Raw genomic sequence first — 137,959 nt, forward strand, 5'->3', positions numbered from 1 at the left:
TTAGCTCCTATTCTTTCATAATAATAATAATAATATTAATACTTAAAGACCACAAATTTAAATTTTGATTACCACATTAAAATCTATAAGTAGGCTATATGAGCTTTATTTTTCAAGTTTATGTGTTTGATTGATTGTAGTGCACTGTAATTATTTGCAGTAACAGGAAAAAGCCTGGCTCGGTGGGTTTGTTTTTCTTTATATTATTACTTATAAGAAAATTTGCCGTTTGAACGAACTCCTGAGAACCGAGCTCTTGTCTGGGATGCACTTTTTAATTTCTCTGGTATAAATCTGAGATTAGCTGGATCTAATCCAATGATATGAATTACGCTTCCGCTTTAAGCAGGAAATCGTTGCTTTGTCTTAAGTGTTTCCCAAAATGTGTTTATTTTACCTCACAATACAATAACATCAGCATTAATTTTAACATTACAAATTGTATTGCATATAATCTCTTGTTATTTATTTAAAGAAAACCTATCATTAATATATAATGTCATAAAGAACTAAGTGCTCTTTTTGCTATCTGTCCATAAACGGTCTGTACCACCGAGTGAGATTAGCATCAAACTAACCTGCTCTCAGGTTAACCAGCTCAGTTTAGACTAATCAGGAAACTTGGAGTCAAGCTCCTAGAGGATCAGTTTACACTAGAGTAAAAAACAAATAAAACAAAACAAATAGAAACTTAAAACAAATAGAAACTTAAAAAAAAAAAAAAAACAACCAACCACATAATGATGATATAGCATCAACTTGAAATGCAAAAAGATACTTTCATTTCCAAGATATGTTCTGGTCGATACCTTTTTTTTTTTTTTTAATAAATTCTGCTTAGAACAACAAATAAGACTTCGTGGTGACATTAAAGTCTTGGAATATTTCTTCCGGTTCCTTTGACAATCTATTTAAAGATATTGATCAATTATGTGATAGTACTTCATTTTAATCCAATGGGATCGCTTCTTTGACCCGAAGCCAGTTTGACCACACGGCACTTCTGCTTCCTGCTCTAACCCCTCCCCTCTCCGCCCTGCGGGTGTTGTTCTCTGATTGGGTGTCTCCTTGAAAACTTGAAGTGACTGCTCCAGCAGGTTTGTCCGCAAATCACCTGTGCGCTATGAGCTGGAACTCACAGCTCTCCGTGACGACAAAATGGACAACTGGCCCAAAACAGCTAAGATCTCTTACAAGCGCTGGAGAAACTCTCAACAGTGGTAAAGAGAAAAACACGAAAAACATGAGCTTTCTTGCTTTTGTAACCTCATCAAAGTTGTCTTGGCTGTTTCAAGGAAGGACCTGCTATGTTTACATATCGGAGTGTGAGCCACAGGGCTAAGTGCAAATGTATTTAACGACAAACTTTGGTATGTCTGAAAGACAAACTTTTTTTTTCATGTCTTCTTCTTGTGTGATGGCACTTAGGGGTGATGCAGATTTTGTAGGTCAAACTGATGAGGACCAGGGCACGGACGCTGAGATTTGCACCACAGTTTCAAATTTTGACGCAGAGGCTACGCAGTCTTCATCCGCCTATGGGTCTAATAAACCCGAAGGTGTGTACAATATAATTGTTATTTTGTTTTAATTGTGTGTGGAACTGTGGCGGCGGTAAAGTAAGAAGGGCATTAGAAAGTATTAACATAGAAAGACCCTATGTAGCAGTGTTGATCAGCTGGATTGGATTTTGATAAATGTAAATGTGGATATGGGTTAATTACACATGAAAGTAGACTCATCTTATATTGGCCATGTCCTGTTTATAACTGGCCTAAAACATAAAAACAGAAGAACTGCTTTGTTTTAATCTGTTATGCATCGAATTTGATTTCTTTATTATATATTTTCACAAGGCAATGAAGTGTTAACGGTGCTGAAAAAACCTTGTGAATTTAGCACACGGTCCAAGATGTAAAATGACCTTTGAGTGTGTTATACTGAATAACATGCTAATGCCAGGTTTTGTTTCTGAGACTGATCATGCAGTGACCGATGTGTTTTATTAACAGAAACCTTTACAGTGGATGATGCATTGGAGGTAATCGGATTTGGAAAGTTTCAGTGGAAAATCTCTTTCCTCACTGGACTGTCATGGGTAATAAATCTTAAAATAAGCCCAAACAGCTTCATCAACGTGCAGATACTCCACATCTCTAACTGGATGCTGTCCCTCAGGTAGCAGATGCCATGGAGATGATGATCCTCAGCATCTTGGGGCCCCAGCTGCACTGTGAGTGGAGGCTCCCCAGCTATAAAGTGGCACTCATAACATCGGTAAAGTCCCTTTACTTTTATTGCTTTACTAGAGATTTTTTATTATATAACATAGTCAATTACCTATTTTTATTTTTTTTTATTTTTTTTTTTGGAACAGGTGGTTTTTATCGGGATGGGGATCAGTTCACCGATTTGGGGAAATGTCGCCGACAAGTACGGCAGAAAAGTAGTGAGTCTCACATCTATGATTCTCATACATGATTTCATGAGGTTTGTAAATGATCTCATGTATTTCCTGTATATGTGTCTGTGCTAAACAGGGTCTGCAAGTTTGTATGTGCTGGACTTTGTACTACGGCCTGCTGAGTGCCTTTGCTCCAGCGTATGGCTGGCTCTTGTTCCTGCGCGGCCTTGTAGGCTTTGGTATTGGAGGAGCTCCTCAGTCGTAAGTTTGATTCTTCCTTCATGCATAACAAGATACATCAGTAGTAACTTAAATGAGCGATATCCAAGAAAACAATATGAACATAAATAAAGATTTAATCTTGTTTTAGGGTCACGCTGTACTCAGAATTCCTTCCCATGAAGGCGAGAGGCATCTGCATTATGCTGATTGCGGTACTGCGGTCATTGTCTTATAAACTCTGTTTTGATAATATTAGCTGCACTGCACTATACAGTGGGGCAAAAAAGTATTTAGTCAGCCACCGATTGTGCAAGTTCCCCCACTTAAAATGATGACAGAGGTCAGTAATTTGCACCAGAGGTACACTTCAACTGTGAGAGACAAAATGTGAAAAAAAAAATCCATGAATCCACATGGTAGGATTTGTAAAGAATTTATTCGTAAATCAGGGTGGGAAATAAGTATTTGGCCAATAACAAAAATACAACTCAATACTTTGTAACATAACCTTTGTTGGCAATAACAGAGGTCAAACGTTTACTATAGGTCTTTACCAGGTTTGCACACACAGTAGCTGGTATTTTGGCCCATTCCTCCATGCAGATCTTCTCGAGAGCAGTGATGTTTTGGGGCTGTCGCCGAGCAACACGGACTTTCAACTCCCGCCACAGATTTTCTATGGGGTTGAGGTCTGGAGACTGGCTAGGCCACTCCAGGACTTTCAAATGCTTCTTACGGAGCCACTCCTTTGTTGCCCGGGCGGTGTGTTTTGGATCATTGTCATGTTGGAAGACCCAGCCTCGTTTCATCTTCAAAGTTCTCACTGATGGAAGGAGGTTTTGGCTCAAAATCTCACGATACATGGCTCCATTCATTCTGTCCTTAACACGGATCAGTCGTCCTGTCCCCTTGGCAGAAAAACAGCCCATAGCATGATGTTTCCACCCCCATGCTTCACAGTAGGTATGGTGTTCTTGGGATGCAACTCAGTATTCTTCTTCCTCCAAACACGACGAGTTGAGTTTATACCAAAAAGTTCTACTTTGGTTTCATCTAACCACATGACATTCTCCCAATCCTCTGCTGTATCATCCATGTGCTCTCTGGCAAACTTCAGACGGGCCTGGACATGCACTGGCTTCAGCAGCGGAACACGTCTGGCACTGCGGGATTTGATTCCCTGCCGTTGTAGTGTGTTACTGATGGTGACCTTTGTTACTTTGGTCCCAGCTCTCTGCAGGTCATTCACCAGGTCCCCCCGTGTGGTTCTGGGATCTTTGCTCACCGTTCTCATGATCATTTTGACCCCACGGGATGAGATCTTGCGTGGAGCCCCAGATCGTGGGAGATTATCAGTGGTCTTGTATGTCTTCCATTTTCTGATGATTGCTCCCACAGTTGATTTTTTTCACACCAAGCTGCTTGCCTATTGTAGATTCACTCTTCCCAGTCTGGTGCAGGTCTACAATACTTTTCCTGGTGTCCTTCGAAAGCTCTTTGGTCTTGGCCATGGCGGAGTTTGGAGTCTGACTGTTTGAGGCTGTGGACAGGTGTCTTTTATACAGATGATGAGTTCAAACAGGTGCCATTCATACAGGTAACGAGTGGGGGACAGAAAAGCTTCTTACAGAAGACGTTACAGGTCTGTGAGAGCCAGAGATTTTCCTTGTTTGAGGTGACCAAATACTTATTTTCCACCCTGATTTACGAATAAATTCTTTACAAATCCTACCATGTGGATTCATGGATTTTTTTTTTTTCACATTCTGTCTCTCACAGTTGAAGTGTACCTCTGGTGCAAATTACTGACCTCTGTCATCATTTTAAGTGGGGAAACTTGCACAATCGGTGGCTGACTAAATACTTTTTTGCCCCACTGTATCATCCTAACTGTTTGTCTGCATCAGGCATTCTGGGCAATCGGTGCTGTGTTTGAGGTCCTCCTGGCCTTGATGGTAATGCCTGATCTGGGTTGGAGGTGGCTGCTCGGCTTATCCACAGTACCATTGGCAATCTTTGTTTGCTTCTGCTTTGTAAGTATGGCTGCGATGGGTAGAGGTCCGCCAAAATAGAAAAAAAGTTGAAAGTCACTCAGCTCAGTTTTCTGTGTTGCAAAGTGGTTGCCGGAGAGTCCTCGTTTTGATGTGCTGTCGGGAAGACGAGAAAAAGCCATGGCAACCTTAACGCGCATTGCTAAAGAGAATGGGAAGACCCTGCCTCAAGGCAGGCTGATCGCTTATAATCAGGTGGGGATGAGATTTTATTTTTTCTGGATATGAATCTAAATATATGCAGTGCTTAAATGTTCAAAATAAAATGTCTACTTTCTATTTTTGTCTTTAATTACTCAGAATGAACGTGGACGGTTCAAAGATCTCTTTGCTCCTCAGTACTGGAAGACCACGCTGCTCCTGTGGTTTATATGGTTAGCTTAAGTGACACACTCTATAAGATAAGCCTTCTCTATTTAAAGGGAGTCATTTTTAAATCAGTGGTTACCAGCTCAGCATCGTGGCCTTATTTTATCAAGTTTTCGATTTTTGTTGTTGTTGTGGCAGTTATAGCATTACCATTACCACAGTGACTTGTATACAGGTAACCAGGAACGATACTTAAAATCCTGTGATGGACTGTGATGTGATTCCTAATGCAAGGGGGAGTAACAGTAGTACCTGATTGACATATTAAATGCTTTATTTTCAACTTCTCACAGAACTAATGTTCTAAAAAAAAATGATCTTTTTACTTTTGTCAAAAGGTTTTCCAATGCCTTCTCCTATTACGGGATTATCCTGCTGACAACTGAGCTGTTCCAAGCTGGAGATTTGTGCGCGAGTATGTTTACAGCTTCCTTTGTGCAGAGCTGCTTTTAATGTTTTCAATTGTTGAATTACAACAAATCCCAAATGCTTCCTTATAGTGACCCAAGGAGCCAAGATTGAGCCAGACTGCAGTCTTGAATGTAGATATTTAACGTCAGCCGACTACAAAGACCTTTTATGGACGACCTTGGCTGAGTTCCCAGGTAAAATACTCGCTGCTTGCAGTCTGTCAGAGGCGTGGTGTGCAGTTAAGTTGAAAGTCTGACAGCTGACATAGAGAAAATGTCCGTTTTTGTTTTTTTTTTTTGGTAATTTCCCATCAACTTAATAGTAGTTATACTGTGAAAAAGTGGCAAACAAACAGTGAATTTGAAAACTATTACTGGTTTTCAAAATGTCCCTGTAATCATCTTTTCTTTTAAACTTTGATAAAGAAATGTATGTTTTTTAATCCGTGTTTAATTGTGGGCATGCACCTTTCCTTTTGTTCATGTCCAGATCAGCATGCAGTGTATTGATTAGTGGCTCTGAGCTGCAAGAGCTTAACAGTTAATCAGCTGGAAGCACGAGCATTTATTACAGAAGTGATTTTAGACTTCAGGTACAAATAAAAAAAAAAAAAAAAAAGACAGCTGAAATTTAGGAGCAGCTGAATTGTGTGGCTTCATAAATAATTATAGTTAGAAATGAGACACAACACGACACCCTCAAGAGTGATGGGGATGGGCATGCATACGCGCTTCACTATATTTACTGGGCATAACATCAGTTTAGGCAGGTTGTGAAGTCTAGTTCGGCCACACAAAATAATAATTTTGTCTTTTTGAAAAAGACTGTTGCACTGTTATGTTCATTGTGAGGACTTAGACAGAGACAGGGATTATTCTCGCTTCCAGACACCACATGGGAGTGGTTCATCCTTATTCTACTTTTTCTAAATCCACAAGAGTATGTATTAAAGATAGATGAACCTACTATGACATCACTCATTTCTTAGGGAAGTCCCATTGTGAAGCTTCAAGATGGGCATTTTCTCTGTCCCCGTATTGGTGTTTTGAAACTGAACGTGAAGAGAGGAGTGAGAAACTGAGGAACACTGAACGCTGGGTAATCTTTTCAAACGGCTGCAACATCTCCCTTTGTATAATCTGTGAATCTCTGAGATCCTGGACTGATATATCATAAAAATGGCGGTAAAAGCCGACTCCACTGTACCCTTTAGTCTTCAACGGCAACGTCGCTGTTAGGCACCGCCCACATTAAAAAAAAGTATCCTGTATGATTATAAGATGTGAAGCTAGCGTTTGAGCCCACAAAGTCATCAGGAAAGTGTTGATTGTGGATACAGTAAGAGTCCCTTGGCCTGTTTCCCTCTAGATTTCCATGCAACTATAAGTCTGTTTGTAACTACAGGAGGCATCCCCTTGCTGGCCATTATACAGAATGCATGCTTAATACAATTCAATATCACTTTTCAGACCTCAAAGACAATCTTTAATACGCAGTCTACATACTGATAAAGCCTACTAAAGACAATGCTTTGGCGTTTTTCAGTGATTTGAAGGTGGGCAGAGTATAGCATACAAACATGTACGTTCTCAGAATAAAGAGAACGAGATACAAAAAAAGTGCTGTTTAAGAGAATGACTCCATCTTTCACTGTTGAGTGCAGTCGTTGATCTTTTTTTTTTTTGATGTTGCTTTCAGGTTTTTTAGTCGTCCTTCTACTAGTGGACTATATTGGCAGGAAGAAAAGCATGGCACTGTGTTTCCTCATGTTTTCCTTGTGTATTCTACCGTTATACGCTTGCATTGGGAGGTACGTTTGTTTTTTTAATATCATAGTACAACAGCAGCTAACCCAAACATGCTTGACATTAAAACACCCAGGCTGATTTGTAACTCTTTTTTTTTTTTTTTAAATTAATCCAGGATAGCCCTTACCATCTTTATCTTCATTGCCAGAGCCTTGATCTCTGGTGGATACCAAGTTGTTTTTGTTTACACACCAGAAGTACGTATCACTTTTCAATTTAGCAGATTTTGTTTGTTTGTTTCTTTTTTCAGACAGGTCAAATTGGACAAACTGTACTCACTGACTTTTCTTTCTTTTGTTTAGGTGTTCCCTACAGAAAACAGAGCTTTAGCAATGGGAACGTCCAGTGCCATGGCCAGGTTGGGTGCCCTGATTACACCCTTTGTGGCACAGGTATGAAGCAGTCTCCTATTTTTGTGTTTTTGAACAACCTAATAAAATGTTTTCGGTAAATTTTGTCCAAATCTATCTCCTAAATGAAATTCTTTTTTCTTTTTTTTTTTAAAGGTCTAAGATGTTAGGTTCTCTATTACATGTAACAGCAATAGTACAATGCATACACACAATGGCCATGTTGTTAAGTAAACCTATTCAGCTATTTATTGGCATAAATGTCTAATCAGCTTATCGTGTGACATGTAGGCATGTAGACATGGTCCAGATGGCCTGTTAAAGTTCAAACCGAGCATCACAATGGAGAAGAAACATGATTTAAGTGACTTGACCGTGGCATAGTTGTTGGTGCTGTCTGTATAAGAGGAACCTACTTGTTTTATCTTCTTGTGTTGTGGTTTGTTTGATTAAGTGTGTAATAGCTATGGACGAGGTTGATGCAAATGGGTGTTCTTGTTTAACAAACAGAACAAACCATTTGTTACAACTGACCATTTCCATCCCTTTATGACCACACTGCCGTCTTCTGATAGCTCCTTCCAGCTGGGTAATGTCACCACCATGTTACAAAGCTCATCATCTCAAACTGGCTCCTTAAACATGACATTGAGTGCAATGTACTCAAATGACCTCAGCACCTTTTGGATGTGAGATTCACATTATGGATGTAGATGCTGCCAAATCTGCAGCAACTGCGTCATGCACGTGCCAAAATCTCTAAAGAATGTTAAAGCAAAAGGAGGTTAAACCCAGTACAAGCAAGTGTATGTCCGGTTATTCTAAATTTTGAATCAGTGTGACTCGTTTTCAACTCGGCTGAATAATATTATTTGGCATCCAGCGTGGCAGAGATAATTTCCATACCTCATATTGGATATTAAAAGCATTACAATAGGCCTCTTAAATTAAACTGTGAATTGAAATGTCTGCTCTTGCTGTTGCTCACCAAAAGACAGTATCTATATCACTGAAGGCTAAAAACAAGTATCCAAGAAAAATAATCAGTGAAACTGTGTGAGGTGGGATTACGTAATGCATTGCTTACATGTTTGTGAATCTGCATCTGTGTCATTTCGACACACCCAAGTTTTGGAACTTTCTCCATGGTTTTACTAGAGTTCAAAAACCAACATTGTTGTCAATGATTATTTAAAGAATGTCATAAACTATATGGTAGTTTGACAATATTGTGACTTGTGGTAGATTTAAATTAGTCCAGTCAGGCTCTTTATTATTTAAGAGGTGTGTTTTTCTCTGTTTGGCCTCTCACTTTTTGTGTTTTGGTTCTAGGTGTTGCTCAGGACGTCTGTGTATTTGACTCTGTCGGTGTATTGCAGCTGCTCTCTGCTGGCTGGCGTTGCATCTTGGCTCCTGCCCATCGAGACATTGGGAAGGAATCTGCAGGAGTCCAGTCTCGACCAGGAGACTGCAGGGCAGACGACCTCCACCACCAGAGAGTCAGATAATACAACGGGCTCAGCAGACCAGTGACGGATGAGGCAGGAATATAATAAAAAAGAAAGTGTAAAACCTGTTCTCCCACCTTCTGGTCTCCTGCAGTTACGTTGGTTGTCAGTTTATGGGTAGACTCATCTGCGCAACGATGGGTGAAGAACAGCAGGGGGGACTCTCGTTACAGACGGGGAGTGACAATTGAGGCTTGGCCTAATGAGAGCGGAAGAACACTTGTTGGACTGGTTTGTTTACCCAGTCTTCCACTCAGGCCATAAGAGGCAACAGAGGGACATTCTGGATATATTAATGGCTTGTCCCCATGCTGCCGATACAGGAGGTCTATGGCTTTACTCAGTGTGGGTTCAGATTTGCTCTTTGTATTTATTTGTGTGTAAAGTAGAATGTAAAAGGATGCTTTCTTCCTCACAAGTTCTAGTTGCTCACAGTTGTGATCTTTATAAAAGATTAATTATTTAAAGGAGGCACATTGAGCAAATTTAAAAACTTGTATGTCAGCAGTCTTAGATATAGGATTGTCTTTAAAAAAAAATAATAATCAATAAATCGGCAGTGAAAATAATCGTGTTGCAACTCTAATTAGTTAACAATTATTCTAAAAAGTGAAATTCTTTTGAGCCCATTTTTAGTTGTAGTCTGGGGTGATATGGAGGACAAAAACGGCTAAAAATAAATCTACATAAACAACTCCATAAATGGGTAATATGACATTGTATGTATAAAAAGCCATACATTTCATTTGTACCTAGTATCTGTTTCAAGTTTATATTTAATTGATTCATATTTAAATGTATTTATTTAGACATAATTTATCCTTTACTTCCCACTTTCTAAAACCTAGCATCTACACTTTTTTCTTATAGATTTTTTTTATACTTTTTTTGCATCAGTATGCAAATGAGGGAAATACACTTCATTATTTGCAGTGAGAAATGGGGGGGATAAAAATGTATACATATTTGTAGTTTTAAAAAAATAAATGGTAAACATGAGCATTTTTTGACAAAAATTATGAAAAATTAAGCATTAATTTACTTGACATTTTATAAAATTAATATTTATTTTTATGTATTATTTTGGTACATTTTCTTACCAATGAATGCAGAAAGGTTTTCTGTAATATTTTCATCTATAAATATTATATAATAAATATAAAATTAATCGTTTTTTGTTGTCTTAAAAACGTCTTCTCACAAACGCTATGTTTCATAACGTGAGCACATTTTTATAATTATCATTAAATATCGTGAATATTTGTTTTTGGGAGTTCCTAGTCTGGCCTGTCACCTTGACAACATTGGCCCAATGACAGCGCACACGCGAACTAGGCCAGCCAATCACAGGCATCCGGCAAAGCTGCATGTCATTTCTGCCCCGCTTGCAACCTGCGCTGTGTTTTTGTTTGTCTGTCTGCACACCAGCGAAGAAATCACAGAGTCTGCTGCTGCTGGCGCGGAACGAAAACCCAGGAACTCTCTCTTCTCTCACTTTCCGCCCATGAGGACTCCGGTAACCGCAGAGGACGCACGGAGCAGGACCGAAAGGGAGCACGGCCGGGGCAGTGGAGTCAGGTGCTGCTGCTGCTGGATGAGAGTCTGACTAGGCATTTTCTCCCCGGTGACAGCGACAATCTCAGCGGCGCATCTTCCCGGATAGGCGCTCCTCCTCCCCTCCCCTCCCTTCCCTTCTCTCCTCTCCTGCAGCTCACTGACCATGGCTCTGGTGACACTGCAGCGCTCTCCCACCCCCAGTGCAGCATCGTCGGCTAGCACGACCAACAGCAGTGCGGGGGAGGTGAGTGGAAATGCCGGGGGGCTGGGTCTTTGTGTGTGTGAGGGGGAAAACGCCAAGAATGCGCCCACGGGAGTGTGTAAAACATAGGTTGGGTGGGTTTGCGTTTGATATCCTGCAGGAAAGGGTTAACCTGGTTTCCGTCATAGTGCCTGTGTCCAAATGTGTGCGCTTGTGTGCTGCAAACTTGATATATTGTTACAACAGGGAGTTGTTTGTGGCTACTGTGGCAGGGGATTTGTAAACAAAAATCCTGCAGAGGGGGAGGGGACGGAGGGGGGAACGGAGGGGGGCTGTCGGATTTAGCTGTCAAGACACAAAGTGCTCGTTTTGCTGCTGCACAAACATTCGCAGGTCTCGGTGTTGCCGAGGTTTTTATTTGCGAGTAGTGCGGTCACCAATTTGGGAAGGAGGTCCTTAAATGTGGGGAGAGCGAGCCAAGTGTTTTTGCGAACTTCTAGAAATTTCAGAATAGCTCAGATCCATAACTGCACCGTGAAAATGCGCTTGGCCCTCACCGAGACGTCAAATCCCGCGCAGCACCACGCAGACAAACCGATCAGCTCCGTGCTCCTTGTTTCCAAGTTACATAGCAGGAAGAAGGGTTGTTGGTTCTAGTCGGGTTGCGTGGAGAAGTGATGCTGACTTAGTGGAGTTGGAGGCATTAAACCTCCACCTGTGAAAGCAGGGCGTCGGTTAGAGATGGAGCACTGTTGGACGTTTTTATCCACGTGAAATCCTAACATCTGTGCTCGTGCGCCACTTTCTGGGTTTTTAGGAAAGTGGATTATGCGCTCAGAAGTAGGCTGAGGCACAAAAATAAGCAGTGACAAGCCTTGCTTTGAAGCTAGGTGGGTGCTTCATCTCGCCATCACTATTCTGCTAGAGTCAGCCGGCAGGAAGGAGGTGTGTGTGTGTGTGTGTGTGTGAGAATTCGTTTTTCGTTTTTTATTCCTGAAATTTGAAGGTGTCCTAAGGATTGAGTTGTCAGCTCTTTGCAACTTCGTAGCAGATTAGTTCACCAGGCTGCAGAGAGATGGCCAGCAGGTGGCGCAGGCATTCTTTCGTCCACCTCTGCATGGACCTTGAGACGTCAACTTATTTAAGAGCAACTGCAGCCAAAAATTCAGAAATTTCGAACAAAAAATGTAAAATCCTCTCAGTTGTAGTTGTGATATGTTTAGCAGGATACTCAAGCGTGTGGTTCATGTGTGTTTGGTGCCTGCATTTCTATTAATGCAAAGCACTCTTAACTTTATCCTTGTTATGAAATAGTTCTGTTCCTTTCCCACTGTTCCACTGTTCATGATCATCACAGTTTTTTTTTTTTTTTTTAGTATAAATATATTGTATGCTGTTTCAGATTCGCTCTTTGTGCTTGTCTTTCAGGATTTCGGAAGCGATGATGAGAGGAAAAATAATCAGAGGTAAGACACTTTTTTTAGGTTTTTTAACATATTTGAAGCTCTCTAGAGACGGCATTTATAGCCGAATACAAAAGTATTGCGTTTCTTATAGTGGTCTTGTTTTTCTTGTTTTCTGAACAACAATGCATATCATACTGTTGTTATAATGAGATCTGAAATTGTAATATAGCACATAATTTTCTTTGTTTTTGGACCAATTTAAGGAGAATCGGGCTAAGGATAGTTCACTTCAGATGCATTTGCACTACTTGAAATAGAGTACATACAAGGCAGCAAACCTGACACTGACTTAACAGCTGTAATGATGGAAGTCAGCATCTCAGCTTTGTCCCAGGAAGCTGACAGGATAAAGAGTGGCTAACGTTCAGCTTCATTATGTACTTACATTCGTACATTCACCTCCACTGCCTGAAACAAGCTGCTCTAGCACCTCTCCCTTTAAGGTCACCTTGTCCTTAAGCCAGCTTTTTTCCTATTGGCTCCCTCTCACAAACAGAAGGTATGAAGTGGGTGGATAGGGTTTCTGTGTACAAGCCAGGCTATTTGTCTGATATGGCCATATAAGGAAGTCCTGTTTGACATCATAAAGAGCCAGGAGTGTTTACTTGCATATACGCTGACCTTTGGTGACATTTAGCATGAGCAGCCTCCACCATGGCGATTATATTACAGTAAAAGATGTAAGGAGAAGCATTATACATGCACTTTAGTCAAATGTGAAATACTTTGTATGCCTGTTTTGAAAAATATTTTAGAGATCAAAATTGGACTGCACAGAAACACAGGAAGTAAACAGGTCCGATTGGAATTTGGGTATGTTTAGTGTATCTTTAGTTTTTTTGTAATAGGTGCCTGCTGAATTTGACTATTTCTGCCAAATGCTTCTGTGCAATAGATAAGATACTAGATGTCAGGAAGGGTTTGTCGGTATGGATAGTAAACTTAAAAAAAATGTATACTTTCAAAAAAGAGAGTTAAAAAGGAAGGTTTTAAATGATGAATGATAATTATTGTATTTAATAGTATTTTCAACAGGCCTGCAGTGGGAATATCTGCAGTAAGCGCAATGCAAAAGAGTTCCTGAAGATGAATTAATAAAAAGAGGGAGGAAAGAATTCCCACATGCCATGCATACTCAGCGTGTGACTTATGACCTTACTGAATCATTTGTTAACAAGCTGAAAATCCTTTTTCCTACATATTTCAATTGTATATCACAGATTTTCCATCTATCATGGCGAACTATTTAAACACACAAAAGAATCACTGCAGCGGCAAGATGATGCAGTAATGCATGAATACATTAATGGAAAAATGAATGCATCTAATAGTTTTTTTTGTGTGTGTCTTTAATGGAAACGATTTAAATAAAAGTAAATAAACTGAACCAGGAAAATTAATGCTATTAAATTTTATACATTAATGTCTTTATTTGATTTTTTTTTTCCCTGGTGGCCTGTGAGTCATAATGAGTCACATATTTATGTTTGATTTTTGGCCCCGGTTTCTCAGAGCTGTCAAGGAGAAAAATCTGCTGGACGAACAGTTGATTTAACTTGACAAGGCTTTAAAAAATGTTTCTCGCACTCCGTTGCATAACAGAGCGCATAAACCGCTGTCCCCGCTCAGTCACGAGGCTTTTCTTTAATCAACTTGACGTCACAAAAATCATGACTTGTGTCAGCAAAGCTTTGGCACAGACTGCCTTTGTGCTCGTGTTTGTGCGTGTGGGTTTGTCAGAGTTGAAACGGTCGTATCATGCTTTGAGCTTCTCCGCGGTTCGCAGATTCATCAGCGTGTAGTCTTAATTTAGAATTCTGCATGTCAAACTTGAGACTGACGCCAAGTAACAACCCCCCACCCCCGTGCGCCCTCCCCTCCCTGGCATGAATGATGGTATTGTGGCCGGGCGTTGCATACGGAGAGCCGATTGCTGAATCACGAACTGTGAAAGAGGAGACGGGGGAGCCAAATCTGAACGGAACCCGGCGGCACAGATCCGGAGGTTTCAGGGTTTGGGATGGAAAGAAAGCTGAAAGGGGAAGAGAGGAAGGACAGGCAGGTTCAACCCAAACACGCTGTGCAGAGGTAGATGTTAATAAGAGGGAGGGGGAGTGGGGCGTTTTGACTGAGAGAAGATGCTTCTGGTCATAAAATCCTCAAATAAAGACATGCTCACCGTGCTGCCTCACTTTGTGGAGAAAGCTCCTTGGACTCGGACGGAGATCTGCCGCATGTAAGTCTTCACAGCAGCACAAACAAGATCATTCTGTATACTAGATTCGTATTAGCAACAATCTGCAAACAGTGGCAGTATAGAATATGTGACCTCTTTTACTTTAAAGTCATGAAAACATTTGTAGGAGAAGCGGCTTTAAAATCTACATCTTAAGTCTTATTCTGATGGTTGAGAATTGAGTTTTTCTTCATGCTCAGTCCTTTACCCGGTCACGGTGTGAATTTGTTCAGGGATTCTGTTTTTTTAAGCTAAATCCTCCGTGACTTCGTCTCATTCGTCTTCTACATACAGTTGAAGAGGATTAATGATAGCACGTTGCAGTGGAGCTGAAACAAAAGGCCTTGTGATGGCCCCACTCAGTCATACCAGGCTTTGTGTGTTTTTGGTCAAGAGAGGAATGAGACCGTGGTCGAACAAAGCTACACACTGTTCTGTGTGAGAAAATACGCTGAAGCTCTCCTCCTGCTTAGTGCAGCCTTCATAACAAAGTCGTGACCCAGGAGTACTTCATTCAGCACAGGTGGGCCGAGCAGAGGAAGTCTGAACGTTGGAGTGCATGTAGATAGCTGAGTGTGTGTGTGTGTGTGTATGTGTGAGGTGCATAAAGGTCAACAAACCCAATCAAGTGGAGTCTGGTCACCATTACTGTTAAAACTAAGGACTGATAAATTTCCTAGATCAGGACTCTGCTGACTTTCAGTCCCAGATGAGCCATCCGTCCTGCTCAGTGATCCAAACAGGACTAAATAAGAGAAGTACCTGCTCACGCTGTGTGCTGTGTCCCGACAGGCCTTTCATACGTTACTGGTGTGTGACTTCAGCTTAAATTTGGTCAAATGTGCAACACAGTGGAGTATCTGCACTCACCTGTTTACAGGAGGTACAGCAGGTCAGTCAGGTAAAGCCAAATCATTGTTTTTTTTTTAGTAAACAGAATCACTTTGGACTTGTAATGAAATGAGGACTGTAAGGACGTCATTTTAGAGTACAGGATATTGTATAGAGCAAAAAAAGAAGTCTTTTCAGAATAATGGCTCAATAATGACTCATTGTGTGCACAGTTAGGGTTGAATTTTATGAAGGGTTTTTTTTTTTTTCAGCTTTAACAATTTTAGTTTAACAACCTTATCACCAAACTTTTACATTTATGTTTATATTTTGAAAGTACGCTGACAATTTTTGACATTGTCTTTTCTGATTTATAACTGCTATTTGTTATTCATACTAAGAAAAAGTTTAAAGTGTGTTTTCAAGCTGAACTACATCGGTTTAAATCAGCTGATTGTTTGAGGTTGTCAGTCTGTTGTTAGCAAGATTGAAACAGAGGTGGAGTTTGGCCCGGTGTAAAGGGGATTAACTTTTGGGGTTGGTGTGTTTGCTGCTGTGAATTCAGGAAATTTTGAAAGGATTCTTTTACTATTGAAGCTCGAACACCGTAGCCCATGCGATGAAGCTCCTGGCGCACCGTTTCTGTGCTGATGTTAATGCCCGAGGAGGTTTCTCTGCAGATGTTGAGTCAGCAGACTTTCATGCATCAGAACTCAGTGACCCTGCTCTTCAAGGGTTTGTGGTCTGCCACTTCATTGGCTGAGTTGCTCAACTTACAGTCAGTAGTGGATTAAAAAAAATCCACAAACTGACTTGTTGCAACAGCGGCATCGTGTTACAGTAACACGCTGGAATTCAGTGACCTCTTTAGAACAACCTTTTCTTTTACAAATGTTTGTAAAGGCAGACTGTATGGTTCGCCTGAAGATTTGTTTATATAATACATCTTCACAAATGCATATCAGAGTAAAATATGAGAAACTGTCAGATATCATTTTGCAGTTCTCCAGAAAATAACTGAGTTATCCAAATCGTGACGTCCTTCTGGATCCAGGGTGGGAATTTATGCACGCTGTGGAGGGAATTCTCTTCTTCTGCTCTTATTTTGCCGTTTGAATTCACTTTCTTCACTTCGTGATTAAATCCTTCATGATAAAATACTGGAGGAGATGCCATTTTCTTTTTCTATTTCAGTCCAAAATAATAATAATAATAATAATAATAATAAAGACTGAGAATGGAGTTAAAGTACAACAGATGTGATGTTTTTCAAGGAAGTGAGATTATTTAAACTTATTGCAGCTCAACAGATTTTCCACGAGGCAGTCCGTTCTTTGTGACTTTTAGCTTGGCATACATGAGCTGGTTAGCTGTGAGCGCTACCATGCAGCCCAACTTGCTGCCATTTGATGAAAGTTCAGTATTTCTTGTGGTTGGATTTTAGGGTATAGAATGACAAATTTGGCTGCTTATGGCCAAAGTGTAGTTGTGTCCAGGCATCAGCATCACTGAATTTCTTTTGCACATCTACTTTTCAGCCTCAGCGAGAGCTTCTTCATGGTCAAAGGAGCCGCCCTCTTCCTCCAGCAAGGTGGCAGCACGCAAGGACCAAAGACCCCGACCCACCACAAACATGCAGGTGGGAACAGAGTCACGCAAAAACACACAAAGCTTTGTGTTTTTTCTCTTTTACCTATGTTCACTGCACAAACAAGACCCCAGACAAAAGCAAATGTGTATTTGCCGAGTCTTTTCTCCGTGTTTGTGGGTTTCGTTTGTGTTTAGTCTGAAGCATCACATAATTCGGTCTGACCCGAAGAGCCCTGCAGTTCAACGCCTGGCTTACATAGACTGTTTCATACAAGAGCACTCAGAGGGCACAACTCCCCCATAAGGCCAAGCGTTATGCTAAACCTTTGATGTTTTTATGATGACGCCAGCATTGTTACTATGGAAATCTAGTGCAGTATATTAATCTTTTTGTGTCGTATAATGTTGTATGGAAAAACAACCTTATATTGTTTTAAAGAAAAAACAAAGTAAGTGCTGATGTCCCCCAATAAAAAATGAAAGTTTGATTCGATGGAAAATGAAGCTTTTTCCCAATTCGTGTGGCCCTGACCTTTGACCTATGACCTGCTGCAAGGTCAAAGGTCAGGGCCTTTGACATTTTTCTTGGTCAAAGGCCCTAAAAATGTATTATTTTTATTATCTTTGATTGGAGCAGAATAGGCTGAAACTTTTGGCCTTTATAAACTGTAAAAACTTCAGACTTTAAGCTATAATAATGCGGTTGTTGCTGAACCAGTTGCTAAACTTTATGGCGTTGTTGTAATGTTGTAGGGTGTGGTATTGAAAATATAAAAGCGGCATTGTACAGCTCTCTGCATGCTCTTTCATGAGATGTATTACTCAATACAGTTTCTTTGATAGTTTTTGGGTGGGCGCCACTTTAGCTCAGTGGGTGAGCGTGTCCACATGCCGCATGACCAGAGTGTTTTCTCCCTCTCTTTCTCCCCAGTTTTCTGTCTTCACATTGCTACACTATCTAAAAGAGGCAAAAAAATAGCCTTTAAGGATGATCAAATTTGACTGGGCACTAACAATAAGGTTGAGGGGAAATGCTTAGCCAGCCTAGGTACTCGTGTCCCCCAAGCTGTAGAATATTGTTGTGAAATTTGAAGACGATCCATAAAAACAATCGTGGGTGGCATAAAGTTTTTACTGATTTTCACATTTGGGGTGACCTTTACCTGCTTTTCACCAAAGTTAAATCAGCTGTTGTTGGCATCTGCCATCACACAGAATTAGAAAATGATATCTTGAAAACTGTGGATGCTAGACTGCTAACAAACAGACCGACAGACAGACAAGCAAACAGTCGATTACAAACTCCGTCCCTTTGGGGGAAGAACGATCAAGTCTCAAACTGTGTGCTTGTGCTCATTTCCAGCTTCAACATTTAATTATTAGACTCACCTATAGCAGGTCTGCATGCTCCATAGTTCAAAACAATCCTTTATGTAATTTATGTTTAAAATCTTTGGAAATGTGTTTAAAAACTGTTGAAATATGAACCTAACAGACTGAAACTGTGAGGTTGCCATTCAGCTCTATCAGTGACTGCCATTCGTGCTTGTCTCTCTGCCAGTCTCTTTCACTAACACTCTTTGTATTTTTTGTGTGTGTCTATAAAATTGTGGGCAAGGGCAGGAAAGGTCAAGTCAGTTTGTAAAAACCTCCGCTAAATATTTACTTCAGCACAGCTGGGAGGTTAAACGATTTGGATTTATCTTCATTGTGAGAAATGTGCAAAACTTTCCTCCCACTGAAGAAAACAATAGAAAAAGCTGAATGGTCAGTTTGTAGTTGACCTTCGGAAAGTCCAGAAATCACGTCTCTAAAGCTCATGTCTGATTAAAGTGTGTATTATCTATATTGTTAGTGCGATCTTCAGTATGTCTGTCAGCTGATTATTGTTAGTTTCAGTTGTTATATTTTATGCAAATAAACATACAGAAGCATGAAATCCACTTCTTTGCCATGGTAACCAAGCAAAATCCTGTCCATATCAGACGACAACACTGTGATGCTGACCTTCAGCCAGTCTGGCATGCAAAACGCAGTTTAATCAGTTCCCACGTGAGGAAAAATGTGAATTATGTTAAAGGCATTGTTGTTGAATCATTTCACAGTCTCAGTGTTTCACTTTCAGGTGATTTGCCTCAACATCTGCAGGTCATGTTTAAGATTCTCCGGTCTGAAGATCGCATTAAGCTGGTCAGTACAAACATGTTGCCATGTGTTGCTTTGTTTTTGTTGCTGGAAGCGTTCATTTCATTTATTTGATTCAGCAAAGATGAAATCAGAGACTTAAAAGTAAAGACCTGCTCCACTAGTTAACTGAGTGTTTTTATAGTAATGTGCAAAAGTCTTGAGCCCAATAACCTGTCTTTATATTTAGCTTCAAAAGTTCTCCAGGCTTTCTGAAGGTCTTTCAAGGGTTATGTTTGGACACTGGCTGCTTTTCCATTCACTTTTAGTCCAGTCATTACACCTGATCATTTTCAGAGAAATCTTTTATAGAAAGTACATAATATGTTCCAATTTGTTTAGAATCTATGCATCTATGAAAAATGTCATGGATAACACAGTTTGACAGGCTTAAATTTGTATCTTTGTGTTAACAAGGTGATTCTCACAGAGCTATTAGCCAAAAACTTGTAGTGTCATGTACTGTTCACTACTGCCTCATGAGAAATGGTCTCAGTGGTGGCTGTCAAGAAGCTATTCTTAAGGAAGAGAAACGGTAAAGAACTGGCGTGTAGATCATTGTTGTGATGGCAGATCCATCCATCCATCCATCCATGAAACAAAAAATAATAGAAGAGTAGGAATAGGCCAAACACCTGGGATTGCAAACATATGTAAAAACACAGATGTTGTTCCTGAGCTTGCAAAAAAGTTTTGTTTTTGAAAAAAGAGCTGGGGGTTTTTACCCAATCAAATCTGCAGAATAAATCCAGAATGTGGCCACATTTTATTGTTATCCAGCAGTACTGCTTTAGAGTCCAGACGCAGTGTTTTGCAGTCTCTCCTTTTGTCGTGCAGGCTGTGCGGTTAGAAAGCAGCTGGACAGATCGAGTGCGCTATATGGTGGTTATCTACACCACTGGCCACCAAGATACAGAGGAAAATGTCGTTCTGGGAATGGACTTTACAGATAAGGACAGGTAATTAATTAGTCTCTCTGCACATGCACATTTTACCTGTTTTAATGAGATTTGTTAAGCTCACGTTGTTGTGATCTACAGTAAGAATTGCTCTATTGGGATGGTGCTGCCGCTGTGGAGCGATACCAACATACATTTAGATGGAGATGGGTAAGTTTCACTTTGCCACATGCAGAGAACAAAAACACTAATGGATGTTTTCATTCTGATCACTTCAAAATGTGAGACAAGGGTTCGAGCCTATTCTTTAGGCTTTAGCGCCCACCAGTGGCAGTGGAGGGAGTTACACAGATATTTTTTTTCCTCTGTGTGATAACAGTTCTTGCTGACCTGTTAACATTGTCCCTGCCTCTGTAAGCTGGAGGAATGTTCCACTGTTTGGTGTCCTGAATAGACCCCATGGATGAGCCCTGTCCAGTCTGTGTTTACATCCCCCTCATTACTCTTCACCTCAGTCCAAACTAATCTCCTTCTCCGCCTTTTCTTCTTCTTCACTAGAGGCTTCAGTGTGAGCACAGCAGGGCGGTCACATGTCTTCAAGCCTGTGTCTGTGCAGGCCATGTGGTAAGTTCTTCATGTCTGTCTAGAAGTGGGGTTGTGTTAATACGCCGATACCCAACATTTTTGCCAAAGTGATTGGGAATTGAATTTAAAATCAGTTAAAAATGTGTACATTTGTTTGTGTTAAGTTGGAGGATACGGTTCGTGTCTTTGTGCAAGTTATGAAGGTCTGTTACAGTTGTGCTCAGACATTTACATACACTCATCACAGGCATGGATGTCATGGGAATTTTGGGACTTTTAAGGATTTCTTGGAAATTGGGTGCACACATATCAACAAATATCAAATATAAGCAATGAAGAACTTCAAAGAACTCTGTGAAGATCTAAGAAGGAAAATTGTGAATTTACACAAGTCTGTTGAAGCCACTGTTAAACATCTGCAGATTTTCGGATCATTAGTTCAAACAACTGTACATAAGTACAAGTTATTCAGATGTGGCATTGCTTTGCCGCAGTGTAGAAGAAGACCCAAACTGTCACCCTCAGATGAGAGGAAATTGATTAGGATGTTCAGGAACAACCCAGGAACCATCAAACCTCAATCTTGCCATGAACACTGCAGCAGCTGTCAACCATGGTGGTGGCAGCATCGTGTTCTGGGCCTTTTTTGCTGCCAGTGCTACTGTTATGTTGCACAGTGTGGATGAAATAATGAAGGAGGAGGACTACCTCCCAATTCCTCAACTTCATTCAAGGTTTAATCAACTTCAATCTTGAATCAGCAGCTAGACATTTGAAACTTAGACACAGTTAGTTAGGTGTTATAACAGGATAATGATTCAAAACACAGCTCAAAACTGGTTTTGGAATGAAGAAAGCAGCGGATTACGCTTAAAACCGACCAATTTAAATGAACCAATTCTTGTACGTCTTGATGGTCAAACATTCACTCAGAATTATGTCAGAAGCTTTTTGATGGCTACCAGAATCTTCTGGATACATCTTGTTTAGATACTTCACCTTTTATATATTTGAGTCTGTTTTCCACTGATGACACTCCTACCACACTCTGTGTGTATGTGAGCGTTCACATGCCACCTTCTGGTCAGCTGACAGAATTACCATTAATGTGCAGGTTTCCCTTCTGTTCAATGGGGATCTTTAGCAGTTAAAAGTTTGCGTCATGTTCCTGCAGGTCCGCCCTGCAGGTCCTCCATAAGGCATGCGAGGTGTCCCGCCGGTTCAACTACTTCCCAGGGGGCATTGCTCTCACATGGATGGCCTTCTACGAGAGCTGCATCACCTCCGAGCAAAGCTGCATCAATGAGTGGAATGCTATGACCGACCTGGAGAGCACCCGGTCTGATTCTCCCACCATGTTCGTCGACCAGTGAGTACCCAGCATAGCAACTCACCTCATGTAATGAAGGAAAAATGGGCACATCTTTTAAGTCATGCAGTACTAATTAATTATCCTGTATTTTCCAAAGAAGATTTAAACAGATCTCATGCAGCCAAACAGATCATAGATCAAACGTGCCTGCGCCGTGTGTCTTTAGTCGTAAATTTATATGCTTTGGACACGAGCTGCTGTTCTTCTGTTTCTGGCCTTTGTCTTCATCAGTGGGAAACACTGTTATGCAAATTTTCATTCAGACCACAGCACTGATGCATTGACTCATTATGTGCAGGCCAACTGAGCGAGAGAGAACTGAATGTGCCATTAAAGCCAAACTACGCAACATCATGATGTTTCAAGACTTGGAAAACATCACCTCAAAGGAGGTACGTGCCAAATCAGTATTTGTCATTCAACGGGCAAGGAATGGTCTAAATTTTATTTTATTTTCACGTTTTAGGAAAGAATACACTAATTAAAGATTCAAATTAGCCGTCTATAAAAGTTTAAGTGTGTGTTCCTCAATAACTAGTCACTGCAGATCTTTGTTTTTATGCATTCAGGCAAAGGGCCTTATTTTAATCTCTTCAGCACAAAACAAGTTTTTTGTTTGTTTTTTTGCATTTTTGCTAAATAAAAATTAAAAAACTATTTTTGGCTGCTCATTTATTTATAAGGAGTCCCAGAGCAGGCAGCACCACATGTTTTATTTGTCAGATTTTTACACTTTTACACTTTTTACACTAAGGGATTTGCCTCCTGGGATGAACCAGGGACCTTTTGTTTGTAGAACCTTTACAGTATTAAATAAAGGTACCAATGCTTAACCTGTGGTTGGTAATGCATTTGGAAACCATGTTTTTAAGAAAGTGGGGGTTCATGTTAATTCCTCATCCTCAGATCCGTAACGAGCTGGAGCAGCATATGAACTGTAACCTCAAAGAATACAAGGAGTTTATAGACAATGAGATGCTTTTGATCCTGGGTCAGATGGACAAGGCTACACTTATCTTTGACCATGTTTATTTGGTGAGTTGTTTGCATCTTGTAGTATAATTTAGAATTCTGTATACCTGTCCTCCACACTGATAGCCAAATACTCTTTCACTGTGGTATATAGTTGGTTTAAATACAGTTATTCTGTGTAAGTTTCGGCCTTTCTTCCTCTCTAGGGCTCTGAGTGGAACGCTTCCAACCTGGAAGAGCTACGTGAGTGTGGGTGAGCTGAGAGCTTAACACTAACCAAAGAATCTAACCTATTTTTCTTGGTTTAATCCCACTTGTCTAATTCTCATTTATGTGTCTCTTGTTATTCCTATAGACATATAATTGAAAAGTCTGTTAAAATCAGACCAAATTTAAGTGCTTGACTTAACTTTGTGCTTGAAGTTAAGTATGAAAATATGCAGAGCTTTAGTAATAACCATAGATTGCATATAAATTATGAATATTGGCGTCATGCATTACTTAATGTAGTTTGGATTTGAGCTTTGTGGCCGTGGCTGTCTTGGTGTTTAAAGACCAAACATCACAAGTGAGGCCAGGATCTGGCTGAGAAACTGAAGGAGAGTTCTCTTGTGGTAGAGATCTGTCAGTCACAAGGGTGCTATACCCTACAGGGAGTGCAGAATTATTAGGCAAGTTGTATTTTTGAGGAATAATTTTATTATTGAACAACAACCATGTTCTCAATGAACCCAAAAAACTCATTAATATCAAAGCTGAATGTTTTTGGAAGTAGTTTTTAGTTTGTTTTTAGTTTTAGCTATTTTAGGGGGATATCTGTGTGTGCAGGTGACTATTACTGTGCATAATTATTAGGCAACTTAACAAAAAACAAATATATACCCATTTCAATTATTTATTTTTACCAGTGAAACCAATATAACATCTCCACATTCACAAATATACATTTCTGACATTCAAAAACAAAACAAAAACAAATCAGCGACCAATATAGCCACCTTTCTTTGCAAGGACACTCAAAAGCCTGCCATCCATGGATTCTGTCAGTGTTTTGATCTGTTCACCATCAACATTGCGTGCAGCAGCAACCACAGCCTCCCAGACACTGTTCAGAGAGGTGTACTGTTTTCCCTCCTTGTAAATCTCACATTTGATGATGGACCACAGGTTCTCAATGGGGTTCAGATCAGGTGAACAAGGAGGCCATGTCATTAGTTTTTCTTCTTTTATATCCTTTCTTGCCAGCCACGCTGTGGAGTACTTGGACACGTGTGATGGAGCATTGTCCTGCATGAAAATCATGTTTTTCTTGAAGGATGCAGACTTCTTCCTGTACCACTGCTTGAAGAAGGTGTCTTCCAGAAACTGGCAGTAGGACTGGGAGTTGAGCTTGACTCCATCCTCAACCCGAAAAGGCCCCACAAGCTCATCTTTGATGATACCAGCCCAAACCAGTACTCCACCTCCACCTTGCTGGCGTCTGAGTCGGACTGGAGCTCTCTGCCCTTTACCAATCCAGCCACGGGCCCATCCATCTGGCCCATCAAGACTCACTCTCATTTCATCAGTCCATAAAACCTTAGAAAAATCAGTCTTGAGATATTTCTTGGCCCAGTCTTGACGTTTCAGCTTGTGTGTCTTGTTCAGTGGTGGTCGTCGTTCAGCCTTTCTTACCTTGGCCATGTCTCTGAGTATTGCACACCTTGTGCTTTTGGGCACTCCAGTGATGGTGCAGCTCTGAAATATGGCCAAACTGGTGGCAAGTGGCATCTTGGCAGCTGCACGCTTGACTTTTCTCAGTTCATGGGCAGTTATTTTGCGCCTTGGTTTTTCCACACGCTTCTTGCGACCCTGTTGACTATTTTGAATGAAATGCTTGATTGTTCGATGATCACGCTTCAGAAGCTTCGTAATTTTGAGACTGCTGCATCCCTCTGCAAGATATCTCACTATTTTTGACTTTTCTGAGCCTGTCAAGTCCTTCTTTTGACCCATTTTGCCAAAGGAAAGGACGTTGCCTAATAATTATGTACACCTGATATAGGGTGTTGATGTCATTAGACCACACCCCTTCTCATTACAGAGATGCACATCACCTAATATGCTTAATTGGTAGTAGGCTTTCGAGCCTATACAGCTTGGAGTAAGACAACATGCATGAAGAGGATGATGTGGACAAAATACTCATTTGCCTAATAATTCTGCACTCCCTGTACACCTTACTGTTATTTCTCTACATTGCACCACAATTTACACAATTAACATGTTGTATTCAGTAATAATTTAGACCCATCAGGAAAGTGTTTACTGATATCATACATTAACAGAGTAAAAGACCTCCCTTGTAGCCCATAGAAAAAAACAACATGACTACTTTTTGCAACCAGAGGAGGCACCTCCTGCTGGCCATTAGCAAGTAATGCAGGTTTATAGCATTTGTATCTGACCTGAAGGCTACATCCAGTTTTTATATCCTGTCTATATGAACAATATGGTTCATGCTCAAACACCACATAGAAAAATAATTGCTCAAAGAAGAAAGTGCAAGAAGAAGAAAGAGAGAAGCTGCATGCCTGCATGACTTTGGACACACGAAAGACTTTTTCTAAGTAGAATGGAGCCTTTTTGTCAAATCTAATCTTTGCTATTTGTCACAGCAAATCAAGACCTGGTTGTGGGTGAGCTCTTTCAGGACTCAGGACTCACTGATCTTTTTTGTTTTGTTTTTTCCTGCTATGATAAAGGTCTGTGGGCAGAGGAGTAAATATTAACATGATGGGTTTTTTTGCAGAGTGGGTTTTATTCTGAACGTTACCAGAGAGATCGACAACTTTTTCCCAGGCTTGTTTTCTTACCACAATGTCCGAGTGTACGACGAGGACGCCACTGACCTGCTGGCCCACTGGAATGACACTTACAACTTTATCGTCAAAGCCAAGTGAGAGCAAAACAAACCAGTCATCTTGGGGGTGGGAGGGGGCGCGCTACTGTTGTCTAGATTCATAAAATGGGGTGAGAGTGATTTTTCTTTTCTCTTGATCCAATAGGAAGAATAATTCCAAGTGCCTGGTGCACTGTAAGATGGGGGTGAGCCGGTCTGCCTCTACTGTTATTGCCTATGCAATGAAGGAGTATGGCTGGTCTCTGGAGAAAGCCTACAACTTTGTCAAGCAGAAACGGAGTATAGCTCAGCCAAACGCCGGTTTCATGAGACAGCTGGCAGAGTATGAGGGAATTCTAGATGCCAGGTAAGCAGGTCTATGCTTTCACTAAGGTTTGCACTTTGCAGAGCCAACAGATGGAACCACTGTGTTTCATGAAGCTAATTAAGAGATTATAACTCTGTGTGGTTTTAGTTATTCTAGTCACATTTAAAGCCTAATTCACCTTTGCAGCAAACAGCGTCACAACAAGCTATGGAGGCCTGGAGCAGATGAGCAGGGATCGGATGATTTGCAAGCCTCGGGCCATTGTGCCGGTGGAGGGGAAACACCGGTGCTCAGAGAAGAGGAAGCCTGGGGAGGCTGCGGGGCATCTCCCTGTAGGGGTATGGGTCTGGAGATGGAACCTCTAGACTCTCTTAACTATAATTATTACTTTAGACGTTTGTCAGACTCCGCACTTGACAGTGAGCCTTCCACTCCAGTTCGGGGACCCCCTCTGCTCGGTATGGAAAGAGTTTTTATTGAGATTGAAGATGTAGAGAGAGATGCCCTGCTGGAGGACGAGGGTTTCCCCATGGCCCATTTAGCCCTGCCTGGTGAGGGCACCGCAGCCCAGACCTGTGGACGCCTTGATCCCCTCGAGGACATGAGGCTGAGGCTCGAGTTCAGTACTTTGGAAGAAGAGGATGAAGAAGAAGCTAAGAAAGAGGAAGCTGAGATGGCAGCTTTGGCTCAAACGCCTGGAAATTCAGAGGGGAAGAAAATGGGGGAGGAGGATGAGAGGAGCGAGGAAAGCCGGTTAGGGTTAGCCAACCTGAACACCAACAACAGTAACCGCCTAGCAGCCAAGCGCAGCTGTCCTGCAGCTTTTGATGTGAGTTTAAAAAAAAAAACATTTTTAGTTGAAAGATAAAGTCTTTAAGTTGCATTTTTAAACATCTATTTGTCGTAGAGGTAAATGTTGTAAAGTGAACATATTTAGTTTTCATGTGACTGACCATATGCTGCATTTTGTTCAATTTTTCTCCATTTAGGACAGTGGTAGCACAGGAAACCCTTTAAAAGTGAAGCCCTCCTATCAGTCCTGTAAGGACTGCATGCGTCTACCGCAAGGGCGGCGCTGTGACCGTCCAACAGGAGGCCGTCCCCACCGCCTTAACCCCTCCCGCCACTGCACTGTCCCTTCCATATGCATAGATCCGCCTGGAACGAATTTTGCTTCCACATCGAGTCTGCAGTCTCTTTCCAGCCCTAACTTGATCCAGCCCTCTACTCAACTTTACCGCTGTTCCACCTGTGCCCCTGACGTCACAGCTGTTCCCCTAACCAACCACCAGAAACTGGCCTCACCCATGAACTGTGAGGAGGCGCCTCCTGACCGCAGCTCAGTGGAAACGGAGGACATGGATGAACCGCAGGGCGAACAAGTGTTAAGGGAGTGTACTGACGCCATCAGTGACGCTGAAGATTTAAAATTACAACCTGGTGGAGCAGTAGAGCTCCCGCAGCTGCAAATGCCAGGACTGGGGATAGAATTTGGTCTGGAACTGATGCGACAGAGGGCAGAGCAGCTTGAGAAGCTGCCAAGCATGGCCATGGAGGCCAGCTCTCAGTAGGACACCTGCCTTAACACGGTGGCTCAAGCAAAGATGAGATGGGGGGATGAGAAGTGGCTTGCCACTGTCTCAGTCTCTTTAATGGCTTTGAGAAGTTAAAAAAACCTGCTGCTGTGGTACCAGAAACAAAGCACTGTGCTGATCTCCACTCTAATGTCTCGGCTCCATTTAAACGAGCTGCAGAAGCTCAGTGCATTGACAGAGAGCGCTCCGTCGTAGACTTCCGGCATTGAGATCCAGATGAGGCCGATTGCTTTCACTATGTGCTTAAGGCCTGGATGCTTCAGATCGAGCCAGGGTGGAAGACTTTCCCGTGTGTTTGAGGCCACCGTGGGCTATTCGAACTGCCTTTCTCACCACACGTGCAGGATCATCCCCTTTTCCCACTCCCCAGCCGAGACGAGCATTACGCCGCCATGTTGCCATCAGAAGACAAGTTTCAGTGCAGCAGTGGCAGTTCGTAACATCTAGTTGTGGTTCCTTTATGACTCCTCAGAGTGCTTTATTTAAATGTCGATGAAAAGAAAAATACAGAAGTAGCACGCTTCTGTCAGTGTACTCTGTTTCCAGTATTCATGGAGGAGCTCAATAAGTAATTATAGCTGAGCCACTGTTTCCTCATATTACTACAGATAACTGAACCATCACTGAGCTTAACTTATATTTTACCTGCTGCAGCTGCTTTTGCATCGTGAGAGAACATTTCATGTGAAAGCATACTAGTTTATATGAAAGAAAAAAAGTGGATGTGACCGTAGCCTTTTTAATGCCTCTTTGTGAAGCACCGTACCTCGGGCCAGGAGCGTCTCAGACTGTTTTTGGTCAAAGACCGTTTTGTTCTTTCTGCTCAGCGGCTACTTCACCCTGACCTCCTCCAATAAAGTTAATCTAATCACGTACTGAAAGCGCTTAGTTTAGTCCACGCATGACTTTGCAGTATTACATAACATATCTCCAACACATTTACACACAAATGTATCGAACAACAACAAACTTCTACTTGAGTTTTTTAGCATTTGATTTTCTAATAATTGGTTACATTGTAAGTAACAACAAAAAAAGGTGCATTCATTTTTCAAGTGGATGTTGAATTGATTCAGCCTAACCTGATCAATCATCTTATGCATAAGAGAACGACAGAAGATTGAAAGGCATTTAGACCCCGAGCAACAACCAGATCATTTCTGATGTAACCAAAGCTGTAACATGCACGGACACTCGGATTGCATCCACAGATATTTTTAAATTCACACAAATCACATATACAGTAGATTATGCAGTTGAGCACAACTCTAGTATCCATTCACACCATGCACAGTCATATTTCTGATCTATTTCAGTACATTAACCCTAAATAATTTGAAGCAAACTAAAACAGACCAGGAAATCAAAAATATATATTTTTTAATCTCTTGAAAGTTTAAGGGATTAGTTGCGTTTGTTCGCCGTGTCAAGTGGAGCCCATCCCTATGTAATGTATAGCTTATTTGCTCTAATGATAACATTTGATCCAAGTGTCAACTGGTTATGCTGTAAAATTTGTTCATAATATACTGTGAAATGGAAAAAAGTAACTCCAGTCACTCTTATATGAAAATCAGATGATATTTATAACTTATTGTACTGGATTTCCTTTATTTTAAATGCAGAGAAGGTAATCTATGATATCAAGATGATTGCAAAGCTTAGCACATGCAGATTTTCACACATGTGCCCCAGGCAGTTATTTCAGAGCTTTTTCTCATTTCTTATTTATACTTTCTTCTTTCTTTCTTTCTTTTTTGTTCTTTTTTTACAGTGTCGCATAGCCTAAGGCTTCTTCTGGGTTTTTTTGTTTTTTTTTAAAGCTGTTTCCTAAGTGGTGTGCCACAAATCCAAAGTTGCTGTGCCACAAGGTTTATTCTCTGTAAAATTCTCTGTTTGGTTGCTCTTGTGTCGATTCCCTTACTGGCACGCTGGGTGTGCTGCTAAAGGATGCCTGTTTGTCTGCAGAGAAAGCGCGTGCACAATGTATTACTGTGTTTAGCACTTAAGAAAAATGAAAACTGTGCAAAGAACGAATGCAAATCATTTGGTTATCTTCAACTGTGCATTTATTCTTTATTTTTGTGGAAATTTGGTTTGTTTTTAATTCGATAAGTATGAACAACAGTGCAACCTCTGTTCCTTTTTCTCCCCGGACTAACTGAATCAGAGGGAGCTGCAGGTTTGCTCCACTAATTAGATTAAAATATTTTGGTGCTCGATTTAAGCTGGTCTTTTCCTTCACATGGCCATTTGAGTGTTACGTAACACAAGATGATTGAAAGAGCTTGCAACTGAACAACTTCAAACTGAAAAGAGTTTGAATTCAGAAATCGTAACAAGTGATGAACTTGAAAAGGCTTGTGAAAGACAGATTAAGGAAATATTAGATGGAGCTAAAAAACTGGTATGCTTTAATGTAAGTATGAAGCTATAGCCATTATCCAGTTAGCTTAGGTTAGTGTGATGACTGGAAGCAGAAACTAAGTTTATGGGTCTCTGTGTAATCCACCAATTTATTTCACTACTTGACATATTATCTCACTTAAAAAAATGTGACAAATCTTCTGTTTTTTTGTTTGTTTTTGTTGTTTTTAGTTTTCATGCTACGCTAACTAGCTTCTGACTATACCAATCAAATGCCAAGGTGGTGTTGATTTTGTCGAAGTAAGCATACTTTATCAAATTTCAAACTATTTCTTTAATGTATTAAAGGTGGGATTCCACGTTAAGCCAGTTTTTAGCATTTTAAAGCTCTTGGCACATGGACCTGATTAAGGTTGACAAAATTCCTGCATCCCTGCACCACAGCACTATGTTTGGCTGGTTTTATCCCCTTTTTTTCTATTTAAGTGCCTTAACCTCAGCCTTAGCTCTAACATAAAGCATCACAGGCTTTGCAAATTTTCTGTGAGTGTGTTGATGGTCTGGCTTTTTGTACATTACTTAACCTCACTCCCAATAATAACCATTACCCTTTGCAATGTATAACTTAGCACATATTATAATGTATGCAAACACACTCGAGCTCATTTACAGCAGCATCTTCTCCCTCAACGCACTTGGTGGACTTCCATTTATTAATAGCCTCCGATAATGATGTATTTGTTTGATATTGTTGAGACTTGTGGTACATTGTATTGGTTCAATAGCTGAAGAACCTTATTTGCTGGAATGAGAACTATCATTTACATTAAACTGTTAGATAGGATGAATTTATCTTTGAAATTTACCAGTCTGTACATATTTTTCTCTACAATTTGCTATTTGAGTATATTAGCTTGCAGACATGGTCAATATTTAAGAAGAAAGTATTTAAAATGCTACTGTGTATTGATAAGTACTCATAATTAAGTTCTCGTGTTTGTACCACGCAAAATATTTTATATAATCTCTAATTTAGGCAGTTTTCAGGCTCTATGGAAAATGGCTGTGTTTGTTTTATTGCATTAGTCCCAGGCATCAGGCCTCAAAATGACAATCCCACTGAAGAGCCAAGCACTGAGGACGTTAAAAACACGTAATGTGGGGGGGGGGTATTTGAGGTATTTCAGTGTATTTATAGAGCACAAGTCAGCCCCAAAGCACGTGAGCTTGAGTGGAAGATGTAAATAAGTAAAAACCTCCCTGAGAGTAAGATTTTGTTACGTTTGATGCTTTTTGTTAACTTTTGTGTACTGTACATTGCCAATGTTCATGTGTATGCACTTTTTTTACATTTTGTTAATATGTTGTCCAGTCTAATGTTTATCATGGAAATAAACTATTTCCTCTGCATTATCTGTGTAATCAGTTGGATTTTGCATGCATCCAGTGTAGACAACACACACTAGACTAAAGAACAACTCAATTTAAAATTTTAGCAAAGCTTGTCATCATTTGTGTAAACATATGGACTCAACAGCCACTTTGTTAGTTACATTCTTTCAGCTGCTTGTTAACACAAATATAATCAGCCAGTCACATGGCAGCAACTCTGCGTATTTAGGTGTGAAGACATGCTTACGATTACCTGTTGCAGTTCAAACCAAGCATGAGAATAGTGGAAAAAGGGTGATTTAAGTGACTTTGGATGTGGCATGCTAGTTAGTGCCAGACAGGCTCGTCTGAATGTTTCAGAAACTGCTGATCTACTGGGATTTTCCCACATAATCATCTCCAGGGCTTACAGAGAATGGTCTAGGAAAAAAAGAAAATATTCAGTGAGCAGCAGTTCTCTGGGAGAATGGAGTCTTGATTTCTGCTGTAACATTTGAGTGATAGGGTCAGAATTAGGTGTAAACAAGATGAAAGCATGGATCCATCCTGCCTTGTATTAATGATTCAGGTGGCTGTTGGTGGTGTAATGGGGTAGGGGATCATTTCTTGGCACTATTTGTACTCCTTACTATCAATTGAGTATCATTTAAGCACCATAGACTACCTGAGTATTGTTCCTGACCATTTCCATCCTTTTATGACATCTTCTGATGGCTGCTTCCAACAGGATAGCACACCCTGTCGCGGAGCTTAAATCATCTCATACTGGTTTCTTGTACAAATGGCTTCCACACCTTTGGGTGTGGTGGAACAGGAGGTCTCATCTATGATCTGCAGCATCTGTGCTATCATGTCAACATGGAGCAAAATCTCTGAGGAATGTTTCCAACATCTTGTTGATTCTTTGCGATGAAAAAATAAGTCTGTTTTGATGGGAATTCAACCTGCTACTAGTAAGGTGTACCTACAGTTTAAAAAAAAAAAAAAATAAAATAAAATTTAAAAAAAGCATCCAGTGAATATATATCATATTTCTTTAGATGCAGTCTAGTTATGTTGGTACGTTACTACTAAAGAGAATGTAAGGGAAATGAAGCAAATCTGACCAGCAAATCTTCTGGTCTTGTCTTTCTCTTTTAGTCAAATGGACAGAGCAGAAAGCACCCTTATTGAATTAGTCAAATGAAGACGGTGTGACATCACAGGGCAGGTGACTGCTGGAGGAGCAAAAAGCCCAAAGTCCTACGGGCATGCGAAGCATCTGTTTGAAACATCACCCTCAGTAAGTAGCTTCCTCTTTCCATCTGCTTTCTGTAAACATTTTTAGTGTTTTCATGTCAGTGGTGCTTAGATAACATTCAAAACTATGGACAGTTAATTGCTCGAGGGGAATTCAGAATAGTTTCAGAAAGTATTCATTAACAGTAAAGACTACAATAGAAAGCTAGTAGAAAAATGTGTGTAACTGCCTCATGACATTTAACAACATAAGAATTTTCATTCAAGCTTTGAAAAGCTCCATTGCTGTATCACCATCTACTATCATTAGATGTTTAATATGGATATGTAATTATATAATTACATATGTATGGTAGATGTTTAATGAAAATGTTTTTCAAGTTTAAGAAACACCTTATTGGAGCGTTTAGTTTACTTAAATCCATCATGCCACCTTTAAAATTGAAGGCCATTTACCTTTTTATGACCAGCCGTACAGAAAGCTATGGAAATTTTACTGTCAGACTAGATAATGCATCTGAATATCATCCCGTTGTACTGACAGTCTGAATTTGAATTTGAGCTTGTTACTTTGTGAGTTAACACTCTAAAGGAACAGTAATGTAGTTTTAACTGGGAAAAACAAAGCCTATCCAGAGACCAGGCTAATAGTTTGGGTACTCCAAGTCACAAGTCTCTTATAAACCGTGCGCCTACTATTGAAAGCATGACAGACACATGAATGGGAAATGAAGAGGGGGTGGGGGTTTAAAAGTCAGTGTCACAGATGCCTCCGCCGGCTGCCCTTGTAACACAGCCATCCCAAAATAACACTTTAACACTTTAGATACAGTAAAGCTGCAAGTCGAGCTGTTTTTAGCTGCATAACAGATAACCAGAGCTGGAGAAATAACGATGAATGATGAATTACATCCTACCTTCCCATCAGACACTCACAGTATTATTAAGAGCATTATTTATTTAGTTTTAGATACGTATTTAAACATATTTTTGGATGAACCATCTTCCCATTGGCTATCACTTTAGCATCACTTTATTTAATAGAATAATATATTTTTACATTCAAACAAACAGAATTTTTTTTTAATTGGTAAAGATTCGACACAATCTTTATCTTATGTGAAGGGAGCTAAAACAGGGGTCAAGGTTCAAAGATAACAGTTCTGTTTTTATCTTATTAGGTAGGTAGACAAGCTTAAAAGAAGTGATGAGCCACTTGGTGCTCCTCAGGCGTGAAATGGCTGAAGCAGAAGTACATTCATTCCAAATCCTGAAGAGCTTTGGTCAGTTTCCTCACTCCTTTTTCAGCCAGCAAAATTCGTATTACTATGGCGATTACTCAGTGAGAAAACTTCTCATGCGGCAGCTCATGATTTGGTGTTTGAAATGAAGTCTGTGTGTGCACAAAACTACCTCATGCAACAATACATTCTCCTTGCTTTGCACTTGGTTTGCTTGAAAGCTAAGAATACCAATTCCACATAACACTGAAGCCCGTTAAGCTGTTTTCCCCTTTGTAATAATGGACCTTACACCATCCATCATCATGTCTGTGGTTAAACTCTGTTCTCATCAGACCCTGGACAAACAGTTCCAGCTGACCTTTCTCTAAATCCCGTCACCAAAACAATCACAAACATTTACAGACAGTCTGAAGGCAGGCACGCACAGCACAAACACGCCTTGTCTCAGAAGCAGTAATTGACAGCGCATGACGCCTCACAAAGGCACAAGCTTGACTAAAATGTATTTTCTTGCATTCACAAATTATACAAAACATGGATTAGATGCTACTGAATGCTTATTAATGTAGTGATTTAGGTGTTATGTGTTTGTTCAGTGATATTAGATTTGTTCAGACTGCCTTGTCTGACCTTGGCACCTGGCAGCTGACCTCCTATATAACTCGTCATGTTTCCTTTTTGGCCTCCTGACTCATTGGCAGCAGCCAGACCCACTTTAATTATAGCCGCCACAGCATTCCTCTTTGACAGAATAGGAAGAGATAGAGCGAGAGAGGCCTCAGGAGGGCAGGTGTGAACAGTGCAGAAGATTATGCAAAAATAGAGAAAGACTCAAGATAGTTGATAATGGTAGCGTCTGTTGTGTGATTTCATCTCACTGGGATGGGCAGGCAAGCCATCCGCGTGACTTCATTATGCCATGCTGAATCTTGAAGTGTCCCTAACGCTCTTTTCCTAATGCTAAGACAGAGCAACAGCCATGGGCCAGAAGCTGGAGAGGCTGTCGGAAAAAGACGAAGACTCACTTGATAACTCTGACTGTTCAGAGCAAACCGGAGATACACAGCAGACAGAGGTAGCAGAACAAGACGAGGGCAAACACCAGGATGATGGCAGTTTTGTCACCCCGCGGGGTATTGGTGAGATTAGTGGGATCAGTGGCAGCAGCCTAGCCACTGGGAAAGCATGGGAGCACACAGTCACATCTCCATGGACAGACCCTCAAAGTGGGCAGCCAATCAGGCCTCTAGGTCAGAAGGAGCACCCTCTGAACACTAGGACAGAGTGGGTGGGTGGAGTAAGTAGAAATACAGAGAAGTCAAAAACTGTCCCGAGGGCTAAGGAGACTAGACAAACGTTTGGCAAAAAGCAAGGCTCTGAGAATAAGGCTGTGGCCTGTGCTGGGACTACAGCCATGGAGAAATCAGCCTCATGCAATCCCACTACTGAGGAAGACTTTGTGGTTCTTGAGAAGGATGAGACGTGGACGTCACCGGAAAGGGAAAACGATATTGTTTTGAGGCACAGGATAAACACAGAAAAGCCTGAATCACTAAATAAAAGAGGAAGTAAGGAAGACACACCTGATATCTGCAATGACGATAACTTTGTACATCCTTCCAAGAATACCCCTCGGGAAAAGGGTAATGAAAAGAAAAGCAGAGGAAACTCTGACACACTTTTAATGGGAGCTGACACACATGCTAGGACTTCACCCACGGTCTGTTTTAAGAGGGAAATGGGTCAACGTTTGGCTGAAGTGACAGGCAGCAGGTGTCAGCTAAAAGGAGCTGGTTGTGTTGGAGCTGGAGCCCAGAGTGAGACAACTGGTAGCGGAATAGCAGAGGGGGAGCAAAACTTGAGAGACCACACCAAGGAGAAAGTTTCTACTGACATCCAGCAGGAGCACCTGTCAACGCTAAACAAATCCAAAAGTCAGGATAAGGAAAGCCACAGTTCGGGGTTTCTTGCACAAAGACAACAAGTGGATCAGTCGTACCAGAACAGATTTGCTGGGGCTGTGTATAAAAGGGCTAAAGCAGGGGTCACGGGCAGTCTTTCAGCATGCACCAAGAAAGATGACAGCCAAGCTGTTAGCAAAGCAGCCAACTCTATAACACCGCTACTGCAAGACAATCCCCCATTTACAGTGGAAGAATGTGATTTGATCCCTAGTCCTCCTCTGCCAGAGAATGGAGGCTGTGATGGAAAGATACAGGTCGCAAGCCTAAAGAAGGAGAGCGAGCTTGTTTGCTTCTCTGCTGTCATCACCCCTCCACCTTTAACTCATGTGATGCCCAATAGAGACACAACAATGGTGAAGCAGCTTGACACAAATGCGGTCAGTTCAACAATGGTACCAGACGCCACGTCTAACAAAGGTGAAGCGGTGACAAAAGAAAAGCCCAAAATCAAAGGTCCACCGCCACCGGTTCCCAAAAAGCCTAAAAATCCATTTATAAAGCTGAAAACTGCACAGTTAATGTCTACAGATGTGCAAAGACGAGGAAAGGAACACCTGCGTTCAGAGGAGAGGGTCAAGAGGAGGCACACTTTTCATTTTAACAGAGACCTTCCGTGCAGCACTCCAGCTAATCAGGACATGTGCTTACTGTGGGATGAAAAGGGCACTTACACTGTGCCAGCTAACATTCGTCGACTTTCTGCTGACCTTAGCCCTTGGGACCATCTTTCACTGAGGCACATGGATGACCGGTATGGAGATATGATTGACTTCGAGTACTGTGTGCGAATGGCAAATCTGTCTCCAGAGGAAGAGACACAAAACTTGGACATGTGGCAGAAAAGAGTATTCCCAGAGAGACTGACCAGAAGTAAATGGTCACCTCCACCCCACGCACAAAAGCCCTCGAATCCATTTGAGACACTTCCCAAACCGGAGGTCACAGCTGAGAATGAAGGTGAAAGACCAAACCCTGCGTCTTCAGGGAAAAAAGAAATAGACCCAGAGGTCCAACCTGAAAGAGTCCACACACAGGTCAGCGACCATAACCACGTTAACTATGCTTACCATAGAGATATAAGTGATCGCAGCACTGAGAGAGATGCAGGGAATGGCAGTGAGATTGGTTCCTACAAGCCTGTGGCAAAAATTATCAGAGAAGCAAACCAAATGCAGAGACATCAGGCCGGACGGGGACCTGAAGGGTCCAAAGCTCCAGTTCGTGTGTCAGAGCAGAGTCCGAGCATCAAAGTATCCCAAATGAAGAACGCCTTTGATGTCCCAAAGAAATCCAAAGAAAGGCCAGCAGAAGTGCAACAGTCTCCAAAGAAAGGTAAGTTCTTACATATATTCTATCAAACCATTTATGCAAGCAATAATGTTGACTTTCACTTAAAATAGTTATCTCGTGGTATATGAAATCTACTAGAAGTGTCGTTTGATCAATTCAAACATTTATGTTCAAAGTAAGGTCATGGTTGTCTACATAACGATGGGCTGATTAAGACTGATGTGCTTGAGTGCCAGTTATTTGGAGGGAAAGTGTTTCCATAATATATTTTCATTTGATAACCCAGAGAAGAATTCGCTGCAGTTTCCTGCAGCTCTAAGAAGTGTCCTTTTGGCCTCTTTAAGTAGTTTGTTTTGGTTTTAAGTCTGACCTTTAAAGTCATAACTCTTGTGGACAGGAGTAAACAGTTGACAGATAGAGTTAGCAGGAGGCTGATGAGTAGTGGAGCTAGATATTTCTTTGAAGAGGTAAAAGCAATAACCAAAAACAGCTCCATATCAGTGTTAATGACACTGTCCTGAATAGCAAAGCCAGTTAACTGTGGGCTAACAAAGCAGTGCTGTTCTGCTTTTGCCAGTATGTTTGTATTTACAGCAAGCCTTTTACTCATGCTGAGTGAAACAGAAGTCTACAATAAGGTCTAGGTAATGAACAGCAGTCACAAACTGCATACTCTAGTTAACCCTGAGGTGTTAATGTGAATATTAATATAATAGACCACCTTATAATCCCAGTGGCAGTCTTGGAAACTGTCCATGATTTTCCCCACCTTCTGTTGACACATACTGGGATAGGCTCCAAAGCCCTTGTCCTTATGTAACAAGCGGGAAAACAAATTGGAAATGCAGCATTAGAAATTAATGAGAAGTCAGTGTTGACCTTTATGAAGACATGATGATGGGAATGAAAGGCCTGAAATAGGCCTGTTACTTTCTTATCTGTCCCAAAGGTCAATAACAACTTTAAAAAAAATTGAATCAGACATGTAATTACTAGACTGCATAAAAACAACTGAACCCTTTATTTTAGGCATCAACTAGCAATAAGGGAAACTGTTTCTATCACAAACATCTACAGATGAGGACAAGTCAAACACACATCTCCTCAGCAAATCCAGCCCATTCTTCTTTGGCAAATCACTCAAGCTCGTCCAGATTTGATCGTATTGTGGCATGAACCTCGCGCTTTAGTTCATGCCACAGATTTTTCTCATTTGTGCAATGCATCAGTAATGTGGAGGTAGTTCTTCACGTGAAGCGGCGTATGTTTTGGGTCGTTGTCGTGTTGGAAGACAAAGCGACAACTCAGATCCAGTTTTGCTGCTGACTGCTTGAGTTTTTCTTTCAAAATCTTCACACATAGTTTTTCTTCATGAGTGCTCCCACCTTAATGAGCTGTCCAGTTCCAGACACACTGAAGAATGCCCACTTCTACCACCATGATCCACTATAGGGACAGTGTTCTTTGGGTTGTATGCTTCTCCCTTCTCTGTGGCCAAAGTTTGGTTTGGTCTCATCTCACCAAAGAACACATTTACATTATTCATAATCTTTCTCCAGGTTGTCCTTGGCATACTTAACTCTGGTTTGAAGGAGTCTCTTCTGCAGAAGTGGAATTTTTCTTGCTCTGCAACCTCACGGTCCCTACCTGTGCAGGGTTCAAGTGATTGTCTTCTTTGAGACTACAATTTTCAACCTTGCTAAGTCATTCACTGATGTCCTGGCAGTTGTTCTGGGGTCTTTATTCGTGTCTTTTTCTAATTTTCTTTCCAGAGTCTTTGACATCTTGTGCTTCCCACCTTAGCTCCCATTCCAGCTTGGCAACACTATGATAACTTTGTATATCGATCTCCTGCTTTGAGAGAATCTTTTTTTTTCTCAAGCCCAAACTGATTTCTTTTGTTTTTGGCACAATGTTTTCTTAAGTAACAGGTCAAACCCTTGCCGGTGTTTTTATACTGTGTGTAAACTGGAAGATAACCCTCAGTTTTAACTTGATTTTACAACCTATAACATTAAAGCACATCATCGCATACCAGTGGTTTGTGCTGTGGCTCAATAAAAAGGTCAGTTTTTGTTTAGAAAATTTTGACAAAAACATTCAATCTCATGGGGGAGGAGATGATACTTTTGTCCTCATCTGTACTTAGCTCATCTGTACTTTGCTTTAACCTCCTAGGACCTGCCGTCCACATATGCGGACATCACATTTTGGGTTATTTAGACCAAAATACTAAATTTTGCTCTACATGGGCCTGATATCCACTTACAAGGACATTATACTGCTACTGTTCTATCAAAATTTTAAATGAATATCCTCATATGTGGCTCTCATTTTTCTTAAAAACAAAAATTGTTTGTTTCTACATTCATCAGGCCTCAATATGCCCAAATATCAAAGAGAAATTAAAAATGCATGTCGTGAAAGAGTTCGGGTCTTAGGAGGTTAAATATGTTCAGTGAAAATATAGTCACTGAATTCAACAAAGGCAGCATTTAATGGCTGATTCCCCTTGTTAGACTGGGTGCGAGAGGTCGGCGGATCAATCCAAATATCGATAGTATCCATATCAACACTGGTATGGGATGGATACTAACGCGATAGGATGAAACCAATACACCTTAAACATCCACTGTGAAAAATGTCCGAACCTTTTGTGCCGACTGTCACGTCTATTTTATTTATGGCCTATAGTACCTATAGCATAACAGAAACAACGAAGGTTGTCCGAAAGTGCTTTAAAGAAAGGCATATTTACATTCCTGGTCTCCAAAAAATAAAAAATAAAATCAAAAATCCCCTTTCAAACTACATAGAAAATTGAAAGGCATTGTGGAAAGTAAAAAATCACAGTGATTTAATGATTATTAAACATAAGGTGTCCGTATAGGTTTAAAGTATTGGTATCGGTAATACTGGCCCTGTATTTACTTGATAGTGGATCAATACCAAAAGTACAGAACAGTACTAATGAGCGCTCGTGCTTTCTTTTTCATGTTTTTGGACAGGACAGGCTGGTAGGTGGGAGGAATGGGACGGAGGGGGAGGGGAGGGACCCTCACACAAAAGATGCTCCTGCTTTTCCACATTTTTTTTGCGCTAAACGAATATTTTCAGAATGTCTCCTTAAACAGAAACACGCGGATACAGTGAAGACACCCAGTTTTCCAGCAAACCCCATCCCATTTATTCAGAAGCAAAGAAAAAAATCCGACTTTTCATTTGCGCATGTGCCGTAGCCAGTCGTCAGCATATTCTATTGAATTCAATAACGAGATGAGAATAGACGAATACTAGACTTCCGCAGGTGAGGACCGAGCTGGAGATGCTCTGTTTGCCATCTGGCATCCTGAAATACCACTAGATTTTTTTTAAACTGCCTCTGGCTACCCATCTGCAGTGAAGAAAGGGGAATAAGAGCATTGCGGCTGGGCTTCTTTTTTTTTTTCTTTTTTTTGGTGGTGAAGTCAAGGGATACTAGCAACGTCCTGCAGGATAAGGGCCCGCCTAAACTACCACATTCATGTGTTGTGATTGATTTGCCCCCTCTCCCCTTCCCCGTGCGTACGAAAAATCTTGCATAGATTTAGGAGGTAAGAAAGAGTGACATTGTGCATTTTGCGTGTTATATATCAGTGGTTTGTTGTGCAGCATCTGTGTAGCTCGTTGGATGGGTTTGAGAATGGGAGCAGCCAAAAAAGAAGGGGGGAAAAAAACCTTTGGGTGGAAATATCTGCACTTGCGTCAGCTGGCAGAGCTCCACCGCAGCTAACTGTTAGCAGCTAGCCGTTAGGATGCAAAACGCGCTGCCCAGCTAGAGCAGCGGTAGTTGATCCCCGGTAAACGCTGAGTGAACCACACATAAACCCCGCATGTGTGAGGAAAAACACTCCCCGCCCGTCGCCTCCTACTCGCAGGCGGTGAAACGCTTGCGTGCCCGCCGCTGCTGGTGACCCAGCCCCGGCCCACCGGCACAGCTGCCGAGCTCCCCCCCTCCCCGGCAGTGCGGCGGAACAGTGTCTGCGGTTATCACCTTCCCCTGAACCGTATAAATTTTAGTCTGTTACACCGTATTTGGTTAAAGCTTAGATTAAACTTCGCTTAGTGCTGTGTTTCTTGGATATCTCTGGGGAACGCTCCCCCAAAACCCTACACTGACCAAAACACACATGTCCGCCCCCCATCCTCTTTTTCTTCTTCTTTAACGTTATGTTAGCCGGTTTTGCTAAAGGCACGTAAAGCTTTTAAATAACGGTAACTATCTACTTTTAAGAGTCTGAAGAGGTCATCTAAAATCACAAGTGAACATTGATTGCTAAATAAAATTATTAATATAACTGATTTAAAGAGGAGAGCGGGGGGCGGAGGGGACATGCGGAGCTTTGTGGTTGTGTCGGCTAACGTTAGCCAGCAACCTTTGTTTAACGCTAGCACAGAGCCTCCAATGAATACGACGTACATGAAATACTCAGCCTTTAATTTTAAAATATATATCCCATGTATGTGGCCATTATTATAAACAAAAGCTGAATTGGATTTAAAGTGGCAGTATCGCACACACCCATTTAATCACAGTTGCCCAGACTGTGAGTATAGCAGCCAGGGAGGCCACACACCTTGGGGGGCTGCTGACTGAGTCTTTTTAGCATCACACACCAAACTGTCCCCGTTCTGACTCTCGGACCACAAAATGTTAGCACTAGTCTTTACCTGCAGCGTCAAGGCTAAATACTGTGTGCTCTGCTGTCTGTAAGGCCACCATCATGATGCTCAGTGATGTGTGTGCTGGGGTTGGGTGGTGGAGGGCAGAGAGCATCATTTTAAATAAGTAGCATCAACTAAAGCCTGCGGGGTTGTGAGGCATCTCATCTTGTCAGGTGAATATGTGGAGTGAAGGTGACTGCTGCTGAATGGAGATCTAATATTGACTGAGGGAACATGCTGTTCTGATGGGCTGTAAACAGCAGCGCGTTGCTGTTCAAGCATTATGCAGCCCTGCAGCAATGTGGTCAGTGTTTGCAGCTTTGGGAATTGCCATGGGAATTTCCAGAGCAAGCATTGTATTTCTAGGAAGAGCAATTCACCACTTCCTTTTATTGCACAAAGGTGTGATAATATTTGCAGATAGAAGTGCTTTTAAGGCATTATCAGTGCTCTCCATATGGGCAGTATAAAATGTGGCTGGTGAGGTAGTTATTTACACACTAAATATGAATTAAAAAGCAGCCACATTATTATACGTGACGCAGCAAAACTACAGAAGAGTGTCAGTCAGTCCTGATCTGTACACATGCGCACAGTCCTGAAGTCTAACCAGCCTGAATAATCAAAGACATCTATTCAGTGTGGGTGTATAATGGGCTTTACAGCGTCAATCTTATCTTGACACATTGAGATTGGTGAGACTGGAGCAGCTCATCCTGTTTTAAATGTCTTTAAAATCAGTAAAACTCTGGAAAACTTATTTGCAAAGCTGGGTTTTTTTTGTTTTTTTAACTAAACTGCCAAAAAATGATGGTAGTCAAAAATAATGCGTGATTCAGCTTTCCATTTTCAGAATCTGTGGCTCGACGTGTGAAAGCAGGTGGGTTTGGTGTGTTGACAGACCTGTGGATGTCAAGAGGGAAAAAAGAAAGCCTGCAGCTTGTGTAACGCTCAGTCGGTTCAGACTGGCACCTTAATTACTGTCCTGAGACAGGATGTTTCCCACATAATTATACAATAAAGCCTGTCACTAAAACGGAATAAAAGTCCTGAATACCGAGAGTTTAGGAATTACAATAGACTGTGCCTAAGACAAGCCAGGGTTAACTTCATGAGATGTCTGCACTTACTACCTGATGACTTGGGCTGAATTCAATAAGAAACGGGGGTAATGTGCTTAAAGACACACAGAGCTCCAGCGTGCATCAACAATTCAGATCATATCCAGAATCTTGGAGCAACAACAGGCCATCTGTGGTGTGCTCACAGGAACTGATGCAGCACTTTAAAAATATAACATCCGCGATGACGGGGCTGAACTTTCGTTGCTGCATCTGAATCAATAGACCTAAAAATACGTTTTGTATGTACATGTTTAAGACTTGAAATGAACCGCCTTGGGTTGTTTTTAATATACCCATCCAATGTGTACGTGTCACACTCGGCATGCAAGATGTGTCTTCTATGGTTTAACTTCATAGCATTTGCCAGTAGGTAGAGCTGACTTGTTTCCTCTGCATGCACAGGACCAAATTTAGTCACTGTTAATGAGCATAATGTGAGATGAGAGTCTGTGCTGGCACTAAACCAAAGTTACCCCGAGGTAACTTTGGTTTAGTGCGTTTACCGGTCTGCACAAATCTGAGGTAATTGTCAGATTTGTGCAGACCAAGAGGCCACTTGGTTTTCACTTGTGTAGCAAATTGTCGTCATTTAATTAGAACATTTGCCTGCAAAATGCACAAAACCCTGACATCCTCTCTGCAGATATGATGCGGCGAGTTGTGCGACAGAGCAAGTTCCGTCACGTGTTCGGCCAGGCCGTGAGGAACGACCAGTGCTACGATGACATCCGCGTGTCCAGGGTCACGTGGGATAGCTCCTTCTGTGCCGTCAACCCCAAGTTTGTCGCCATCATCATAGAGGCCAGCGGGGGAGGTGCTTTTCTTGTACTTCCTCTCCAAAAGGTGAGATGCCTTGCTTCCATCGGTGTCAAAGAGTTGTGAGGGCAGATCCATTTAAATGATATAAGAGAGAATAGAAGTGTGCAGTCGTGTGATGTGATCTGTGATGTTCTTTCTTCCGCTGTGGTGGGAAATCATTTTGTTACAAAATGTGCCTCAAATGATGTTCATGTGATATGATAGTGCAGCGTTTTTTCACTTTAAATGCAGCTCACAGTATCCAAGTGGTAATTCATATTCAGAACTGGCCAAACAAGCTAACACCACGGCAACACTGAATAGATAGAAACAGCTACTGAACAACAGTGTGAAAGCTGTTATACTTTACGCACCTCATGAATAAGAATGCATGTAATTGTTACATTTCAGAGTTCACCACTAATAACTGCAAGAAAAACAAGATTTTGGGGGGGGGGGGCATCTCAGTGACCACCAATTAGTTGTTGATCTACTGAGAGAATGTTTGCATATAAGCAGCACCTGTCAGGGTGCAACATCAAAGAAATTTTAAGTTCTATAACTAGATATGCTCACCGGCCACTTTATTAGGTACTAGTAATAATGGATTGCATTTATATAGCGCTTTTCGAGACCCTCAAAGCGCTTTACACTTCCACTATTCATTCACTCTCACATTCACACACTGGTGGAGGCAGCTACAGTTGTAGCCACAGCTGCCCTGGGGCAGACTGACAGAAGCGAGGCTGCCACATCACGCCATCGGCCCCTCTGGCCAACACCAGTAGGCGGTAGGTGAAGTGTCTTGCCCGGGGACACAACAACCGAGACTGTCCGAGCCGGGGCTCGAACCGGCAACCTTCCGATTGCAAGACGAACTGCCAACTCTTGAGCCACGATCGCCCTCTAGTACGAGAATCTTGGACCACCTTAAGCAGGGTGGGTTGAGATCTGGTGACTGTGGAGACCATTTGAGATATGTGACATGGTGTGTTATCCTGCTGGGAAGAGCCAAAAGAAGATGGGCACACTGAGGCAGGCTGTGGAGTTTCAATGATGGTCAGTTGGTACTAAGGGGCCCAAAGTCTCCCAAGAAAACGTTTCCTGTACCTTTACGCCCCCCCCCCCCCCCCCCCCCCCCCCCCCCCCCCCCCCCCCCCCCCCCCCCCCCCCCCCCCCCCCCCCCCCCCCCCCACACACACACACACACACACACCATGTTGTTTAGATTGAATTTTAACTCTATCACCTGAACTGAGACTCATCAGAGCAAGAATTGTTTTTCCACTCTGTTGTCCAACTTTGTGGAAGCTGTGTAAATTGGGTTCATTTTGTTTTAGTTTAGTTTTGAGCTGACAGGAGTGACACCTGGTTTGGTCTTCTGCTGGTGTAGCACATCTGCTTCAAGGTTTGATCTCTTATATATTAACAGATTATTTTTTTAATATATTTTTTAACTGCTGACATCACCAAAATATTTCCACCCAAAGAAATTCTGCTCACTGGATAGTTTCCCATTGTCTGCAAACCCAAGAGATAGTTGTACAGGGAAAATCCTAGTAGACCAGCAGTTTCTTAAATACTCAGACCAGCACAGCTGGGAACTCGGCTGAAGGCCCATTTGAACTTATGGATATGATGTGATTGAGGTGTTTCATAATGACATTGCAAATGTTTTTGGTCTTAATATCAAAGGCAAAAATTGTGGCTTTAAATGTCAGGTCGGAAAAAAATCTTTTAGAAAACTGTTCCTGGTTCAAAAATTGGACACTGAGAGTGTAAAGCTTACCCAGAGACACAGGGGGTGTTGCAGCACACTCTGTCATTCAGAACATGTGGTGAATTAACCATGAATACCGGCTCTTCAGTGCGCCCCTGCTGTTAGCCTGAGGCGTCATATCTGTAGTAAAAACCATAGATAATCAATGTTTAAATTTGCACGATTCTAAAGCCATTCAGTTTGTGTCATGTTACAGCTGTATCAGTCAACACATAATCCACACAGAGACAGCTGCTCTGACATTATTTTAGGCTGCTTGGATGATTAGGTTATAGTCGCTGCTCAGTGTCCTACATCTGGAGTAAAGTGCTTTTACTTTGAGTCATGTGGAAAAGACAGAAATGACACTTGGATATCAGATTTTAAGTAAATACCCAAAAAGCATTAAACTGATCTCCCGTCTGCAGCAAGTTGTTTTGTAGCTGAATATCAAAGTCACCACCTCCACTTCGGCCACAAATGAATTCAGTCTTTGGAAAACATCGTGAAATGTTAGGTGCTCTTTTTACAGGTTGTAAAGGACTAAATGTGATTAAACAGACTTTTGTGAATGAACATGTGTTTTCTACTAAAATTCAACAGGACTGAATCGCTTCTGTTGGCAATTTTTGCCTATTTTTAACTCCTATCAGCTAGCTAGACTTGACTGCGCTGCCTTAGCTTACACTTTTTGACCTCTTTATAATAAGCTTGTGCTGTGTGTTGTAGACTGGCCGTATAGACAAGGCCTACCCGACAGTATGTGGTCACACAGGCCCAGTGTTGGACATCGAGTGGTGTCCTCATAATGACCATGTCATTGCTAGCAGCTCGGAGGACTGCACAGTCATGGTAAGAACATGACATTTGATTTTTCTTGGGGTTTTTATGGTTTATGCTTTAGTATTTAACAGAGCAGTACTTTAAGTGCAGTTGCCCTTTACAGTTGATGTATTGTGAACTATGTGCTGTATAATATAAGAGAAAATAGGATGTTGTTATAAACTAGAATGGAGTTAATGTACCGCTGTAAAACTTGCACTACTTTCTGTGTAATATTTATTTGAAAAGATCTTTATTCAGCAGATTTTCTCTAACTTTCTTTGTCCGGTGTAGGTCTGGCAGATACCTGAGAACGGGCTGGAATCTCCCCTTTCAGAGCCTGTGGTTGTGTTAGAGGGCCATTCTAAAAGGGTTGGCATTGTGTCTTGGCACCCCACCGCACGCAATGTTCTTCTCAGCGCAGGTAACCTTTACCTGAAGCTTTGGAACAATCCATTCCCTCCAAGTGCAGTAATGCTGCCTGCATGGGTAACTCATCCTCTGCACACAGCTGAACTCCAGATCTGACCGATTATCTCGACCCCCTACCGTCGTTGCATTGCTCCGTGTGGTGTAAAGTGCTGAAAATAAACTCGGACAAAGAGGCGTGTGCACTCACACTGTGCGTGTCCATTTTAGGGTGTGACAATCAGATCATCATCTGGAATGTGGGCACAGGAGAGGCTATGATAAACCTGGAGGACATGCACCCTGATGTTATCTTTAGTGTCAGCTGGAGCCGCAACGGCAGCCTGCTCTGCACCGCCTGCAAGGACAAGAAGGTCCGCGTCATTGACCCTCGTAAAAAAAAGATTGTGGCGGTAAGTGAAAGCCCTGAGGGATTCGGGGGCTGTAGCGCTTCACTTCAAAGCATTGATCGCCAAACCTGACCAGTGTGTTTCTGTTTTAAGGAGAAGGACAAAGCTCACGAGGGAGCTCGGCCAATGAGAGCAATCTTTTTAGCAGATGGAAACATTTTCACCACTGGATTCAGCCGCATGAGCGAGCGCCAGCTAGCCCTCTGGAAAACTGTATGTCACTGAAGTCATTTAATACTGAACACACTGATACATCACATTACACTGTTATCCTCACGACACTCCTGTCTTTTAAAGTAATGTTAAGGTTAGGGAATTTTTCTTTCTGTTCAATAATACAAGTCAAAATATCAGGGGCATCGTCAGTTTCTCCTGTCCTGATTGGTACAGGAGGAGCATTTATCTGTACTCTGAGGCTATGACACCTCATCTCCAGCTGGGGGCAGTCAAATCAAAGTCTAACAGGGGCAGATCTATTAGATCTGTAAATGTTATCCGACACTATGCTGTCACTACATGGGAGGAATTTTATGTTTCCAGGATAGCATGGATGAACCAATATGTGTTCAAGAGATGGACACCAGTAATGGAGTCCTGCTGCCCTTCTATGACCCCGACACCAACATAGTTTACCTGTGTGGAAAGGTACATCAACCTCTTATTTACAAATGCTTTTCTTTTTTCTTTTTTTATTTGAATTACCCTTCATCACTCTTTTCACAAACGTAACTTTAAGCTGTGAATGTGTCCTCAGGGTGACAGCAGCATTCGGTACTTTGAGATAACTGATGAGGCACCATTCGTTCACTACCTCAACACCTTTTCCACCAAGGAGCCCCAGAGGGGCATGGGGTACATGCCGAAAAGAGGTCTGGATGTCAACAAATGTGAAATAGCAAGGTACAGTAATAATATTTCTACTCGATGTCCAAGGTTAACTAAAAATGAACTAAAAACTACGATTCAATGTGAAAACCCATTTTAGTTCATTAAAAGGAATATGAGACATGTTAAAAAAGTAAGCTAAAGTAATTCTTTTTTGAAATTGGAAAAATGAACTAAAATAAAAATATGAAGGAAATATCATTAGTTTTATTTTCTGTCAAAAATTTACTACAGCTCGCCTGATGAGTGTTTATTGAGACGAGCAAGTCTGTGAGTCGACTGAGCACTCAAAGGACCTTCTTTCTACATATTCACCCATATGCATAGAAGGGCTTTTTTTTTTTTTGTTCTAAGGCTAATCCCGTTTCACCCAACATTTACGCACTTGCGCTCCAATGCGTGTATCAGGGGCAGCTTGGGGTTCCTCGACATGTAGACGCGATCAAATCGCCGACCTTCTGATTGATAGGCGACCTGCTCTACCTCCAGAGCCACAGCCTCCCCAAATTACCAGTAATTCTCAAAGTGGAAAGTCCCCAAGGAGATGTGACTCACAGTTGAGGGAATCATAGAATATTTTTTTTATAAATAATGTAGTTGTGGTATACCATAGAAAGTGTGTTTGTGTGTGTGTGTGTGTGTATATGTAGATGTGGTGGTTATTTCTGCCAGCAAAACAAGTGCGTTAAATTCATAACTCTATTTTTAGCTTAATCCAAACTTCACTCTAAGCCCAAAGCAACCAAATCTGTGTTTCAGATAATATTTAATTTTATGTGACCAACAATCCACAGATGTTCAGTTTCAAAATATTCACACTTTAGACTTCATGTAAAACTCATTTAACATAATGGAAAGTTTTTGTTTTGTTTTTACTGTAAAGCCATAAGGGGGGGAAAAAAACTTCTATAATAGTGACATCTTTTTATTCAAATGTTTAAATGTCTATTGCTTTGGCATTCATTCATATTACATCAATGTGGAAGGCTTTTATCAGTTGGAAAAGCTGTAAAACTTATGAAAATGCAGTTAAAAGTCCCAAGCTTATGTCCCCCTTTATATTTTCTAAAGCTGTCCAGTTGTCCGGATTGGAGTCTTTGTCAGGCCAATTTTAGTCCCTGGCCCTGCTTTAGAAACTAGAAGTAGGAATTCTTTTGATATTTTTGCTCCTCTGACAGCTCGTATTCTTGTCTAATATTAACTTTCTCTGTAGGTTTTACAAATTACACGAGAGAAAATGTGAACCAATCATCATGACAGTCCCACGTAAGGTAAGTCTGTTTATATAGCTTTACCTGCCTGCTGTGCTTCCTTTGCTGCTCTAAAGACCAGGTCCTCTAACTTCTTTTACACCTCAACATTTGTTTTTGTTTTTTTCTCTCCCTGTATCATCTGCACCTGCCCAGTCGGATCTTTTCCAGGACGACCTGTACCCAGACACGGCCGGCCCTGATCCCTCCCTGGAGGCGGAGGGGTGGTTTGCGGGCAAGAACGGTGGGCCCATCCTGATCTCACTGAAAGATGGCTACGTCTCCACAAAGAACCGGGACCTGAAAGTGGTCAAGACGAATGTCCTGGAGAGCAAGCCGGCCACAAAAGCGGAAAATGTCCCGACTGTCCAGAAGCACGCTTCTCCACAATCCTCAGTAGTGAGTGTCGGGACTGAAAAGCCGAATCTGTGTTGTGTAACGTCGTCTCATTACTGCTCCCTCTTTTAGCTGACTTTTCAATTCTCCGATCCCAGTAATTATTATGGTTGGAACAATTCACTAAAATTATGGATCAGCACATACTCGGGTGTTGGAGTCACAATTGAGTGTAACAGCAAAGGAAAATGTTAACTGCTGCAGGGTCTCTATTGCCTGAAGTCAAGAAATAAAAATCACTGTTTCCAAAAAGTTGTTTAAATGTTTAAAATGATAAACGACGTTTTTAAATGGCTTCATGGAGCTAACTCGCTCTGTGTTTTTTGACCAGAAAATGGAAGACAAGCTGGAAGAGGTGCTCCGAGAGTTCAAGTCACTCAGGGACCGCGTCATCCTTCAGGACCGTCGCATCGCCAGACTGGAAGAGCAGGTCGCAAAGGTCGCCATGTAAGACGCGGCCCCTTCCCAGGACCGCTCGTCGTTTTTAGGGAGAGAACCAACCAGATGGGGTCAGCCACGGCCAAATTCAACAGATTCGGCTTCATCGAGCTTGGCGTCGTCCCCGTGACGATTCCAAGCCCACATTCCAAGATGAACTTTTTATCTTTCCTCATCAAAGCCTTCTGTCTCACATTTCGCCCCGACAGCACGGCGGGAAAAGGAAAAACTCTCGCAGCCCGTGTTCACATCTGAAGCAAAGACATTTTTGTTGAAGGAACAGTCTTAATTTTCTTTTATTTCCTTTGTTTTTTTGTTTGTTTTATTTTTTTCAAATTGTGGTTCTTATGTAACGTTTGTACTCTACAACTGTATGTAGCATCAGTATTTCCATTGTTCATTTTTGTGTTGCCAAATATGGATTGTGTGCCATTTCATGCACTGCTTTTACATTTTGTTTTCTTTCTCCTGTTGTACATTCCAGTCACAGCCTGGTAGAATGATATAGCCAACCTGGATTGTTTTTTTGTTTTGTTTTTTAAACAGTATATGCTTCTTCCACCCATCAGTTTGCTCAATGATAATCCATCAGATTTATGAATGTGAAAGAATCCCTTCTTAAAAAAACATTTTATTCCTGATCTTCTGGGCTTTAAATTTAACTGGGGTTTTAATCGAGGGAGAGGGGTGGGAGGGGTGCATCTCTCTGGTGTAAATGTTGTGCAAATGTAGTGGTGCCTCTCGTCACTGTCAAGGGTCAAAGGTTGCCCTCTCCAGTGTATATTGGTGTTGGGAAGGGACCACTCACCCAGCTCGTGTTTCACTCAAACCCCTCCCCCTGACGAACAGTTCTGTGCACATAATAAAGATTTTACACATGGGAACCCTCCACCTGCCTCCGTTTATTCTTATCTTTTTGGTGCGTCAATCCAAACCCATCATGCTGTCTGATTCAAGTTCTCACACTGAAAAATTAAGCGTAGCATTTCAGGGTAGTTTGACAGGCCTCATCTGGAGACGCACTGCGCATCAGTCACTGTTGGCAAGAAGGACATTTGATGACTGCTGTAAGTGTGATACTATTTAGCATTTCTACCACTTTCCTACATCTCAGGTTTACAAGATCAAGGTAATCTCACAAGGTTGCCAGATTCCATTTTGCTTGTGACAGCTGTAGTTATTTCACAACATTTTACATTCAAATGTGTTGTTACTTGGCTGAAATCATCTTCCTTTGGCTGCTTCCATCTGTTCCCCCTCGCTCCAGTCCTCTACATGTCGTCCTTCACCATGTACATGAATCTTTTCTGTGGTCTTCTTCTCCTCCTGCCTGGCGGATCTATATTCTGTGTCGTTTGCAGTCCCTACATTTCAAATCACTCTCGCCTCCACACTCCTGTCTTCCCTCCTCTCTCGCTGCCTCCATGCATACCTTCTTCCTCTCCTCCTTTGTTTTTAGTCAACAGTAGCACAGCTTCCACTAGCACAGCAGTATCATTGGTGGTCATTGTTATTGTAGGCCTCAGCTGATACTCAATGGAAGTCTAATGGAGGATGCCCTTCCTATTTATCCAGGCTTGGTACCAGTGCTAGCACTACAATGGCCTGTGGGCCCCCGTGACCTTGAATAGTGCAGCCTACAGTATACAAGATCATTTAACCTGTACTCTGAGCTGACCAGCACCTTTATTACAATTCTCTAATGTGTAAATAGACCAATAATGATAATCCAGGAGGCCCCTTGGCACTGTGATGCTTTAAAGAAAAGGTCAGGCTATGTTTTTTCTAAATCTAAAGTAACCTGTGAAGTGGTCTGAAGAGGGACTAGATTCCTGCTCCAACTTTGGGCTCTGCTTTCAGAACAGAGGTTCTCAAACTATGAGGGCAGAGCACAGAGCCTCCACAGGGGAGAAGTGGAGGACTAACCTATGCTAAGCTGAGCTAAAATGATTTTTTAAAGGGAAAATTAAGAATTTGGTTTTGCTGTAGTGTTGACTTTAAATACCTTGACCCTTGTAAAGATGGGGAATGTCAGAAGAAATGTTTGCGATCAACTGTTTTAGTATAAAGGGGCAGGGACAGTTATGGGTTAGTTCTGTGCAGAGCCAACACGCAGCTCTGTGGACCATTGTCAACATGTTTACTGTCAGCAGGGGGCAAAAAAAGTGAGGTGGACCAACTGGACTGTGAGCTATTTGTGTTTGTGCTGTTGTTGGTCCATCACTCAGACGACTGAAGTTCAAACTTGCAAAGAGCTCAAGTGAAACTGAGTGTTAAAGATAACTAAATGTGTCCACTGCAGGCCCTGTATGGTCTTTTCTTCGTCTTTTTTTAAATGGTTTTTGTGCCTCTCCTCAGTGGTTAACTCCAGTGGTTCTCCCTTAACTGTTCAGGCCCAATTTTCAACCAATCAGCATTAGCTCTGTGCACAACATCATCCACAAAGAGCCATTGTGAGCTAATGCTGGGTTTTTGCACATCTGCGTATGTTGTATACCTGGAGTCCTTCACACTGCATGGCCAAATATCTATGCACATGGACACACAAGCTTGAATTGCGACTTTGGAGGTGATTCGCAGTTTCTTTAATGGCCATTTGTGGCTCACTTCAAAAGCGAGTCATTCCTCACATATTTGCACGTAAAACCGCTGTCTGTGAGTCACTGAACCTCTGACTGTGCTGGTGCTGCCATTACTGGAGTTATAGTTGTAATATTATGGCCTGCTGTGTGGTTTAGACTGTGAGTGAGTGAAATTATTGTGGTTAATCAGTCTATTACTTTGAGTTAATTAATTGTTAATTAATTGAGCTTTTGGATGGTGCTTGCTTTATTTAGCATCCACCCTATGTCTAAATATGCGGTGTGATTAAAAAGTTCTGGAAATGAGAATAATTCCCATACAAATCAGAAACCTTAACTGATTTCAATTTGAAGGTCATTTCTCTAGACGGCAACAAACTTGTTTATTTCAAACTGACCCCAGTTTCTCCAACTGTAACTTTGAAGAGTCCAGCATTTCCAGGAACAAGGAGTAAGGTCAAGAGCATACGCATCATCTTTTAATACAATTAACAGGGTCATGCACTGTGAATTTCAACACTGGCTGTCAGTGCGCCCTGAGTGGAGGGCAGGGCATTCAGAAGGAAACAACCTTAGTTGTTGTGCAGACCAGCCCACCATTGTGCTCAGGAAGTGAGCTTTTTTCATCCACAACAAAACCACCTTAAACCTACTTTCCAAATCTGCCTTTCTGCGGCTTTGGCCACTTCTTGTTAGTAAAGCTGGAGGCTTACCATTATGAAGAGGCACGGGTACAAGAGGCCCATAACGTATGCATAGGGGCAAAAACAGTACGGACACTTAAAATGGTCCAGAGGTGACTATTAAGGAGGCATCAGCCAGATAAAAAACTAGGGTTTTTTTTTTAGTTTTTTTGGACTGATTTCCAGGATTTTCTTTTTTCTTTAAACACACCTGGTATGATCACTGTTGGCTCCAGAAAAAAATTAATAAATAAAATAAAGCACTGGTTAAAAGCATGGTGCTACACTTCAGACAGCTGCTGCTCAGGAGCAGCTGATCAGAAGGCTCCCGTAGTGTGCATGTCGAAGTTTCCTCAGCAATTAGACGTGTTTGTATTAAGTCGAAAAGGCACTACATAAGTACAGTGTATGGCCATGATTGGACAATTTTGAGTCTGATCTAGAAGATACAGCTGCACAGCTGTATTCTTTAGTCTTAATATTTCTTCCAAAAATCCAACAAGAAAAAAGTCTGTATGCAGTTACAGTTTTACTCAGTGAATTTTCTCATCTAAAGCAGGTTAACAATATCTGACAGCACTGGCACCTAACTATAAATATCCACTATACAATAATAGAAGACAAACTGTAGATATTGACAGTGAGATTTAGCCAATATTGATGGATTATTTTAAGCCACATGTAATCATCTAACTGCTCAATGTTTTAGATAAAGAGCTTCGTTGCATGATCTGTATAGATCTATGTTGTCAGTTTTTCAATTTGGTAGTTTTGTGTGTGTGTGTGTGTGTGTGTGTGTGTCTGTGTGTGTGTGTGTTTGTTTGTTTGTTTGTTTTGTTCACTTCTTGGCAACGGAACAAAAAAAAATCTCATTTTTGTGTCACTGTCTTTTAAAGCTTGCGTTTTGCTTTTTTTGTAGCCACATCTCAGTGTGACTCACCAGTACAGGAAGTGACGGTTATCATTTCCACAGAAGATGAGCATTTCAGTTTCCCCAGCGTGCAAATGTGGGTGTCCAAGCTTCTTGTGAGGTGACTGTTACAAGGTGACAGGCTTTCAATTCATAAGACACCAAATCAGGTATCCGTCTATTACACACGATCCATCCATCGTATATACGTTTATATGTAACTGTGTGTCCTGTCGCTGTGGTTAACCATGATATGCGCATGACATGTAGCTTTAAATCTTAGACAGAAATGTGACCATAGGGTGACATGGGGGAAGCATCTGAGCAGTTTGCAGAACTGAGTACTTCCTGTTACGTTAGATGAAGTAGTAATCAGACTGGCCAAAGAGCAACAACTGATCCATTCTGAGCTTTCCATCAGAAAGGTAAGACAGATCTTCTGCTACATACCCGATTATAGCTGACAGGACTTGGTTATGTCTTCAGATGTTATTTTTTATAAAAATGATAAAAACGAAACAAGGTTGTGAAACGGTTTGCCTCCTGGCTGATGCAAGCTTAAGCTGTGTGCTTCAAAAGGAACTGTCTGTATCTGAAAACATTACATAGTGCCGTGTTGGGTTTTTCAAAAAAAAAAAAAAGTGTGAACATTTCCTGTTTTCTTTTATTCTCTTCTTTCTGTCAAGCACCTACAGTCAGTACTGCGAGACTGTCCTCTGAGAGTGGCTGAAATGAGCTGAACTTTTATCACTTTTCGTCCTCACCCGTGCTCTGTTCCACCTGCAGACAGGTAAGACACGTCCACTGCTGTGGTTAAACTTTTCTGACTTAAGGATCTACCGCTTATCTCGTTATGTTTAATGGTGCCAGATAAGTTCTGGCACAGGAGTCCGATTTATCAGATTTTATTTCTCTCTACATATTTTACATTTTGGTTTGTTTTTTTGTTTTTGTTTTTTAAAGATTAGAATTTTCTCTGACTGAAAATACAAAATGTGAATCCCCTGCCAGTCTGCTTAAAAGTTTTCACATTTAATATTCAGTGCTATACTTTTGAGTTTTGGTGTGAACTTCAAGCAAAGGGTGTGGTGACAGACACATGATTGCCTCATCACACGATGTAACTGGTACACTTGACACAATGATTTTTCCTCCCATGTATCTTTTTTCCATGTATCTTTTTTTTTTTTTTTAAACTTTTAACTCATTCTGCAATTTCAGATTTAGTTTAACGCAGCTATGACACTCCTCGCCATGAAGACATTTCCAGCCTTTTTATGGGGAATATTCATCGTGGCTGCTTCCACCCCAGAAACCAGTGGTTCTACCTACACTGTTGAGCCCAACAAGACAAGCGCCCAGCTGACAACTGCACTTGCGTTTCACAATAAAACAGATTCACACCCTGCAGTGTGGGGAACAACTCACAGACCTGCAGCTACTACCGTTTCTGCAGCGGCACAGAGCACAGTGGTAACCACAGTGGAAACTAGCGCGGCAGCTATCAGTAACAAAACTAAAAGCTCCAGTGACAGTGTAGTCACTTTGATTCCTACAAGCCCTGCAGCAGCAGTCACAAGCAGCTCCGCTCCGCAGTTACTTCATACCTCCACAGCTTTGATTGAAACTCAACCCTCCCACCAAGTGACCATGAAAGAAACAACAACACATGCAGAGGACGGGTCCCATCCACAGTCAACCACAGCGCCAGACACCACTGCTCCTGCAACATTCTCATCAACAGCAGCTGTGTCTTCTCCACAGCCCACATCCATCACTGAGTCTGAAATGACATCAGTGTTACCATCCACTTTCTCTTCTGAGAAATCTACTGCAGCTCCAGGCACTCAGAACCTCAGCAGCCTTTCAGTTTCTACTGCAAGCCCATTGACGGCAGAGTCGATCTCAGAGACAACACGTGTGCCACAGGTGTCCACCTCTTTGCCCCCCACAACAGCCAAGACACTGAAAACCAGCCCTGAGATTTCATCTGCAACTCAGTCCGTTTCTGCCTCGAGTTCTTCTATCTCCACACAGTCAAATGCTACCTCTACGTCAACTGAATCTCCCAACTCCACCATTGCAATAATCCCGTTCCCCCGTAGGCCCACGGTGTTACCACATCCAATAACTAAGCCAGTCCCAGCTACTAAATCACCACACGGTGAAATCTCAAAATCAACCCCCAGCACCGAGGTTCAACCCTGCTTGACCCAGAATGTGGTGAAGCAGTGCCTCATTGTCATCGCCTGCTTGGCTTTGGTGTGCACAATCTTTATCTTTACTACCATTGTCCTCTGCGCCAAACTGTCATCGAGGAAGCGCAAGCGCAAACCTCAAAAGGAAACGGAAATGATGTGCATTTCTGCTCTGCTGCCCGAGAGGAGTTACAACTATACGAGACAGCACAATCCGGTGCCCAATGGCGTCTTGGTGATGCCAAGGGCTGAAGACAGCGATGACGAGGTGGGAGATAATCTGACTCTCAGCAGCTTCCTTCCAGAGAATGATCGCTACGTGTAGATGGATTTTACTATGCTTTCATCTGTTTGCTATCAGTCAGCATGGAAATAGCTGCTTTTTGAATAAACTCCTGCTTCCCCTTTGATATTACTGGTTTTGCTTCAGTACCTGCCGTATTTCAGTGGAGGAAGAGAAAAACCACAAACAGACAAACATTCACGGTTTCATGTGCAAGTGCCTGTAACTGCATGTGGTATTTGACAAGGTCTGTGTTTTTTGCATGACTTTAGCATGACTTTGAAGAGTGATCAAAGTTTGTTTTTTGTTTTTTTTTCATCCGGAGCTGAGCCCTGCTGGTATTTCACTTTACGACAGGGGACAGGAAGACTTGCTGTGCAAAGGGATATTATTGCTCTGTTCAGACACTGTTCAGTTTACAAGAACTATCCAGGTGGCTGAACGCTTAAAGGGACAGTTCAGCCTCAAGTCAAATTTACATGTTGTTCTGCTGGCCTGTAGTGCTCTTTGTCCACCTGATGTGCCGGTGTTTGCAGATATTTACTGTAGCGTTGCCTTCCTTGTCTTGAATATACCAGAACCAGGTTACAACTGACTTCTGCTACTCATTGCAAATTTCTTTTTTCAAGAAATCATCCTCAAATGGTGTTGTGAGCAGTTTTATGCAGGAACTATGTCTTTTCAACCTAACTGCATCAGCCAGTCAAAAGCTAATATCACACCTCAGCTAAGGGGGAAACAATCCGTGTTTACATCCTGTCACAACGTCGTTGTGCAGTGGCACACTTCCATCTGCAAAGTGATGCAATTGGCTGGTGCACTTTAGAAAAAAGAAAATGTAACCACACAAAACTGCTCGTTATGGTGGATTTATTTTCCATAAGTGGGTTGTTATGATTGATAAGAGCCAGGGAGGTTTCAAAGACAGTTTTTGAAGCTGTGAGCACCATAATTTTAATATCTAGCACCATTATATTAAATAAAAAAAGTGAGATAAGAGAAAAAACAAGAGATGGATACCACCAATTTTGTGTAATTCACACCAAAAGATGAACAGATACATAGATGGTTGAACGCTTGATGATGTAATGACCCTCTTGTCAGTTTGTCTTGGTAGGTCATGTGACCCTGGCATGGAGCTAACATGGCTTAGTTGTAGGGTTTTCATTCATCAGGGGCTGATTGTGGCATATAAGGAGCAGTCCTGGTGACTCTTTGTGTCTCCTGTCCTCTCCTCTTCTGTATGGACTCCCTGCAAGCCTGTAAGAAAATAGGGTCACCCGACTAGGCCACCTTCGGTCCACCTGAGTATCACATGACCTATAAAAACAAACCGACATGGGGGTCATCACAATGCACAAAACTAATTTCATGTTGTTTAAGTGTGTGTGAAGAGATCTACTTTCTGATAATTTATTAAATAAATGTCTTTGTTAACTTTAATATTTTAGTAACTCTTCAGGTTAAGAGTCATAATGAAAAAAAGAATAAAACATTTCTGCAAACTTAGAACTGATCACTTCTCAGTGTAGAAGTTAAACATATTCTGTGGTTCTCTCATGACAACCAAAGTTTGGGGAACTTATCTGAAAGATTTCCTCAAAACGATTATGCCTTGCAATCCATATTGTGCTTAGTGTTATGAATATTTTCAACATTAAAAGTAGCCTTTTTAATTAAAAAAAAAAACTGTCTGTAAATTTCTAAACAGTCAAAATAGAAATAAACTTTCTGTGATCTCCGTCAGTGCCCTCGTTTATGAAAGCCCTCACAAAAAAAGCTTTTTTCCTGCTCCTGACTGGATCTCAATTTCACTTCCTTTCCTGAGAAAAGAAAACAATTCCCTGAATACATATTAGGGCCATGAGACCACATTTTTTTCTCTCTCTTTTTAAATTTTCCCCCGACATTTACAGACGTCGGTGACTATCAACAGAGCTGAGGCAAATGTAAACCTGGAGGATGCAGGAACCCATCGCACGCTCCTCATGACCATATAAAGCTACGTTTGTCGTGAGCAATCAAAAGCAAAACAGACATGCAAGAAAAATGCAATCACTCAAACAAAGTCACACTCTCTCCCTTAAGTGGTCTCACACACATACACACACACACACACACGCTTTAATTGCTCGTCTCTGGATAAAATGCTCCACATTGTTTCTAACAGTCTCCAGCATGTGGCCTTTACCTTCCCCCTTCTCTTTGCTGTCCACACAGGAACCATTAACCTTTTCCTGCATTGGCAGATCACTCATACAAGCTGCTCTCTGACTCTTTTTTTAGCCCCAGAGGTTTGCCGTTATTCATCAGTGTGAGGGACTAAGGGGGTAAAACGAAGGAAGGGCTGTCAGTCAGAGGCTCTGTTTTATTTTTAGAGGGTTTATTTATTTGTGATGCTTTTATAGCTCTTAAGAATTAATTTTGTTTTGTGGAATTGGCTTTCCACATCCACTGAGCCAAACATCAGAGTGGAGAAGAGGTCCCTGCCCCCACAGCACATTATAAACTCCCACATAACAAGAACAATCTGTGTGCAGGCCGGAGAGCTCAGACACTCTCGGGGAAACTGGAGGGGGAGGAGAACAGTGGAGAGGCAGAAGGAGGGATTTCTCCTCATGGTAAACTGCATTTTTTTTTTTTTAAATACCCAGACAAACCTCCACACTGAAACCTGAAACTCGCGGAGGGGGCGTGCTTCACCGAGCATTCGCCGCTCTTTGCTGTGCTAAGTTCACTTTTTTCCAGTCTCATCCTCCTCATTCTGAGGGCATTTCAGCAGACAGCTCTTCTTCTGCAGTGGATGGTGAGTCAAATGTGTCATTTCATTAGGTTTTGTCCTTAAAATTCAATTACAGCATCTTGACATCTTGTTTGACAGCATCATGATAGAAGGATTCAAACTCAGGAATTAGGAACATGATAATAAAAAAGTAGAGACAATGTTCAGATTTAGATATTAAAAGTTTTAGACATTACGTTTGCAAATAAAATAGTCGCACTTGTTAAATCTGCTGAGTGAAGATTTGTGTGTGCTTGTGACCTCCTTCTGTGTGTGTTACTGTGTCAGTGTATATTAGGTCCAGGGTGAGCAGGGTGATTGATTTGGGAAAAAAGAAAGAAACAACAACATCAGAACCCGTTTCCCAGACTTTCATGTCTTGCAGCTTGCACACAGATGGCGCAGAAAGATTTGGGAGACAGACTGAGCACGTAGCTTAGTGTGATCAAAGTTCTTAAAAAACGGTTGAATTAATCAAGTTGCAAACACACATACTATTTATGCTTCTTGTTGTAGAAAGCCATGTAAGATACTTTTGGTTATATTTGAGCAGGAAGTTTTCCTGCTAAATCAACACCTCTCGGGTTAATGATACGCTCAATATAATTTATTCTAATATGTAAAATGTTGTAGTGAAAATTTTAATTTGTAGAGATTTGGTTAATTTGCTTTAGATATAATTCTATGGTCACTTCTTTAGATACACATTGCTAGTACTGGGTTGGATGCACTTCAGGGTTTTCATGGCAGAGATTCAAAAAGGTGCTGGGAACATTCCTCAGAGATTTTAGTCCATATTACCATGACAGCACACAGTTGCTGCAGCTGTGTCTCATCCGTGATGTGAATCTTCCATTCCACCACATCCCATCGAGATCAAGATCTGGTGACTGTGGAGGGTATTTGAGTGCAGGGAACTCAATCTCATGTTTAAGAAACCAATTTGAGATGATCTGAGCTGTGCGTTATCCTCCTGGGAGCATGTGGGCATAAAAGGGATGGAGATAATCAGCAACAAAAGTCAGGTAGGCTGTTGCATTTAAACGATTCTCAGTTGGAACTATTAGGTCCAATGTGTGCCAAGAAGCCGTCAGCCTAAGCCATTGATGCAAGGCAGGATGGATCCATGCTTTCATGTAGTTTATGCTAAATTCTGACCTTAACACCTGGATTTCATCAGACTAAACAATGTTTTCCACGCTTGTCTTCTTGTCTGGTGTCGTCCTCTGCTGCTGTAGTCAGTCTGCTTCAAGAGAGATGCTCTTCTGCATACCTCGGTTGTGGTCATTTTAGTTTATTGTTGCCGTCTTATCTGTTTGAAGCAGTCTGGCCATTCTCCTTTGACTTCTGGGATTAACAAGGCATTTTCACCCAGAGAACTGCTCACTGGATAGCTTTGCTTTATTGGACCACTCTCTGTAAACCCTAGAGAAGATCAAGACCAGCCTGTCTGACACAAGCAACAAAGTCTCTTAAATCACTTTTCTTTTTTATTCTGATGCTCGGTTTGAACTGTAACAGATCAATGCACTAAGTTGCTGCCATGTGACTAACTGATTAGAAATTTGCATTGATAAGCAGTTGAAAGTGTGTGCCTAATACAGTGGCAATAAGCGTATAAGGCATAAGTATAAGTTTACATGTATTTCTTTCAAAGTGCAATTTCAACTAACCCAGAGCTGGGAGCCTTTTCTACTCTAACTTTTACTCATGACATTTAAAACAGTGCAACCAAGTGAACATTAAGATAGATAAATATAACTAAAAAAAAACATGATCTTCTCGTACTTTGTAAACTGTGGAATTTCAGTCATCCATCTTTGTTTTTGTTGTAAAGCAGACTGAATGTCTCAAGAGCAGCACTACTAATTTTACTTTTCTGAAAAAAAGATGTTAATCAAATACAGACAAAGCACATATTCTCTTCACGTGTGTCACTGATGTTAAGTGTTATTTACAGATTCCGAGGGGAAATGCCGCTCCTGATGGCCCTTCATCACATTGGTCTGTGCGTGGTGCTTTGCATCAGTAGCAGCCTCTCCACACCTCTGCCTTACTCAGATACTCTGGAGGGAAGCATAGATGAGGAAGACAACAACTACTTCAATTTCTATCTGCCTATTACCAATGTCTCCACAGAGTACCAGACCGCACCTGCCAACACAGCCCAGGAGGAAACTGACTTTCTGAATCAGCTTGTGAACTTTCTTAATGAGAACATGCTCCTCATCCTCGTTGCAGCCAGTCTCATCCTTCTCGTCTTCCTTATCATCTGCGGGGCAGTTTTCATGAGCCACAGACGCAAAGTCAACGCTTACTATCCTTCCTCCTTCCCCTCAAAGATGTATGTGGATGACAGGGACAAAAGTGGAGGTGCTAAACCCTTTAACGAAGTTCAAGAAAAAGCTTCCCCGGGGCAAGAAAGCGAGCCAGTGGACTCTCACAAGCAGCTCCAGGCTGACATTATGAGGGCTGCCAAGAGCCTGCGCGCTCCAAATAAATCTGTTGATGCTGCAGAGAGAAGCGATCCCAGTCAGAAAGTAGCAGACCACAGTCCCGAGGACAGCTCAAAAGCAGATGACAGCATCCTAGACCATCAGCTCCCAAGTCTCCCAGAGGAAAATGAGCCGAGCGAGCTTTCCGACAGTGAGGCCACCACCACAGAGGGCAGCTCAGAGCCGAGTCCTCCTGAGCTGCCTCGGTCAGAGGAAGTTGATTCACAAGAGCCTTTGACGGGCAGGAGTCTGCGGCCCTCCTCTCTGCACATTCACAATGACTCTGCTACACTTCAGCTCATCGCAGGAGAGAAAACTGCCTTCTAAGAAATCACATTTGTGCAGAAAACCAAAGATTTCTGCAGGATTTTATTTGAGGAAATGCAGAGAAGTTACTAAAGATACAGCAGGCAGAGTTGAAGATGATACATGATACTCTCTTTATGCACCTTTGTACAAGTTTCACAGTACACAAATAGTGTTAGTATTTTTTGTGTTCCTGTGTTTGAATTTAAACATCTCTGCTGGTAACAGTAGGTGGTGTGGTCCCAATTACTCTGCGCTTCTATGCAAAAAAACAAAAACAAAAAAACAAAACTGGACAACTAGGACTCAGTTCCGTTTTTGAATTTTTAATATGAACCTGTTATGCTTTTCCCCATTTTCTGTCATATATACACTGCTACAGTAGGGTGGACTTTTATATTAAACATGTCCGGAGTTTCAAATAAAAAGTTCAGCGTATGTACAAGTAATGGCTGTGAAACAAAAGATCAGCACTCTGTGACATCACCAGGGTACACATTCCTGATAATGGCTTGTTTCAGGAAGTAGATGCATTGAGGCAGTGCTCTTTTTAAAAAAAAAAACAAAAAAAACAAAAAAAAAAACCAGTATGATTTTTTTGACCTGCGACTCATGTAAAGCTACTCCAGCAGACTCCAAGAGTAAAACTGTGGAGTTTGAAATTTTTCCTCTTTTTAAGGTGCACGCTTAGGATTCCATACTTTTACGGAGCCCGTCTGACTGGTTTTATTACTGTACATCACACGCTGGACCGCTTAAACATGTGGGCCCGTACACATCTCAGTGGGACTCCAACGCAGCCGCCTCTGTGAAAAGCCTCCAAATTAATCACAACGGCAATCGGACGGCATGTCGGGTCTTCATGTAACAGCCCAATAAAGCTAGTGAGTGCAGATGATGTTGAACGTCGCTGTGTTCTGCAAAAGCGCTTTTCAAAATTGTGTGCACGTAAGTCAGAGAAATAGAAAGCGGGTGTGAGGGAGAGAGAAGCTGAGACACTGAGATAAAGCGAAGCACAGTCAGGATTTGTCAAGTGTATAAAACCACAATCTGGTGTGTTTTGGCTGCAGCGGATCTCAGCTGCAGAGCTTTTTCAGGTGCGTTATTGTAGCAGGAAGTGCACGGGCGTATTTGCAGGCTCTGTGTCTATGTGCAGCTTACTCAAATGGATCACAAGCACGACTTATTTAAAGAGAATTAAGAATAACCTCATTAGTTATGCCTGTATTTTTCTGTAGATGGAGGGTCAAATAATGTTTAAATAATAAACAGGATTCAAAAAGTACGATTAGGGATAATTTTATTTACAGACTTTTAAAGAAGCATTTGTAAATATAAGTTGCATTTGAAACTACTGGACCCCCTTTCTTTGGTTCAAGCCACTTTGCTTAATCAACAGGTCAGTGCGTTTAGAGTGCAGAGGGTATAAACAGCTTTTAGTTTTCATCCATACCTCCATCACACCTTTCAAAATAAAAAACACTCCACCTGCACAAAGCAATTTCCAAAATAAGGCTCATCTCTGTACCAACAACCCAAAACAGTGCTTATATTGTGCGTTTACGTGACAGGCTAAAAGATACAGTATACACGGTTAGAGGATCGCAGACTAATAAAAACAGCCTGGTGTAACACTGCTACAGAGGGTTGAAAGGTGGTGGACTCGTCATCATTGCCGCAGGAAAGTGAGGTGTTGACGCTAGACTATTTCTCATCTTGGCAGCAGGGAGCCAAACCGGGCCCAGCACAAAGCTGTGAGCGCTCCATTTAATTGCTGGCTCCGACTGCCTCCTGCTGGTCATCTTGTTGCTTGAGACGATAGTCAGCAAGGGCTGCCTTGATGGCATCTTCGGCAAGCACTGAACAGGAAATAATTGGAGGTTAAATGTGCACATGTGCAGAGAAGTTTGGAAAAAAGAAAAAGAAGAGCCTTGACGTATTAAAAGAAAACTTACTGGAGCAGTGAAGCTTAACAGGAGGAAGACTGAGCTCCTTGGCGATGTCTGTGTTCTTTATCTTCAAAGCTTCGTCCACCTGAAAATAAAAGCCCACACACAGCCATGAGCGGAGCAGAATACGCCAAATATTTAATAGATTAAACATTCAAAGGAGCTGAGATGCAGGTCTGTAATGTGTTCACTCACAGATTTGCCTTTCACCCACTCGGTGGCCAGAGAGCTTGAGGCGATGGCAGAACCACAGCCAAAAGTTTTGAACCTGGCATTCACAATCTTCCCCAGGTCATCCACCTCAATCTGAGAAAAGTTTTGACTGTTACTCATGTGACCAAAAAAAAAAAAACAATCTTAATCTCTCCCATTCTTAAAAATGTATCCCTACTAAACTAACAAAAATAAAAGCCTTTAATTCACACACACTTTGTAACAAACATACCTGAAGCTTCATTACATCCCCACAGGCCGGGGCACCCACCAAACCAGTTCCAACATTCTTGGAGTTTTTGTCCAGCGAGCCCACATTTCTGGGGTTCTCATAATGATCCACCACCTTCAGACAACAGAGAGGGGAAAAGGAGCATCAGGCCAAATGCACTCTTCCTGTTGCTGTCAGAATTCAACAATCACATATTTGCAGGAAGGAAATGCCATCTACATTCAGATACAATGGTAAAAAGAATGTGTACAAGTCTTGGCATCCTTGTTACACAACTACAACTTGACTCACTTGCATAACTGACACTGGCATGAGCAGATTAGGACAGGATTTCACGGTCTACACAGTGCAAACTCTGTCCTTCAGCCCCCCTACTCTATTTCTTGCTGAGTCACTCTGACCAAGACAGTGTGAAGTGGCCGAGCATCGCAAAACCTTTTGCATTTTTCATCAGAAATTAAAGGTTTAAAGCCAGATTCCTCAGCTGATGGCTAAAACATGACCTCTTATCCAAGAAATAATTTTAATAAAAGGCATATAATGTCTAAACCTCCACAATCACCCAAAAACATCCAGCTAAACATAAATACATCACAGTTATGGCTGCCATGACCCGGTTAACCTCCTGTTGCATCAGTACACCTTCACAGGTATCACATAACATTTACCTGACTCTAGCACAACATACTGCCACCCTTTAAAGCGCATCAATCGGATATGGTTAAAACTGTGGCAGTGGACAGCTGGTTGCAGATTAGTGACGTTATTCCAGCCTTCAGTAAGCTAATTAGCTACAATGAAACAATACATTTGTTCATTTTAACGGGCTAGCATCATGGAGGTGAAGGGTTTGAGATAACCAGCGTAAAGGCAGTCTGATGTAACTTGAAACATTTGTGCAGCCAGCTAAATATAAGCCACCGTCCTATGGTTGTCAACAAAATGCCCGAGCAAAAAGATCTTACAGAGTCGTGGTTGCTCGTGTTTAGTAGATCAGTTAGCTGATATACTCCAGGATGCTTTCAGTAGGAGTAAACATGAACCAACAAGCTGCGACGCTGTAAGCCGAGCTCCCCGTTAAAGAGAAGCTACAGACTGGACCACTTACCTTCTTGTGATAGCAACACTGAGTGATGAACTCAGGAGCGGAGAGCCTCCTGGTGAGGAAAGCCAGAGGACTGAGACACTTGTTCGCCACGGTGCTCGCCATGTTGATCCAATGTCGCAGTTAAGAAAGCTCGCAGCTCAGGAGAATGGAACTACACGTCACTGACAGGAGGAGGAGCTATAATAATCACATCTGCGCATGTCTGGCTTATGCAATTTACAAAAAACGCTCTTTTGATAATACAATACAATTAGACTTTCATTTGTTTATATTTAATTTTATTTTTATTATTTTTATTTTTCTCTTTGTATTTTAATTGATCAAATTATCTCTCTTTACGAGTCTTTATCAAGCATTTAGTAGAGGTGGGTAGATTAAGCCAAATATGGAGTGCCACAGGATTCATACTTTAGTTTATTTCTGTCCTCTAAGGTTCATCAAAAAAGAAACATGCCTGGGCAATCGCTGCTCCACTCATGCAGTCACTTTGACATTAACTAATTATAAAAATAAAGTGTTATTGGTCGTCTTGGCTGTTAGGTTTGCTAACTGATTAACAATAGACTATATTCAGACATTCAAATAATATATTCAGCCCACTGAATTGTGTTAAATACTTTATTTTATTGGAAATGAAAAACTACACCTCAGACATGAATTCTGAAAAATTCCTGAGCCCTTTTGTGTTGACTGTTAGGTCCATTTTATTTATAGCCTAAGAAGCATTTAAATGGCAGGCGTTGACCAAAATAGGAGACAGTCACGTTAAAAAACAAAAAACAAGTTTCAAAATACACGAAAAAGCTGAAAGGTGGGTTTTGTTCTGTTAACTAATTAATCTGTGAAGTTGAAAGAAAATGACAATGATTTAGTAGGGAGTAAAATGTGTTCAGAATTTGCTAATTGATGATGATTCATGTCATAAATCAAGACACACTGCTCTCCCCTACATAAGCTGCATCAGCAATACTGGCCCTGTATTTACTTGGTATCAGATCGATACTGATATTTGCATCGCACTAGTATTTAAAGAAAACCTTTATGTTCTCCACAACAGAGTCAAAAGATTACATTCAACTTATATGTGGGTTTTTCTTCTTGCTGCTGTTCCCTTGAGGGGTTGGCGCAACAGATCTTCCTGCATTTCACCCCATCTCTAGCATCCACCTCTGTCGTACAGCCTTCTGCATGTCTTCCTTCACTACAGCCCTGAATTTCCTCTGTGGTCTTCCTCTTTTGGTCCTGCCTGGCAGCTCCATATTCATAGAGTCCCGATCAAAAGTTTAAGTCCACTTGAAAAATGGCAAAAAAATCATATTGTGCATGGTTGGATCTTAACAAGGTTCCAAGTCAAGCTTCAACGTGCAACAAGAAGAAATGGGAGTGAGACGAAACTTTTTTATTTATTTTTTTGAGATATTCAGAGCTCTTCTTTGGATGTTTGCTGCCTTTTCTTCTGTTCTCTGTCAGATAGATCTCACACTGCTTCAGTGATGTTGAGGTCTGGGCTCTGGCGAGGCTGAGTGATATCCATGCTTTTACTGCATTGCCAGTTTGTTTGTGTATCACTGTTATGATGAAATATGAAGCTATTTCTAATCAGTAGTTTTTGAGATGTTACTGCTTGGTGGATTAAAATCTGAGGGTACTTTTCAGTGTTCACAGTTTTATCATTTCATTTGACAAGATGCCCAACTGGACTATCTCCACCGCGACAGAGCCTCCACCGTGTTTGACAGATAGACACTTACTGTTGTACCTCTCTCCTGAACTCCTCCATACATGCTTTCGTTGTATTATTGTAAGGTTTTTAACTTTAGGAACTGAATGAGCCAACTGCAAGACTACAGGCCTTCAGCTTTTGGGAACAACCAACTGCTCACCAACTTTGCTACGACGATACAGTTGTTCGTTCTTTACAATGAATACTTCCCGTACTCTGTCTGTAATCTGTGTTGATTCTTGGATGCTCTTAGTAAACAAGGGTGCTAAAGAGGGGTCCTCCCTTTGGAGTTGGACAATATTTCTCGGGACAACCAGGAGCTCCTCAATCTCTGGTTCAGGGACTGACTCAGCAATTTCTGTCCCCCTCACTTTTTCCTGTCTTCTCTGCATTCTACTTTTCTTTAAATGTGGCCAACTTAGTCCGTCAACATCCGGAATTTCACCGTCTGAAAAGGGCAACTCACTCAAACCTAGCTCTGACTGAGACACTCTATTACCAGACCTAGTGACTACTAGCAGACCTTCACATGCAACATGCAGATTCTTCTCTTCTCTGTCCTTCTCTGTCTTTGCTAATAACTCTCCAAGAATTGGCATGTCCCGGCCCAACACAATCTGGTACTGTAAGTACGTACTCCTTTTCATTAACTTGAAGGCAAACATTGGCAATAGGATAATCAACATTATCACCATGAACACACCAGACTTTAACTTTACCACAAAATGTGGTGTTGCTAGGGAGACAATCTTGCCTGACAAGTGTGCGGCTACTGCCTGAATCCAAGAGGGCAACACACGGCTTTCCCTCAATGAAAACACAGATGGTGTGCTCCTGATCACTGGAGGGTACAAGAGACTCAGTTTCCTCCTCTAGCAAGTCAAAACACTGTGGTGAAAGACACATGTAAGTCTTACTGACTTGCTAACCTGGGCAATCTGCCTTAAAGTGACCTGCTTGACCATAAGCATGACATACCAACGGGCCTCTCTGCTTTACTTCTCTAGTGCGGCTACTGCTAGTGATTGGAGAACTTTGTTTAGGGCCTTTAGCTCTGGACCCATTCCCACCCCCTGACTTACCCACAAATACAAGGGCTGAACTGGGTTTTCCTACCATGTACCCTTTTTGTGGGCGTCAGGCTGCAAGAAAAGCCTCTGCCATCTCTGCAGCTTCTTTTGAAGTGGTGGGGTTGCGCTCTTTCACCCAGGTCCTCAGCTCTGAGTTAAGAACTCTGAGAAACTGCTCCATCACTATGACATCTCCTATTTGGTCCTTTGTCTTCTCCTTTGGAAGCATCCACTTTTCATATAGGTCTTTAAAGCGCGTTCTCAGCTCTTTGGGTGTCTCATCGTCCTTCACCGTCATGTCGTGGAATCTGATTCGGTAAGTCTCAGCACTTATTTCAAATTTTTCAAGAACGGCGGTTTTTACTTTATCATAGTCCATTGTCTCTTCAGTGTCCATAGCAACATATGCCGCACGTGCTTTAACACTAAGAAGTGGAGCCAGACGCAGTGCCCATTCTTCTTGTGGCCACTGACATCCTGTTGCAATCCTCTCAAAAGTGGTTAAATAATGTTCAATATCTTCATGCTCACCATAGGGCTGCATCTTCGGGCCTTTCCAACCGCTTACTCTGCCCAGATTGGATGAATGTGGTGCTGCGAAAGATTCAGGAGGGTTTCCTCGCTGTTGAACAGGCTGTTGCACCTTTTGCTACACTGAGGGACTCAGAGGCACTCCGGAATCAGCTACTGCACCTTCCCACAGCACCTGATGCTCCCGGCGCTCCGACTGGACTTCCTGCTGCAGTTGGCTGAACTGGTGTTGCATTCTATGCCACCGTTAATCCTGGCGTTGTCTGTCCTGCTCCCATTTTGCCTCACGGTCAGCATGCTGTTGCATCAGGCCTTTTAATAAAGTTGAGAGCTCAGAGAGACTTTGTGCTTCGGTGCTGTGCTCACCCGTAGTTTCTGGCAGGTTGCCATCATCTGGGGCATCCTCTGGGGGAAAATCTGTTGGCCCTTGAGGTTTCCTTGACTTGGTTGATTTCTGCATTGCTATCACCTATTGGCCTGGAGCCACTGCTGCCACCATTTGTGAAGTAGCGTAACATAAGCAGCATGGAAAGTGATAGGAAGACAGCATGTGCAGACTGTTCAAGTTTCTTTTAAGTGTTCTTTATTTTCTGGCGTCACCTTTCAACAATTGTTTCACAAAAACATAAGAACCTTTCAGTCTTCTTCTTTTTCGTATTATTGGCGGTTGGCATACAACTGCATGGTGCATTACCGCCACCACTGGTATGGTGTATGGACAGAAATCACGCTAAAAAAAAAAAAAAAAAAGAAAACCCACTTCATATCCTCCCAAACAACTTTCCTTCTCTCAAAAACTGAAACAATGCCTGATAACATTTATCCCCCGACTCCTTCTGTAGTAACCCTACAAGATTAAGGTTCATATCAATGCTACTGAGATTTCGGACCAACCGTCTCCTCTCTACCATATATTTCCGACACTGCAAAATAACATGCTCCAAAGTTTCATCCGCTCCACAATAATCACATTTCCCTGAGGCATGCTTCCCTATCAAGAACAGTGTGGAATTCAAACCCGTATGCCCAAATCTCAGTCTTGACACCACCGCCTCCTCTTGCCTACTCCTTCTTGTGGATCGCCTCACTCCCACCCCCCTTTGAATTTTATATAACCACCTTCCCTTCCTGTCTTCGTCCCACTGTTTCTGCCATCTTCCCCTGATTTCTAGCTTAATAATACTCTTTACTTCCTCCTGACCAAAATTCACCGCCAGATCAACTATCTCATGATTAGTGGCTGCCTTTGCTAACCTGTCCGCTGCTTCATTCCCCCTTACCCCATAGTGAGCCGGGACCCATACAAACACTACCGATAGACCCATCATATGTATCCTGTAAAGCAGGGGTGTCAAACTCAAATACACAGTGGGCCAAAATTCAAAACTGGAACAAGGTCGCGGGCTAACATTAATATTTATTGAAAAAAAAATCTTCCTCCAGATTTAAGAATGAATCTTTTCTTATGGACTCAAACAAGTTTTGCTGAAAAACTGAATATGGAACAAGCAAAGTTTAATACTAAACAATATATATATTAGCTGTATAATACCAGTAGGCCAGCTCTAATAGTAATTCGGTATGGCTTCGTGGGCCAAATGTAATTAGGGCCAGAGTTTGACACCTATGCTGTAAAGGGTTTGCTGAACCTCTAATAAAATATCTGACCTACCTTTCGAATGACCATTCTGTAGACTAACCAAGGCTGCACTGGAATCTGAACAAATAATTGTGTTCAATGACCTCAAATCTTCCGCCCACTGCACTGCTAATAGAATCGCTATCATTTCTCCTGTAAACACAGACAAACCATTATTAATCCTCATACCAATTTTTACCATAAAGTCCAGAATTACCACTGCCACCCCCACTTGACTAGCTGGATTCTTCGAAGCATCCGTATATACCTGCACATACCCATAATACTGATCTATGAAACCCTGAACTATATTAGAGTCTAGACCGCCTGCCCCGTCCTTTTTTTTTTTTTTTTTTTTTTTTGCCTGTCCCGTTTGGCTCTTTTGCCATCAGAATTGTTGTCTAAAGGCAAAGAAAGATGCCCAACGGATTTACTTTACCAAATTGACCATCCCAGCCTTGCCGTAATGGTCCATTTGATTCACCTTTTATTGTTTATTTTATTTTCACTTACTGAATACGGGACAGACTTGACTGGGGGAAAGAAGGGGAGAGAGAAAGAGGGAAAGAGAAACAGCTGAGAAGAGGGACGGGGGAGAAGGGCAAAAAACAAAAACCAACAGAATGAGCAGAAGAAGAAAAAAAGAAATAAAAAATGCATATATCAATCACCTGGATCACCTGCTGAGAAAGAAAAAAGAAAACAAGCAGAAGAGAACAAGAGTAATAGAATAAACAACATCACAATTATATATGGGAATATGACAGTAAATACTAAATATTAAACATTATTGTGCAGCACATAAGATCAACAGAACACAGTGTGCTTTGAGGTAGGAGCCAAAAAGGGTGTAGTTTGTGGGTGTGATCACCCGTGTGTACACCTGTGAGCATGGACACGCTTGTTTTTTTTAAAAGGTTCCTTCATGTAATGATCTGCTAGAGGGTGTGGGGGGGCCACAGCCCCGTCCTCCAGGGCATGAAGCAGGTATGGAGGAGATCAAAACTCCAGACATCCAGAGGCCCCCAGAACACAAGAGACCAAGGAAGACCAACAGAGGGGCAGCTGCGCCACTGTCCCAGAAAGAGCTGAGGAGAGTCCCAGATGATGGCTCACTCAGCAGCCGCGGAGCAGAAGCCAGGGGGAGTTGCAGTGACGCGCCCGTGAGCTCCGCCGGCAGCCAGCTGTGCCTGAGTGACCGAGCCCCAGGCCGAGAGGCCGGGGGCACCCCGCCTCCGAAGTGGCCCGAGCGAGCCCCAGGCTCCAGGCCCCGATAAGCGGCCGCCAAGGAGTGAGCCGGTGTGTACCTGGACGCCCACCCCCGGACACAAAGAACCACCAACGCACCGACACCTGAGGGAGTCCGCCACCGGCAGGGGAAGTGGTGGTGGGGGGAGATAGGCCTCCAAACCTTGGAGGGCCTGAGATGTCCCCAGAGAGGTGGCGCCTGACACCCAACCTGACATATAGACACAGAAATACAGGCACACACATATACAAACATCCATTCCCACCCTCATGCTCTCATATGCACTTACTCCACACTCAACCAACGTGGAGACAGACATAAAGAGACGCTGTACACACGATCACACTCCCCAAGCGTACTCTACAAACCGGGTCTAGGTACCCTTACCCCTGGAGGGGGAACTGCACCCAGACCCAGGTGGTGTTACCCTTTTCCCTGCGGTGGGGGGAGGCAGACCGCCCCGACTCCGCAGCAGCAGGAAGGCCCCACACTCCAGACTGCAGTCGGACGGCCAACTCCTCCTCCCAGCCCCCCCGCTCCAGCAGGTCGCAGAGAACGGGGGTGAGAGAAGACTCCAAACCTCCCTCCACCCGCTCATTGTAGTGTTGATGCATGTGTGTTCTAAGGTGCATTTAAAACCCAGGAGGGCATGGAGCTACCTGCCAGAGAGCAGCAGGTAAGCGCATGGTCCCTCCTGCTAGCCCTCAATGTCTACGTGTATTTAACCTTGAGAGGTGGGCAACGACGCCAGGGGTGGGGTGTACACCCTGATGGTACTTTGGATTCCGTGTATCGTGCCCACCCCCAAGATCCTATATGTATGTGTAATGAGAGTGTGAGTAATGTGAATGTCTAAGTTGTGGGATAAAATTGAGGCAGAGGCAGCCAGAAGGGGACGGGGGGGGGTAGCCTCCTCTGCACCCTGGTGACATACCCCTACTCCAAGGTCCTGCATGTGTGGGTGGTTGTGGTGGAGCGGGAAGAGGGAGGCAGCTGGAGATGGGGAGGGAAGGAAGGGAGGGGCAGGTGACCCCTCCCTGGGGCCAGCTCCCCCGCTGACCCCAGTAGGCACCCCTATACTCCGCGACCCGCCAGGGAAAGGGGGCCCAGGCCCATCCAGACCGGGGCCCAGTGCAGCAGCGCCTCCCGGCCCCACAGAGCCCGGGACAGTCCACCCAACCCCACCACAGAGAAAACTGCACCCACCCCACCATCCACTCATCTTCCAGACTACATAAGACAATAAACACCCAGGCTGAGATCTTCCTCCACCTCTCCTGTATCTCCCCCTCCTGCAGAGAGAGCTCCCGAGGAGAGGAAAGCTCCTGCAAGATGTGACAATCTCCCCCACCAGTTGAAGAGCCCCCCAGGTGGCTCGATGCACCGGCAGCACCCTGCTCCAGGGGTGGGCCCCCATGCATCCACCCGCCCACAACCCCGGCAACACACCAACCAGGACCCAAGCCCCCGAGGCCCGGCCCGGCCCCCAGCCCAGAGACGGAGCGCCCCCAGAACCTCACGCCCATCCCGGACCCACCCAGGGGCAGCCAGGCTACCAGGTCAGTAACCCACGTCCGTCAGCACAGACCCTCCCCTGCCCCGTCCTTACTCTTCTGGCGCAACAAAGAAAAATCTACAGCTGCTTCAGGAAGTATCCATGGAGGGATTGCAGACCTCGGCACTTGCCGACATATGTCTAAGTGGTCCAATTTAAGTTCCCTAGCTCTTACCCCCACCACCCATCCAAAGCTCTTTAACTCCCTCCTGCCCTTCTCCCAGCAAGGTCTAAATACATCTAATGCAGGGTGATCCGTCCCCTGACCCTGTAAGTTTGCCCAATATGTCAATGTAAGCTGTTCCCTCCTCAACCGTAGTGGCATTTCCCCCATCTCCACCTGCAAGCCTACAGTGGGAGTCGCCCCTGTACAAAGTCTCAACACCTGATACTGAATCAAATCTAGCTTTCTAAGAGAAGTGTCTGCTGCCGAATTATATGCCACACAACCATAATCTAACGTTGACCTCACCAATCCAGTGTATATAGCCCTCAGGGACTCCCTATCTGCTCCCCAATCCTTCCCAAACACCTCAAAATGTTCAAAAACTTTTTTACACGTATCCACCAATTCCTGAACGTGTGCACCCCAAGTTAACCTCTCATCAAACCACAACCCCAGAAACTTAAATTTCCTCACTCTTTCTAATCCTATGCCATATAGCTTCAGCTTAATTTCCTCATTAACCCTCTTACTTGTAAAAAACATTGTCTTAGTCTTATCAACTGAAAACTTGAATCCCCACCTATACGACCATTCTTCCACTTTACCAACCGCTTCCTGTAACTTCTTTACAACAAAACCAACATTCCTCCCTCTCCTCCATCATCAGCAAAAAGTGAACACCCCACCCTCTATGTCATTAAACATATCATTAATCATTGAACCTGTCAGTCAAACGCTCACCTGCTTTATATAGAATTCCACTCACACCTGGATCTCATTAACCTCTACCATTGGGAAAACAGGGTAGACTAAATAACAGTCTAGACAAAGAAACAGGAATAAAATCATTTTTCCACTTAACAAACTCATTCACCCAACTAAACAGTTTGAAAAGTCAATCTCTTCACTTAATCTGACTCATGAGGTTATTTTAAATGAAATAAACAATTTTACAAAAAAGAAACACCCCTTCATTTGGTTACACCCAATTGACATGATCAGGAAGTACTGGGGCGGCCCTTACTGTCATGGTCTACGGTGGGTGGCTGGAGTTTCCATTAGGCTCCTGAACTGACCTGGGATCCGCCCCTGGGCAGGGCCAACTCCAGCTCCTGCTCACCTGGAGCCTATTGCAGGCAATCAAGCCAGGGGGATTTAAACCACACATCGATGTTCACCCACTGCCAGTTCGTCGTCAACCCATGTTGGTAACAGGTCTTGTGCTTCAAATTCTCGCTGTGATTTATCTTACTAACAAAGACTCTTTTGTACTACAGTTGCTGTACCCACCCTGGCTCACACTCCACCTCCGGACTCGGGATACCTAGTGATCATTCTGGAAATCCCTCTGTGCCTCACCTGCCTGCCCTCCTGCCATCACACTCCATCTGGAGCCCCGGATCTCAGGTCAGCCTTTCCACGCCACTCAGCCTCCCCTGGATCTTCATCACCCCCCTCTCAAACACTCCAGGTCCCTAACTGCAAGTAAGAATTGCTGCTCTTATACTGGCCACTTCTGAGCTGCCTTCACTACCTGCCTAACTCCTATATCCTCTTCCCTCAGTGTGACTGTTCCCCACTCAGCTCCGTTCCGCTTCTCAGGCCTCGTTCCCTCGCCCTAGCCACGTTCCCCTGGGCACGCCACACCAAGACTCCACGTCTCGTCATTTTCTGTCTTTGCCACGTTTCCTTTTTTTTCCCCCTTTGCACTTAACCGTAATAAACTGTTAAATCATCTACTGTCTCCGCTCTGGGTTTCTGCACCTGAGTCCTATTCAGTACCGGCCATCCATCGCCGTGACACTTCCCACATACCTGTTTTACACATAGGACCTGCTCAAAGGAACACACAATGGTAAGTATAACCAAACTACATAAACAAATGAAAGATCCAAATCAATTAATGATGAAGTGACATTTAGCTTTAAGTACATTTGCACAGATGAAATGAATATAACCAATGCTACCACAAACAGACCCAGGATAGTATGTAGAGCCAAGGTTACATGTGTTGTGTTTACATTAAAGCATTATGATAGACTATACAGGATAACAGAACACAAAATAACAATATATGCAAGTGACAAATGGCAAATGAATTCTGTCCTAGCCACTTTGTCACAGGCTTCTGTATTTTTGCTGCTAGGTTAAAGCCACACCCTTGAGCTTTGCTAATAAGAAACAGAGAGGAGCTGTATAAATGTACCAATATTGATCTAAAATGTGTTGTGAGTGAGATTTATTTACTGCTTCCTTGTCTTGTGATTCCTGAAATGAAAGTTGTTTATTAATCTTTTTTCCCCACTTGGTTTGTTGCATAACAGCTTGGTATTTGATTTTGGGGAACTGCAAAAGGAACATTAGCACAGAAGTCAGAATGTCCTGTGAGCTAATTGAGCCATAACTGATTCTACCTAATAATGTTGTGTAAACTGGTTTTTACAATGTGGGAATTCAATTTTTTTAGATGCCATGTGTAATATTTGTGGTATTGTATGTCTCCCATCTGCAGTAAACCAGTTTAATTATTTCTTGTGAGGTCTAATGCGAGCCCAACCACAGATTACAGTTTTACACAATAATTTCCATTCCACTAAAATGATCTGTAGGCACAATCCTGGTCAAGAAATGTGATATTTTTTTGCCTAAGTTTTGGAGGATATCTCTTTTTGGATGTTACAGCAGTTTTTTCCCTTTCTCTTCTAGTTTCCTGTTGCAAAATACCTACGTCAGTACTTGCTGAGTACTACTGCCCAAGAAACAGAAGTGAGAAAGTCCACCCAACGGCACAAGCAACTTTAAACTCTCTATTTTCACACGAGACATAAAATCCCTATGTAAGTATCTTTTTCTCTATAAAAAAACTGTGTTATTTATAACCTATAATTTTAAAGCTTATATGTGTAAATGTTTGTATTTTTAAAAGTCGTGGTTCCATATATTTCAGGAACAATCATGGACGTGGAGTATTTTGATTATGATAACTACACCGCAGACATCGATAGCAACTTCACCACTGAAGGAACCCTAAATTTATATAGCGCCTCGTCTTCTTCAACTTATGCTCTGGTGGCAGTCAACATCATCATATGTGTTTTGGGGCTTGCAGGAAATTCCCTGGTGATTTGGATTTGTGGATGGAAAATGAAAACCACAGTCATCACCATCTGGTACATCAGCCTGGCCATTTCAAACTTTTTGTTCTGTGCCTTGTTGCCTTTCGAAGTTGTGTACATGATAGCTTCACACTGGCCCTTTGGAGAAGGTTTGTGCAAGCTCGCCTCATCCGCCCTGTTTCTCAACATGCACAGCAGTGTGTTCCTGTTGGTTCTCATCAGCACTGACCGCTGTATCATGGTCTTATTTCCTGTGTGGTCGCACAACCACCGCAAAGTAGGAAAAGCCTTTGGAGCCGTCATCCTCATGTGGGTTCTTTCTGCATTCTTAACAGTGCCCTCACTTATGTACAGGAAAACCACGGTCCACGGCTCGGTCATTCAGTGCCACACGGATTATGGGGTCAGACATAAAGCGGTGGTACTGACCCGTTTCATTTGTGGGTTCCTGATTCCTATCCTAATGATTGTCTTCTGTTGCTCTGTGCTTGCCATAAAGCTCAGAAGTCTGACCCACAAGTCAACAAAGCCGTACAAAATCATGGCTGCGCTCATTTTGTCTTTCTTCGCCTGCTGGGTCCCCTACCACACCTTTGTCCTGCTGGAGATAGACTTTAAGAAACACAACCTGGAGGTCATTAAAACTGGACTAAAAGTTGGGGCCACCTTGGCTGCAGCAAACAGCTTCCTATCTCCAGTTCTCTATGTGTTCATCGGCAATGACTTTAAGAAAACCCTAAGGCGGTCTTTATCATCAAGGATTGAGGATGCTCTGGCAGAGGATATTCGTACAGGTGGTCTCAATCACTCAAGGTCCAAAACAATGGAAACTGGCCTAAATTAGAGTTTTTACTAAGGAGTACATCACAGTGCATAAATATGATTACCATTCTCAATGACCCTGATAATATTGAATGTTGAACTAATAAGTTATTATGGTAACTTTAATAGATTTTTGCACAATATCACATTTAAAGACAAAGTGATCACAATTGGTTATTCAGACAAGCAGAAATCTGGGAAACTGCTATTAATTCTTAATGCATTCAGGTTAAACAAAGCATATCTTTGCTCAGGTATTTTTGTGTGTGTGAATGACTGTCTTGTCTTATTGATTATTGTCATGTTTCCTTTGAAATTCATATTTTAAGTTTACTTATTGTACTGCATTGTTAGCTCTGTGATAGATGGGTGACCTGGCCTGGGTGTACCTGCATCTCTTGCTCCCTGGCAGCTTGGAAAGGCTTCAGGCCTGAAATGGATAAGCACAAGAAAATGGGAAGATGGATGAACTGTGAGGAGCAAAGTGATGCATGTAAATATTAATATGAGTGCCAAAAACTGTGGACTCACTAATGAATGTAATAAAATACTGAAAAAAAGATACACACTCAGTCTCCCTTAAAGGGAACTTGACAAATAGTGGTATTTTATTGTCACTTTCTTCTGTCAAAGTTCTTACATTTCAAACTTACACCCAACCTACACCTATTTTCACACCTTAGCTCGTGTGATTAGTCCAGACGCTTTTCTTTCCAAGCTACTTAGACTTACATTTCAAAGTACAGTCAAGGAAGTCTGCTCTAAATTACTGTATTACTTATATTTGTACTTTTAATTAATAAATATTAAGTGTACCTGTATTCATTTTTCCAGTAAAAATCAAACTATCACCTGACTTTGAAGTTCCTGCAGATTATTTTTCTTTATAGATAGTTTTTACCTCTGCCAAGGAGGTTATGTTTTTGGTAGCGGTTGTGTGCGTGCGTGTCATTCAGTTCATTCAAGAGCTCGAATTTTTTAAATTATTCTGATCAAACTTTGTAGGGGTCCAGAGTGAGGTCATGTTAACTATCCATTAAAATTTGGCTTTCATCCACTAGGGTCTTCAAGGTCAAGCAAATGATTTATTGGTCAAAAATTGATAAAATGCCTTTTAACTTACAAACTATGATTCTTACATGTGTGGTGTATATAGAGAGTACTGCATGAAGATTTTAAATATCAGGTCACATTTGAACTCTGACTTCTCCTTCAAGGTCTATAGACTGATTTGAAGGTCAAAGTGATAATAATGCCATATGGAGCTATTTGCTGTTTTTTACTGCCATTGTGTGTTGATTGACAACATAGGCATGCAGCAAATGATATATGGGGATTTTAAATATCACGTTATTTTAGACCTCTGACCTCTTCTTCACAGTTAAATGAGACCAAACTTTCACAAAATGTCCTTCATCTTTAAAGCTCTGCTTAAAAGTGGTGGAACCTTTTGTCAGGTTCACCTGAAAGGCTTAACTGAGGGCCACAAAATCCCACGATTCAGTCTTAGCCACGCCCCCTCCAGGGATCTACTACCGGTTAAGTGGCGTTGCTGAAAGTGTGATGCAAAGGTCTGTAAGGCTATTTTCTAGACTCCTTACAACAAATTATGAGTGTCACTCACCATCGAATCATTTTCTGAGTGACACCGTTTAACATCTGTCGCTCAGCTGTTGGTTAATCTCTGTGAAACTGTCGTTTTGTGCTTAGTTTTCCTTGTTTGCTAACGTTAGCGTAAATGTTCGACATGGACGTTTCTTCCAGCAGGGTATTTTTGTTTGTTTTCACTCCTTTCTCCTCTCGTTAGCCCCACTTCCTGGCCACTGGACCTCTTTATGTGTATGTATTGAGACCCCGGGTGCCATTGTAGTCACCCCAGCTACTTGTTTAGAGGATTTAAGCTGTGTGACAAATGGCCAACGCTGCTCCTCCGACTCCGGGCGTTGAAAACGCAAGTCCCGGATCTAGTAGCTCGGCTGCCGCTGACAGTGGCAACCAGGACAGCACCTTTGAATGTAACATATGCCTGGACACCGCCAAGGACGCCGTGATTAGTTTATGTGGACACCTCTTCTGGTAAGAAGCGTGCTGCTGTCTGTGACACATGTTTATATTTTTAATTGTGAGCCAGAGGTGAGTCGGGGACACATCAGCATAGCTCCTAAAGACCAATATCAGTTTGTAACTGGCAGACATGACGAGATCGTTTCCAAGCACGCATAACTTATCACATCATACTTGGCAAACACTGAACGGAAATGCTAAGTTTTGGTAGAAGTTAATAGTAGTAGTTAATATTGCCTGTTTATTAGTAAATTGTGAGGCAGGTCCTACAAAATTTCAGATGTGCAGTGTGACATCCAACATGTAAACAGGGATGGTTTGAGTTTACCTCCACTTCTGAGCCTCTGCGAATGTAATACAGGCCAACCTCGGTCCACACAGAATAGCCAAGGGTGTGCTATAAAGTGAAGTGTCTCAGATGTGGCTCGATCACTTTGGTAACTTACGCTGAACACACAACCTGGTTCATAACAGGCTATATTCAGACTTTTGCTTTAAATAAGTATCACATTTGCCCTAATTGTGGTCCTTCACCTTACTAACACTGTCAAATGAAGCAAACCATGCATCATGCATTCAGTTGGTGAAACATGTGCTTTGATTCTTAGTTCTGATTAGTTGCCAAGCCTGTTTTAGAAAATTAATCAGTGTATTTGTGGGCTATTAAGTGGCTTTACAGTGTGTGAAGTTTCTCTCTGATATGAGACGGGGAGGAGGCACAAACCGAGCCCTGGGGGTTCACAAGCTCGTGCACTCCCACGAATATTAGGGCGGTTGAGCCAGGGTTGGCCGTTGTTATGAAATCTGTGCAAAATCAAATATGCATGGTGACCTCCTGAAAAACAAGAACAGTCAGAAGGACATTTTATTTGTAAGCTCTTTATCACAGAGAATATTAAATCAGTCAAATATACTTCCCTTTGATTAGGCCACAAACTGAGTGATTACCAGATCTTCTTCATGAGGCTTTGTGACACTGACCTGACCTGACAACACCAAGGGCTCTGAAAGCAATGTGCAGTTGTCCTGTCACAAATAAGCAGCAGCTCCAGGAGTGCTAAAAGAAATAAATCAACTTATGAATTCACAACAACTCTGTCACCTGACATTTTTGCAGCTCCAGCGTTCCTTTCTGCAGTTTTATTATGTTTGATATATCTTTATTCCTGTAGTATACACAGTGTACCTGTTGTGTACACAGACAGCTGGAGACCTGCTGGTTGAGTAGTCGTTCCTGTTATACTACTTTGAAGCCACCTGGAATGCCTGTGTAGTTGGTGCACTGGGGTGTAAATTCTCACTGGATGAGTCTTTTGTGTTCACAAAAAATACCCAAGCATGCAAGTGTCTGCACAGACCTCCAGGCTCTCGCCGTCTGATGATGAACTTTACATTACTAGGATCCAAGCAAACCCCAGCAGACTTACAGACACAGAAAGCATAATCCCGGCCTAAAGCAAAGAAAGCCTGACCCTGTTGAACTTGCTTTGTAGTACACCCCTTCTGGGCAAAATTAAGTTAAATTGCAAATTTAAGTTCCTGCTTTGTGACTCATAGGTGCTCAAGGACATTTAATATCTAACTAATCAAGCTTCTCCCATCTTCATTTGCATCTCCTCCTGATTAGCTGGCCTTGTTTGCATCAGGTAAGCTGAAACCGTTGTTTCCTCTTGTTTTTGCACTCCACCAGAAGCAGCACATCGTTACAGATAAAGGAAGCGATTAGCTTCTTCACTTTTTTTTTTTTTTTTTTTTTTTTTTAAATTTTGTAGTGGCTGGAGACTCGACCCAACAGACAAGTGTGTCCAGTATGCAAAGCTGGTATCAGCCGAGATAAAGTAATCCCCATATATGGGCGCGGAAGTACAGGTCAACAGGATCCAAGGTGGGTAAAATTGGTGACTGTGATAATTAGATAGTATTAAATATTAGTGATTTGGAGTCATTTTGGGTAATTCTGGTTATGTTTTACAGAGAAAAAACACCCCCACGACCACAAGGACAAAGGCCCGAGCCAGAAAACCGTGGGGTAAGTACTATAGATCAGTATACAGGGCTCCAGAGTGCGACCAAAGTGTACTTCAAGAACAGTTTCCCATCTCAAATCTCTGTTTTCTGCATTAGTCATTCGCTTATTATTACCCGCCAGTCTACTGTTGTTTACAGCGCTGTCGGCCGCTGTCTGTCAACAAAGCCTAATTTCTGCTGTTCAATACTGAAGAAGTTTAGACTTTTTAAAATTATGCAAAATTGCAGAATATTTTTAAGGTTATCTGCTTTAAAAAGCCAGGCCAGGAAAATCTTCATGTTTTTCTGTGTTTTATTCTCAGTTACTTTGACACAAAGGCACCTGCAGTGATGCTTACACACCACACAGAAAAGATCAAAAGAACGATTGATAACCTTTTTGTTAAGTTAAGGCCTGATCCGTCTGAAATTCATAGCCGGTGCTCTGACACGGAGCCATCAATCTCTGAACTCTGAAAAAGCACAGTGTACCCAGGAAACACATTATATGCTGCGATAAATGCACTGCCCAAGTGTCCCCTCTGCCTTTCAGCAGCAGGCAGCAGCAAACAGGTAAAACTGCAGTGTGAAGCGATGCAGTTGAAAAGTTTGGGTGTGCCTAAGAAAAAAAGTTAGGCGCACCAGTGCAACCGTGGCAAAAAGTTAGTCTAGAGCCCTGGTATATTTTTATTATCATCCTGAAGTATGCCAAATTTTAAGCTCTTTTTAAAAAAAGAATTTAGACATAGTGTAGTGTTTTATAGCCCTGTAAGCTGCCCAGTAACATTATGAATTCATGATGAAACCATTGCATACAGTGATGTAGGTTTGCTGTATCCATTAACAGACTGACATTCCCCACCGGGATCTGTTAGATAATAAGTGTGGAGAGCCAGCGCGTCTCCAGAGAATGATATCATTTGGCACTTGCTGTTGCGTCACGTCTCACTTGCTGTACATTAAACTGTACCTCAGATATTGCAAAGACACGTCTGCTCATTAAGGCAACTCAGACTTTCGTAACTTTTGATGATACGTATTACAGGGTTTTCAGGGATTTGGCTTTGGAGATGGAGGCTTCCAAATGTCGTTTGGGATCGGTGCCTTTCCGTTTGGTATTTTTGCAACAGCTTTTAACATCAATGATGGAAGACCTCCTCCAGGTATTTGTTTGTCACACATCACTATGACCGCTCCAAGCATTTAGCATGTCAAATAACCTCCTGTTAAACAATTTCCCAAGCAGCGGCTCCGGGGACACCGCAGCACACGGACGAGCAGTTTCTGTCTCGACTCTTCCTCTTTGTGGCTCTCGTGATCATGTTTTGGCTGCTAATTGCATAAAACTCAAGAGATCTGACACATCTGTGATTCTGCTTTCATACTTCTTTCCCCCCCCCCCCCTCTTGCAATAAATGTGATTATACATAAACAAATGACACATAACTGAACTTCTGTCATTTTCATGCTATAAATAATAAAAAGCAAAAGCAAAATGATCCTACTTATAAAAGCAGTTCAAAGTTTTATACAGATATTCTTTAGGGACTGATGAGTGAAATGTACAGTGTTTAAATTTATTGAAGTGTATGTTGTTATTGTTGCCATCTAAATCTAAAGATCTCCAGATTATTTGGAATTGTATTTAATTTTTTTTTCCTGGGTCTGGTCACTGAAACAAGGTCAACCTGAGTGCTGATCATTTGTTGCAAAAAAAGTTTTCAGAAACCCCAAAGTTTCATCACACAATTAGTGGTTTAGTCTTGCAAGTGATGGCGACATAGTGTATGGGTCTACAGCCAGAAAGAGAAAACAGAACTTTATTCTGCATGGAAAGCATGCTGGGAAAAGACAAGAAAAAACAGTTTGCCAAACAGGACTTTTGGCTTGATGCACTTTGCAGTTAAAGTTATTTGGCTACAGTAACAATGAGCATGTCCTTTGGGACATACTTTGGGGATCCAGTGATTATTTTAACTGAGTTTTGCAACATAACAAAATTACTTAAATGTAATCTGAAGCTGTTGAACTGTGTGTCAACCTTTACAGATGGTAGTGACCTTAAAAAAAACAAATCTGTCCAGGAACTGCTCGAAATGAAATTACCTGATCAGAGCATAAATCCCACTAAATAGCTGTGGGTGACTTCAAACGGACACTTTTTCAGAATACAAGAATCTTTATTTTAGATTTAAAAAGAAGCATGTAAGCAGAAAGAGTCATTCATTAAACAGTGTTCACCTACGCATTTATTCTCATCAGTTTACTGTATGCAATTGTAATTACATGTAAAATACTGTAATTATTACAGAGTAAAAATTAAGACTGGTTGACTAAGAAACAGCTTTTTTGAAATGTTTGAAATCTATTGATAAAGTTATGTAAATAAAGATTAACTGTCTGTTTATGGTGTAAATCTAATGACTTCATTGCCTCTAAGTCTTTATTACCTAATAAATACACTAATCATTGGGAAACAAACTACTTCACATAAAAAATTTCTTCAATATCTACCGCTTTTACTAATTCTGTGGCAGAAGTTTATATAAAAGAAATACAATAAAGTATTTTTTAAAAGTTTAAATGTAATCAGTGCTGTGTTTCTGTCTCCACCTTCTTTTCTTGAGACGCTGAATGTGTAACGTTGAACTCTGCCTCGTACATAATCTGCTGGATCTTTATTTTCGTCTCGCACCTCTTCTGTGGAGCGAGTCTCTTCAGAGCGGGAACAAAGCTCAGCAGGAACAGTTCATCCTCGTCCCGCGGCTTAGTGGGAAAAGAGGGGACATTGTCTTTGACCAACCATTTTGTTGGATTGGGCGTACTTTGGGAGGAAGGTGCAGACGGCGGCTCTTGGGCCGGTTTCCGTTTCTGTCCAGTAACGCCAGTGACAGGCGAGACCTGTGGGGGTGATGGTATCTTGGCCAGAACGGCCAGCTGAGCCACCTGTGTGTCCTGAGTCACTGGAGGAAGCTGCGTTACAAATGTCGCCTGTGGTTTGAGGTCGGGCAGACTCACGGGGACCTTTACAGCACTCTGTGGTGTTTTGATTGCCTCTGACAAAGCGGTTTCTCCATCCACATTGCTAGAGTCTTCAGGGTTGTCGTGGTCCTCATCATTGTTGGCAGAGATTTCCTGCAGTCCACTTCTTGACCCAGTGAATGGCGCAATGAAGTTCATAAGTTGTCTGTATTTCCATTTGCTTTGAACGTTTTCTCCCTGCTTCTTGCTTTTAAGCTCCATTCGGACCTCCTTCAGGTACCTGTCTCTCATGTTCTTCCATCTTCTTTTGCACTCCTCGGCTTGAAAAGTAGAACATCAGAATGTGAGAAGCAAGAAGCCACAGGATCATTTCTTAATGAGCAATAATAAATATTCAGAAGAGTAAAACAATGGTCTTTTGAAATGAACTGCTCATTGCTGTCCATTTTAGAAATATTTCAAAACTGAATACAACATCTGTCAAAACAACAACTAGAACCTTTAATTGTATTTACGTGTAATACAGTGTTTCTGTTTAAAACTGGGGGCTGTGTGGGCTTAATGTTGTCAAACTTTTTATTCACATGCTCCTAAATCTGTTTGCATTGCAGGTCTATTCTTAGCTGCAAATGTGGGTGAAATGCTCGCGTTTACATCGTTTAGCCCATCTGCGTGCTATAAAGCCGTGCCTTAATAACTGTCGAGAATTTTTTATAATCAAATTATTCACTGAAATGATGCAGACCTACTGTATTGAACTGATTTTCCTCTCCCCATCTCTAGAGTAAAGCCTACCACTGGTAGGGAACTGACTTGATCAGTCAAGTCATTTTGCATCGAGGGGCACATACAGCCCACTTTGATCTTAAGTGGCCCAGTGAAACTATTTTTGTCAGTGTAAAGACATTTAATTGCACATTTAATCCTTAAGATATCTTACTATGAAATAAAGAAGTGTCATTGCAACACCACATTTAAGTTTTTCAACATGATAAATGTGTATTTAAAAAAAAAAAAAGTTTTGGCAGTTTTTCTCAATTGATGAAAATTTTGTTTTAACCAACATTTTTATAGTAGACAGTAAAAAAACAGGACCTTTTCTGTCATTTAATTCATTATCTGCTTTAATGTAGCATGAATGGCTGTGAGGGAGCTCTTTATCAGCAAAGGTGCTTAAAGTATGCCCTCCCTCATATTTTTCAAAGCCATTCAGCAGGTCAGATTGGAGTGCTTACTGGAGTGCTTACCCCAAGCCTTGTATTTGACACTACTGATCATTGATGATGTTTCATTAACAATTGGCCCCCCTTTGAGCTTCAAATTAAATAACTCCTGATGGAACAGATTCAACAACATCTAGTGAACTCATTGCCATGATCAGGAAACCACTTTGAGATGATTTGAGCTTTATGGTGTGGTGTGTTATCCCACATCAATCAGAACACTGTGGTCATAAAAGGGGTGGTCATGTTCACCAACGATACTCAGGTAGGCTGTGCCATGTAACATTGCTCAGGTGATACTAAGGGGCTCAAAGTGTGCCAAAAAAACATCTCCCACCTCATTACAGCACCATCAGCCTGAGGTGTTGGTACAACACCGATCCATACTTTCATGTCTGTACCTAACAACACTGGTGAGTGTGTGTTTTTATACTAGACCAGAGTTTTACCTGGCCCAGAAATGGCCTTTTTAGGTGGTTTGTTGTTGTTTTTTTATCCATGCTTAGTTCTGCTTTTATTTAAGACAGTGAACCTGAAGTAACATATTTACAGCCATTTAATAAACAAAAGGAATTATATTTATCTCATGCGGTTTAGTCTAGGGGAGGGCCAAATGTCTCACCAGGCACTCCAGGTTAACTCTTTGCCTCTTATTTCTTTCTTCTTCCTTTTTAAATTTGGTATTCTTTACTTTTGAGTGATTTTCCATGTCTGTCACTTTGCTACTGGAACACCTGAATTTGCCCAATGAGGGACAATAAAGGACGTTTCTAATCTATTCTTTTTTTTTTTTTTAGAATTTTTCTTTATAAAGAAAAGTGACGCGCTTTGACGATACTTTCATCTCTTTGTATAATTTTTTATTTGTGCTCCTTTTTCCTTGCCAAGTCTGGAGGTCATGAGTTCACCCTTGGCCGCGAAGCAGTGCACCTGCTTGTATTTGAGGCTGGGGGCTCTCCCTGCCCACGAGCTTTCGAAAGAGGCACGCGGCTCTACGACTCCGTACCGGAGCGCAGATATCTTCTTTCCTCCGCCGCGCGGTGCTGAGCACGCGGCGGGGAGCGCGGAGGAGCGGGACCGTGCGGTTCGGTGCAGCGCGGCCTGCGCACCTCGGGCCCACGACGGCGGCGTGCGAGCGAGCCGCTACCGCTAGCACGGTGCGCGCGACTGCATCCACACCGCAGGTCAGCCGTGCAGAGAAACGCAAAAACCATTACAGATGCCCCCAGGCCAGTGTGAGAAACAGCCGCAGCTCTCAGGAAAGCGCAGTTAACATTTAGCGTCCTTTCAGACCTCCGCGCCGAAAACAGCTGAACAAATAATAACTGCCATTAAAGTTGTAGCGAACAGAAAAAACAAGCGGCACACTCACTCGGAAGTCCCAGCTCCATGCTGATGCTTCTCCAGGCATTTGTCCGACTTTCTGTGCAGCGGTAATTTGGCAGTGTAACGTTGTAAAGCTCCGGGTAATTAAATACAGCCAATATTAACTTATCGTCCATTTTGCCCCAGCGTCGTCTGTGCTGCGCGGACGCGGAAGCGGCAGTCTTCTCCCGCCTTTTCCGCCCAGCAGCTGCTGCCAGCGCGTGTTATCGCGAGTGGCGGGCCGCCTGCCGCGCCGTGCCGTGCCGCTCTGCTGTCAACACTGCAGGCTTCCGCCACACGGGGGCGCACGTCACCTGTCAGCCCTGAACTATTGAGCGGGGAAGCTTTAATATGTATGCGTAATAATAACAATAATAAATTTCAAAAAATGTGTCTTTCTTTTTGAAACCTCTTTTTAAATATAAACTTTTTATGAATATTGTACAGCTTTAATGTCTTGTGACATAGGATGCTTTGAAGGGAGCCATTGAGTTTTCTTCCTGTTAGAGATGTTACAGAATAGTAGCTGTTGCAGTTTACCAGTGTCATCTTTGTCACATTTCTTTATTAATATATATATATATTATTATATATATATTATTATATTTTTATATATTTTATTGTCATTATTATTATTATTATTACTTGGTTAATGTGTATTATAACAATATCAAAGCTGGCACATTGGGGGGAAAGTCTGGAAGAAAAAAGAAAAGGGAAGAAAATATAATAAAATGATAGAACATAATTAGAAAAGCACAACACCTGGAAGAGAAAAATATGCAAAACCACAGATACGCAATCAACAACAGAATCAACAATCTAGTTAAGACAGTTTACCACATGAAGACTACCTCTAGTATTCAGAAGTCAACACTGCAGGGCACACACTTTTCTAAAGTGGCTATGAAGAAAGCACAAAAGACTGCCATTGTGGGTCAAGTGCATGTTAACATTCACCACTTTTCCTGCACCTTAACGGCCCCCAAGAGAGGAAATGTTGACACAGTACAAAGCAACAAGCTACTTCCACAAAGAAAAGAAAATGCAGCTACAATAAAGGCAGGAAAGATGCCGGCTGAAGCTGTGGGAAGGCAGTCCTCGGAGCTTTTGTTGGCTTAATTTCTGCCTTACAATATTTACCTAGCTGGAAAAGTTGCATTCAAATATACTGTAAAACTGTACATGTAGGATTTATGTGTATTTATGTTTTAAGTCATACATACCCGGATTTCAGATTAGCGTGGGAGATTAGAAGTGCCCTTTGTTTAGTTTGTTGGGAGCTAATCACCTAATATTTTATTAATTAAAGACACATTTCATTCATTATTTAATGATGTACTTACTTAAGTTATTTTGGCACCCTAGGCTTTCCGTAATGTCATCACCATACTGAGGCATCTCTACAGGTTAACCTGTGATTGGGGGTCTCAAGTAGACTTTATTTCATTTTAAGGAGTCAAAAGTCAAAAAGGTAAGGAAACCCTGGCATATAACCTACAGGATTTCTGCATTTATTACTGAACGTTGTCGGATCTTCATCTAAGTCACAGTTATAGACAAACACAATCAATAATGTACTCAGTGCTTTTATTCTCATGTCTTTATTGAGTACACGAGTAATCAATTAAGGTGCAGGGCTAAAAAAAAAAAAAAAAATTAAGTGAACCAAAACCCCTGTGCTACAGATTTCTCCAACTGCTGAAGTCAAGTGTCCCAAATGTAAGAGGTGAAACTGGAAGCGTGGGCTGGAGGGGCGTCCCTCCCCCTACATGAACGCACACAGAGTATGATTAAATTCAAAGTGCACATCTAACACAACAGCTTTCACAGGTCCTCAGAAGTGACTGGAAAAAGCTTGAAAAGGCCTTTTAAGGGCCTGTGTCGATCAATCCACAGTGAAGTTTGCACTCCTTTAAAAAAAAAAATTAAAAAGGTGATAAAGAGCAGAACATCTGCACAAACCTCTTGAAGTCTTTGTTTATGTGTGCATTTGAGCTGTCAGTGAAATGAAATGAAAATGATACAAATCGAATCTTTAATTTGTTTAATGTGTTTTTTGTCTGTTTAGCTGTTATTTATTTTTTGGGAAATGAATAAAATTGTAAATATGAGTGTGAAGAGGAAGCGAGGCTCTATAACCTGAGCTGCAGAATGAAAAAAGCAGACCAAAAAAAGAAATTGCGCAATTTTTCCCTGTTACTCCCTTTTTGATTCCATCTTTTTCTTGCAAGCTCAGTCTTGCGCCATGATTTTGAAGCAAAACAAACTAAACACCAGATCCCACTTCAGGTCCTTGGGGGGATATAATATATATTTTTTATAAACACAATAAAGAAAAACATTGTGCAATGCAATTAAAAAATACTTTATGCAACAATGGAGTGGTACTCCAGATTCCTCCTCCCTGTTGGTGCATTATGTCTACAGTTTTTTTTTTTTTGCACAAGTTCAGGTGGAAACAGAAAGAGTAGGAGGGTGTGATCCCCCGGTCGCCCTGATTCAATCTCTGTTTCTGCAGGAGGTATTGGGCCTGGGTCCAAACACCAAGCACCAAGCACCAAGCAGAGAAGCTGAGCATTTTCACACGTCAGCGTTCTGCTGCCTTGCACAGCTCCCTGCTCGTTTATCAACAGTCCGTGTGTGGGTGTATTTATAATCCAGTGTCTCCTGTCTGATGTGCACTGATTTGATTTGTGTCCTTTAATCTTCTCATTTTTTCCGCCCACGCGCTTTCTGTCTGAATAGCCATTTAAAATATAAGACCGTGACACGTAACCCTAAAGAGCGCACACGCTCAGAAGCATCCAAGCAAATCAACATTCTGTGTGTCAACTAATATTTTCCAGGCTCTGTCTTCCAAATGCAGTGTCACACAACAAAAAAGAAGTTATTATAATGATTACAGTGTCTCATTCACCCTCCGCCTCATTTAGTTTATTTGTTCAGTCTTCTCATAAAACACAGACAGTGTCGTCTTCTTCTCTTCTTTCAGCTGCTCCCTTTAGGGTTCATCTGCCTTCATCTCATCGTCTCCCCAGCCTCCTCCTCTGTCACACCAACCCTCTGCATGTCCTGCTTCACTACATCCATGAATCTGCTCTATGGTTTTCCTCTTTTCCTCTATCTCTCCTCTCCAAATGTCCAAACCATCTCAACCTTGCCTCTATAACTCCCACTGACAATCTTAGCATCCAGCTCTTCCACCTTCAGATCCACCTCCCATCTTATTGTTAGTGCCATCGTCTCCGAACCATACATCACAGCAGTTCTCACTGTCGTCTAGTCATCCTTTCATTATTGCTGTTATCCTTCCGTCACAAATCACCCCTAACACTCGTGTCCTCTCAGTCCACTCTCCTGCGCTCTCTTCTTCACCTCTGTTGTGCTCTGTCCACTGGTTTGGATGACTGAGCCCAGGTACAGCCTGATATTTCACCTTCACTACCTCTCTTCCTTGCATCTTCACTGTTACACCCATCTTCCTCTCACTGACACACATATTCTGTTTTGCTTCTTCACCTTCACTCTCTTCACTTTTTTGTGTATTTCCATCTCTGTCCTTAATCACCCTGACCATCAGTTCAATCTCTCACGAGTCCTTTTCTTCTTCCTAGCGTCCAGCCTCAAACATAACTCATTGAAAGCCTTTTTCTTGTCTCTTTGCTGCTATATGCCTAGCCTCCTGGTACCCCTGCCTCCTCTCTTCATCTCTTCGATTATCCCACTTTTTCTTTGCCAACTCCTTCCTTTAAATACTTTCCTGTATTTTCACAACCGAGTCTCTTGCTTTTCTGCCCAGAGGATACAGCAAAAGCCTTCTTGCCAGTTTCCTTCAGCACTTTAACAGTTATCTGTTATCTGCACAACATTCTACTTTTTTCAACCTCCACTATTTAATCCTTGCCTCTGCCTTCACTCGCTTCCTCTTGTTGATTTCCAAAGCCATCCTACAGACTACTATCTGATGCTGTGTAGATACATCCCCCCCAGACTTCTGCAGACCTTCTGCACTGGAGATAGTCAACCTGTCCATCTGTGTATTGTAGAGGCAGCCAATCAGAAGAATGTTGACAGAGGTGCTGAGCCAAGTTCCATTTTAATGATTATGATTATAAAATGATTATTTTGAACAGTTATTCATTCACAACTACCTTATAATACCATACCAACATACTTTATTTATAAAGCACTTTTTAAAAAATACATTGTACAATTCATGTGATATTCAATGTAATAAATTCCAGCATATCAAGAAAGATTTTTCCTTAAGACAAAGAGTTTTATACTATTTTTGAATCTCCTAAAAATGCAGAAAAGAATTCATCTGCCACCCATCGGCTGTGGTTCTTTTCTCTTTTACTCCTTGTACCAAATATTGCTTACAACAATAAAATGGATCTTTATTGTTGTAATCCCCAGTAATGAATTTTGAACTGTTTGAACCAACATGGATATAGTACAATTCCTTCTATTGAGAACCACAATAACTGCAGATAAGGATCTCACTTTCTGCGCAAACTATACATCAACAATCTGGATGCTATTAAACCCGAGTGAAAAGGATGAGATGGTGTTTATTGTTATCTGTTTTCAAAAAGCGCTTATAAAGGGAGCTTAGGACAGATTGTGGAAATCCATTAATTCTCTGGGAGGGGGGAAAAAAAAGGTGTATTGCCTTGTATGAAATCACAGGATTTGTCGGGGTTGGAGGTGGTGGTGGGGGGGGCTGAATTTAACCTGTAATAGCTTTACCTCAGCTGCGCACATTGTCAGAAAAGTCAGACTGAAAAGACTGCAGCACAAAGATAAGACACATGATGCACGATCGTGAATACAAACGACTGGGATGGATCCATATCTCTGAATTTTCTCTCTCTGTGTGCAAACATACACGGGCCAAATGAGTCACCCCATCATCTGCAGCGCCCTAATCACTTTGTAATCACTTTAAGTGTGCACTGTTGTTGACAGTGTAGCCCCAGCTTGTGTAAATAAATATACCAATTTATGCAGGATCGTTTGTTGACAGAGCTATACGTGGAAGCGACATTATGAAGTGAATTTGAAGAACTAATCCTCAGACTCAGCATACACAAGTCTGTGGCCACACCAAGAACGCTCATCTTTAAATCCAGGTTTCTAATACCAAGAAATCCCCTTTCCTCTAAAACCTTAACAATAAGGATCTTAGGAGCTCTCCACTTCTCATTTTATGCAGCGAAATCTGATTTCTTTTGAAGAAAGGAATGAGGCGAGATTAACTGAATCTGCCGTCCTCCCTAACCTCTTCACAAAACTGCCCAGATTAGCAAGGAATTAAGTTTCAACCGTTTTTATGTGTCTGGTCCATAGGGGGGGATTATGGTTTTACTTCTTTTTTTTTTGGCCTCCCAATTTCACTATAAGGGCTTGACACGCTGCTGTAAAGAGGAGAAGGAGAAGGAGAAGAGCAACTGAGGCTCGAAAAGTCCTCTGTGTGTGTGTCACAATATCCTGTGATCACCACTGCTTTTGAGCTTTCACTGAAACCTCTTTGGAGGTGGACTGATCAGGATGGAGAGGCAGAAGTTCCCCTTTACTATTGAGAACATCCTGAAGTATCCGAGCAGGAGTGGAGATAAACGGTCCTACGGAGCGAGTGGTCTTGGCTTAAAAGAGAAGACAGTGAGTCCTGCTGGAGGCCAAACAGAGGCGGTTCATCATGCCTGCCTGTGCTGCTGCTACTGCTCCCACTGTGCTGACATACTCCAGCCTGACTTCATCCACGAAGGTAGGACCATACCTTCCGCTTTTGTCTGTGGTTGAGCTTGATTCTGCTCCCCCAACCTTAAATCAGACCTCCTCCCTGCAGCTTGTCAGTATGGCTGGAACCCAGCAATCCTCTCAGATTCGTGCAGGCTGGGAGACACTCACAGGGAGGAGCAGTCACCCAGTCAACAGAGGCGAACCCGGCGTCACCGGACCATTTTCACCGAGGAACAGCTGGACGCACTGGAGGAGCTGTTCCTGCAGAACCAGTACCCAGATGTGAACACAAGAGAGAAACTCGCACAGCGCACTCACTTAAGAGAAGAGAGAGTGGAGGTAACACTGCAGCATCACATAATTGTTTTTATTAAATATGATGGTCTGCTAAAAATGTAAATGTGAATAAAGACTACTGTAGATACTGAATTTAATAAAATGACAGCTCAACAATGTTGCCTCTTTTCTGTCAATCAGGTTTGGTTTAAAAACAGAAGAGCCAAGTGGAGACGTCAAAAAAGACTTTCCTTTGTTGTGGGAAACACAGAAAAAAAGTGAAAAAAAAAGGAAAAAAAAGAAGAAGTTTGCATGGCTCTGTGTGATCCAATCAAAATAATTTGCATATACCTATATGTAACATATAATTCTTATATGTAACCATATATGTAAAATCCTGGTATGTATTGATACTATTACTGTAAGTAAAACCTTGAATTTGTAAATGGGTTGTTGTAGTTTGCACAGACTGTTAAAAAAAAACGTGTCCTTGAGAAAAAATACAGTTGTCAGGGGATTTTTTTTAAGAAAATAAGAAATGCCTTTTTTGTGCCACCCATAGAAAGCGCAGCTAACTTATTATTATTATTTTATTTATTTATTTTTAATTTAAATTTGAATTTTATTTTTTTATTTTTTTTAATTTGAATAGAATTTTAACGCCTTACTTTATCGATTTCTTTAGCATTTCTTTGTCAAACAAGCGACCAGGGGCTCAGAACTAGCCCGCCAAAGAGTCCAACATGGCTCAGTGGATGGTTTGCTATATCTGAAAATTACAATGAAGTCATTAATATGTTTAGTATGTCTAATATCAATTTTCCCACAAAATGTTGTTCGTTTCTGGTGATGACAGGCATGAAAATGTTTCAAAAGTTTAAATCACTTCTGACTAATTGTTTACACTGTAAATAAATATATAAAAAATTATTAAATTGTTAGGCACTAAAAACTCCACATGTGAAGGTCTTGTGCTTTTGTAAAGCCACTGTGAGACGGGACACTAGAGTTTGTCTTCTGTACTGTAAATGGAGTGTAAGTTTATTTCATGAAACCAAAACTATATAAAGCCTTTTTAAAAATTATATATATATAAATATTTTTTTATTATTTTTTTATTTATTTAAGTTAAGGTCTGCGAACTATCAAACCGCTGTTGGCTTTCAAGGTTTATTTTGGAAAATTCTAGCGAAGCCGTAAATTTCCGGTGACGTAATCGTTCGGCTGTACGTTGTTTGTACGCTGGTGGCTAAAAGTCAGCTAATGTGTTAGAGTTGGTGGCGTTGGGCATTTTTAAGTATCGGGTTTTTACGTTGTTGGTTAACTATTTAAACGGTGTTAACCCACTGAAAGAAACACCCCCTAATAGCTTAATTTTCGTCGCTATTTGTAGTAGAAGATTATTTAGCCATCTGGCTAGGAGGCTAACAGGGACCACAATGGAGGGCAGCGCCAGCGTGAGGAAAGCACTGTCCGGGACTCTCGTCCCTTTGGCGGTCTCAACAGTGGCTCTTCAACAGCAACCAGAGGATAAGGAGAAGGGAACGCTGAAGAGAAACGTCCTGGATGAGGAGGAGTACATTGAGGTAAATAATAGCAGACATAGACAGGCGCGACTGTTAGCTAACAACTGTAAGTTAGCAGGCAGGTAATGTACAACACAGCTACATTTCTTTAGACTAAAGACTTTATTGTACTAGTCTGGACAGACATAGAAGTGTATAACAGCTCCAAATATTATGCAGTCAGTGTGGAAAAAGTATTATTAAAAGACCAGAGGGTCTTTTAATAATGCTACTGTTTCACACAGTGGGGCAGTCAGATAGGACCTAGATGGCCATCAAGGATCTGGTTCTCCACACTCCTCAGTCTGGTGAGTGGGGTCCTGTGTGTCTGTATACTGTGGCAGCTCAGAGCAGGGCTACATATGTTATATTGGGAAGAAAAAGGGAAAAGCTCTGCCAAAACAGAGCTTTCCCACCGGATTGTTGACACAGTAAAACAGACGTACAAAAAGTCTCTTCAGATATTAGTTGCCACACTACCAGGAACATTGCCTGGGCAGTAATTCGAGGTGTTCCATGAGGGGAAATCTGTGCAGCAGAATCCTGGGCAGTGCCTTACACGTTTGCTAGGGTCACCTGACTTAATCTGGTCTCAGGACCCACTCAAGCTTCAACTATTCTGCCATTGGCTGACCAGTAAGTTTTTCCTCACGATACTGCTAGTATAAGTCATCTTCATTGTTTACTGCAACTTCTGTAGGCAGGAGGGAAAGAAACCTAATTAAAGTTACAAAAGTTACCACGGTTCTGTGAACTCCCATATAACTGCCAGTCATGCAGTTCACTTGGAGCATCTCAGTGCAAGAACATTTATAGAGATCGGATGTAGGGTACCGGGGGGGGGGTTTATAGTGTACACGCGTAGGTAGCCTACAGGTCACACAGTTGACTTTGTTTATATGAAATCTCAACCTGCACTGAGCACAAGAAGACATAGCTGCATTGTTTATTGTCACTGGCAGTCTTCTGGGAATTCAGAGAACCATAATTACCTTCGTAACTTCTTTGGGCGACCGTGGCTCAGGGGGTTGGGAATCGCATCTGTAACCGGAAGGTCGCCGGTTCGATCCCTGGGCTCTCTGTCCTGGTCGTTGTGTCCCCTGGGCAAGACACTTTACCCTACTTGCCTACTGGTGTTGGCCAGAGGGGCCGATGGCACGATATGGCAGCCTCGCTTCTGTCAGTCTGCCCCAGGGCAGCTGTGGCTACAACTGTAGCTTGCCTCCACCAGTGTATGAATGTGAGAGTGAATGAATAGTGGCATTGTAAAGCGCTTTGGGTGCCTTGAAAAGCGCTATATAAATCCAATCCATTATTATTATTATTATTCTGTTTGGAAACCTCACCTTTAGTCCTCCAAACGTAACTCTTGACATTGTGGCCAGTGAGCTCAAACTTTGTCACTTCTGACCATAAAACCTTTCTCCAGAAGGCATTTGGCTTCCCCATGTGGGCAGCAACAAATTTAAGTCGAGTTTTTAAAGGTATCGATTTTAGAGCAGAGGCTTCTTTCTTGGTCAGCTCCCACTTGGTCCACAGTGAATGGAAAAACTTTTTTTTTTCTTCAGCAGTTTTCAGTTCATGGCAGGTTTTATGCCTTGGTGGTTACAGGGTTGTTCCTGAACAGCCTAACCAATTTCCTGTCATCTGAGGTTGACAGTTTGGATTTTCTTTAAGACCTCTGCAAAGTGGTGACACATCTGTTATTCTTTTACGTACAGTTATTTGAACTGATGATCTTGTAATCTGCAGTTGTTTAGAAATGGCTTCAAGAGATCTTTGCAACTTGTGTAAATCTAAACTTCTCATTCTTAGATCTTCATTGTGTTCACTGGACCTTCCCATTGTTCTGAGTATTGGTCAATCCAGTGACTACAGTCAAACAAATCCTTTCTATGCTGGTGAAGAGAAAATACCAGTTGTAGTCAGTCGTGATCAGTTAAACAAAGTTTTGTCCTTGTTGTGTCCTTGCCCTTGTTTTGGCTTTGTTAAACCTTTAGCAACACTCAAAAGATTTTAGTGTGTGTATATATTGAACCTGTATACATACATTTAACCCTGTTTGAATTAGAGAAAATCCAAAGTGAATTCAAATGTGTACACTCTTGTTTTTTTGTTGTTGTTAATTTTTTAATTGATTAAAGTCGTGTACTGTACAGTAATTGCACCATGGAAACAAACTATTCAAAGAAATAATTAAGACTAAAATTACCATGACATCCATGCCCATGATGAGTGTATGTAAACGTCTGAACACATCTCTATGTGCCATAAGCCCATATTTCCTGGTAGTATGTCCTCTGTATTAACCTTCTGCTTGTGTTTTGTTTTTGTTGACAGAGCTTAGAGAAAATTATCCAGAGGGACTTTTTCCCAGATGTGACAAAGCTGCAGGCACAGAAGGAATATCTTGAAGCAGAGGAAAATGGAGACCTGGAGAGGATGAGAGAAATTTCCATCCGATACGGATCTTCGTTGACAAAATCTACACCGCAGTCTTCTGCACCATGTGAGTGAAGTGGAATTAAATAAGACATTACGTGTTCTCCAAGTAAAATACGTGTTAATGATAAAATATCTGAATTCAACAGGTGTTTTTTTTCCTCATTCAAATTTTTTCTTTCTCTTCTGTTTGTGTAAGATGTGACACCTGCTAGCTTTGAAACACCAGTGGGCCAGTTGGGATCCCCTGCTTCCACTTATTCTGCTAAAGCTGTAGATGGAGGTAAGTAAGCAGGGTGATGAACACATAACGTCATGCAGTAAATGTGTAATTTGTTAAAGCTTCACATCCACGTCTCGCTGTTAATCCCTCTTTTGACATTTACATGCTTTCCCATATTGTACACCATTCTGTTTCTCATTAGTGGTTAACATGTTTGGCACTAAATTGATCGACTATGAGAAATTATTGGTATTTTTTCTTTCTTTCTAGAGAAGAGGGCTGACGACACAGAAGAACAAAATCTGCCCAGCCTGGACCGCTTCCTCGCTAAGAATACCAGTGAGGATAATGCATCCTTTGAACAGATAATGGATCTGGCAAAAGACAAGGAGAAACTGAAGCATGCCTGGTTGTATGAGGCTGAGGCTGAATTCAAACAGGTATGGATGGTTAGCTGTGTAAATGCAGGTGTGCTGATCTGTTTTCTGGGGCTTTCATATGTTCACGAGTGTCAATTTATCACAAAAACTTGTAAAAGTATTTAAATCATTGCATTAGTTTCCCACAGACTTAAACTCATAATTTGTGGCGGTGTGGAGCACCTATATTAGGGATGACCATTTAAACTAGAATTGTTATTCTTTGAGATTGCTCACTCTAGCTTTACCTGGTGGAGTTTGCGGTGAACCAGATTTTTTTGTTTTGTTTTTCAGGCTGTAGTCCTCTTTGGCTCTGCATGTTTCCCCTGTTTTATATAGTAGCATCGCATCTGACTGTGCCACATGCCTTTTATCTGCCAGCAAATGGGAGCTAATGTCTTGCTTCTTCTATTTGCTCATCGCATGGTGGTCAGCTAACAGTTTGTAGGACCATTAATACCACTTCCGTCTGGTAGAGGTGCATTATATATTCACTTAGTTTATATACTAACTAATTAAATTATACTCAGGATTTATTCCTGCCTTTAATAGTGGTTACATTACTTAAAAAATACTTTGTGCAGCTGTTTCTTGTCTTGAAGGATAAACAGCATTTTCCATTCTTTTAAAAAAAAAACAAAAAAAAACTCATGTCTGGTATGACGTAATAGACTTCTGCCACCAGAAGGTGACATTAGTGCACCCAGAAGCTTTGCCAGCTGCCAATAAACAAGAACATGAAGCTAACTATTTCCCAGATGCTACTGTACAAACAGAAGATTGCTTTTATAAAGATTTTTACCAAGACAGTCTTGTGCAGAACTCCTTAAAAAAACAACCCAAAAGACAAAATAAATGTAAATAAACTTTAGTTCAAACTCCACCAGGTAAAGCTAGTGTGACGTAGTGTAACTTTTGAGAAGAGTTTGGAGTTGAAGAGGATGAGTATGAGTCCCTTATTCTAAAGATAGACTCCTAACAGGAGTCTTTGTTTCACAGTCTTTCAAAATAAGAGCAACAGGCTTGTCGAGTAGTAAACCACTCACCTAAAACATGCTAAATTGAGTCACCAAATAGACTTAGGTGAGTGTTAATAGATCCTACCTCTTGGCTGCATTCAAATCATTTATAAAAGCTTGTGATTGTTTTCCAGCGTCATGAGCAGAACCTTGCCTTACCATCAGTAGAGAAGGCAGCACTCGAATGCACCAAAGCTGGACTGGAGACCTGGGAGTACAAAGCCAAGAATGCCTTGATGTATTATCCAGAGGGTAGGAGGCTCGAGCGTCGATAGTCGTGTGAATTTGCAAAATTGGCTAAATTCACTTGTGTGTGTCAGTGAGTGAGATTTTTATTTTGTTCTACAATTATTATTATTTTCTTCCTTTTTTAAAATCAGGTGTTAAAGATGATGATGCCATCTTCAAGAAACCAAGGGAGGTGGTTCACAAGAACACCCGCTTTGTTGGAGACCCATTCAGCAAAGCTCTCAACAAGAGCCAGATTCAGCAGGCAGCAGCTCTCAATGCACAGGTAGGTGTTGTTAATGTGATACTGTATTTAAAACAATGACTGTCGTTGCCTTAATGTGCCACTTATTTCTGAATGAAGTGCTTGCACTGCATGCCAGTCTGTTCAAATGGAGGTAGGGGAGGCAAAAAAGTGGATTTCTTGATGATGCAGAACATGTGTTGTGTTGTTTCTGTAGTTCAAACAGGGTAAAGTAGGTCCTGATGGGAAAGAGCTTATCCCACATGAATCCCCATCAATGAATGGATATGGTTACGTAAAAACTCCTTCACCTGCACCTGGTGAGTAATCTTATTATTGTGCTTTGCATAGAACAGACCTGTTCCATAATCTTACTGGCGCAGCTAAAGAATTAAAAGTTTACCACATTGAACTGTTTCCTTATCAAAGACGTGATGTGACTACGTTTCGTCTGTTCGCTTCGTGTGCTGCCAAAAATCAAGCTTTTTTTTTTTTCTTACCCCCCCCCCCCCCCCCCCCTTTGTTAGCGATTGTGGTATTTGATAGACAGCAGATAAAGCATGAATACCAAAGTATCTGTTTCCACAATCAGCTTGGAGCTGCTTTGGCACTAGATCTCTTAATGCATTTGTCCTTTCAGGTGTAGCCGAGTCACCTCTGATGACCTGGGGTGAGATCGAGAGCACACCATTTCGTCTGGATGGATCAGACACCCCGTATGTTGAGAGGAATCATGGACCTTCTTTTAAGGTGCTGAGAATTTACAGGTGGATTGATGGTTAATTTGTAATTGTTTAAGTAAAATAGTTGACTTTAATTACCTTTTGTTAAAGATCCCAGAACCAGGGAGACGAGAAAGGCTTGGTTTAAAGATGGCCAACGAGGCTGCCGCTAAGAACCGTGCAAAGAAACAGGAAGCGTTACGAAAAGTCACAGAGAACCTTGCAAGGTATTGATGCTCACTGCGTCTGTCATTTCATTTCTACTAGAATTAAAGTTGTGAAGTCTTGAAGAAATGAAACTAACATTATATTCTTTGTCTTGCAGCCTGACGCCTAAAGGTTTGAGCCCGGCCCTTTCGCCTGCCCTGCAGCGGCTCGTAAATCGGACTTCCAGCAAATACACAGACAAAGCACTGCGAGCAAGTTACACCCCATCACCCTCACACAGACTCGCTGCATGCAAGTCTCCCTTCGGGGGCCCGGCGACTCCTTCGGGAACGCCAACGCCAAACAAAGCAAAGACTCCAATTTCTCAGGACGTCACGTCGCTCACAGACAATCTGCTGCAGCTTCCCAAAAGACGGAAAGCATCTGACTTTTTCTAAGAGCAGCACCTCTCTGCTTGGATTGTACAAAAAAAAGACTTAACATATACATTAAAGAGCACATCATTTTGCTGGAGGACTGGAAAAAGAAATAAATGGTGGAGTAGAGACTATAAAAACTTTATGCACTAAAATGCAACAAAGGTCATTGTAGGTCCAAGAGAAATAATTTGAATGTCTGAATTCTATTTTGATTTTATTGTCTTTATCTCGCATACAAGGGTTTTTTGTTTGTTGTTTTTTTAAACAGCTCCTGCTACTCTAACAGACTGACATTCTCAACAGACAATATTTGCATATTTTAAATCATTTGTATTGTCATTGAACGTTTTTCCCAAAAAATTCACAGATAAATGAGATGACATTTCAGAGTTTCTCTGCTTCACAGGAATTAATCAAAATAATGTGTTGTTATTACAGCAGGAATCCCCGGCTGCCGTGTTTCCAAATGGGAGAAGAAAATGTGTTTTATTAAAGCTTGAGCCTGCTCTCACCATCATAAAGATGTAGAACCCTTTCCTAAACTTTCTAAATGTAAAATATACTTTTTTTGGGGCTAAAATCTGTGTTTGCAATCAGATAATGAATTGTCAGCCGTATAGTTTTGTTCTCCCATCTGTTGGTGCTAAAGGAGTTAGATCAGGGTCCAAATAAAAAGACCTGTCATGCTTTTATGTTTTCAAATGCTCCAGTTTGCCTTCAGTCTGGTTTGCTGTCAGAACTGATGGTAAAGAGGCCTTTTTTTTTTTTTAACTTGCCACAGATTTAAAGTGTCACCCTGTCAGTTGTGTGCATCCTAGTTAAAGTTAACATTTTATTTGATCTAAGTATGTTTTATCTCAAAGAAAAAGGTGCTTGTGTAGAGTTGCCACACACTTTTCGTGTCCATATGCCCATTTAAAGAATGATTGGCCTGACTAAAAAAAAATATATATTTTTCCAATGTTAGAGATTCCTTTCTTGTGCAGGACAGCACTAAGACATGGCAGAGACAATATTTTCATTTAAAATAAATAAAGCCAATACGAAACTTCAGTCAAGTAGTTATGAAAGCTTGTCAACATTTTAAGTTGCTATCTCAAAGTTTTGATTACGGATGGCAAAAAAAGTTTTTGGTTTTTTGTTCAGTGGTGGAAAGGAGCTTCCATAAGTAGGTGTCATCTGACAACACAGCTATTTTCGTACAAAGGTCTCACCTGTTTCCCCTTACCTCCATCATTTTTTGATGGAGGTAAGGGTGAATAATAAAACATCATTATTGTTTCAGCTGAATTTCCTCCTTTTTAATAAGCTACTGACTCTAAATGATGTTGTATTAAAGTGGGAAGAGATTACATTCACTGTCTGTGTTGTCTGAAAGAATAATTACACTGATCATTAAGTCTTCTAGTGCACAAACAATGTGATTTATTTTAAATGTAAGCTTCTTCAGTTCAATTCAAGTTTATTTATATAGCGCCAAAACACAACAACAGTTGCCTCAAGGTGCTTTACGGTAAAAACCCTGCAGTAGTTTTGGAGAAAACCTCAACAGTCAGATGATCCCCTGTGAGCAAGCACTAGATGATTGTGGGAAAACTCCAGTTTACCAGGAAGTGACCTCTGTTTGGATCAGGCTCAGGGAGAGGTAGCCATCTGCCCCAACCGGCTGGAGGGGTTGAATGGAAACTTAAGTAAGATTCATAATAGCTTTAGGACAAGGTTTGTCATCCACATTCCACAAACTTCATCTAGACATGTTCCAAATGTCTGGCACGATTTAGTGTTGTTGGGTTAAACTATATACTCTTTCTCAGCTGCTTTTTTCCTTAATTTTTTATTGAAAAAGACTATTTGGTTTAAAGTCTTTCAGAATTGACATAGGTTTGTATAACTTTGCAGGATAAATTATCTAAAGTTTAATTTTCTTTTTAAAAAAAAAAGTTCTAAAAAGAAAACATAAAATGTGCACACAGCTTGAAATATGTGCAAATTATCTGAAAGTAAATATTTTCAGCTTTAAACTGAACTGACTGTTTTAAATACATTTACAACAAAATAGAAAAGACAATACTAAATACAATCAGTTAAATTTACAAGAATAACAGTTATATTTAGAACGTTTTATTCGATACATTAGTCTTAAAACCCTTTTCTCACGTTAAATATTATTATTTCCCAGAGATGATGATGATAATAATAATAATAATAATAATAATTGTATGATGTACATCTTGTGCCTTTTTAGTTTTATCTTGAGTCAAAGAAAATATTTAACTAGCGATATTTAGAGTTGAATGGCCTCAGCACACACACAAACACACACGCACGCGCGCAGTAAGCCCCGCCCCTGGCTCCTCCAGCTGATGGCCTGTGTGTGCGCGCTGCATGTTTGGGATTGTTGTGATGGGAGGCAGCGGCCATCTTGGATGAGAGTCGCTCGGCACCGAGCAGCGGGACGGGACGTTAACGGCAGAGCGGCTCAGCTAGCTAACGTTAGCCCCTCGGAAGCACGACCCTGGTCGCTGAGCGGTACGACTATGCTTGTGCACACGCTGTTTTCTTCCCTCAGCTGCCGCTCCGACTGCGTGAAAATGGGCACAAATTGCGTTCAGCTTTTCGCGGTGTAGTTTCGGAAAGGGCGGCGGCGGTGCAGATCCTCGGAATATATCTTACATTTCTGGATAGAGGAGTTACTATGAATGGAGGATAAATGTTGCCGAAAGCTGACAGCAGCAGTTTCGTCCTCTTCTCTCTTCTCTTCGTCCTCACCTTAACGGACCCACCACGGGCAGGTAAATAGCCTCTCCGAGTTGTTTTTCTTGTGCATGTATTCCCCCCGGGCTCTGCTAGAAAGTGGGAGAAACGGATTAGAGCTGGAGGCAGGGGGCGGCAGGTTCACCGGGGAGGCCTGCTCCACAAGCCGGGGACTCCGGTACTTTTTAAACCCGTGTTCCTGCTGCTGCTGCTGGACAGCGGGGAGGACCCCTTTACTGCTGCTGCTGGCACTCTTGTTATGTTTAATCTTTTAAAGTAATGCCCACCAGCTTGAAATCTCTAACGAAATTATAATTTATTTCACCTGAAAATCAAGTAAGGCTGTGTGTTGTTGTCAAAATAAACAAGGTCGCTTCGAGTCAACCGTCTAGTTTTGACCTTTTGATACAGCTCATAATCATTTATTCACTTAATTGTGCTTACGCAAGGTGGAAACGATATCTTGGCTCAATCCAAAGCTTTGTAAACAATGTAGGTGTATTTAGGCTTCACTACATTCCAGGGTTGGTCTCCGCTTCCGCCGTGAAGCCTCAATTTGAAATGCATGTCAGAGATTCATGCTCCTGCATCACTAAACCTGTCTCACATCATAGAGCTGCAAGCCCAGGCACATCGCACTACACACCAGTGTGATGACTAAAACGATAAAGCTGTCTGAAGGAAACTTCTTAGTTGATGAATAGAGATTAAAGGGTAATGCGTCATGTCTCTGTGGCAACATAAGCTCGTAAGCTAATACTCAGGGCTAGTGGTGCCACTATATGAATATAGTGGTCAAAAAACATCTGTATAGAAAAATTCAGTTTAACTTCATTTATTGGATGTTTTGTCTTATTTTGACAAATTGCTTGCACTAAAAATCTGCAGCACATTAGTGCAGGGAGGTAGGGTAAGGGAGTGTAGCCAGAAAAACACCTTTCTTAGATGATTATATATATTTTAGAGTCCACAAAAGACGGGGATTGTGTGTTGCAAATCAGTTTTCTAAAGCTGAGTTTAGTTGATTTAAGTTTAAATACAATAAAAGGAAAATATTTGTTAAATCAGGTAACACAGGCTTTTTGCCTTAACTACATGCGCCCTGATCAATATCAAAAGTCACTGCCAAAAGCTCATTTTGAGCGAAAGGAACCCTGATTTATGTCTATTATTAACATCATGGCAGTATTTGTTTTAAATATCATGGCACCCCTGCACAGGACACACTGTAACATTTGAAAAGGGAAAAAGAAACAATCAAATCCCTAAACAAAGAAATGCATTTTTTTGTTTAAAACTACTCTCCATTTTAACACAATATTGTTTCATATCTGTAAAAACCACCCAAAGTAAGAGATTATCAACTGATGTTTAGGAACAACCACTTTGACTTGTGTGTATTGTGTTGAAGAGATGCCCACTTAATAAGAACTAGTGCTGTGCTATACTTTTGTGTAATACCATTTTAAACCCGAAGATGGTTTAGTGAGTCAGTGTAACCTTTAATGAGGCTTTTTATAATTGCAGCCTGGCACAAAGGAAACAGCAGTACCTAAAAAGAAATGCCAACAGTTAAACAGCAGCTCTTGTTTGAAAGTACCTGAGCACATCCACTGGTAAAATGCTGCCCCCTGGTGGCAGTGAATAATTATAAAATACACCTGGAAGGTCATAGAAATCCAAACAGGTAAAAAAAAATTATTATTTGTCTCTGCTGTAAGTGTGTTCTACTTTTGTTTCAAATGCAGAGCTTCTAAGGTGCTGTTTAGATGTCCATTTGAGCAGGGAAAGGCCAAATGCGTCTTGTGGTTTGCTTTAATCCCCGTCTTGTGATCCTGATATTCAGTTCAGACTATCAGTTCAGCCTCATGAATAAACACTTTATTGTCTGCCTCGATCCAAAGGAGAAACCTCCCACCTAGAAAACAATTGGCACACCAAACAGGGCGTGCTTTTTATCGGTCGTGTCGAGGTTTGTTCCCTGGGCAAATGTTTATTTATATTAGGAGTTTCCAAATAGTACAGTCATGATTTTCTTAAATGCTCAGGAGTGAATGCATCATCTTGTGTTTTTATAAGTTGGGCTGGCTTTTTTTGTCACTATTTCAACCATGACTTGGTCATTTGACTTGAGATCAAGACTGCGGGAGTATAACTCCAAATCTGAACGTACATGTAAATAATTGCTTAAGACTTCGTGTTGTGGAGACATTAACTTGGTATTGATGTAACCCGCTAAACCACATCATCCTCATACATTTTTAACACTTATGAAGGGCATACCTGCTTTCTACATTTGTTTCACAGCTGACTCCAGCAAACTCTCAAAGGTTCAGATTATGCATTTTCCAATGAGGCAGGCAACACTGAAGTGTCACACATTTTAAGGCAAATGTATGTGATCGGGATCATCTCAATTGGCCAGCTGAGTTTCACGTGCAAATAAGGCAAATCAGCAGGTTTCCTGCATTTGCATGATGCATAACAATTCACGCTAGAAGCAGTATGTATGGTTAAGATAAAAGCAGAAATGCACATGATAGGCCCAGTGGTTAGCATGTGTCCTGTGGGTTACAGAGACTAGAGGTGAACCGAGCTGTCTGAGAGTGAAAAACTTCAGTGTGCGCTCTAAAAAAAAAGAGTCAAGAGGTTAAGTACAGCCAACAGCGTATAAAAGTGAACAGAGCTTGGTTGTTTTTGTGTAGTGTGACTGACACAACCATCAGCTTAAACTTGAGCTGCAGTCAGCTAATCTTCGGGTCTTGTCTGTGGGTCTGAGCAGCGATTTGTGTTGCACTGTCGGCTGTTCAGTAGTCTGTTTTTTCACAAAAAAATTGGCGGTTTCAACCTGTGCCATTTATCATTTGAGGATTTTAACAGGTAGACTTGAAGTACAGCCACGCAATAATACAGTGATGCAGTTTATTGAAAGGTCACTGAGGCAAATGTTTGAAACATGACACGCGGGCAAAATAACCCTGTGTACGTGTATTCTGGCAGCTAGCGAAAAGCAGTAAATGAGATAATATGGCGCTTGAGAGAACTTGTGAAATTTGATGTCAACATTGTCCAGACATGAGGCTAAGTTATGGTTTCCATTTGGTTGTTTTATGGGGTAAATAGTGTCTATACGGGTGAATTACTTCCTTCTGCAGGGTTGCTATAAGACAGCCCTCATCCCCTTTCACATTTCTGGCTGTAGAGCAAAACCTTTTCACTTTGACACTTCTCGTCCTGGTTTGCTGGGGACTGCTTTTGTAGAGGAATTTAAAATAATATAGAAGTGACTCAAGGACTGATTTCATAAGGCGTCTTATAGCTAACATGGTGAATTGGTCTATAGAGATAATCCGTATTGCCCCTTTGACACTACTTACTTTGGAAATAGTGTTAACTTTTTCTAATAACATTGTAGCTTCCAGTCACACAGCTCTGTTTACCATTTTAAATATTAAGTGTGTCTCACAGCTGAACTGACAGTGTTAGCACAGGAAAGGCGCTTTACTTTGGTTAATTATCACAGGAAGCTGACCAGCAGTGCTTTCATGCACAAGGTGCAGATAAAAATATGGCTTGTTAATGTGAGAAGGTGCAATGAAAAAGAAATAAATGAATGTCCATACCCACACAGTGCTTTTAACAGCAAAGCTCAGTGCTGATATGAATCATCAGCAGCTGGAGATGATGCAGCGTGTGCACAAGGCCGGTTCACTGTGCCGTTACACTTGAGCGGGACCGAGCTGGGGCAGTCTCATAGTCTTTATTGTGCTTTCCTGTCGGTTATATAAGAGATGCAGAGGCTCACTTCGCTCAGGGTAACCAGTGTTGGCTGATTCTTTTGTCAACATGTACAGATCATAAAATCCTGAAAAAAAGCCTCGGCAAGGGATGGGGTTTTTTGGTTGTTGGTTTTTTTTTTGCCCCTGTTGCCTTTAACTAAACTGAGATCTCTGATTTTCTGACCTTGTGTTTTCCCGCAGCAGTAACAAAACAATAACTGCCTAATCATTGTTATTCTGATATATGAACAGGTTGGATATGCACAAGTCCTGATTTCAGCTTGTAATGTCTGATAACCTAAAGCACACAGCTGCTGGCATCTTATTCTAATTCCAGTAGCATTTGTGGGTTTTCAAGCAGTACAGATACCAGATATGCACTGAAAGCATGAATACTGATGTGCACAGACAGTCATTATTCAAATGGAGCACATATGCTTGTATTTTATAGTGCTGAGGGAGCACATGTAACTATATAAAGAGTCAGCCAGTAACAAGCTGGATTTGGCTTTGTTTGCTTCTTAGCCTTAGCAACAAGTCTTATTGCAATATTCATTAGTGGGAAATGTATGGGGAAAATTTTTTAAATTAAAATATTGTTCCCTGTCGGAGGATTTGTTACAATTATCTGGCAGCCTTGTAGGGAAGAGGAAAAAGCTCACATCCTTCTCTGATGAAAGTGTTTATTCAGCTACACACAGCAAGAGGCTTGTTTTCTTTAGCAAGTCTGCAAACATGTACATTATAAGGTAATTGGTTAATTCGTTTGTAATATATTTAATACACAAGAAAATGTTTCACAATAAAAGCATGCGCGTTTCAATAAACTGCATTGCTGGTGTCCACTGAAACACTAGGGATTTTGATTTGAAGCAGCTTTTATTGTGGCATATCAGAGGTTTTATCAGAGGTTTTATCGGGCTGTGTTTTATTTATCTTTCTGTAAATAAAAAGCATGGAAAGTCAACCTGTCCTCATGATCAAATTTCAGGGTCGCCACTTCCCAAAATCCTTAGCTACTACCATAGCCGGTGGGTATCCACATAAAAAAAAAAATCACACATAAGTCTGGATGTCCTTTTTTGTGTTTCAGTCACTGTTTGCAGTCTGACTATGAGTAAGGATCTTTTTATTTAAACTCAATAAATAGCTGAATTGTCATTGGACCAAGTGTTGATGTGTTTGAGATTCATTTCAGCCAATGTATTCCTATTTTCCAAGTCTGTGCTAGTCAGTAAGACTCAAAATAGAAACCAGAACTGCTAATAAAAGTCTTGTTTACTTCCTGCACATGGAGAATACTATATATCAGAAACTAGGGCCTCAAATTAGCATTTATAATGTAGGAAAATACCCAAAACAATTAAAAGCATTGCACCGGACTGGTCCAAATTGCTCCAAAGATGAATTGACATCCAATGTGGACAACGTCTGATGTGCTTTCCTTCCATGTTTCTATGAGACTTAAAAGATGTGAAGTTGACAGAGTGCAGACATCTAAATCTACTTAAGACACCTAGGATCACACTCTGGAGAAAAAGGGATAATATTCAGAAACTTAATCACAAAGACAGGAAGTGCCTTCATCTGAACAGGGACTCAAACCAGTGACCTGCACGTTACTAATCGGTTATTCGGACCTCCAGTCTTGAGCTCACTCGGCTTATCCCCCCAACACAGCACGCTCAAACTGACCCTGATCCCTCCCAAAGTGTATAAATCCCCCCTGTGGAAGCATTTAAAGGGGAAATCCCCTCACTTTTGAAATATGATGGCCTGCAGTCATAATGTCATGACTTTAAGAGGGCAAATATGAGGGAATCTGAGCGAGGCTTCATTCAATGCACTGATTGAACTGGGGCATTAGATTTAAAAAATCGGACTCTAAAACAAGCCTGCTTCCAACTAAGGGCCGTCACCTTCTGCCCCTGTTTGATTAAACAAAGCTTTTTAACCCATCCGCCAACAATTATTTATCATAAACTTAAGGATGAATTATTATTATTATTAGCTCCCTCTAATGTGTTTAATTGTTAATGTCTTTAAAGTTATCTGTCATTTTGACACACATTCAGGTTTGATGATGCACTCACTCCCTGGAGACTGAGATGTGTCTGTAATGCACCTCAATCCACTTAGCATTAACCAAGAGGTGACATTTCTGTGTGAGATGGCTATTAAAACACCCGTGGACTGTGTGATCTTGTTAACCTTAAGGGTTACAGGTTCAGTAGCACTGCTTCGATCTAACATTAGCTTTCCGAAGCTTAAACTGACAACTCTGGTGCTGTTTAACCCTCGGACAAGCATTACACTAAAATATAGATGAACTGGTAGCGTTGTAATGCTTCCAAGAACAAATTGCAATGAATTCATCCCAGCCACAGTGTGGGGTTTTTTCTTCATCCTGCTTACCTATAAAATAGGGATGTATAGTCCAGTACTAGAAAAAACTTTTTAATGCTTAAATCATGGTGTAAAGCCCAGTGAGAAGTTTCCACAGTGTTGTTAGTTTCTAAGGAATCCTTGTGCAGTAAGGTTGCAGCAATCAGAACTAGGCTTTCTGGAAATCTGGTGGTGTTGTTGGGCTTTAATGCTTGTTGCAAAAGAACGGTAGCTAAATAGTTTGGCTATAAAAGTTGAAGTATGATGGTAATGAAGTCAGACATCTGGGAAATAACTTTTATTTAGAAAATCTGACATCAAAACTAACTCTTATAACTAACTGACAGCTTTTATTTGGGAAATCTGATTTTTTTTTTTCTTGTAATTGCTTATTTATTTTGCACCACCTGTAGTACAAATAAATAATATTTAACACTGAAGTCCAGTGTAGGTTGTGGTCGCAGCTGTGTTGATTTCCAAAGCTGGAGGTCTGGTTTTAAATTAAATAAGCTTTTTTTTTCTCTCCCTTTCTCTCTCTTCTAAGAAAAAAATAGTGTTGCTATATTTGTCAGGCAAGTGGGTGATGCAGCTCCTCTGCAGGTTTACATGACTACCTGTGTCCTCACAAACAAGAGGGTGGAGAGAACAGGTGACAGTAAGAAATAAAGAAAAAATCACGAGCAGCATAAAAAGGATAAAAAAATATAACTTTTTTTTTTTTTTTAAATCGGACTGGATTAAATGAAATATATTTTTACTTTTTTTTTTTTTTTTTTTGAAAGACGACACACTGATATACAGGCTAGTCACTCTATTTTTTTTTTTGTTTCAGGTCCACGGGTAGCTCTGGCAAGATTATTGTCAGGTAAGCACAGTATGTTTTTGGGGTTTTCAAGCAGATTTTCAATATAAGAGTCACCCTGTATTAAACTAAAAGTCCTTTTAAAGCAGTCAAATTTATATTTTAATATAAACCAGGTGGGCTAAAACAGATTTTAGTTAATGGGCTTCATGTAGCACAGTCTGATCTCTAATGGGCAGGACTGTTAAATCTATTGTTGAAAATAATACCCTGTATTAAGGAAAGGAACTTAAATTTCAGTTTTTATTTTCATTGACTCTGTCAATGTTCGATATAACGATATATATCGGATGACGATATAAAAACTTCTATCGTTTCATTTGACGCTATCGTTTGTTTCGTGGTGTCGCAAAATAAACTGTTTACGGCAACATTTTTTCATCGTTTTGATGGACACTGTAGTGGCTATATTAATTTCTTAAAGTTCTCTCTTTCTCTTATATTTAATATAACCACAGTACGGTCGGACAAGCGCCTGTTTTTATGTGTTGTCGTTAGCAACAACAACGATAAAACCATTGGTGTCCGCTTGTTTATTTTCCACATAAACCTTTCAGAATAAAGATCAAGATCCTGTTGAGACTTTTCAAAATAAACTGAATCACGTGAAAGAGCAGATTATTTACGGATGAGAAGCAAAAAAGAGCCGTCAGGTGCTAAAAAATAAACCTTAGACTCAAACGTTAGAACAGGCTTTTCCCCGCAGCACGCCGTGTAATAAATACTCACAAAGAAAACGGCAGCCATTACCACTTATGTCTAAAAATGTATTGTTTCATGCATCGGTTAAAACATTTGACTCCAGGTACACGATGCCCAGCTGGAAACACTTAACAGAAGTATATGTACTTTCATGTGACAGCTTAAGTAAAGGCAAGCGATATCCCGAGTATGTTGAACTTACCCTTTTCTGTAACAATCTAAAAACAAGCAAATAGTGATAAGTTATTGATCTGATGATCAGTAATGTTGACACTGCCCACTGAGCTGTTTAACTGCATCGGGAAAGCTCAGTTTATTTCATAGGCTGCTAAACAGACAGAATATAAAAGTTCAGTATTGTCTGCTGTGTGCCTTAGGCTTCTTCTTGAGTTGCTGTCATCACTGAACTGCTTGCAGGAGTACTGTTTTATCCTCAGCGCTCTAATGTTACTGAATATCATGAAATACTCTTAGCAGCAGATTCTATTAATGTCAGGCTATAAACATAACGCAGTGGCTTGCAGACATGATGAAATGGCTCGGCAGATTATCTTCCTCCTTACAGTTGATCGACATCTCTGATAAAGTTTTAAGAAATCCAAACATACGTGATCGTTAGCGGCTGTGGCTTTCCGCCCCTTAAGCAAGGGGCGGAAAAAGCCCCTTAAGCAAGGGGCTTAAGGGTCACTATTACTTCCTAGGCTGCGCAAACACACAGAAATGACACCACTACGTCAAAGGAAATACCAGACAAATTCTGTTAAAGTGGCAGAGCTACTCTTAGGACAGTAGCTCTGTCCTAAGAGTAGCTCTGTCCTAAGAGTACCCTAAGAGTAATAATTAGGACAGCCACAATCACAGGAAGCACAGTTGATTGAATTTTTATTCAGTTACAGTTTTGTCTTCCATTCATTTATTAACATAATAACGTTGTGTGTTTTCCAATAATGCTCTTGTTTGGCCAAAAAGTGCATCCCTTTCCTTTGCATTTGGCCTGTTGTGGGTTTTTTTTGTTGTTTTTGTTTTGAGCGTGTAAGCAGTTGTGTTAAATCATCCCAATGTCAATACTCACGAAGTAATGGTGATGATGATTTTTGCCGTGATCAAGCAGCTCTAATTGTACATTTACCCATTCACCATCCCAGACATCTTATTTTATTAACTGCCTTGAAAGCTCACACGGCGCCATTCAGACTGCTGCACTCTGAGTTTAAATGGTTTTCTCTTCTTAGGAAAAAGGCCTTGGTTATGTGCAGGTTTAACCACATAAACCCTCTTTTTTGTGTGTATTTCAGAGCAGCGCTGCAGCCCCGGGCAGTTTGCCTGCCGCAGTGGGAAGATGCAGTGTATCCCGATGTCCTGGCAGTGTGACGGCTGGACAGCGTGTGAGGACAAGAGTGACGAGATGGACTGTCCCCGTGAGTGCAGCTCACTTAAGCCCTTTCACACCCAGTCTGTTACCTAACACCCATAACATGATTGATTTTTGGAAAGTCTAGCAGCACCCAGAACCTTTTAGAACCTTTTCACACTTGGATGATCAGACCACAGCTGAGCAGCTCTGAATACAGGTGTGGAGGATGTAGCGCAATCTAATCAAGCCAAACTGAGAGACGTTCAGGTGAATATATGCACAGATTTAGTATACAGGGTAAATGGAAGTTTTCTGCAGGTGATCAGCCATCAGTGCCTCAGTTTGTAAACAAAGACGCTGCTAGTCCATGTCATTAATGAGCGGTGCCATCTACATACAGAAGAGTTGATTGAGTGAGTGTGTATTAAGGAATATGATGGAGTAAAAGAACAGGATGAGCAGGACATGTGCTTTCTCTTTGAAAGAGCATGGCAGCTCAGATCAATGAGAGGCGGCTGAAGGAAAATCAATATGTTTTTGTTTTCTGGGTAATCTCCTTCCATCTAAACCAGTTATCCAGCTCATGGTTGTAGGGAGGCTGGAGTTATCCCGCCTATCCCACCTGGCTACACCCTGGACAGGTCGCCAGTGCGCCAGACCTGTGCAGGGAAGCTTTGTGGAGCCCACAGCTTGCACTTACTCTTGTGCTGGTGCATTACATGTTAATTACAGTGTGGTCGTGTCCTGGTGTTTTCCATGCGATGCCAGGCAATGTCAATGCTTTGTTGTGGTCAGTGTTCTTCGGGGGCTTGAGGGGACTTTTTCCATTTCTTTGTACACTCCCTCGTCTTCATTCTGATAGTTTCAACAATCTCCCTCCAGGAATTTGCTGATATTTGTGAGTTCTAATATTGATTATTATTCCTTACATTAAGGCGATGATTTTATGCTCTCACTGATAAATCTGAAAAACTGAACCAAAAAGTAGCCAGACATACACAGGAATAATTGCTCAATCAGAGTAGTTGTGGGCTGCATTAACCCAATGTGTGGTTACATTTCTAGGGAGGTGCATGTAAGGCTAATGCGTTGAGTTTCGACATAGTTAGGTTGTAGATTTCCTGCTAAAGCGTAATCTCACAGGAACACGGATACATAGCAATTCGCACACCATCCATAAACATGCTTTTGCACTACAGGAGACCGTTGGAATACTAACTGGGTCTGAACTGGATGAAGCCAGAATATCTGTTTCTTTCTTTTCTTGTTCAGAAAAATCAGGGCCAGCTGATCATGGCCCCATGTCAGTGTTTTTTGTTTTTTTTTCTCACAGTGCTATTTTTGACACTGAGCATTCACACGTTTGGTGTTCAGTGTGTATGTATGTTGCTCAGCAAGTTCGGAAGTGGAAAATTAGGAATTACATGTCACTTGGGTGAATATCGGTAGTATTGAGGGCCAGAAATATGCAGCGCTCAGCCTTAAGTTTTTCTACTTTGAACACATGCCATCTCTCCTTCTCGTTCCAGATAACGGAGTTAAATTCAGCACAGTTGGCAGTAAAATCACCTGCCTTTAGCATTAGTAGATCAGGTTTTATGACTTTTAAATACCTGCATCCACTCCTTTCAGTGCACCTCTTCAACAGATACTGACAATAGCTTTGTTTTTATCACAGAGGTTTTTCCTACCAAACGTAAAAATAGTAAGTCTTGGCCCTTGCGTCCCTGTCTGAACTGCAGCATGGCATAGTTGCATTTAATACAATAACCACCCACATAAACAGTCCTGTCTCACTAATTTGCTTTTGCTCAGCAGCTCAGATGTGTTTTGTAGTCCTCATAGTCCCTCACAGTGAGTCCGCTCTATTGACAGTGTCAGATGGCAGGGGAAGAAGGGTTAAAGGCTGAGTGGCTGCACATGTGTCTCTGTTTTTGTTTACTGCTGGTTCATCTGTCCTACAATGCATAGATGTCACTAAGCCTTTGACCAAAATCCTATTGTTCTCCGCTTAAATCTAGAAAGACCTTATCCCGAGATCTCTAACAGCATAACAGGAGTTAGTGAAAGGATTGAGTGCAGCATGTGACCTCCATACAGCAGCCGTCCACGCTCCGAGTTAACGCTCCATGCGGCACTGCTGTTAAACGATTAAGGGTTCACACTGAAGTCTATTCATTTTGCAGTAAAACCACATTTTTAACAGAACAGCTTAAGAAGTTGAGAAGTAATTTCCTTCTGCTTCTTTTTCTTTCTGTTTATTCAGCAGTAAAACTGGACAAATTCATATATCTGATAGTCTGCATGTTTAGAGGGACGACTGCTGACCTTTTGTTTTTTTTTTAAGTGTGAGCTTACTGAGAAATGCAAGCCTTACTCAAGTCACAGCAAGGGCTTATTGTCACGTTAATCAGCGGCTTGCTGGAGAGTCTTTGTTCTTGTTAGGGCATTTGACTTTTTTAATAACACTAAAAGGTGAAGCAATCCTTCAATCTTATAATAACAGCACAGTGGCCGATGCAAGAAGAAACGTCTCAACTTTACAGTTGAGAAACTGAAAAGTGGAAAATACCCAGCTGAAGGCCAGTCACTGTATGCAGTGAAAACTGTGGCTACAGATTGTTGTCATTAGAGATGGACCGATCCGATATTATGTATCAGTATTGGTCCAATACTGACCTAAATTACTGAATCGGATGTCGGAGAGAAATAAAAAATGTAATCCAATCCATTAAATATCACGAAAGCACCTCACAAAACTTGCAACATGGCGTAACTCGGCTCACAACCTTAGCACATCAGAGCAATATGCGTCACATGATAGAGCGGCTGTAGCGTGCGAGACCTCTCGGCGGTCTGGTTGAGCATTTGGAGCCTCGCTACCAAACCGGCATTTCATCTCAGAGAAAGTTAACCCAGAGAGAAGTAAAGCAAGTGTGTAAGTTCATCTGTGAATGTTTGTAAAGCATTCCAGTGTTAAGCTTAACAACCGATATATGGAGCGACTGCCTCTCATTCTCTCCCTCCCTCTCCTGCTGCTACTTCAATCATGAAACTGATCAATGATCGGCTGATCAGCTTTTCTGTCGCGAGTCCGTCTCTCTTGTTAGTTTTTGGCCCACTTTGCACCAGAAAGAGGAAACCAGCGGCTAAACAACAGCAGCAAGTTTAACCTTGATAAGCTGTTGTTAGAATTTATTTAATATTACTTTCTACACCAGGATCTTTTTCTACGTAGCTGACGGCTGGTAACTGTGCAGGGGCGGATCTAGCAAAGTTATGCAGGGGGGCCGATAAGGCATTAACAGGGAAAAGGGGGGTACAAAGACATACTTTTCTTTCTTATTCTCATTTAAAATGTCTAGCTGTTCCCTATTTTTTTCTGCTGGTAGTTGACATCCCTATTAGTTAGGTTGTTTAATATTTCTGCTAAGTACTCTTTAAAACACCAGAATAGGAAGGATGGTGCAGGTTTAAGTTTATTAGATTGATCAGTGTTGCTGAACTATGAAAAATTTTGGGTGCAGTGTATTTTTTGCATACAAGTATAGCAGAATAGCTTTAGTGTTTTGTTTTGTTTTTAGACTTGAGTATGAACTTATACAAAATGCAGAAAGATATTTAAAAAAAAAAAAAAAAAGTTTTATTGATTAAAAAACACATTATATCGGATTCATATCGGTATCGTCAGATATCCAAATTTATGATATCGGTATCGGACATAAAAAAAGTGGTATCGTGCCATCTCTAGTTGTCATGAATCTCAGTGCAAAATCAAAATAAATGCTGTTATAAATGTAAACAAAGTGTTTGCTCCTCAAATTTGGTGGTGTTTTTTCAGTTAAGTTCTTCAGTATTTGCTGTTTTTATAGCCTGCAGTTCCTTCCTTTTTGAAGCATCAGTCAAAAACAAAATCTCATTGAGTCATGTAACAGAGAAATAGTCTTTTTTTTATCTGCTACCCATTACTCCCTTCAGGGGTCGCCATTGTCTCACACCAGCCTGTCCTCTTTTCTACATCACCACATCCATGAACCTCCTCTGAGGTCGTCCTCTCTTCCTTCCTGCCTGCTCCAAATCCAGCATCCGTTGTCCAATATAGCCACCATCACAAAAAGCAACACACCTCTGGTTGTTGTGCCAGAGGTGTTTTGCTAACAGGGAAGTTGCAGAGGGCCCTCTGGTGGACAGGTTATGCAGCATCAACACAGAAAAGCAGTTGAAGGCTGTTTCTCTTGTCTTTTTACATTTTAAATGCTCATTTATCAGCTGTTATAAATGCCAATATCGGTAAACACCTATTATCTGCTGATATATCATATGTGCTCTAAAATCTCCAAGCATATTTCCCGTTTTTAAATCGGATCTTTTTCTTCTAGTTTATACTAAGAAAAAGTAGTAAAGATGCCACAATTGAGACAGTGTGTTTTCTTTATAGTTTGTAACATACCTACGTACTTTATTTTCTTACTAGCTAGTCAAAGAGTAGCAAGAGATCCATCACATTAACAACTTTGTCATTAAAAAGTGTATATTATATTGTGTTGCACATAGACAGTACTGGGGTGCTTCCCTCAGTCTAGACTTTAGTCTCTGTGAACTCCTGATAAAATATAGTAGAGGATGCTATCTGCACGGTCAGCAAAGCATTGCTTCTGCTTTCATATTCCTCAGATTAGAATCAGCCTCAGTATATATCTTATTTTCACTGATGTGTGGTGGTTTTGACTTCTAAATATTATCGCGGGCTGTTAACAATTATCCTACACACTGAAAACACCATCTGTTGTTCTCAGTTACATTTATTATGGCAGAACGTACAAACAAGTCCACTTTTTTAACCTTTTTGTCTTCATTTGTGCTGTTATAAAAGAGGAGAGGTTTCGTTATGGCAGCGGGTACGACCAGGTGGAAGACGTCATCGGTGTGGCTCAGCCGGTGCGCTTCAACAGTAAGCGTCTCACTTTGCTCTCAGCAGGTTTATTTGAATCGAATCTGCATGGCGATCATGTGCTCACTCTTGTCTTCTCTGTCTGCAGAGAAATGTCCCAGCGGGTGGCATCACTACGAGAAAACAGCGAGCTGCTACAAAGTGTACCTGAAGAACGAGAACTACTGGCAGGCCGTGGATACGTGTCAGAAAGTCAACGGCTCGTTGGCCACGTTTGTGACCAACGAGGAGCTGCAGTTCATACTGAAGATCGAGGTGGACTTTGACGATAAAGTGTGCAGAGATCAGTGCAAGTAAGTTTTCTTTATTGCCACAGAAATAAGCTGCCAGGTTTCAGTTCCTGAACAGAGATCTCATTTCAGTCTTTAAACTTCTGCTTTAATTCTGGTTTGTTTTTGTGTTTTTTTTAATAAGGAAGATATTGCAGTGAAGTGCGTGTGCTTGTTATTTTAGATGTTATACTGCTCTGTAGCTGGTTGCAGGCCATCTAGTGGCTGGTAGTAGCTAATGCGTCATCACTAGACATGGTGTAAGTGGTGTTGTTTGTTTCAGATTTTGGGTGGGTTACCAGTATGTGATCACCAATCAGAGCCACTCCTTGGATGGCCGCTGGGAAGTAGCATACAAAGGTATAAAAGATTCATCTTTGTGAAGTACCTACATGTGCTGTTTGTCGTCTGTAATTTATTTGAATGCTTTAATGTGTGAATTGTTTGTGTTCAGGCTCTATGCAGGTGTTTTTGCCTCCTGAGGGTCTGAAAGACTTGGGGGAGGCCTCCGCCACCCAAGACAATGTCTTCTGTGCGCAGCTGCAGCGCTTTCAGTACAAAAGCATGAACGAGCGAGGCCTGCACAGCTGGCACGCTGAGAACTGCTACAAGAAGTTTCCGTTTCTGTGCAAGAGGAGTATGGGTTAATTTTCTGTTTGTTATCAAAAATGTGTCAGTTATTTGCTCCGCTGGGGCCATGTGTTTATTTTGATATTCTCTGTGCCACAGGGCAAACGTGCGTGGATATAAAAGACAATGTCGTAAACGAGGGCTACTACTTCACCCCCAAGGGAGACGATCCGTGTCTCAGCTGCACGTGTCATGACGGCGAGCCTGAGATGTGCGTCGCCGCGCTGTGTGAGCGGCCACAAGGCTGCCAGCACTTCCGCAAGGATCCCAAAGAGTGCTGCAAGTTCACCTGCCTCGATCCTGGTACTACCACCACATCCGAACACATCCCACTGGTTACAAACCACCACCAGTGTGTAATGATCATCAGTGATTAGAAGCCTTCCAGTGCTCGTAGTCCTATAAGATGTTATTCTGCATCACGATTCGTCACCTACACATTTTTACACTGTTTGATATTCAGTATATTAAGTTAAATGAGTCAGGAGGATTCAAATTGCCTAATTTATATAAACATTAGCTCCTGCTTCTCTTCTAAATAGTGCTGCAAGGAAAAGATGTGAAAGTGTTGTTTAATGTGCAAATTGTGTCACATTCACACATAAACGGTGCAGAATTTCCTTCGAAGCTCAGCAAAAGAAAGTTTTTAACGAAGTACGTTTGCAAGGACATATCCTGATTTGATTAGATTTTTCCCGTCTTCTCCGTCAGATGGGAATAGTCTGTTTGACTCGATGGCCAGCGGGATGAGGCTGATCGTCAGCTGCATCTCGTCCTTCCTTATCCTCTCTCTGCTGCTCTTCATGGTACACAGACTCCGTCAGAGAAGACGTGAACGCATCGAAACGCTGATTGGAGGAAACTGTGAGTAAAGTGTTGCAGCACTGAGATCCAAAGTTTACACCTGTGGTCACTTTTTAATCTTTGTCTGTATGAGGAACGATTTAAAATGCTGAGATAAAAATCTTCCTTTCTAAAAATGAAAACTCATAAGGATGGCAAAAACGGCCACAAACGGTAAATAAATAAATAAAATAAATGTTGAAATTAAGTCTAAATATTGATATTTATGTTTTAAGCTACTTATTTTTATTAATTCATTTAATTTCCCCTCTTGTTTTATGCTTTATACATCTAAAATGTATTTGTTTGTTTTTTTTCTATTTTACATTTATTTCTATTTTTCTGCAACTTCATACAAATGAGGGTAACAACAGTCTCAGCTGTTGCTGCAGTCACATTGGGGAAATTGGTTGTTGGAGATGGCAGCACAAAGTTTTTGTGACAACTTACAATCTTGTTGTTTTTGAAGTGGTTGCTTTGGAAACGGAGACCAGATCTGCGACCACTCTCAGTCAGTTGCCATCTTCAAAGCATCTTAAGTGCAATAAAACAGCAATAAGACAGAGATGGTCTGAATAATCCAAAAAGCTCACTTTAAATGCACCTTAAACTTTAAACTCTGCTTTAATCTCAGTGCACCACTTTAACCTTGGAAGACGAGTCCCAGGCTTTGACTACGGCCCGGACGCCTTCGGCACTGGTCTCACTCCCCTGCATCTGTCCGATGATGGGGAGGGAGGCGCTTTTCATTTCCAAGAGCCTCCTCCGCCTTATGCAGCCTACAAATACCCCGACATCCAGCATCCCGACGACCCCCCTCCTCCATACGAAGCCTCCATAAACCCAGACAGCCTCCTCTACGTGGACCTCGGTAGGCACACATCCTTTTCTCTTGTTCTTTACAAACATCGTCATGTGCGGAGTGATAAACGCTCTCGTTTCCCACTTCTCTGTCTGCATCTGTATCTTCAGGGCATGGTGGGGTTTCCATCGTGCCGAGCCAGATGAACGCCATGGGTGACGGGCTCCAGGCCAATATTCCCAACGCGACAGGCCCGGTGCCAGACTCCGCACCGTCCTGTCAGGAGAGGGAGGACTCCATAGACAGCAGCACCCTCCTGGTGGGGCCCGACACACCGACAGATGGCCACGCCCCCGTCTCCATGCCTGCAGACTGCGCCTCCTCCCTCAGCACCGTGGTATAAGACTGTGGGCAGACACCTGCACGTTACCCACAGTTAGAGGAGGGTCGTAGATGTTTTCCGCACCAGGAGCACAAAATGCTGACTGCAGAGAGGACAGTTACAGTTTGTACAGACTCATCAGAGTGTTTTTGTTTTTGTTTTGTTTTGTTTTGTTTTTTTAAAGACGATGACATCTGAAGGAGCAAAGAGACAAAAACTCTACATCCAGGCCGAGAAGGCCACACTTCTGCTTTTAGCCCAGACTGAGAAAAGCTTTTCAAACATCTCAAAACGGGCCTGTTGGTCATAAAAAAAACAAAGCCCCTAGTGTAAATACACCCTTTGGTCAGATTTGTAACAGCACGAGGAAAAATAACCGCATACGGACAGAAGAGCCAACTTTTGTTTGTGTTTGCGGCATACTTTCAAACACATACGTATCAATCAGTGTTCAGGCTACGATAACTTTCTCATCCACCCCACAGTCTGTCGCAGCGCGTACAGAAACTGTCCCCTGGCGTTTATTAGTCTGACACACGAAGCTGTCTTCCAGGTTTTTAGAGCAAGTTTGCAGAAAAACACATTTTGTAGTTGAGAGGTTCAACCTCGCGAGATACGGCTAAATTTCCTGCTGTGGGGTTTTTATCGGGCGAAGCTGACATGTGGCGTCGTAGTGTCAAAGGATGTTGTGCTCTTTTTTTTTTTTCTTTTTCTTTTTTTTTGATAATAATTTATGGCTGCAGGTCGTTACCTTGATTGTTTAATTGTGGGATAGATATAGGCTGATTTACTTTCCCTGTCCATCAACAAAGCGACAAAGGCTTTATGAGCGTATATGTGAAAATCAAATTTGAAAAAAATAAAAATCATTTATATGAGATAAATGCTCCAATCATTAAGTCGTATAATCATCCAGATGGTCCCAGAGTTGCTTCTGTTTCATACCAACTCTTTCCAGGATAATTCTGCATTTTCTTGGTGATTTAATTCCTCCCTCGGTTGGATCAGGCGCGTTTCTGTGCTATTCTTCGTGCAGTTGCAACTCCGTTACTGAGGTTTGTCTTCAGTTAGTGATGGGATGTCACCAACTGCAGCGGCGGGATTTTTTTTATTTTTATTAATGTGTCAGTGATGAGGGTCTGTATACTTGGGGAGAATTACGGTGTCAATCATCAGAGGAGTAATCGTCTGCAGATCAGAGCTGACCCCCAACCACCAGCATCCAAGCCGCTCATGATCTGCCTCGAGGAGGGAAAAACGGCTTAAACATGTCAGACTGTGCACATCTGTATAACTTATGTTTGAATGTATTGTATGTAAAAAGAAGTTGGTTTTTTGGGGGGGTTTTTTGCTTGTTTTTATTTTATTTTTTTTGTTTAAACTACCCTCCCCCTTTTTTTTTCTTTACTTTGACAATCCACAGTGGATTATCCAAGAAACAAAATCATGTTCACAGAAATTGTGGAAAAGTGTTCATGTGTGTTTAGGAAATGATGTATTCAGTTTGATTTTTCTTATTATGTTTTTTTTTTTTCTTATTTTAAATCAAGTTTCTTTTGCTTTTTTTGCGTTTTCGACCTGTGGTGCATGTTTTTAATCTTTTGGCATGCTGAGAGATTTTTAGTTTTAGTTTTTGTTCTTTTTGATTTGGACAAAAATGTTTTATGCTCAACCATGTGTCCTGTACAGTAGGCTCAAAAGACTCCTGCATATAGTTTAATATCCCCGTATGCATCCAAAACGTGCCCACCACAACCCATCCGGCTGCATTTACACTGTAGTTTCTGTGCTAGAAGGTGGTGTTGATGGTGGCGTGAGAGCTTGTTTTTTGGATTTGGAGGGGAGAGGGGTTTGAAATGTTTTATGTACAATACAGCAGATGCTACATTTCATTGTTGTTTATTTCATAGCCTTTACCATTTAAAAAAGAAATGCTTAATTTGCAGGGGAGCTTGTGTTTTTTGAGGTAGATGTACATCTAATCAAATGCCAAATAAATTGCACCATGAAGGACGAGCTTGTGCGTCAGTGGCTCTGAACACATGCTGAACTTTACGTTGAACCTCGATACATCGTGACATTTAGCTGGTCTGCGAGGCTTTGAGGAGGAAATTCCTTCGTCTGCGGTCACCAAATGTCAAATTACATTAAGGTGGGATGCAGGGAAATCCCCCCGCCTCCTCGCACCAGTGTCCAATACACGGCAATGAAAAGATTCTCATAATTTAAAGAAAGCGGATATAGTGCACCTCGCGGTGACTCACAAGGGGGCAGGCGGAGAGGAGAGAGTGATACCCAGCCGAGAAGCACCGTCGGAGAAAAGAGGCTTTGTTCATGCAGGCTGAGTAGTGACGGAGTCGCACAATCTATTCCTGGATGGGAAACACGTAACACTTAACACTGAGCTGTTAGGAGAGGAAGTGTAACATCACTTAAAAACATGCGTTTAAGTGTAAAATTAGGTGTTAATTTGAGGGTTTTTAACTGGATTCCCAGAGCTTGGCACTGATTAGAGGGTGGTCCCTCCCACTGTAAAGCGTGGGGTAGTGATGAGCAAATAAAAAGAGAACCTCTGAAGTTTAAACACGGTGTCATTTTTACAGCCTCTTTATACCGAGTCATATATATTCTGTTCACTTCTAATCCAGCCTCCTAACACATCCTCTGACTTTCCCATGAGATGAATGGGTCTTGTTACTAGTCACTGAGCATCTATGCTTACAGCAGCAGCAGCTGGGGAGGTGGGGGTGTGTGTGGGTGTAGGGGGGGTGAAGCTCTCCCTGCATCAATGAGCCTGTTTATCAGAAAAGACCACTAGACTGGTAATGACACGGTTGACTGATCAGCCCAGGAGAAAGTAAATCTCAGCTTTCACCTTCCTTCCTATATTTAAGCCGGACGTTCGCCCTCGATTGTTTCAGTCTACCTCACTGTGCGCTCCACCGGGATCCTGGGATGATTTGGACCGCAGCTCTCCTCGTGATCGTCGGCTCATACGCTGACTCAGGTGAGGGCACGACTCGGGTCTCGCGGGGTGAAAAGATATTGCGAACGTCTCTTATGCGCAATTTCATGTAATTGGATGGAAGGGAAAGAAAGGTGATGTTTGTCGTCACTGTGCCGTTTTCATTTCGCAGATGACTACTGTTATGATGAGCCACATTGTGGTGAGTAACTTATTTGTTTTTTAATTTTAGAACGAGCGCTGTCACGATGTCACATTTTCACTTTATGATTAGAACGGTGAAAAGGATTCACGATGATAGTATGAAATCTTTAGAAAGGATTTTATCAAATTCCATCAATGACACAGTTACAGTGCACAATACAGACCAAATGCCCACTTCTTTGGTTACACCTTGCTCGTACCCCTTTTGCCTTCAGATCTGCCAGATTCTTGATTCAACAAGGTGCTGGAAATACTACTCAGTGATTTGTCAGCTGAACGCCCATGATCCAAATCTCCTGTTCCACTAAATCACAGATGTGCTCTATTGGACTGAGATCTGATGACTGTGGAGGGCATTTGAGTACAGTGAACTCATTGTCATGTTCAAGAAATTGAGATGATTTGAGCTTTGTGACATGGCATGTTATCCTACTGGAATCAGATGATGGCCACACTGTGGTCATAAAGAGATGGACGTGACCGGCAACAATATTCTGGTAGTAGTGCTTTAATGCTCAGTTGCCATTGCACCAGCAGCAGCCTGAACCATCGATACCACACAGGATGAGTTCATGCTTTCATATGGTTCACACCAAATTCTGACCATCTGAATGTGACAACAGTCAGTCACGTGGCAGCAACTGAATGCCTTTAGGCATGTAGACATGGTCAAGGGGGCATATTGAAGTTCAAAACGGGGATTTAAGTGACTTTGATTGTTGGTGCCAGATGAGCTGACTGAGTATTTCAGAAAATGCTGATTTGCTGGGATTTTCCACACAACCATGTCTAGAGTTTACTATACGGGGTCTAAAAATAAATAAATAAATAAAGGACAAAATGTCAAGTGGGCAGCAGAGAGGAGAGTAAAGCGGCAGACTGCTTCAAGCTGAATGAAAGGCAACAGTAAATAACCAGTTGCTACAACCAAGGTGTGCAGAAGTGTGTGAATCTTGAAGCAGATGTGCTACAGTAGCAGAAGAGACCACATTAGGTATCACTCCTGTCAGCTAAGAACAGGAAGCCGAGGCTACAATTCACACGAGCCCACCAAAGCTGGAAAATAGAGAGTTGAAATGTTTACGCTTGGTCTGATGAGTCTCGATTTCTACTGCAACATTTGCCTGCGAGGATCAGAAATGAACATGAAAGGATGGATCTATTCTGCCTTGTATCAACTTGGTGGTGGTTTAATGGTGTGTGTTTCTTGGCACACTTTGGGGCCCTTAGTACCAACTGAGCATCATTAAAACTCAACAGCCTATCAGCCGGATGGTTGCTGACTACATCAACCCAACAGAGCACCTTTGGGATGTGCTGGAACAGCTGACTGACATCATGGATGTGATGCGTGCATGTCAGTGTGGACCAAACTCTGGGGAATTTTTCCAGCACTTTGTTCAATCTCTGCCATGAAGAGTTAAGGCAATGCTGAAGGCAAAAAGACTTATATATTAGATGATCTGAAGCTGAAGTCACTGTTGAAAGTCTAAAGCAGGGGTCCCCAATCCCAGTCCACGAGGGCCGGTGTCCCTGCAGGTTTTAGGTGTCCTTGATCCATCACAGCTGATTTAAATGGTTAAACGACCTCCTCAACATGTCTTGCAGTTCTCCAGAGGCCTGGTAATGAACTAATCATGTGATTCAGGTGTGTTGACCCAGGGTGAGATCTAAAACCTGCAGGGACACTGGCCCTCGTGGACTGGGATTGGGGACCCTGGGTCTAAAGTATCCTTTCAAAATAAAAGCCAAAATATCAGATATTCGGAAAGCATGGGTTGTCCAAAACTGATTGCTGTGAGCTGATTTTAAGGTTAAGCAAGCAAGGTTCTTCTTACACTTTTTAGTTGTCTGTCTGGAGCTCATGAGTCTTCTTTCACATCCTCAGATCCTTACTCATGGGGAGACATGGTCCCTTCCTGTTATTCTTTACTTAATCACCATCACTCTCCCATCAACTTGGACGAACACATGGTCAGAAACGCCTCTCTGGGCGCTCTGTATCTAGAGGGCTTCGAGGAGACACAAACAGGCCACTGGACGCTCAAAAACGACGGGCACTCAGGTGAATACCCCACATATTGTAGCGCGTTTTTGTCGCGTGGGCGCTGGGGGTGACGCATGCGCTGTTGCTCTCAGTCATACTGCAGGTCGGCAGCGGCATGGCTGTGAGTGGTGGCGGTCTTCCAGATGTGTACCACACCATCCAGCTGCACTTCCACTGGGGAGGTCCGGCGTCCAACGGCTCAGAGCACACTGTGGACAGACGCAGATACCCAATGGAGGTACAGTATGGTCAGTAGACGGAGTTACACAGTCACAAGCCACCTGTGTAAGCACACAGATGCAGTGCAGCCTTCCCTTAATGTCTCTGTGGACTTTCTTTACTTCCAGATGCACATAGTCAACATGAAGTCCATCCATCCAAATCTGTCTGCAGCCCTCGACGATCCAACGGGACTTGCCGTTCTTGGATTCTTCATTGATGTCAGTTTATTTCTCAGCCTAGTCCTGAACTACATTTTTAAGGATTTTTAAAGCAAAACTATTAAGACATTATCATATTTCTCAGGTTGTGTATGCAGATAATGTGCACTTTGGACACATCTCACAGAAACTCTCCTCTGTTGCTTACAAAGGTGAGTGGAGCCTTAAGAAAAATCCACTCCTGCCTTCTTGTATTAGTCGTAGCAATGTTCTCATTATGTCTGTGCATCCTTCCCCCAGGGCAAGCAACTAAAGTAAAGCCATTTCCTCTAATGAGCCTCCTGCCGAAGCACAACATGAGTCAGTATTACCGATATTACGGCAGCCTTACCACCCCTCCATGTTCTCAAGCGGTTGTGTGGACTTTGTATGAGGTCCCCATCTACATTTCATGGTCCCAAGTAAGTCGCCTAGGTTCAGATCAGTTTTTTTTTTTTTTTTAAAGACTTACTTGTTGCTTTAAAATATTATTTTTGGGTTTGGTTGTCTCCTCAGCTGGCTCAGTTTACCTCGCAGATCTTCTCCACAGAGGAGGACGCAGAGCAGGTGACCCCTCTCCAGAACAATTTCAGACACATTCATCACATCTTCAGTCGCGTTGTCTCAGCCTCCATAGATGCCAAACTCCTCAGAGGAGCGGCTGGTCGAAGCCTCTTGTCTGCTACATCAGTGCATCTGCTTCCAGTCCTTTTACTGGGAGGCTTTTTATCTGGACTTTAGCACCATGTTAAATCCAAGGCGTGAAATAGTACAACACCAAAATTAAAATTAAATGAATAAAGAACAGGTTAGTTGAACTTTTCATTTAAGGAGAAGTTTTCAGACATTTAGAAATACTCTAGGAAAAACAAGCAAACTGTGAAGAAGAGTACTGTAAGTGTTATTTAACGTCTCATGTGTTTTCAGGAAATTTTAATTCATTAGCATGTTGCTAACCGTTTAATGTGAAGCCTTTTGCATTCAAAGTGTGCTTTTAAAAACTACAACCTAATGTACATGCGTATATCCTTTGTTTTTCTGTAGCGAGCAATTAAAAAATAAAAATAAAAGCAAAGTTAAGTCAAAGCAAAACTTGGTTGGTTAGCATAGCATGTTAGCATGCTAACAAGGTTGATTGTTTATAAAACATTTGAAAAATTAAAAGTATTGGTCAGGCATTTTAAGCTGATGATAATGATTTAAAAAAAATATGCCCAAATAACGCAGTAATGCAGATTTATGAAAAAAGTAAAGAAATATATAAAGAAAAATACAATTAGATCTATAATTCATTAGACAACAACATAATTTCCATGCCCTTGTATGTCACTACAGTGGATTTCAAACAGTTGAGATGTGATTTAAATGAGAATTTCAGTTTTAATTTAAAAACGTTTTATAAAATTTATATACCATCTTTTAATTAATTGAACAAACCATATGAATTTAAACATAAAGATTGTTGAAACTGACACTCTTACTTCCTCAAGAGTGTGACTAGATGTGAAACTGTTTTTTCTTTACCATCGAAATAATTCTGTGGTCATCCACTTCACCATTTCTGTGGTCTTTCAGACCTTTTTGATGTCGCCAAGCTGCCTAGTATTTATTCCCTTTAAGATTGAACTGAACTGCTGATTTGAACACTCCTAAAGCTTTTGCTATCGCTCTGATAGATTTATTTATTTCAGGCTAACAGAGGTCTCCCTTACTTGTACTTCCACCTTTATGGGCCTCACATTTATAATTACAGTGAAAAGCCACTATATGAAGCTGAAGGTCTTACCCTTCAATCATTTCTTGATTTTGTTTTAATATAAAGTATCCACTGTTGTGTTATAATGAGGCAAAACTATAAAATATATTCATATTAATATTAACCTCCTAAGACCTGAACGCTTTCATGGCATGCATTTTTAATCTTTGCTATTTGGGTTGATTGGGACCTGATGAATTTAAAAACAAAGAATTAGCAGATTTTTTTATTTTTTTATTTTTTACCTAATTTTAGTTTCTGAGAAAAATGAGATCCACAGTTGAGGACATTCGTTTTAAACTTTGATAGAACAGTGGCAGTATAACGTCCTTGTAAGTGGATATCAGGTCCTTGTAGAGAAAAATTAAGTATTTTGGTCTAGACAACCCAAAATGTGATGTCCACATATGTGTACGCCAGGTCCTAGGAGGTTAATATTAATTCTAAGTGTAACTCCTCTGTTCAGTAACCTCAATAGATGCAGAGTCAATCGCAACATTGTTCTGAAGCACAGACATGTCGCTGCTCCGTCAGCATCACCACCATTCAAAATTATTGTTATTTAACACTTAATACCACTTAATGATATGAAAATTGATAGATTATAACCCATGAAACTGTCCGCGTTTGTAGCTATTTCCTATTTACTCATTAGTGTAAGTTATATATTAACATCAGTAGTTTCAGCTTTTTTATGTAATGCAATACTTTTAAGGATTTAACTTCTTTATAATTTACTCATAGCTATTTTAACGATTTTCCAAACTACTTTCAGCACCTTAACTGTGATATTAACATTATTGATTAAGGTTAACTGTGTGTGTTTTCTAAGGGTTTCATTTTTAGTTCAGAAAGTAGTCAAGAGAGCATGGAGAGGATGCTTAGCTGTTTTAACCACCGAGCCAGCTACTCATTGCTTAACTGTGTGCTTGTGTTGGTTAGCGATAAAATCTAACCCTTTCAACTCTAATAGATTTAGCCATACTTTAAGCTGGCTGTTTAAAAGATTTATGATACTATTACATCATGCAGGCCTGTACATTCCTTTCCAAATGACTTGGGCTAAAGCAAAATGTCCCCCTGGGCACTGTTAGCCTTTGATTGGGACGAACATTAGTGCTTTACGGTTATTCCTGCAACAGTACGTTTTCACTGCAGACATTTTGAAATCCAAAGTTACATTATTTTGCATGGTGCCTCACCTGCTTTTCCTACAGTAGCAGGAGGAAAGGTCTGTTTTGAAAAGAAGAGGGCGTTAAGGAAAGGTGCTAGAATATAGCACAGCAATGGCTGCCTAAATGAGCCGATTTACGAGCGTCACGCAAAAACATGCAAACATTAGTTTGTACTCAGTGCTCAAGTCTGCATTGAATTTTGAAGTGTGGCCGTACGTCGTGTAAAGGAGGACTGCGGGTTACGCCAGGAAAAAAAGAAATCAGCAAGGAAACAAAAGCCTTAATATTTGCTGTGTGACTGTTCTTTAAAGTGTGACTCGCTCCCTTATAACATTTGTGTATCCTAACAATAAAATCATTCTTTAAAATCCTATTTGCTGCTGTTGTTTTTTTGTTATTCCTCATGCAAAAAGGTTTCAGAAAATTGAAAGTATGTGGCTGAACTGTGGTCGGCAATAAATGGTGAAACATGCCAGCAGACTCACACAGGTGTAGAATATATGGTGATCATGGTCACCACTATGACAACATCCATGTGACCTTAATCATGTACCAAGTCTGGGATGTAAATCTCTCTAAATTTAGCATTTCAGGCCTTTTATAACACAAGCAAATGAATGCAAATACTCCACCAAGCAGCTACCTGCAGCTGGGCTCAGACGTTTGCATCCAGTCACCGTGGACATGATTGTCATGATAATTTTGGACCTTTATTTATTTGACGTCAGGGTGGAATGATTGTACAGAATATGTCATTAATGATTTTAATGGCAAGAATTAGGTGCACGTAGCTGTATTTATTTTAGATTTTCTTCAGGCCACACAGTCAAATTATATACATACATTCATTTAAATCTTTTAATAAGAGGTGCTAAAGGTTCTACAGTGTCCTTTAACTTGGCATGTACATGGCCTGTTATCTTCTCATTAGGGATTATGATTGACTACAACTAGTAGTTTCTCGTTGCCAGCATAGAAAGGATTTGTTTTGACTCACTGGATAGGCCGATGCTCCGAGCAATAGGACAGTCCAAGAACCTCAGTGAAGGTGTAAGAAGCTGAATTGTAGATTTACACAAGTTGGAAAGGTCTCTTCCCTACCATGACCGGGAAACTGCTGAAACAGCATTACTGTCACCAGCCTGAGAGGCTGCTGACGCCTTCAAAGTCAACTAAAATCTGCAGCTGCATCTGCACCTGGCGCGTTAAGCTCTGGGGCTGTTTTTGCCAGTGGTACTGGTACATTACACAAAGTGGATGGAATAGTGAAAAACTACCTGCGAAATCTTCAACTTCATGTCAAATCAACAGCTAGGTGGTTGAAATTTTGATACAGGGAACCAGTCTCACATGAAAACTGTGAAACTGTGAAAACTTTGTGTGCTCAGTTCTTGTTAAAGGCGTACGCTGTACAATCATTCCACCCTGGAAACAGAACAACTCCACGAAATCTCTAACAGCAACAAAATAACCCTGAGCTTCATGCCCATGATCAGTGAGTGTAAACTCCTGAGCACACCTGCACATCATCCCCAATAATGGTAAAATGTAAATATCAGTTTTTCTTTCAGCTTTTATTTTCTAACTGCCCTTTTCATAAGGATTACCAAAAGAATCAAAGAAAACATTTTAAGACGATCTGAGCTGCAAAGATGCCCGGCAAAGCAAGACAGCACAGTTGGAGCGACAACGACCAACCAATCAGATCCTGTGTTTGATTTCGCTAAGCAGATGGCGACGAGTGCGACTTGGGCTCCCATGCTGTCTAAGCTCGCTCTCTGAGCCCAGCCTCCCCGCTTGTGGTCACACCATCCTCCTCCTGTCACGGCCTTAGGGCGGCGCGCGCACACAGGGAGACCACACTGTGAGCCTTTTCTGTCTCCCTGGGGACTGTGTGAATGTGAATCCAGGCTTCTGCAGATTTTCACTGCAGATAAACACAAAAGCTTCTAAATTCACTGATCAAACACATTATTAATCCCAACTACAGAGAGGAGGGTTGGAGCACTGAATCAAAGTAGTTGGAGTCTTGCTTTGACAACTCGTTGGTTTGGTGAATGTTTTATTTAAAAAAAAAAAAAAAAAAAAAAGAAAAGCCTTGGAAAAAAAATCTAATGCCTTTTCTGGGGTTTATTTAGATGAGCTTCACTACAATGCTTCTTCTGCCAGGGTGCTGTACACGCTGTCAGCCACAGTCAGATCTGTAGGAGCAGTCATGGATGAAAGGGCACCCTCCACCTCTAACCCTCAGACCACAAGTCCCATGCATGTACAGTGGGGCAAAAAAGTATTTAGTCAGCCACCGATTGTGCAAGTTCCCCCACTTAAAATGATGACAGAGGTCAGTAATTTGCACCAGAGGTACACTTCAACTGTGAGAGACAGAACGTGAAAAAAAAAAATCCATGAATCCACATGGTAGGATTTGTAAAGAATTTATTCGTAAATCAGGGTGGAAAATAAGTATTTGGTCAATAACAAAAATACAACTCAATACTTTGTAACATAACCTTTGTTGGCAATAACAGAGGTCAAACGTTTACTATAGGTCTTTACCAGGTTTGCACACACAGTAGCTGGTATTTTGGCCCATTCCTCCATGCAGATCTTCTCGAGAGCAGTGATGTTTTGGGGCTGTCGCCGAGCAACACGGACTTTCAACTCCCGCCACAGATTTTCTATGGGGTTGAGGTCTGGAGACTGGCTAGGCCACTCCAGGACTTTCAAATGCTTCTTACGGAGCCACTCCTTTGTTGCCCGGGCGGTGTGTTTTGGATCATTGTCATGTTGGAAGACCCAGCCTCGTTTCATCTTCAGAGTTCTCACTGATGGAAGGAGGTTTTGGCTCAAAATCTCACGATACATGGCCCCATTCATTCTGTCCTTAACACGGATCAGTCGTCCTGTCCCCTTGGCAGAAAAACAGCCCCATAGCATGATGTTTCCACCCCCATGCTTCACAGTAGGTATGGTGTTCTTGGGATGCAACTCAGTATTCTTCTTCCTCCAAACACGACGAGTTGAGTTTATACCAAAAACTTCTACTTTGGTTTCATCTGACCACATGACATTCTCCCAATCCTCTGCTGTATCATCCATGTGCTCTCTGGCAAACTTCAGACGGGCCTGGACATGCACTGGCTTCAGCAGCGGAACACGTCTGGCACTGCGGGATTTGATTCCCTGCCGTTGTAGTGTGTTACTGATGGTGACCTTTGTTACTTTGGTCCCAGCTCTCTGCAGGTCATTCACCAGGTCCCCCCGTGTGGTTCTGGGATCTTTGCTCACCGTTCTCATGATCATTTTGACCCCACGGGATGAGATCTTGCGTGGAGCCCCAGATCGAGGGAGATTATCAGTGGTCTTGTATGTCTTCCACTTTCTGATGATTGCTCCCACAGTTGATTTTTTCACACCAAGCTGCTTGCCTATTGTAGATTCACTCTTCCCAGTCTGGTGCAGGTCTACAATACTTTTCCTGGTGTCCTTCGAAAGCTCTTTGGTCTTGGCCATGGCGGAGTTTGGAGTCTGACTGTTTGAGGCTGTGGACAGGTGTCTTTTATACAGATGATGAGTTCAAACAGGTGCCATTCATACAGGTAACGAGTGGGGGACAGAAAAGCTTCTTACAGAAGACGTTACAGGTCTGTGAGAGCCAGAGATTTTCCTTGTTTGAGGTGACCAAATACTTATTTTCCACCCTGATTTACGAATAAATTCTTTACAAATCCTACCATGTGAATTCATGGATTTTTTTTTCACATTCTGTCTCTCACAGTTGAAGTGTACCTCTGGTGCAAATTACTGACCTCTGTCATCATTTTAAGTGGGGGAACTTGCACAATCGGTGGCTGACTAAATACTTTTTTGCCCCACTGTATGTTGACTTGCCATTTGCTCATGGAGAATTGTGACTGACCCCTCAGTGAACTGACGCAAGACCTGGTTTGGACTAAAAGTCTCTTTGCATTCATGTTTGTGTATATAGCGAGAGAGAAAGTCAGCATGTTGACAGTTTTAATTTGAATTATTTTAGAGTCAGGTTGAATCACCTAAGGTCACGTGAAATTTAACAAACCCCTCCCATAAACAATTTGGCTCCTCTCTGCAATCCATCCATCCAATGATCCAGCAAATTCAGGGTTATGTGGTACAGCCTGGGAGGTCATCAGTCCATCGGAGTTTGAAAATGTGAATATTGTTCAAATCATCAGTAATACGTTCATAGGAGGGCTGGAGGGAGGAGGAGTGTTTGCAGCCATCAGTAAAACACGGTGGAGGCTCTGTGATGATTTGGGGCTGTATTTCAGCCAGTGGTGTTAGAGGTCTTGTCAAAATTTATGCCGTTATGAACACAGAAAAGAACCATCACATTTTGTTCCAACATGCTGGAAAGCAACTGATTGGCAACACCTTCATTTTTCTACATTGCCAGTGAAGTAAAAACTTACCTGGATAGAGGAAAAAACCACTGAGATAGACAAAGTCAGACTTTACTGTCATTCAAATTGACACCTTGCAGTGCAGGCAAGATTGAGATTTGCTGCACCACTATCAGTCATGGATTGGCCTCCTCACAGCCCGGACCTCAACATTATTGAAGCACTGTGGGAAAAATATTGGACGGAGAACAGAACAAAAGGCAGCCAACATCCAAAGAAGAGCTTTGAATATCCTTCAAAAAGCTGGAGAACTGTTCCTAAAGTCTACTTAAAGAAATGACAAGACTTGCCTCAGTTTGGTAGACTTTGTAAAATCTCTGATTTTGCCTTATTTCCATGTATGTTTTCATTTTCCCCATCAACATGTAAAGAAATTAAGGGTGGCTCAAGACTTTTGCACAGCACTGCAATGGACCTGAGAAATTTCAGCATTCAAGAATTTGGGAGTTGAAAGTGGCTCGACAGTAGCAGTGGAGCGCATGATGAGCGTAAGCAGAATCCCCTCACCTGTAGTATTATGAAACCTGCACTGAGTCACATGACCTCGCCAAAGCAGCCTGACACAGAGTGATTGATCAGCTGCCGCCTGCATCAGCAGGACGAGCTTCATTCCATCAGTCGTATTTCTATCTCACATCGTGCAGCCTCAGGAATAACAAACCACCAGCATTTATGGATGTATGCAAAAATGCTTTATTTCCATTTTTTCTTCCTTTTTCATACATTTGTTGTATAATAAATAGACAGGAGAAACAGGCTGACACATCAGTCCTCTTCTCATGCCGATTCTGCACCTTTCTTTTCTCCACACCGCAAACTTTTCATAGAATTTACAACAGAAAATTAAAAAAAAAACAAAACAAAAACAAAAAAAAACCCCAAAGCTTGACACAAGCTGAATTTCCTGCTACCAGCTCATCTAATTCTGATAGATGTCTGAGCCGTGTTTATGTAGCAAATCCCAGGGAACAAAAATATATATATATTTATATATATATATATTTATTTATATAGTATTCACAGTTACACTATTTACACATATTAGGATTACAAAGCAAATGGGCAGAAAAATGAAGACGTTTCTACAAGAAACAATCTTTCCAAAGGGAGGTGGAGACTCGTCCTGTACACAGTGGACCTTTTTTTTTCTTCTTTAAATAAACAACCTTTTAAACCATCAGATTTCTTTTACAGATCCCTGAAAATACGTTTGTTTGTCTTTTTAAATACTCAGTCTTTTGTGAAAAACAAAGAGAGAGAGAAAGATGCATCTTAAAAGTTGTGAAGATGTATATAAAAAAAGCATTAGATCTTCTGTACAAGTCATCATTTACAATATGAACATCACTGGTGGAAAAAAAAAAATCTCCATTTTCAATTTAACTGAATGAAAAGCAAAATGTTAGACTTGGTCTTAGCGGGAGGACTGAGTGGGTGAAAAAGGGGGCGGGGGGAGGGAGCATAAGTGCGAGCCCCGAGTGCATTCACAAGTTTGTCTTTTTCATTGCGATGAGTTTGTAAAGAAAGAATCGGCTCTCTTCTGCCTCGCGGGGAACATTAAACACTGGTAGTATAACGAGGAGAGAAATCTGTGAGCACACAAACACGAGACGGTGAACCCAGATAGAAAAAGGAAAAAAAAAAAAATCCTCCATCAGCCAAAAACAGGAAGCATTTCTGTGCACATCCATGTTAACGCATCTCTGGATTCTTCGGGTTAAACAAAGACAGTAACGCATTCATATGGCACTTAAAATGAGAACTAACTACTCTCTCCAAAGCTGAAAACTTGTACCTTCACTTGCTCTGGAAGTAGACAGGACTTGATTAATCTTTAGTCTTTCTTGCTCTGCATGATTGGTTGGCTTTTTCCACGCTGCGGCCCACGGAAGAAGGGGGGGGTTACTGTGCACTCACAGTCTCGCGCTCTATCCGGACATGATAACGAACACATTCACACACGAATATAGTGTCTTTGAAGTAAGAAGAGAACCTAAACGAAACCGCAAAACACTGGAATATCATCAATACAAAGTTTGAACATCTTAATTAGCTTTTTTTGCATAAACTAAGAGGAAGCAGCATGATCCATCGCTGGCTGGTGAGAGCAGGAGATGGTTGGATATTCCAGATTTTGCAATGGTAAGCTTGATTTTTTTTTCCTTTTGTTTCATTAGTTTGATTCACGTCCAGGAAAACCACCCGCGTGGAAACGGCACCGTCTGCCATCCGCCTCTCTTCCCACAAGTGGGGAAGAGGGTGGTGTTTACCTGGTGGGCTTGTGCGTCTTAACAGTGTTAGTGAGCAGCTGAACATGAGAGTCTGTGTTGTTTCTATGTACCACGTGTGGTGTGGGTAAAGCTTATGAGACAAATGAGAAAAAAGGAAGAAGAAAAAAACAAAAGGTGTAAAACTTGTACGAGCCAGGTGTAGAAGCAGCCACGCTGAAATACTGTCCGATGTTGAGAGGAGGGGAGGAAACGCTGCACCCGCAAGTCAAGTGTTTGCACATAAAAAACTAGAAGTTTTCTTCTTCTTCATTTTTTTTTTTTTTTTTTAATTTGTATGTTAAGAGCACCATAATTCGTAAACAATCTAGAGTTAAATATGTGAAGAGGGCCAGACAGGTAGCTGAACTCTGTCCGGGTGACTTGCCGGTTTTCTTCTCCTCACTCCCAAACGAAGCGTTCCTTCTTCAGTTCCTCCTGATCCGAGATTTCAAGCACGGAGTTTGCGCCGAGTTTGGGGCGAGCTTAGAGAGAAGCTGGGGGAGACCTTTCTTTCTGACCTCGACTTGACGTTAATTCAGCGTTCCCCGACAGTTCTCTGCCCCACACAAACAGGGGATCTTCTCGTCCTCGATGGGGAACTTGTAGTCGTACGTGATCTCCTCGTTAACGTTGATTGGCTGCCTGGAGTAGATCACGATCTTCTTTTGAGACTCCACAGTGATGACCTTCGCATAACAGTTAGGCTGCAAGAGGGAGGAGAGGGGGAAAAAAAAGAAGGGCATAAGAACAAATTTTCTTTTTTATATTCATGCTGCTAAACCTTTTTCCCCATGCAGATGTTGCCTTACATTGCAGCTGTGGTTGATGAAACGAGCAAAGTTGCCACACTTCGTGGCGTCTATGATGGTGTCGTGGTCGACACGGAACATGTAGCTGCTCCCGATGCCCTCTTCTTCATAGCGTTTCTCCCTCATGTCCGCGATCACCTGCCAGACAAGAACGTCAATCATTAGATGGTATGTTAACACTGCAGATATCTGCTGACACCCCGTGAACATATTAACAGCTTCACTCCTTAGAACCACTGGTGAAGAGCTTAACAACCTAAACCTCTGGCTTCTGTCAAGTCACAATTGTTGGTTACCTGGACTAACCTGAGGAAAGGTTACTTTCAGTGGTACTGAAATTCCTCATGATGCACTATTTCTATACTTTAGGTTAATCAGACACATGTGAGTCACATAAAAGTAGGTTAAAAACAAAAAACTGTTTACATACATGCAGAAAGAAAACCCACATTACACAAACCAGCTGTCTGCCTCTCACCTGTCTGATGTTCTGTCCCACATATTCGATCACCATTTCATCAGCAGCGATGGGCTCCATGGCGAACAGACCCCAATCGTGGATGTGTGATTTGCAGAATCTGATCTTCTTCTTACGGAACTGAAACAGACAAACACTGGGGTGTCACAGGAAGTTTGATAACATTTTAAAGTGTCTGCTGGTAAAAACTGTAGAGTAAGGCAACCTCTGCACGGGTTCTCCTGCATAATATTTACCTTCAGCTGGTTGAACTTGAGCAGGTCGCTGTCACACGCAAAAGAGGACAGCAAGCGCCGCTGCTCCGAACGCCGCTCCGAGCCAGCTCTGGTCGAGGCGTGGACCTGCGCAGGAATACTCATGCCCTGCGGAGACAGAGAGAAGTTAAACGTGTTCACCCACAGCAAGTTTTTGTTACACACACCATCACAATCCACACGTCCTGCCCACCTGTGTGTCAACCGGCGGCTCCTCCGACTGCAGCCGCGTGCTCTGAAGGTACTTGATCTTGTCCTTCTTGTCGATCTTGTAGTATCCCTCGCTTCGCGCGCAGCCCGTCGCATGATCCCTCATGCCGTCATCTCGCCTCTTTTTCTTCACTCCAGGGATGCTGGTAGGTGCAGGGAAGTCAAGGAAGGGACTAAAAA

At 41.7% G+C, this 137,959-nt stretch overlaps 14 protein-coding genes across 27 annotated transcripts in view; 11 read left to right on the forward strand and 3 right to left on the reverse strand.

Moving 5' to 3' along the window:
• The first annotated feature begins 1,055 nt into the window (after positions 1-1,055).
• On the forward strand, positions 1,056-10,099 carry LOC120747528 (synaptic vesicle 2-related protein). 2 transcript variants are annotated; one of them, XM_040053490.1, is made up of 16 exons: positions 1,056-1,220; positions 1,429-1,559; positions 2,013-2,098; positions 2,179-2,277; positions 2,378-2,449; positions 2,541-2,665; positions 2,775-2,838; positions 4,534-4,659; positions 4,744-4,872; positions 4,978-5,051; positions 5,385-5,461; positions 5,547-5,651; positions 7,156-7,267; positions 7,381-7,462; positions 7,568-7,657; positions 8,995-10,099. In XM_040053490.1, the coding sequence occupies exons 1-16, from the start codon at positions 1,159-1,161 to the stop codon at positions 9,121-9,123; spliced, it is 1,563 nt and encodes a 520-aa protein (XP_039909424.1). In that variant the 5' UTR covers positions 1,056-1,158; the 3' UTR covers positions 9,124-10,099. The 2 variants fall into 2 exon arrangements, with proteins under 2 accessions (XP_039909424.1, XP_039909423.1); XM_040053489.1 differs by having other exon boundaries at positions 1,058-1,220; positions 8,948-10,099.
• Positions 10,100-10,363: 264 nt separating this feature from the next.
• On the forward strand, positions 10,364-31,598 carry ssh1b (slingshot protein phosphatase 1b). 4 transcript variants are annotated; one of them, XM_040053485.1, is made up of 15 exons: positions 10,364-10,924; positions 12,311-12,348; positions 16,954-17,054; positions 19,131-19,195; positions 20,027-20,148; positions 20,230-20,298; positions 20,647-20,712; positions 21,848-22,042; positions 22,344-22,437; positions 22,952-23,080; positions 23,224-23,270; positions 25,809-25,955; positions 26,065-26,265; positions 26,413-27,055; positions 27,216-31,598. In XM_040053485.1, exons 1-15 carry the CDS (start codon positions 10,844-10,846, stop codon positions 27,795-27,797), a joined length of 2,580 nt encoding a protein of 859 aa, XP_039909419.1. In that variant the 5' UTR covers positions 10,364-10,843; the 3' UTR covers positions 27,798-31,598. The 4 variants fall into 4 exon arrangements, with proteins under 4 accessions (XP_039909419.1, XP_039909422.1, XP_039909420.1 ...); XM_040053488.1 differs by lacking the exon at positions 10,364-10,924 and adding an exon at positions 11,313-11,772; XM_040053486.1 differs by lacking the exons at positions 10,364-10,924; positions 12,311-12,348 and adding an exon at positions 12,428-14,584.
• A 3,430-nt stretch (positions 31,599-35,028) lies between these two features.
• coro1cb (coronin, actin binding protein, 1Cb) lies at positions 35,029-51,200 on the forward strand. Of its 2 annotated transcripts, none has more exons than XM_040053483.1 (11): positions 35,029-37,359; positions 43,789-43,988; positions 46,432-46,554; positions 46,819-46,948; positions 47,164-47,345; positions 47,436-47,555; positions 47,883-47,987; positions 48,097-48,242; positions 49,441-49,498; positions 49,634-49,876; positions 50,205-51,200. In XM_040053483.1, the coding sequence occupies exons 1-11, from the start codon at positions 35,043-35,045 to the stop codon at positions 50,322-50,324; spliced, it is 3,744 nt and encodes a 1,247-aa protein (XP_039909417.1). In that variant the 5' UTR covers positions 35,029-35,042; the 3' UTR covers positions 50,325-51,200. The 2 variants fall into 2 exon arrangements, with proteins under 2 accessions (XP_039909417.1, XP_039909418.1); XM_040053484.1 differs by lacking the exon at positions 35,029-37,359 and adding an exon at positions 40,425-40,910 and having other exon boundaries at positions 50,205-50,324.
• Positions 51,201-54,566: 3,366 nt separating this feature from the next.
• On the forward strand, positions 54,567-58,644 carry LOC120747529 (flocculation protein FLO11-like). The gene is made up of 4 exons (XM_040053492.1): positions 54,567-54,656; positions 54,770-54,911; positions 55,173-55,276; positions 55,708-58,644. The coding sequence occupies exon 4, from the start codon at positions 55,726-55,728 to the stop codon at positions 57,007-57,009; it is 1,284 nt and encodes a 427-aa protein (XP_039909426.1). The 5' UTR covers positions 54,567-54,656; positions 54,770-54,911; positions 55,173-55,276; positions 55,708-55,725; the 3' UTR covers positions 57,010-58,644.
• Positions 58,645-58,833: 189 nt separating this feature from the next.
• On the forward strand, positions 58,834-63,135 carry tmem119b (transmembrane protein 119b). The gene is made up of 2 exons (XM_040053493.1): positions 58,834-59,773; positions 61,710-63,135. Exon 2 carries the CDS (start codon positions 61,723-61,725, stop codon positions 62,569-62,571), a length of 849 nt encoding a protein of 282 aa, XP_039909427.1. The 5' UTR covers positions 58,834-59,773; positions 61,710-61,722; the 3' UTR covers positions 62,572-63,135.
• Positions 63,136-63,833: 698 nt separating this feature from the next.
• On the reverse strand, positions 63,834-66,189 carry iscub (iron-sulfur cluster assembly enzyme b). The gene is made up of 5 exons (XM_040053494.1): positions 66,053-66,189; positions 64,945-65,058; positions 64,695-64,805; positions 64,506-64,584; positions 63,834-64,409 (listed from the first exon to the last, which is right to left on the reverse strand). The coding sequence occupies exons 1-5, from the start codon at positions 66,152-66,154 to the stop codon at positions 64,318-64,320; spliced, it is 498 nt and encodes a 165-aa protein (XP_039909428.1). The 5' UTR covers positions 66,155-66,189; the 3' UTR covers positions 63,834-64,317.
• Positions 66,190-75,793: 9,604 nt separating this feature from the next.
• LOC120714247 (chemokine-like receptor 1) lies at positions 75,794-79,194 on the forward strand. 2 transcript variants are annotated; one of them, XM_040000375.1, is made up of 4 exons: positions 75,794-75,840; positions 76,692-76,822; positions 76,933-77,895; positions 78,278-79,194. In XM_040000375.1, exons 3-4 carry the CDS (start codon positions 76,941-76,943, stop codon positions 78,283-78,285), a joined length of 963 nt encoding a protein of 320 aa, XP_039856309.1. In that variant the 5' UTR covers positions 75,794-75,840; positions 76,692-76,822; positions 76,933-76,940; the 3' UTR covers positions 78,286-79,194. The 2 variants fall into 2 exon arrangements, with proteins under 2 accessions (XP_039856309.1, XP_039856308.1); XM_040000374.1 differs by having other exon boundaries at positions 76,933-79,194.
• A 169-nt stretch (positions 79,195-79,363) lies between these two features.
• rnf185 (ring finger protein 185) lies at positions 79,364-83,478 on the forward strand. 3 transcript variants are annotated; one of them, XM_040000378.1, is made up of 7 exons: positions 79,364-79,494; positions 79,731-79,999; positions 81,615-81,633; positions 81,760-81,872; positions 81,962-82,016; positions 83,040-83,157; positions 83,238-83,478. In XM_040000378.1, exons 2-7 carry the CDS (start codon positions 79,836-79,838, stop codon positions 83,336-83,338), a joined length of 570 nt encoding a protein of 189 aa, XP_039856312.1. In that variant the 5' UTR covers positions 79,364-79,494; positions 79,731-79,835; the 3' UTR covers positions 83,339-83,478. The 3 variants fall into 3 exon arrangements, with proteins under 3 accessions (XP_039856312.1, XP_039856311.1, XP_039856313.1); XM_040000377.1 differs by lacking the exon at positions 79,364-79,494 and having other exon boundaries at positions 79,501-79,999; XM_040000379.1 differs by lacking the exon at positions 79,364-79,494 and having other exon boundaries at positions 79,501-79,999; positions 83,241-83,478.
• Positions 83,479-84,310: 832 nt separating this feature from the next.
• LOC120714249 (transcription factor Adf-1-like) lies at positions 84,311-87,764 on the reverse strand. The gene is made up of 2 exons (XM_040000376.1): positions 87,572-87,764; positions 84,311-85,296 (listed from the first exon to the last, which is right to left on the reverse strand). The coding sequence occupies exons 1-2, from the start codon at positions 87,699-87,701 to the stop codon at positions 84,584-84,586; spliced, it is 843 nt and encodes a 280-aa protein (XP_039856310.1). The 5' UTR covers positions 87,702-87,764; the 3' UTR covers positions 84,311-84,583.
• A 5,356-nt stretch (positions 87,765-93,120) lies between these two features.
• LOC120714084 (homeobox protein goosecoid-2) lies at positions 93,121-94,582 on the forward strand. The gene is made up of 3 exons (XM_040000127.1): positions 93,121-93,337; positions 93,419-93,651; positions 94,574-94,582. Exons 1-3 carry the CDS (start codon positions 93,121-93,123, stop codon positions 94,580-94,582), a joined length of 459 nt encoding a protein of 152 aa, XP_039856061.1.
• A 201-nt stretch (positions 94,583-94,783) lies between these two features.
• Positions 94,784-102,391, forward strand: ess2 (ess-2 splicing factor homolog). Its single transcript, XM_040000714.1, has 10 exons — positions 94,784-95,174; positions 97,494-97,662; positions 97,795-97,878; positions 98,089-98,258; positions 99,391-99,508; positions 99,637-99,770; positions 99,946-100,048; positions 100,369-100,478; positions 100,562-100,677; positions 100,776-102,391. The coding sequence occupies exons 1-10, from the start codon at positions 95,028-95,030 to the stop codon at positions 101,053-101,055; spliced, it is 1,431 nt and encodes a 476-aa protein (XP_039856648.1). The 5' UTR covers positions 94,784-95,027; the 3' UTR covers positions 101,056-102,391.
• A 1,035-nt stretch (positions 102,392-103,426) lies between these two features.
• Positions 103,427-121,609, forward strand: dgcr2 (DiGeorge syndrome critical region gene 2). 4 transcript variants are annotated; one of them, XM_040000157.1, is made up of 11 exons: positions 103,427-103,829; positions 110,788-110,820; positions 112,815-112,937; positions 117,747-117,824; positions 117,913-118,117; positions 118,377-118,453; positions 118,548-118,736; positions 118,823-119,026; positions 119,435-119,587; positions 120,201-120,437; positions 120,539-121,609. In XM_040000157.1, exons 1-11 carry the CDS (start codon positions 103,748-103,750, stop codon positions 120,769-120,771), a joined length of 1,614 nt encoding a protein of 537 aa, XP_039856091.1. In that variant the 5' UTR covers positions 103,427-103,747; the 3' UTR covers positions 120,772-121,609. The 4 variants fall into 4 exon arrangements, with proteins under 4 accessions (XP_039856091.1, XP_039856093.1, XP_039856092.1 ...); XM_040000158.1 differs by having other exon boundaries at positions 103,429-103,829; positions 118,548-118,730; XM_040000159.1 differs by lacking the exon at positions 110,788-110,820 and having other exon boundaries at positions 103,428-103,829.
• Positions 121,610-122,888: 1,279 nt separating this feature from the next.
• On the forward strand, positions 122,889-128,329 carry car15 (carbonic anhydrase 15). The gene is made up of 8 exons (XM_040000161.1): positions 122,889-123,757; positions 123,888-123,917; positions 125,808-125,984; positions 126,059-126,204; positions 126,314-126,406; positions 126,492-126,558; positions 126,647-126,807; positions 126,902-128,329. The coding sequence occupies exons 1-8, from the start codon at positions 123,706-123,708 to the stop codon at positions 127,124-127,126; spliced, it is 951 nt and encodes a 316-aa protein (XP_039856095.1). The 5' UTR covers positions 122,889-123,705; the 3' UTR covers positions 127,127-128,329.
• Positions 128,330-134,427: 6,098 nt separating this feature from the next.
• The window catches only part of setd1ba (SET domain containing 1B, histone lysine methyltransferase a), a 15,511-nt gene continuing 11,979 nt past the window's right edge, over positions 134,428-137,959 (reverse strand). For all 3 annotated transcript variants that reach the window (XM_040000525.1, XM_040000526.1, XM_040000524.1), the window contains 5 exons: positions 137,763-137,929; positions 137,552-137,677; positions 137,316-137,435; positions 136,838-136,975; positions 134,428-136,732 (listed from right to left, as the gene is read on the reverse strand). In XM_040000525.1, the coding sequence (XP_039856459.1) occupies positions 136,559-136,732; positions 136,838-136,975; positions 137,316-137,435; positions 137,552-137,677; positions 137,763-137,929 (725 nt within the window). In that variant the 3' untranslated portion in view covers positions 134,428-136,558. The remainder of the gene's footprint in view (positions 136,733-136,837; positions 136,976-137,315; positions 137,436-137,551; positions 137,678-137,762; positions 137,930-137,959) is intronic.

The sequence above is a fragment of the Simochromis diagramma genome, unplaced genomic scaffold (genome assembly GCF_900408965.1).
Source record: "Simochromis diagramma unplaced genomic scaffold, fSimDia1.1 OVJJ01000596.1, whole genome shotgun sequence".
Taxonomy (NCBI): domain Eukaryota; kingdom Metazoa; phylum Chordata; class Actinopteri; order Cichliformes; family Cichlidae; genus Simochromis; species Simochromis diagramma.

Bases quoted from the DNA above. Each gene is read 5' to 3' on its own strand.
- LOC120714249 (XM_040000376.1), bottom strand. From the start codon at position 87,701: ATGGACGATAAGTTAATATTGGCTGTATTTAATTACCCGGAGCTTTAC. The intron at 85,297-87,571 runs GTGAGTGTGCCG...CTACTTTTCAAG, and splicing joins CATGGAGCTGGGACTTCCGA to CCGAGGAGTGCAAAAGAAGA.
- LOC120714247 (XM_040000374.1), top strand. From the start codon at position 76,941: ATGGACGTGGAGTATTTTGATTATGATAACTACACCGCAGACATCGAT.
- rnf185 (XM_040000378.1), top strand. From the start codon at position 79,836: ATGGCCAACGCTGCTCCTCCGACTCCGGGCGTTGAAAACGCAAGTCCC. The intron at 82,017-83,039 runs GTAAGTACTATA...TACGTATTACAG, and splicing joins CCGAGCCAGAAAACCGTGGG to GGTTTTCAGGGATTTGGCTT. The intron at 83,158-83,237 runs GTATTTGTTTGT...CAATTTCCCAAG, and splicing joins TGATGGAAGACCTCCTCCAG to CAGCGGCTCCGGGGACACCG.
- LOC120747529 (XM_040053492.1), top strand. From the start codon at position 55,726: ATGACACTCCTCGCCATGAAGACATTTCCAGCCTTTTTATGGGGAATA.
- ess2 (XM_040000714.1), top strand. From the start codon at position 95,028: ATGGAGGGCAGCGCCAGCGTGAGGAAAGCACTGTCCGGGACTCTCGTC. The intron at 98,259-99,390 runs GTATGGATGGTT...ATTGTTTTCCAG, and splicing joins CTGAGGCTGAATTCAAACAG to CGTCATGAGCAGAACCTTGC. The intron at 99,771-99,945 runs GTAGGTGTTGTT...TTGTTTCTGTAG, and splicing joins CAGCAGCTCTCAATGCACAG to TTCAAACAGGGTAAAGTAGG.
- tmem119b (XM_040053493.1), top strand. From the start codon at position 61,723: ATGCCGCTCCTGATGGCCCTTCATCACATTGGTCTGTGCGTGGTGCTT.
- iscub (XM_040053494.1), bottom strand. From the start codon at position 66,154: ATGGCGAGCACCGTGGCGAACAAGTGTCTCAGTCCTCTGGCTTTCCTC. The intron at 64,806-64,944 runs GTATGTTTGTTA...AACTTTTCTCAG, and splicing joins GGGATGTAATGAAGCTTCAG to ATTGAGGTGGATGACCTGGG. The intron at 64,410-64,505 runs GTAAGTTTTCTT...TTTCCTGTTCAG, and splicing joins TGTTAAGCTTCACTGCTCCA to TGCTTGCCGAAGATGCCATC.
- coro1cb (XM_040053483.1), top strand. From the start codon at position 35,043: ATGGGCCAGAAGCTGGAGAGGCTGTCGGAAAAAGACGAAGACTCACTT. The intron at 37,360-43,788 runs GTAAGTTCTTAC...TCCTCTCTGCAG, and splicing joins GCAACAGTCTCCAAAGAAAG to ATATGATGCGGCGAGTTGTG. The intron at 43,989-46,431 runs GTGAGATGCCTT...TGTGTGTTGTAG, and splicing joins TTGTACTTCCTCTCCAAAAG to ACTGGCCGTATAGACAAGGC.
- LOC120714084 (XM_040000127.1), top strand. From the start codon at position 93,121: ATGGAGAGGCAGAAGTTCCCCTTTACTATTGAGAACATCCTGAAGTAT. The intron at 93,338-93,418 runs GTAGGACCATAC...TCCTCCCTGCAG, and splicing joins GCCTGACTTCATCCACGAAG to CTTGTCAGTATGGCTGGAAC.
- car15 (XM_040000161.1), top strand. From the start codon at position 123,706: ATGATTTGGACCGCAGCTCTCCTCGTGATCGTCGGCTCATACGCTGAC. The intron at 125,985-126,058 runs GTGAATACCCCA...TGTTGCTCTCAG, and splicing joins CAAAAACGACGGGCACTCAG to TCATACTGCAGGTCGGCAGC. The intron at 126,559-126,646 runs GTGAGTGGAGCC...TCCTTCCCCCAG, and splicing joins CTCCTCTGTTGCTTACAAAG to GGCAAGCAACTAAAGTAAAG.
- LOC120747528 (XM_040053489.1), top strand. From the start codon at position 1,159: ATGGACAACTGGCCCAAAACAGCTAAGATCTCTTACAAGCGCTGGAGA. The intron at 2,099-2,178 runs GTAATAAATCTT...GCTGTCCCTCAG, and splicing joins TCCTCACTGGACTGTCATGG to GTAGCAGATGCCATGGAGAT. The intron at 4,873-4,977 runs GTGGGGATGAGA...TTAATTACTCAG, and splicing joins GGCTGATCGCTTATAATCAG to AATGAACGTGGACGGTTCAA.
- ssh1b (XM_040053485.1), top strand. From the start codon at position 10,844: ATGGCTCTGGTGACACTGCAGCGCTCTCCCACCCCCAGTGCAGCATCG. The intron at 17,055-19,130 runs GTGGGAACAGAG...TTTCACTTTCAG, and splicing joins GACCCACCACAAACATGCAG to GTGATTTGCCTCAACATCTG. The intron at 20,149-20,229 runs GTAATTAATTAG...TGTGATCTACAG, and splicing joins GACTTTACAGATAAGGACAG to TAAGAATTGCTCTATTGGGA.
- dgcr2 (XM_040000157.1), top strand. From the start codon at position 103,748: ATGTTGCCGAAAGCTGACAGCAGCAGTTTCGTCCTCTTCTCTCTTCTC. The intron at 103,830-110,787 runs GTAAATAGCCTC...TTTTTGTTTCAG, and splicing joins AACGGACCCACCACGGGCAG to GTCCACGGGTAGCTCTGGCA. The intron at 112,938-117,746 runs GTGAGTGCAGCT...CTGTTATAAAAG, and splicing joins TGACGAGATGGACTGTCCCC to AGGAGAGGTTTCGTTATGGC.